Here is a 142,905-nt window from a genome sequence, read left to right on the forward strand (position 1 = left end):
TTGTTGTTTTCAGGGATTTTATTATGAATCATTTAATAATGGTTATGATGATGTATGTAAAATAAAGTTGAAATGAATATTCAAAGTAAACAAAACCTGGAATTCATTGCGTTTTTAAAGGCGTGTGTGAGAGTGCTCATCATGGGGGAATGGCACATTGAATGGGGGAATATGCCCACCATGAGCCCAAACTGCTGACAACATACACCTGAGTATAGTAACTCTATTGAGACTTTGTCACATACTACACTCACTTCCTTCAAGTAATACAGGCCAGAACCTCAACAAAATACAAGCGTAATAGCCTGTCCTTAATGATGTCCACCATGCCTTTCTCCATGTTGGGGTCTTCACCAGAGGCATATATCCAATTAGCGATAAGTAACCCTCCCATCAGTTCAAGGATTTACCCTCATGCAACAAAACTTTCCCCCCTTTCTTAACCCTAAATCTGTTCTGGGGTTTTACCTCTCCAGAGAAGATTTGGGGGAGGGTGTCAGGCACACGTGGAGAGGGAGAAGGGGGGAATTCCTGTTGCACAAGTGTAAATCCCTGCACTGGTGAGACCGGTACTTGGTGCTACATTGGCCAGAAGCCTTACAATTCAGTCTGATCCCAGTGTGCTGGGCTGGTTGATAACAGGGTCTCCCCAGCTTCTATGGCAACCCAGTAACCCCTTTCTCAAGGCTATGGGACTAGGAAAGTAACATGTACGGTGGTTCTGCTACTTCTTCCTACTTAGGACACTCTAGGGTCATAACCAGTGGGCCAATCCCTTGAATGTTGAGGTGGTAAGAGAAGCCTCAGGGGCCCCTCTACCTTCCAGCTGGCAGGGAAAGAAGTAACAGTCATAAGTTGGCAGTCCCTCAGTTTCCCCACAGAGTCTCAGGAGACATCTCAATAAACATTCTTTTTAGCTAACTGCAAGTTGAAGCACTTTCCCATGAGTAAAACTAATGCAAGGGAGAGGCATCCCAGTCTGATATTTCTCCCTTGTGTTCTTTTATCCTTTATTATTCTTTACACTCTTTGGTTGGTGGGAATGTTTTAAACATACAGCTACAAACATAAACACCATCGAATCACCATAATTCACACAAGTGGCCTTGTGTGGAAGATTGCATGGGTTCCTAGGGATGGAAATATTGTGAGATGAACTTTAACTGCCAAAGCAACTGTGGTAATCTCTGTGTTTCCTTTTGTAATGGATCCCCAAACATACACACATGAAATCTTTGAATATGCTTCTGCGCCTGCTCTTAGAAACATTTGGAGGCCTATGGAAATCCCAAAGTGTTAATATATTCTGTCAGCTTATGATTGCACTACACTTGACCACTCATTTCTATGCTATAGAGTGTGACTACTATGTTTTCCTTTAAGTATAAATAGACGTAAGCAAGAACCAGGAGGCAATTGCTGCCTACTGTTAGTGTAATCCAGGCATAGGCAAACTTGGCCCTCCAGATGTTTTGGGACTACAATTCCCACCATCCCATCACGGGGTTTTGAACCCGCCGACCTTCTGATCGGCAAGTCCACAGCACCACCCGCGTCCCTCCAGTCATCTGTAGCTAGCTGATAAAAAAAGAGCATGAAATGCCTGCATCAGTATGCTGAACTCAGTTTACTGACCCAGAATTCTAGTCACTAGAGCCAATGTAGTATGATACATTAGACTTCAACCAGATTCAGAGCTTTGCTCAAACACAAACTTCTCTTGGGTCCCCCACCATCTCTCTGCCAAATCTACCTCACAGGGGGGTTGCAAGGATAATGGAGGTGCCGAGGGATAAATGGACACCACCACAAGCTTCTTGGAAGGAAGTTGGTATACCAATGTAATTATAGTAATTAAGCAGTGATGATGGTTCTGCTCATAAGAGCTGATACCCCTGCTGTTGTCCTAAACACAAAACCATGTTTTCACACGCCAGTTGTGTGAGACATAGCCTGCTCTGGCTAGTCTTGAGAAAACCTCCCTTCTCTTTGTTTCTGATATTAAGAACTGTTTATGTGAACTTGTAGCAGCTATGAGAAAAAGGGCAGTCTCTGTTTTCACTAAGGTGAGACAACAGAGCAAGATAATAAAAGATTCCACTTGTTAACCCTTGCTTGTATCTGTGGCTAGCGACTGATCTGGGTTGCTTAACAATATATGCAAGGACACAAGCCACCATTTTGGAAGTGCTTGTGCCCATGGCTACAGGCAATGGCCAGGTATGCTGTTTTTTTATTGAGAAAAGTGAGCTGGATTTGATGACTAGATGTGTGTTCTTGTGGTGAATGTTCTCTGCTGTTATTTAACTGGCCTTTCCAGACTTTTTTTTTGGAAAAAACCCCCTGCTTTTATTATTTTAATTAGTCCAATTATTGCATTGATGGCAATCTGGTGTCAGTCATGTGATGTCCTGCCACACATAAAAGAAGAGGATAGATGTACCTATGAAAAATATTTTTTAAAAAAGAACATCAGGAGATAATGAGCTCTTTACATCCTGAAATAGGAAATGCATAGTGTCCAATGAAATTGAAGAAAGGTCGGTTTAGGAGACAAGGCTGGGGAGGAGGAAGTAAATGGTGCTGATGTTGGCCACTTTTTTAAACACCACTCTAAAGAAGTAAAGTTATAAATTAAAACACAACTTTAGGACGTACTCCCAGGAAAGTGTGGTGAGGATTGCAGCCTTTCTTCTGAGTCAACATACTCAGACTTGTCTGGTAAGACAGGCAGGCTTACAGTTAGCCACTTACAGAAAACAAAATCAATGGCAATTCCTTCTGGACAAGAGGCTTGCCATAATCCACAGCTCAGGCTCCCAAATGATACGGGGACTGGGTTTGTGTGACAGGCTTATAATATTTTTTGGGTAGACCAATCCTTCCTTCTTTTAAGCATCAAGGAAATTAGGCAATGGAGGATTGAGATTCCGAGAGGCTTAGGCTGCAATTCTAAATACCCTTGCTACAAAGGGATTTACGTGAAGACAGTGGGGCTTACTTCCAAGTAAATAGGCACAGTTTAATGGCATTGGAAAGGCAAGACTGGCTAAATGGGATGAATGAGACACTGAGCAAGCTTCTAAGGATATTTCCTGATGGGTGTTCATTGTGGGATAATTATTTTTTGCTAAATCCACATGATGTCATAGATCAGATAAATCAGCAAGCGGTTTGATCAAACTGCTTGTTGATTTATCTGATCTATGACTGTCAGTATTTTGCAGGAAAGATTCAAGCATATACCAGTGGATGGAAGTGCTCTATGGCAGTTTTTAAAAAGAAATTAACTTCTTGTTGTTAGGAAAGTTACAAGGAAGTGCTCTGAAAAAAGTGTGGCATATCAGGAGGAATGTTCATTGTTGTATTACCTCTCTGCAAACACATTAAAATGAATGGTCAAATAAAGATCAGAAATAATATAACCTCTGGGTCAGCTTTGTGTAAGCAGATCAGGAGGAATGCTCAATGAGGAGGCTGTCTGGAGGAGGCCAGATATACAAACACACATATGGGAAAGTTGAAGTCAAAGAGCATTAATAGCAGCTAAACCGTGAGAATTGCGGTAGCCCAGTTTCTACAGAATACCAGTTACATGGTGCTCACAGAGGACGCACGTTTAGCAAGAGTGGTGCTCGCACATTACATTCAACAAATGCACAGTCTGTGTACTTGTGCACACAATAGTTCAGCTGCACACTCATACAGTTATTCGTGCTCGACGTTCAACAAGTGCACAATCAGTATATACAATAGCTGAGCTGCGCAAATCAACAAGTGCTCATTCCTTCACCCAAATGCTTGTACATGGCGCAGAAACAGCTTGTCTCTGTGTTCAGTGTAATGTGAAAAACAAGCCTGAGGAACTGGAAGCATCCGGAGGTGACCAAAAAGAGAGCTGTACGGTGCATGGAACACAAAGAGGAGCCACACTACATAAAAATCTGGTCGGGTTATGGTGCGTGGCTAATGGTGGAACTCCTGAGATCATAGACATGGCTGGCACAGTCAAAGGTATTCAGGGTGAAGTAGCACTCACAGTTCCCAAACTGTCACTGCTGCCGGCATTTAAAAAGCAACTGCAAGCTTTAATTACCTCCGTTTGCCCCAGCATGTGACTCGCTTCCAGACAACGGTGCACTTTGTTTAAGCAGTTTTCATTTTCATCTGAGGGGCTGAGCTGGCCTCTAATCTTCCGGTGAGGAAAGCTGCTCTCTTCCACCAACACCACCCACAGCATTTCCACCCCTCCAAGCCAATAGCAGGGTAATAATTTACTTCCCGGCATAAGCCACTCCTCGAAAATATACTTGCGACCTTCATGCTAATTCATAAAAACGAAAACAACAGTCAGAGCCGGGGAGAGGGAGTCTTGCAAACAGGACTACTGTAGTTACAGGTTGGCATTCTTCAGCTTCCTGAGAGGCCTTGAGACCCCTGCCTTCTCGAATTCCATCCCTGAATGAGCAAACTTTGGATCTGCACACTTACTCAGGTATTTCTGAAGACTCACCAAGGAAGTGCTTTCGGGAATAAACTGATCCTAAAATCATGCAGAATATAGCTGGCAGTAGGCAGTGGGACAGTTAGGTAATTTTAAACTCCAGCTGTCATGGTCTTCTGGGGCGCTTGTCTTTAGATGCCTACCTGTATATGATTTCATTTGCAATGGTAAGACAGCTCTGCTGTGTTTAGGGCTCTGCTGCTCATTCTGTTGAGCTGAAGCCCTGAACTTCTGCCCCAAAGACCTGGGCTTGTATCCAACATAGTGTTAAGTAACAGTCCCATCAGTGCAAGGATTTGTAATTCTGGAACAGGCCTTTCCCCCCATCTCCCTGCTTGTACGTGTCCTGTGTCCTCCCCAGATCTGCTCAGGGGGATTGGGGGGGGGGAGGTGACCCATAAGAGATTTAAGAGGAATGAGGGGAGGAGAGGGGAGACAGGTTCCATCGTGCAAGCATAAATCCTGGCTCAAAAAGAGTGCTATGCCTTAATAGGCAGTTGAAGTAGGACAACTGTATCCTTCCACACTGGGTTTGAGGTTTTGTGGGCTTCTCCATTCTATGCTCCTGAAAGCTCTTGCTTGGGTATTACAGATGAAGGCTGCAACTTTTCTCTGTGTGTGTTTGTGGTTGTGTGAAGGAGGAGTTGCAGGATCATTAGGAAGAACAGACCCCATGGTTTCAGGTAGGCAGTGATATAGGCAGACCATGCAATAGCAAAGCAGGGCTTCCAGATCATACTGTAATTCAATGATCGCTGTGCTGACTGGGGCTGATGTAGTCCAGAACACCTGAACATCACTAGGTGGGCAAAGGCTTCCTTAGTAGCATGTTTGAGAACATCTGGGGCATGAGAACTGAGGAAATCTCTCTTCACTTATTGTTATTTCTCTGGGAACTAGACTGTGGAAAGGAAGAGATTGCTTCTCTGGAGTGGGCCACTTAGTAAAACTATCAATAAGAAAAAGGAGGAAACTGTTCATTTCATAATAATTTTTAAAATTACTCAGAAAATGAAAATGAAAAATGTTTAACCTCTGCAGAGTCTCCTTCAGTTATTCTTCCATGAATTTGAGGTACATTCTGTTGCCCAAACATTAGGTTAGATTGTCAGCTGTTCAATGAGCATTCATTCTGATTTGTTTGTGGGAAGTTTTGATGATGTTGGGTCAAGCAAATGCTATCCCACACATTTCAGTGCATTTCCCCACCCCTTTTCCTATTGCATAAGTCCAGTTTTGGGCAGGAAGCAGGTTTGTTGCACAAGAGCTCCAATTCAGCTTTAACTGCACAAACTTGAATTTTCTGCTTTGCAACTGAATGCTACCTGAAATTAGTGACAGTCTGGAAGCAACACCTGATAACAAAGTAAGCTGATGATGGAGAACTGCATGGTGTTCTGTACATCCTTCCCTGATGCTGACCCCTATTGCTCATTGCATGTTCAAAAAAAGCAAACATGAGGGCAATAGATAATCATGACGACTGCAAGGGAGATCATTGCATTGAGGTTAGGGATGAAGGTGAAATTCAATTTAGTTTGCATTTAAAGGGGAACCTACCAATCCATACTTTCTGAAACAATACACCAACTTAAACACAGCTGTCCATTGAAATTCTCTGAATTTTGCAATGCAGTTCTCCAGCCAAGTCATTTGTATGAAAATGCATATATTAGTGGAAATAGCATGCAGAAATCCATTATATAAGGGGAAATTGCGTTGCAAAAATGCATATACCAGGCAAAATTTCTTTCAGATATTTTTTTTTAAAGAAACGCACTCCAAAATGCTGCTGAATTTTCACAATGACTTGTTTTGTTTTTAACTTGCAAACTGAGGATGAAATGAGGAGAATGGAACTTTAAGAGCAGACAAATAAGAAACTTGAGAGAAAGTGACATTGACACATCTACCCACCCTTAACAGAGGCGGGCACAGGAGGCAGCATCCAGTATCTCCAAACTGCAAGGAACCCAAATATATTAATCCATGCATGGCAATTCATTTTTACTCCTCACAGCTTGTGCATTTCTATTCAGGGGCACATGAGAGTCCATGTGTTACCCTTTGTGTAGAAGTATGAACCAGAGGCCTATGTGCATGGTTTAAGCTGTGGGCCTTGTTTGGATGTGGCTGATTTGGACCTCCAGGCTAAGCATCTGACCCTGATTACAAAGTAAGTTGATGGTGCAGATGATGCATGAGGTTCCCCTACCCTGCTGCTGACCTGTGTTGCTTATTGCATGCCACCATTTGATCTCCCCGCCTTTCATGTACAAAAAGAGAGCGTAAACATGATGACAGTAGATAACAGTGCTGGCAGCAGCCAAGGGCACTGAAAGGAGGCATTCTCCAAACCACTGGACCCAGTCCAAATTTATTCATCCATTCTCAGCAACACACATCTAGGGGTGTTGTCCAGTCAAAATATATTCAATGCTGGTAAGTGATACATAGATAGAGCATGGCGCCCACAGGATTCTCACCCCTAATGCTAAAGTGGTACAATGGCTAGAGCATTGGTCTAGGGCCTGGGAGACCAGGGTTCAAATCCTTACTTAGACATGAAGCTCTCTGGGTGACCTTGAGCCAGTCACTGCCTCTCAATCTAGCCTACCTCACAGGGTTGTTGTGGGAATGAAATGAGGAACCTTGAGCTCCTCGAAGGAAAAGGTGGGATCTAAAAACGATAAAATAAAAATGTGCGAGCAGGCCTTAGATCAGTTCTGAGGGTGGGCCAAATTATATTAGGCATACAAAGCTGTAATTTTGGCCTTTTGTCTCTGGAGTTCCGTCAGCATTGAAACGATCTTGGCTGCTTAATATTTAATTTCTGCGTTTAATTATTAAGCAGCCTAGTTCTTCTTTTGACTTGAAGTTGGTCTCAAGAGGGAAGAAGGCATGGCAAGTGGGGACTCCCACAGTTGCTGCCACGTCTCATGTGCTGTGGTTTATCAGCACAGAGGACAAAATGTGCAGGTAGGATAATTTACAGCTAGCTCCTGTTGATTAAGCATTTTACTACCCTGAGAACTGTCTTGATACCAGAATAACAAATGGGAGCTGTCTGGGCAGAGAGCGTGCCAAACCTAGTCTCTGTCTTCATTGACTGCCCTGACTCCATCCTTGTAATTATTTCAGAAATATAATGTAGTGTGTGTGCTCTACTTATGGCTCTTTATCTCTGAACTGAACTGGGAACAGATGGCACTTCAAATAGATGACTGTCCTTGGTAAAGCAGGGCTTAATAGGCTTGTTCACAAGTTCCACTGAATGCAGGTACAAGCTGTCTCTGCACGTGTCCAAGTGTTTATGAAATAATGTGCATTTGCTGATTTGCACAGCTCAGCTATTGTGTATGTGGGTTGTACACTTGTTGAGTACCTCAATAGCCACGCTGGATCCCTATGCCTGTAGCATAAAATCATAGGATTGTAGAGTTGTAAAGTACCCTAAGGGTCATCTAGTCCAACCCCCAGCAATGCAGGAACCATAGCTAAAGAATCCCTGGCATATGGCCACCCAACCTCTGTTTGAAAATCTCCAGTGAAAGAGAGTCCACCACCTTCTAAGGCAGTCCATTCCACTGCCAAACAGCATGCTAAATAAACAAAAACTGACCCAAATCACCTTTCAGATTCATGGCTGAGTTAGGATTTGAACACAGCTCTTTCTCCCACCACCACTGCCTTAAGCCTGTTGTTACTCACCATTCATAAACTTTTATTGCGCTAACAAGAGCCATGGAATTGGTGTCCTCTGCCAAAGGAAGGAAAAGAAAGAAAGAAAGAAAAATCACCGCGCTACACCATACCGGCTCTCTTTGGTTGACACATGTTTGTCCTGTTCCCTCCTGCCCCTCTTTCCTCCTCCATTCTGCCATTTCTGGGGGGGGGGGGGCAAAAGTTAGGCTGGTGAAACAGTGACCCATTTCTGTTGGGCTTCCTACAGCCTCCTAGTTGCTAGGATTCCTGGAAACAATGTTGGACTAGAAGGACCAACCATAGTCTAATTCAGCAAGACACATCTTGTGTTCTTACACAAGAGTGAATGCTCAAGGTCACTTAACACATTTAGTTACGCCTCAGCTGCTAAGGGATCCTGAAGGCGCACCCTTACTTTGCACATTTAAGACATATCAGTGGACCACAGGGATTCTTAGTAAAAGGAGAAGAGAAAAACAGTGCATACAAGGCTGACATTTGTCCAAGCATAAGACAGCAATTAGCTGAAGATTTCTGATGCTTCGGTTCCCACAGCAGCAGCTCTTAGCTATGAATTGCTCACAGTACTGTAGACTCGGACAAAACGAGACCACAACAAGATTTCAAGGTTGAACATCCAAGGCGTGCATAAATACTGCTCTTGCTACGCTTGTCAACCATTCCTTTTAAAGCAGGAATAGGGAACAGATGTTGCTGAACCACAACTACCATCAACTACCATTGGTCCTGCTGGCTGAGGCTGATGGGAATTGGAGTCCAGGCAGACCTAGAGGGCCACAGGTTTCCCATTCTCTGTTAATCAATTCATTCATTGTTTCAAGGCCAAATGCTATGGGTGGCAAAGAATAGCAGCACCAGTTCTGTTTATACTTAGCCGCTTGTATGTATCCTTCTGGAATAAATCCAGGGAATGGTGACTTCATGTGACGCACAACAGCAACCACATGTGATAAGCAGAAGCTCTGCTACTGGATATGCTCCTTTGCTTAGTCAGAGTTAATAACACAGTGCGATAATACAGTAACACTTTACTTGAGTACAGGACTTTGCTCCTGACATGCGAGCACCTCCAAGCGTGGAAAACTTTCCACAGTGCACCATATGGCTGCAGTTCTTAAACTATTGCAAAAAAAATAAAAATGGTTTTGGTATATAATATCATAGCCTCTTGAGACCTATGTTGGCAGAAGATGGGGCAGATTCCATGTAATGTTTTGGTTAAGTTTGTATCTTTTAAAAGCTTCCTTTTTGGACTATATACACTCAGGGTTCAGGACCCTTCACAAAACTTAAGTTCAAGCATTGGTGGTTGGTGGGGGGTGGATTATTGGGTTGGGTCTAATGCTGTGCAAGCAAAGTCCCCCAATCTTCTGGAACAGATTTTGAGGGTGCACATAGAGGTTGCAGGGGAGAAGAGAGCAAGCAAACATCCACAGCACAAGAAGAACAGTAGTGTTGGCCACAACCGAGTATCACTATGCACCTCTCTAGGACTTTGGCTTATCTGAAATACATTTGTCTCTCACATCTCTCTTTGGATTCACCATCCCAGGCAGGACTAGCAGAGAGGCATTGTGGGTCAAGAGAAATTCTGAATAGCTCATGCTCCAATTGGGTTGCATTTCCTGTGTATTATATTGAACTGTACCATTCTTCTGTTTTTATATAAAAAAAATTAGTTGTCTCAAAGGATGCTTTATAGATTCCCCAATGAGCTGTCAAAGTCATTTTCAGCAGTCTTCTTGGAACAGCTGTTCCCGAAAGCTTGAGAGACCAACAGGAAACTAGCCTAAGGGTCAACAGCATCTTGGGAATTATTCCAAGCCATGGTGCATCCAGACCAGCACTCTTGTCACATTTCATTTGATTTCATTTTACTTTGTGTTCCTTGCTGCCCTGGTTCTGATCTTTCAGCATTTAAAATACTGCTGAATTTGTATGGTAGTGCCTATACACACTCCAGGAAGTTAGATGGGTGGAGTGCCAAAAAGTTTGGGTCCATCACCACTGCTGCCCTGCCAAAGGGGGATAGGCACCTGTTGAGGTCATAATGGTGCTGTTTTCTGAGACTTTGATATCTCTTCCAGGAAAAAAATTAAGAGAAGAACTGAGCAGTCCAACCTCTTCCCCTTCTTCTTGGCTGGGGAGGGGTTGGATTTGGTGGTGTCCCTGTGCCACAGGGGCAGTGAATCCTGTTCTGCTGCCGAAGGTGAAAGGGGAATAATCACGAATGCCTAGAGTTCCCTGTGAAGAGGAATGGATTCTTAAGTGACTCTGGAAACTGTAGCTATGCAAGGGGAATAGGAGTTTCCTAACAACTCTTAGCACCCTTAACCAACTACAGCACCCATAATTCTTTGTGGGAAAGCTATGACTATTTAAAATGGTATCATACCTCTTTAAATATATGGTGTGAATGTGGCCTTAGCATGATAATGAGTTTCCACCTGTGTTCAGGCTCAATTGCTGGCATCCAGCCAATGCATAATCACGTCTTGCTTTTTACTTCCTACCTGTAGGAGAGCTGACCTTAACATTTGCAGGAGAAGGACATAAGATCAGAGACCTTCAAATTACCTCTCTGTATTCCTTGCTGCCTAGACTGCTTGGATAAGGTCAATTGGACAAGAAAGCTGACCCAGAATTTCTCAAAAACAAACAAACCAGCATATACATTTCCAGGCTGACTTGATGCACCCACCTGGGATAGAGACCGTCTTTGAAACACTGGGAAAGGCAAAAGGTAAAGTCCAGCTTATTCCACACCTGTCAAAAAAGACGACGGAGCTGATCTCTAATGTCAGGTAAACTCTTGGACTCTATGACTTACAGCATGTACTCTTAATAGAACTAACATGGATTGCTTGCCTTTTAACATCCTTTAAATAATATTGCACTGGCCAGTACGGTTTCAAAGTGGTAAAAAAATATATAGATTTCTTCCCACCAATTCCAGCTCATTTTTATGGGTGAATTGGAGCAGCAATAAACATTTAGGGGTTCGAGTGGTAATTATCATTGAATGCAAATCGTGTTGTCTGTGTGTGGCATCTGCAAGGTTGCCAACTGACTAAAAGAAATCCAGTCTGGCCAGCTCTTTTGCCTTTAACAGCATTAAAGAAATCAGTAGGAGAAGGTTTTTATGCCATGGAGGTGGGCATTATCACCTGCTGATGTTTTCAGATCGTGCTGCTGTTAAAAATGTTTGCAGCCCTAAACCAGCCTCTCTGCCACACCCCTTTTCATTTGAAAAATATCTGTCTACTCTGTGCGTTTTTAGAGCTTGATTGGGTTTTTTGCAGTCTATTTTAATACCCTCATTGCACCTGTTATGTTTTTATCTCAGCTTAATTTTATTTTTATTGCTGGATTCTCTTGAAGATTTTTTTTAATTGCTTGGGTAACTATCTGGAACTCTCTAGTGAATGCTGTCATCATAGTAGTGTTAGTTGTTCTGGTATAATAGTTGGGAACTGAGTATTGTATTCATCTGTGGTTGTTGGCTTTGATGATTCATGTAACAAATTTAATTGTCTTATTGTGTCTGATGCAAGGCCACTTTGAGTGCAGTAATTTCAGATAACAGGTTAATAATAATAATAATAATAATAATAATAATAATAATAATTTATTTGTACCCTGCCCATCTGGCTGGGTTTCCCCAACCACTCTGAGTGGCTCCCAACAGATTAAGAACAGAATAAAACATCAGACATTAAAAACTTCCCTAAACAGGGCTGCCTTCAGGTGTCTTCTAAAAGTCAGCTAGTTGTTTATTTCCTTGACATCTGATGAGAGGGCGTTCCACAGGGCGGGTGCCACTACCAAAAAGGCCCTCTGCCTGGTTCCCTAACCTCACATCTCGCAGGGAGGGAACCGCCAGAAGGCCCTTGTGGCTGGACCTCAGTGTCCACTCTTGACTTGAGTGGGAGGGGGTGACTGGTGCTAGAATGTGCAATACCTCTTTAAGTAGCAAGCAGCTCTTAAAATATATGAAAGGAGGCACATAAGGTTGGTCCAGACAAGCAATTTTCCTCATATTCATGCAAAGAGAAGGAGCAATTTGCACAGCGTCCCTCACTCTGTAACTTTCTCAGTTTGTTAGACAAAAATATTGTATAATTGACCTAGTTTGAGGGGTCCCATCTTCCTGCTACTTAGTGGTGGAGCCTTGTCCCCCCCCCCCATGAATTTCTTGCATTGTATAGGAGTGCCCATTTCCCCAAACACCTTACTAATTTTGTCTATTATCAGAAGAAGCCACAAATCAGTTCCTACTCTACCACTTCTGACAAGCTCAGCTTTGTTATTATTGTAATGTGTGTGGGTTCATAGGTAGCCTTTCAGATATTTGGGACCTAAGTTGTTTAGGGCTTCAACTCCTAATGTGAGTACCTTGAATTGGGACCAGAAGCAAGCTGGCAACCAGCGCAGTTGCTTTTTAACTGGTTTTATGTACCACTCACACATGGAGGGAGCCAATGATTTCACAATGGTGGGAATACTTATTTTTTATTATTAATTTTTTTATTAAATTTGTATACACCCTTCATCTGAAGATCACAGGGTGGTTCATAACATGAAAATACAAAATGAGAAGGCAAAATACGTAATAAAAACAAGAACAGAAACAAATTTTAAAAACCCATCCCTTCCTCTAGCATACCACACCCATCAACTGCCCCAGAAAAATTGGGACATCCCATTTTTCCCATAACAGCACAGTGACCATTTTGGAAAAGCACTTTTTCCAGGTCCACAATCTCATGCAGGTCACATGACTTGTGCAGGATTTCAAGATGGTGTCCTGGATTTGGGCATCGTCATGTGTAGTTTGGCCTACACCTCTGCCTCAACACAGCGGCATCACAACAGCATCACCTCCCTCCTCTCTCAATTACCTATTTGCATACAAATCCCCTTTAAAAGAAAAGACACTGGGATTTATTTATTTTACATTGCATATATTAAAATTTTAATGTGCAACCGTGCATTAGCAGTTACACATACCCAATTTAGTGCTTACTAAATGGAAGGGGAAATGCAACAAGCACTGTGTGTATTTTGCACATAACAGAAAACACTTTCTTTTGTGGAAATCTTGAAATTTAGCCGCCTTCCATTATTATTTAGAGGCCCTTCATAATCCGAATAAGCCGTAGCTTACTTAGTTTGTGTGCAAATCTGGCAATGAGAAAATCCCTTTCTGCCCTCTCCCAGTAGTTTCAAGGAGCATGTATTGGATTTATATCCCATGCTGTGCAGAACATGGACACAACTGTGCTGAACAGTGTGGTGGGACTAGAGAGGATGTGAGTGCCGAGTTCTACACCTGGGGCTACAGGAAGCAGTTGTTAATCAGGTTCTGCCACTCACCCCACCCCAGGCCATGACCTTGAGCTGTGCAGAACAACACAGGCTGCAAGTTTCTCTGAGCATGCTGAGGCCCAGGCAGAATTCCAGTGAGGCAAAATGGAAATTAATATTTGCATTGATTTTACTTCATCAAAGCGAATATTCAACATATCTCACACCCTTGTGGCTAAGGAGAAAAGCTTGAAAGAAAAACTTCCAGAGGATAAAACACATCAAAGTGAAGTGAAATAATCCCCTTGTTTATTATTTCATAGAACTGTAGTGTTGGGAAAGCACCTGAGGGTCATCAAGTCCAGTCCCTTGCAATGCAGGAATCTCAACTGGTGGCTTTAGAAAAGCCGCTTTGGGTAGCATGACAGAGAATGGCTTGTAGGTTACTTGAAAGCAGCTAGCAACTTGCTTGTTTTCTTTACTCAACCAGGATGTTCACTCACCTGACAGAAGCTGTGACAGGTTGACAGGTGTGTGCTTATTTCTCTGTTCCTTACTCTTACATTTAATTTACAATTTGGCAATGTTGCCATCTGCACAGATTTAATTCCATTTATTTCCATAATTCAGACAGGAGGGTCCACAGGACTGTGATGTAGGAAAGCATTGAGATGTGGGAGATATTACATGCAAGATTTACACGCAAGTTTAATTCTGTGGTGAGGATAAGTAGTGCTTCTGAACTACTTCAAGTGGCAAAGGAACCTCGACAAGTGGAAGAAGGCATGGCACTGAAATTGTGATAGGAAATATGTCACTGCTGGATTTCTAACTGTATCCCAGTTTGCTCAAGATAAGGCGAATAGTGAGTCAAATGTTGGAGTGTAGATACAGACAGTTCATGATTTTCTGCAGGGGTGTAGAACTGTCTTTAGCCCCACTTTGTGCATTTGCCGCTGTGGTTTAAATTTGAACCATATCTGCAAAGGGACAACTTCAAAGGTGCTCACTGTCAGCTCTGTCAGAAAACCCTGCTCCTCAAAAACCAATCTAGGGCATACGTTAAGCTTCCAATTGTTTCTTTACAGCTGACTGTACCTGCCCCAGATCTCATATTCTATATGTCATCAGGTGTTGAGCAGTGAAATATACTCAGAGTTGCAAAGTGATTTCATGCTCTTTATTCAGCTCATAGTGGTGAGGAGGAATGAATGAAAGTCCCCTCAAAGTATCTGCTTTATATACATTATTTACACAATGGGCTGCACATGATTGGCTAATTCCGGAATTCTACTGTAAGCCAATCAGGTTGTGGATTCACTTCTATCTAGAGCATGATTGGGTGGTTCCTGCCAACCAATCATACTGCTGCATTGTTCTAGGACCAATCAGACTGCTGCATTCTGAATCCTATTGTTCTAGGACCAATCAGACTGCTGCCTTTTGGATCCTATTGTTCTAGGACCAATCAGACTGCTGCAGTTTGGATCCTATTCAACTCAGTACATAGCAAGCAGGTTGGTGTGGTTGCAGAGTTAAGAGTTGGCCGTGATGTGGTCTAGAGGCGGAAGAGGTTGCAGGCTGGTAACAATAGCAAGCTGCAGAGAGGGTCAAAGCACAATGGTTAACTTCTGTTGAATCTAGGGCTGTGGCTATAGGAGAAACGAGACCCTGGGGTTTCAGGCGCTTACCAGTGTGGTGTAGTGATTAAGAGCGGTGGACTCGTAATCTGGTGAACCGGGTTCGCGTCTCCGCTCCTCCACATGCAGCTGCTGGGTGACCTTGGGCTAGTCACACTTCTCTGAAGTCTCTCAGCCCCACTCACCTCACAGAGTGTTTGTTGTGGGGGAGGAAGGCAAAGGAGAATGTTAGCCGCTTTGAAACTCCTTAGGGTAGTGATAAAGCGGGATATCAAATCCAAACTCTTCTTCTTACCTAGGGTCTGTGTTTCCTTTTGGAAATGAGGCACAGAGATATATGATATATAGTTTATTTACACTTATATACAACCTGAGCCTACGATGGAGGTGTTCACAGCAACAACAATCCAAGAAGGTCTTTCTTTTCCCATAGCTGCAGCCATGGATTCAAAACATCAGCCATTGTGCTCTGACCCTTTTTTCAGCTTGCTGCCTTTACCAGAGTGTAACCTTTTCCCTCCAGGTCATATCACAGCGAACTCTAAAACTCTCTTTCCAACTCTGCTTTGTCTTCAACACTACATCTGAGCCAAGGTCTCACCTGCTTGCCATCTGGCTCTCCTAACGGCTCATTACCTTTGTCTTCCTAATGTCCCATCACCAACTGTCTTGGCTTCTATTTTAAATTTTGACTTGATTAAATTCTAACCCCTACTGGACCCAGGAATTTAGGGTGTCTGGCACCCACAAAAACATTACATTGTGTTGCAGTAGATTTTAACTATTAAGTGCTTTGGGAGCCCATGGCTAGGAAAAAAGTGTGATAATTCTAGTACTGGCTTGCCTTGGTCTGCTTGTCTTCTCGTTTTGTATTTTTCTGTTGTGAACCACTCATCTTTGGATGAAGGGTGATATACAAATTTAATAATAATTCCTTCCAATACCTGCTGCTTCCTCCTCCTCCTGACTAATGCAAAGGTACCGTATTTTTTGCTCTATAAGACTCACCTTTTCCCTCCTAAAAAGTAAGGGGAAATGTGTGTGCGTCTTATGGAGCGAATGCAGCCTGCGCAGCTATCCCAGAAGCCAGAACAGCAAGAGGGATTGCTGCTTTCACTGCGCAGTGATCCCTCTTGCTGTTCTGGCTTCTGAGATTTAGAATATTTTTTTTCTTGTTTTCATCCTCCAAAAACTAGGTGCGTCTTGTGGTCTGGTGCGTCTTATAGAGCGAAAAATACGGTAAGTAGTAAGGAAGCAGGCAGAAGGCATTCTCAGTAGTGGCGCCCACCCTGTGGAACGCCCTCCCATCAGATGTCAAGGAAATAAACAACTATCTGACTTTTAGAAGACATCTGAAGGCATCGCTGTTTAGGGAAGTTTTTAATGTTTAATGTTTTATCATGTTTTTATTATTCTGTTGGGAGCCGCCCATAGTGGCTGCGGAAACCCACCCAGATGGGTAGGGTATGTATGTATGTATGTATGTATAAATAAATAAATAAATAAAATTAGGGACCAGGCAGTTCTGACTCACTTAAGCTGCAGGCCTGTGTAGTATTAGTTTATGTGAAGACAAAGTCCAGGGTGAAATTGGGCTACATATGTGCATAGAAGTTATGAAGGTGACCTTGGTGTAAAAAAAAGAAAATAAAATCTGCTGTGAATCCTCTTACTGAAAACTGGGCAACAGCACTAGCAAGATCATTGGTCGTGTGCGTCTAGGTGCCAGTGGGCAACCCCTTAATATTTAAAAATGCCTTTCCAAGAACATGAGCTTTGGACATAATATTTAACTCTGACTTTTAAATATATTAATGCTCGCACTTGCAAGACCCTTTTGCATGTGCTGTAACAGACTAGGCACGGCTCTCCCTCTGGAGTAGCAGTAGAAAATAGCTCAGTGCTTGTCATCTTGAAGTGAAAGTTAGTGCTTCTTGGGTAAGCTGCAGATGAGATCTGTGTTTGAAGTTTACAATCTAGGTTAGATGATGCAGTAAGGCGGATGATAATCGGGCAAGAGAGGGGTGGGTGTTCGGGGAAGCTTGCAGAATGAGACTTTGAGGCTGCCTTTTTCTTGTAAGGTAGGAATTGTATTGCAAACCGATTCTTTTTTCAATTGATTTATTATAAGCTTGGAATCAATGGGCTGCTTTTAAGTGTGGTTTGAGAAAACACTGGCTGTTAAAATGGGATCTGTGTATGTTGATATACAAAAATTAAGCTGTATCTTGATCCTTGGAGGGATTTCTTCCCCTTTTTTCAGTCAATGAAAAGGGCAGCACAATGGCATGGTCGTTTCAACAGCAAAGTGATGCTTACTGGGACCAATGTTTCCAACTTTAGGTATACACTGATAGGATCTGAACTGTAACTGCTTGGGAAATTGCTGTTGGGGTCATCATGTTGGTTAGTAAGGAAATGTCAAGAAGGTGTTTGGCAGCAAAGGAAAGATGCATTCCATGCTAGGGATGAGTAAGGAGGGGAATGAAAATTAAACAGCCAGTATTGTAATGTCTGCAGAAAAATATCTGGTGTGGCTGCATTTGGCTGTAGAATTGAAAAAGACAAACAACATCAAGAGGTGGGAGCACTTTCCATATGATGAAAAGCTAAAATGTTGGGGCACTTTAGCTGACTTACAGGGAGGCTCAGGGATTTGGGGGTAGAAAATTTTCCGCAGACATTCTCCCCAAATGGAATCTACCCCCCCCCCCCGTGTTTATTTTTTCTGCCAATATGATTCTATGAAGTTTGTGTTTCATAATTTTATTAACAATTTTATATTTGTGGGGAGGAAGGGAAAGGAGAATGTTAGCTGCTTTGAGACTCCTTCGGATAGTTATAAAGCGGGATATCAAATCCAAACTCTTCTTCTCTTCTTAGGAACAATGAGCAGATGCCATTTGCAAATGCAATACAGTGGTACCTTGGGTTAAGAACTTAATTCGTTCTGGAGGTCCATTCTTAACCTGAAACTGTTCTTAACCTGAAGCACCACTTTAGCTAATTGGGCCTCCTGCTGCTGCCGGAGCACGATTTCTGTTCTCACCCTGAAGCAAAGTTCTTAACCTGAGGTACTATTTCTGGGTTACCAGAGTCTGTAACCTGAAGCGTCTGTAACCTGAAGCGTCTGTAACCCAAGGTACCACTGTATTAGGCAAGCTTGGCAATTTCAAAGTTGTCAGCTTGGTTTACTGAATGCACGTGAAACGAACCTGCAACATTAGACCACTCAGTAAATTTTCCGGTGGAGATTACTGTAATTTGCATAGGAAGATTTTCAAATTGAAAATGTTTGGGGTACCCCACGTTATCACTAAGGCGGGGCTCTGTGGTTTAGGGTAGAGCACATGTGTTGCTTGCAAATGATCCCAGGTTCCCAGAATCTCCAGGTAGGAGTCTCAAACCATGGTGAGCTTCTACCAGTCAGTGGGGAACAGGGGTGGGGAGATTTGAGCCCAGGGGCTAAATACATCCCTCTAGTGCTCTCTAGCCCTGGAGACTCACCCTTAGCTACTCTTCTTTCTCACTCCTCACTCACTCCCACTCTCCCCAAATCACAGCTCTCACACAGGCCCTGAGCTGCACTCTCCTTGAGTGGTTTTTTCCCTAACTGGAATGTATCCTTGAACTCTGATAATGCCTCCAGCTTGCCTGGATAGAGGATACAGCAAGGTGGTGCACATCTTACAAAATTGCAATAAGCGCAATAAAAACATCAGTAAATATTGGTTGGTGAAAAGAAATTCTCTTTGCAGAGTCCTGTCTGAATGACAGTATTTTTTTGGAGATGTCTAAAACAATGAAAGAATGATTCCTGCCAATCGCTTACTCCCCTGAGGTTCTTTCCGCCAATATTAAGAGTGGGGAACTGCAAGTAGTGCCCCATCAGAGGATCTCAGTGATCAAGATGGAAAAGTATGCATTAATATTAGGGAAAATGTGCTTATTAGGGGAGATTCACAGTAAAAAAAAAAGTTGGCATTCTTGTGATTTTCTTTTAACCGTGGCAAATTTCTGTGGAAATGTACATAACTCAGTTTAAGATTAGAGAAATGAGATGTTGAGAGAAACTGAAATTGACTAATTTGCCTGTCCCTAGGCTGGATCACAGCTACATTGTAGGAGGACAGTTGGTGATGAACGTGAAGTTTATCCAAGTCAGGATGGAATCCTAATAAAGATGGATGTGGACCAGAGCAGTCTGGGAAAGTGAGGATTTAGTGGACTCCATGTGAAATTTTTCACCATAAAGTTGCAGCTGGAGTGAAACTTCAGAGACTGATGCAGCTTTGGGTCAAGCTGTCCTCTTCACCTCCAAAACATCTCATCCTGATTCTCTAAACAATCTCTCTGCACTTGACCCAGCACTTCCTTGCAGAGGAGGAGGCTCATTATTTACAGCACGTACTCAGTGGTAGAGTTAGCCTGGCCTTGAATAAACGAAGATGGATCAGCTGCTTTCTTATGTATGAGCTGTGCTTAAGATTTAGATAGAACTTCAGTTTTGCTGGTAGAAATTCTAGAGTAGATCTGTTGTGGTTGAGGCAATCCCAGGCTCCATGCCCAAAACATGAACTTTTAAGCTGAAAGTGAAAAGCTAAAGTTACGAAAGTAACCGGTCTGATTATGTTCTGTTCCTACTGAAATACTTTCTTGCAAATAACTAGGGATGTATGGATATGTCAGTTTTTCTTTCTCTCAGCTTCTCATTTCCAATCTTAAATTCAGATTTTCACATTTCCATGTCAGTCTGCTTTAAAAAGAAGGGGGAAGGGCTTTTTTGTAAGGAATTTGATAGTGTTGGCAGTTCCCCTAAAAATCTAATGAGGAACTATGCATTTAGGACCTTTTTTGGAGTTAAGTTATATCTTCACCCATAGGAGCCAACTCCTAGGGGCCGAAGTCCCTTTGAGGCCCCCAATAAAATATTTGAGGGGGCCACCACCCCCAAGTTGATGGACATTGCCATTCAAATGGTGTGTTTGCACCACATCTTGTGATTGATTATGCATGGCAGGACTTACCTGCGCCCCTCCCAATATTTAATTCAAGTTGGCATCCCTGTCTTCACTTATGCTCAACCTGTATATATGAATAGAGAACATGAAAACGTTGTGTGCCATTTAAGTTTTCATTGATCAGAGAATTGATGCACACACAATACTAGGTTTTTAAAGGTGTCATATCTCCCTATCTCCATTTGTTGGGAGACATATCTTCAAGTTCTCGCACTTCAAGTTCAAGCTAGTTCTGTCACTGAATATGGTCAATGACAAATGGGACCTCCATGGTTAGCTGCAGTGTACTGATGCTGGGAGCAAATAGAGTGTGATACTATATCATGCCTTGCCTGAGGTTCCAGGGCATGTTACTGGTTATTGCTACAAGCAGAATGCTGGAGTAGAAGAACCCTTTTTTTAATTCTTCAAGCTCATGAGTCAAAGTGCAATGGGTTTCTTTGTGTTTTTCCCATAGCAAAACTGTCTTCTGAATAAGTTTGTTTTCATGCTCCTTTCTCTGGGCATCAGGCCAGCAGTCTTATTTTATTGCTGTCTTTATTATGACAAAATGTGGGCAAAACAAATTCCACAGTAGGTTTCACTAGTTAAATATTCTGATGTGCTGTTTCTCCTTTTATTGGGAGAGACAAAATAGAAGACCAGGCAAATATCACATGGGAGGACTTTATAAAATAAAGAAGGGCAGTAGCGCTCATTCACTCATTTTTCTCAGCAGCTGGAATCCAGAGGCATGCTCCTTTGATCCAGGAAGAAATGACTAGTGGCCAGTAATAGTAGCTTTATTCTCCACGAATTTGTCTAATTCACTTTTAAAGTCATCCAGTTTGGTGACCATTCAGGTTCTTCATTGTCCATTGCATATTTGCACATAGGAGGGGAGGGATTTTTAAAAGCCTGCTTTTATGTTTTTCTCTCTCTCTTCCTCCTTCTGTGACATTGGCCTTGATCCAGCATTGTCAATATAACTGCAGCTATCATGGCAGGGCGGGACGAACTGTGATTGTAGAAGAAAAGGCGAGTTTTCTTAACTAGATGGCTTCCTTTAGGTTATCATGGTGAAGCTTCTTGATTGGACTGGAAGAAACTTCTGGTCCAGTCAATTTCACTCTTAAGGTAAATTTAACTTGCATAGGAATTTTCCTTGCTTCTGTGAATAGGTTGTGTTAATGCACTAAAACGAAACAAGCCAGCCCAGTTCTGTTCATCACTCTTTAATAGACAACCACAACAATTGCAGCAAAATCTATACAAGTCTACTGAATGTCTCACTGACCTGGGCAAATCATTTCAGCATTCTCCTTTGAGAAAGGAGGATAGTGCTTGTGCTGTGATGCGCAATGCATGTTCGTAAAATGCTTGGAAAGCTTTGAATGAGAGGGACTGAGCTTGTGCCAAGTATGATGTATCAAAGGGGCAGCTCCTCTGCCTTGTGATCTGTGTCTCACAGAAAGGCAGGACAATCCCGGGTAGTATCCTTGGAAAGGGAGGCTGTCGTTTACAGGACATCACTCGCTGGTTTCCGAATTTTGCTTCTGCACTCCTGTCCGAATAAGGTTAGAAGCTTCCTTTTGCAGCAACCGAGTCTCTTCCCTAGCTCCAATAAAGTTTGCTTATTTTGTTTTGTGGGTGGATGCATGAGAAGGGCAAGGTCACTTCAGAACAAATGTATCTCTGTGTGTATTTCTTGCGATTGCTGCCAGTGGAACAGTTTGCTAACTTTTTCCTCCTCCCTTTCCTGTAGATCTCATAAAGCACGGGCGAGAGAGGTTAGAACAGACCATCAAGACCTCCAGTTCCAGACTGTGTTCCTAGTGAGTATAAGGCTCTTTCTATTAGGGGGTCACTGTCACTTTAAAGCTGAGCCTGATCATAATCTCCCACAAGCAATAAGCAGTGAATTGAGCTGGCTGGCACGGGGTGTGTTGCAGAGGGAAGCATCTCTTGCACAAACTGGGACTTGTTGCTCAGTATGGCTTTGTTGCTCAACTCTGCTTCGGATGAAGGCTTTTACTCATGCAGATGTAAGTAACGCTGCTAAATGAGATGTTTCAAAATGAGATCCTTTTGAGCAGTGATGTCTATTCACAGCATGCTTTGAAATAAGGGGCTTCTGTGGAACTGTAGGACTTACAAAATAAGGGAAGGGGTTTGGGCTGCCTCGCAATCTCTTGTGGAGAGGGGTGGAGAGTATTAAATGTCAAAAGGTTTTGTCTTGTAACTTTCCTGCTAGGTAGAAGGGGAAGCTTGATGGTCAGGATTTAAGAGCAAGAGTGTTCTTCCTATCAGCATATCAGTAAGGGGGATGAATATTCACGTTGTTTATATTCATGTGCTACAGTTTGTGTCACCTGGTTTTGTTGGCTGATATTCCTTATTTGGGGGCAGGGGGAAGGAATGTACAATATGAATGTCTGTCTCCCACCCACTAATAAGGGGGTCTAATTGCCACTTGGAGGTTGCCTTTGATCAGCAAAATGCTACAGATGGAGAAAGGTTGGACCTTTCCCTTGATTCAATTTTGCCAGCTCCCAGGGGCTGCTTTTAAACTTTGAAAATGACACTGGCATTGTGTGGACTTTGGCCCCTAATTAAGGCACCTAGAATAGGGATATGGCATCAGAAATAGCGCAGCATGCATAAACATTGCATCTACAGTACCAGCCACTGTGTGCTAAAAGCAGGAAAGAGGACATATAACTATTTTGCTGCTGAGGGTTTAGTTTCTTACTGTCTTGCATGGAGACAGGAGAGGGGTTAATTCTGTGTCCATCTGGTATGCGGCTGAGACCCTGCCTGCCTGCGCACTGTCTTGCCAGTCAGATGGGCCGGCTACATCATCTGTATTCAGTAATAATAAAATCTCAGTTATGGGCTTGATAGAATACACACTTAATAAACAGCTCTCTCAGGTGTTATTTTTCCACCTATGGCTGACAACTTATCCCTCTAAGTTAGAATAACATCTGCGACTTGAGGGCTCTCCGTGTCGAGGCAGAGGTTAGAGTTGCCCTGCTCTCCACATCTCCGAAACTGACTGTTGTCTTGTTTTTCACAGTGCTGAAAGGGTTGCCACCTTAATGGACCGTTCCAAAAGCCAAGATGACAGCCAGGTAAGGTCCTGGTACCTTCTTTCTTAAATGTATTTAGATGGGTTCAAATATGAAGGTGGAGAATTTTAAGAAGCTCAGTTCCTTACCCGTCCAAGGGTGTCTGTGGGGAGGGGGACTGGAAAGCCTCATCCATTGCAGTAGGTTTTGCTGGTATGCATTTACTGTACCAGAAAGCTCCACCTTCACTCACACTGTTGCTCAACCCTGGCGGTCTTAGCTAATGTCAGCTCTGTACTTCTGTCATTTTTCAGCCTTCATCACCAACGGACAACATCAACCTTGGACCTTCTGCTAACCCCAAGTGAGTGCGTGCAAAAGTCAACACATTTTGCAAGGTTAAGAAATGCAATGAAACTCTACTTCACTTTCCTTAATTTGCTCTTCTGAGATGTCTGGAGCTCCTGAATACATCTTCTGTTTGCAAAAGCAAAGTGTTGCATTGTAGGCAAGACAGGGTAGTGGTGGGAGTTTTATTGTACCTTGTTGGTGACGTCACAGACACTAGCCAGTATATGGTCAAAATACATGCAACCCCACTCCTACCAGCACTCCAGGTAGCTGTGCCACTGTTAGCTGGGGGGGGGGGCGGATCATGTATTTCCAGCAATGACATATTGCGGTTTGAGAGCTGGGGAAATGCAATGTCACTAAAACAAAAGTGCTTCCTCAAATTAAGACATTTGTATTGTGTGCAACAAATCAATATTGTTCATAAAGGTTGCATAACAGCATCGAATGGGGTATGTTGCTTGTTCTCACTATTCTTGTCACAACCCTTATCTCAGTAGGTGCTTGGGACATACTATATTGCAGTCACACAACAGCAATGGATGTACTAACTGTGAAGGAAAAAAATCTGTGTTTCTGTGAAGAAAATCGAACGCAATTGGTTATTGCAACGACATTCCTGCAACAAAAGCACAGCCTCAAGGGAAACATCCCCACTTATCCCAACAATTGTGTGACCTATTTATCCTCCTAAAAATGCATTTGTCCTCCTGTTGCCCACCCCCACAAGCTGTGTAACCCCAGCACATACATCTCTCAAACAATGAAATATAAAGCCTTAGCATCAAGACAAGCCAATCTTCTTTTACTGGGGAGAGACGAAGAGCTCTAACTACACTCTTGATCAGAGATTGTGGGTCAGCTTTAATACTTTGGGAAACCTGGGTTTGTGAGATCCCCAGTCACTCCTTCATTCTCTGGCTGCGAGTTGTCTCCTACAAAGGTGGGTGGGCATCAAGCTTGAGAACATCTGCTTTGCTTTTCCCCTAGAACCCCAAGATCCACTAGCTGGACCGAAATACAAAACAGTGGCTGAGAGACAAGGAACAGAGATGCATATAGAATTGAGGAAGAGGGCACATCTGGGTGCACTTTAGGCTAGACATTTGTTTGCAGTGCTGAGCTGATGGGCCTTTCACACACATTCTGGGTATCCCCTCCAGCCTCAGATTTCTTTGTTATAGTGGACTAATTTAGGGGAAAGCTCCTATTGTTAAAAGAATTGGGAATCCAAAATCTTTGGTGATCTACTATGGATCACCCAGAGATCTATATTCTGCCCATCCCTGGTGTTGTTTTGGATTTGTTTGGAAGGAAGAGCCAGATAGAAATGTTGTTGTTGATACAGTGCTAGGAGCTCTGAAACAGATTTGTGTGGAGGAGGACAGCTTTGGAATCCATGCTACGATCCCTCATGCTCATCTACTCCTAATAATTAGCATTTCCAACAGGGGTGGGCTAGCTGCAGCCCTTCAGCTGTTGTTTAGCTCCCAGCTCCCACCAGCTGCCAGCCAGCCTGACAAATTTTCAGGGATGATGGGAGTTGGAGCCCATCCACATCTGGAGGGTCACAGATTCCTCAGCCCTGGTACTCAAGTTTGGAAGCAAAGAGGGCTTTTACAGATAATCCCTGATACAATAACCATTAACCCAAATGTCCTTTCTATCACTTCCTTGTGAGAGATTATTTTACTGTGTTTGTATCTGAACCTTTTGCTCCTATTTTCTGCTTGGTTTTCCAAAATATGTACCTTAAGCTACAACAACGCACTAGTTGAATGCTTAGCCAAGCAATCACCCAAGAGAACAGCAGGTTATCTGGTTATGAAGAGTTGAATGTCTGTAAGAATGGTAGTGGTAGTCAGCTGATGTTTACTCAGAATAGACCTATTTAAATTAATGAACATGACTAAATTGGGTCCATTAATCTCCACTTTGAATAAACCTTAGCTGACTACCATCCCGTGTCTTTATCTGCCAGGACAGAATGATGGAATTGAGGAAAGAATAAAATACAGCAGTGTGTCCTTCCGATGTTCTTCATTGGTTGTGGTGCGGAGAATCTAGCTGACTGAAGAAAAGAGCTTTGTGTGTTTTACTCTGTTTCCTTTTTCTAACAGTGCCAAGCCAACAGATTTTGACTTCCTAAAGATAATTGGCAAAGGTAGCTTTGGAAAAGTAAGTGGCCTAGTTTGGAAGAATTTTATTTATTTACTTTTATTACTGTGTCAATGACACTTGGCAACCACCATCCCATTTCTTTTCCCACTTTGCTTTCATACGCATGGCTTCTGGTCCTTTTGAAATGGTGCCCTAAATTTTAGCATTTGTACCAACAATGTGATTTTTCCCCTCCCCATGTGTTATGGCTGTTCCTGCTCTTTAGTCTGCTGCTCCCTTTTGCCATCTTAAAGTAAGGAGCTAGAATGCAATCTGGAGAACGGATCCTTCAAGGGACTCAGGGTGCCGAACCTAGTCCCCGCCTTTATCTTCTCAACCATCCTGTTAAGTGACCATCATGGCTTAGCAGGCATATGAACTGGAACTCCCTAATTCTTAGCCTGACATGCTCACTCACGGCATCTCAGTGATACCTTTAAAGGGTCCATTTTAATAATGAAAGTCGTATTAAGAAGTTTCAATGCCATTCTCTTTTCAATTTTACTTTTGTGCCTAAGGTAGGGAGCAGTTACTGTGTGCAATGGATTAATTAGTGATAAGCTGCTGCTGCTCTTGATTATTGGGAATCCAAAATATGTTCAGTTATGCATCGATTCACCCCAACACCAACATCAAATTGTTCCTAGGAATGGGGTCTGCTGATTGGCACAATGGAGGAAGCAAATTCTCCCTGCCCTGTACATTGTGCAGCTGCCAACTTGGCATGCCACTGTAATGTGAACATAAAACACTGACCAATTAGTTAAGGACATGAAAGCTGGACACTTCTTTTACCCCCTCGGTTTTTCAATCCCGCTTCAGGTCCTTTTGGCGAAACGCAAATCTGACGGGAGGTTCTATGCTGTGAAAGTTCTGCAGAAGAAATCTATTCTCAAGAAAAAAGAGGTATCATTTCAAAGGAATCTACTTGCACTTTCAACAAATGAGTTTTATTACTCTCTCCCCAGGCTCTGTATAACGTGCCCCTCTCTCTCTGTGTGCGTGAAAGATTCTATCTGTGTCTATATCTGCAGGAGCACAACTCTTAATAGCTCTTCAGGTGAATAATTTCTGGGCTTCGAAAGCTATTTTATACTTGCCATCTCCCTGGAGTCAGCTACATTAGTAAAAAAAAAAGTGTTTAAAATGCATTATAACGCTGTGACACTAGATGGCGCTGTGGAGTTCTGTCTTTCAGCAACGTTATTTCCCATTATGAGGTTTACAACGCGTTTTCCTGAAACTTTTTTTGCTTGTGTCTAGATCCAGCCTCTGTCCTAACCAAAAAACATGGTCTGCCATTGGTGAACTGCATCACATTGGTCTGAGGGCCAAACTGCACACAACGCTAAATGTGTCCCTTGTAGATGAATGAATTGTTCTTCTTTCTTTCTTTTAATCTATAAATTGCACTTGTGAGGGTCTCAGGGATGGAAAAAGAATCCATTTCAAATGGGTTTGTACACATAATTTGGCAGTCACAACCTGACTGTGCTTCATTGAGCTTCTGCTTATGTCTGAGCACCCATGCATTTATTTTTCTTTTTAAAGCCTGACTAATTATATGCAAAATTATACATACATTATGCTTGTAATATGCATGAGAGTCAGCCCTTGTAGAATAATAAGCATTTTCATACAGTTGTATGCATTGTTGTATGTATGTATTATAATGCAAATAATATACGAGAATATTTTGCATTTTTGTTGGAGCTAGCAAAACAACCCCCTCTCTTCTTGTTGAGATCAAAGAGTAAGGTAGGAATTAGAAAAATAAAATCGGTGTATAGAAGCTGAACATCAAGGTTTTCAGAAAATCCCATCCATGGCTCCAATTAGGACCCCAGCTCTCGCTCGAGGGGAGGGAGAGGGTGTAACCATTTTGTCCCATGCCAGAGATCCATTTAAAATTCCTCCTTCCCTTGAAGTTGCTGTAGCCTTTGCTAAAGACATTTATGTATATGTGTGTGACTGTAGTGAATTTAATTTTCAAACGAAACAAAACTTGATCTGTGAACTTAGCCCGCCCTCTCTCTCTCTCTCTCTCTCTCTCTCTCTCTCGGTTCTTCATAGCAAAATCACATAATGGCAGAACGCAATGTGCTCCTGAAGAATGTGAAACATCCTTTCCTTGTGGGGCTCCACTATTCCTTCCAGACCAAAGAGAAACTATACTTTGTACTGGACTATGTAAATGGAGGAGAGGTGAGTGAGTGTCAGTTTTTTGCATCACACAGAGCATTGGGTTCTGTCAGTGCTATCATTCTGGGCTTTACCTTCAACGTGAATAGGTGCAATATTAAAAGTCTTCCATATGATTCAGCATATGTTCAGTTCTAGTTATCATATTTAATACACCCCTGTGGTCTTCAACTTTTTCAAACTTAGGACTAATTATTTATTCATTCATTTAGACCATTTGTACACCACTCCTCAGCAAAAAAAAAAAAATCTTCCAAAGCATCTTACAAACAATTAAAACAAGGCAGTCCCTGCCGGCAGGCTTACAATCTTAACAAAACATGACAGACAAGGGAAAAGGGACAGTGAGGGATGTTAGAGAATTCCAACGAAAATGGAAACAGGTGAAGAAATTGCTTGTGGTCACTTATTCATCCCGTATCAGGAATGGAAATTGGTCTACTGAATGTGATCGATATTTATTGTTGTTCTTGCAAATGATACATCACTGATTGCATTCTCTCTCCCCCCCCCCATTTGCACTGAAATGAATGGTGTAGAACAACATAATGACAACATAATGTATGTAATTAATTACATAATTTATATAAGCTACGTAATTTCCCCAGCCCAGTCCATCCAGATGTCTTGTACCGCATCTCTGATGGGAAGAGTTGTGGTTCAAAACATCTGGAGGGCACCAGGTTGCTGTGTTCCTGAAATAGCCAAGGAGTGTGGAATAATGAAGCTGTTTTCTGAGAAAAGTGTGTCAAATCCAGATGACCCTGTTATAAGCAACCTGTTCAGTCTCTTGACTCAGGCATAGAAGTACTTACGGAATAAGTTTTCCCCGGCCTCAAATTCTCCCATCTTGGTTCATAGCTCTTCTTCCATTTGCAAAGAGAACGTTGCTTCTGTGAACCTCGAGCCCGATTCTATGCAGCTGAAATGGCCAGTGCGGTGGGCTACCTCCATTCACTGAACATCATCTACCGGTACAGTTTTTTTGCAATAACAGCAGGTAGCTTTAGTAAGATATATTAAGATGTTTCATAGGAAGCAATTTCAATAATGATGCTGCTGCTGCTGTGATACATTAAGGTTGGAGTGTTTTTTTTCCAGAATAGTGTTGCCTTTAAAGAAGATAAATTTTTAACTCTTCTTTTTTTTAAAAAAGAATAGTTTGGAATGTCAACCTCCCCACCCCCCCACCTCGGCCACTAAAGAGTTGATGAACTAGATTAGTAGCGGTCAAGAGGCAATCCTCCATATCACTAACCATTCCCTGTTTGTCCTAGTGTGTTTCTTTCCCACCCCAGAGCCACTTAACAGGGGGGTGGGAAACCTATACCCCTCCTGTTGTTGGACTACAGCTCCCATTATTCCTGGCCACTGGCCATGTTGGCATGGGCTGATGGGAGCTGGAGTCTTACACAGCAGTGCAATATTCCATCACTTTTTTTATCGGCCCCTTCAAGGTTAGAAGAGTAGCAGGATGTCTGCACTAAAAAGTGTGGCATAATGACCAAACATTGTGCCAATGAACAGATGATCTAGAAACGCTAGAAAATAAAGCAAGTGTATAAGAGAACCGATTTCATTGGGTTGTGAAAGGTAGCTCTGGAGACTTTTTGGAATTTGCAAGGTGTAATTCTTTTAACAGATACATCTAAGCACTTGAAGCTGGTTAGGAGGATTCCCTGAAATCCCACCAGATTTTAATCACCATATTCCCACCTCCCTTATTCTCTTTCCTCCTTTCTTTAGGGACTTGAAACCTGAAAATATTCTCTTGGATTGTCAGGTATGTATTTACGGATCCTTGCAAATCACTGTGTGATCTACTTCAGTTGTTATTTGTTGATAGGAAAAGTTTTGTAATTAAACTGGGACAACCAAGTCAAATAGGAACGCAAAAGTAGCAAAAGATGGAATACAACTTCCTAAGGAGCTCAATATTTCTCCTTTTTCTTTTAGGGCCATGTTGTACTGACTGATTTTGGACTTTGCAAAGAAGGAATGGAGCCAGAGGAAACAACATCTACTTTCTGCGGCACCCCAGAGGTATCATTATGAAAATAAGTCTATGTGTTTCAATAGGTGATTTTGTATCTGCTTTGACTTTTCCAAGGAACTGAGCACCGCCACTGAAAATGGACTGTGCCAGCTGGGTAGGCTTTTTAGTCCTGTAGGCTTACGTGGAGTAGTCCCTACTGATGTTGTTGTACCATGGCACACATTGCCATTCTCTATATCTGGGATCGTGAAACTAGCGGTCATGGGCATTGTGGTACTATCAGACACCCCTTGGTGCCTGCCAAAGCCCTCTGCCCCTCTCAAGTTGTGATTTATTTATTTTTAATTCAGGTTAGGTGTTCGTTCTTTTTTTCTTTTTTTAGAATAAGTGACAGTAGGATTGATGGAAAATGAAATGCAAGTAACAGCCAGATACCCATGCTCTTATGGGACCCACATGGAGATGCATTGCCTGTTTTCTGCTTGCCCATTTGTTTTGCCTGATTTTTTTGTGGGGGGTGTTGCAGGATGTTTTGACTGCTTTGGTTTTTTGGGGGTTGGCTATTTGTTGGAAGGTGCTTTTTGTTTTGTTGCTGCCTGGTTGTTTTTTTTAAATCTGTGTTTGTTTTGGAGTGTGGGTGGATGTTTTGCTTATTGTTTGCCCTTTTTCCATATGTGAAATGGGTATTCTGTGGTGCCCATGACACTTACTTACATTTCTGAATGTGCTACCTGGCCCCCAAAAGTTGGGAACATCTGCTCTAAATCTAAAACAAACAACAGTCAAAATACTGAATCTGAAGCTGCAAATTGATCCCCTTCTCTTCTCTGCCAGTTGTGTGAACTCTGTAGGGACAGTGGACCTCATGAGCTGAAGTAACTTATAATTCTTTTAGGAGGAGCTGAAAATGTCAAAACTATGAATTTAGGCCTGAATTGGAGGTGTGAGGCTATGCTCCTATTCAAAACATGCTGAGTAATCTGGTAACAAGCCACGGTAAAAACAAAAAACGGTTGTTAAACTTAACTTGAAACTGGATGGGTTGAATTTCTCCTATCCTTTTTCCTCCCCACCCCGTACTCCAGTGAGAATTTAGAAGCATTATACTTTATGACAGGAGTACGGAACTTGTGGCCCTACAAATGTTGTTGGACTCCCATCAACCCCAGCCAGCATGGCCAATGGACAGGGATGGTGGGAGTCGTATGTTTTCATACGACAACACAGGGCAACAGTCTGTCACATAAATAAGCTTGAATCCTCCAGATGTTGCTGGACTACCAATCAAGGATACCTATGTGATGCTGTGGTCTAAAGCACTGAGCCTCTTGGGCTTGCTGATCGGAAGGTCGGCGGTTCAAATCCCTGTGATGGGGTGAGCTCCCGTTGCTCTGTCCCAGCTCCTGCCAACCTAGCAGTTTGAAAGCACATCAGTGCAAGTTGATAAATAGGTACCGCTGTGGCGGGAAGGTAAATGGCATTTCTGTGTGCTCTGGCTTCTGTCACGGTGTTCCATTGCTCCAGAAGCAGTTTAGTCCTACTGGCCACATGACCCGGAAAGCTGTCTGTGGATAAACACCGGCTCCCTTGGCCTGAAAGCGAGATGAGCGCCGCAACCCCATAGTCACCTTTGACTCAGCTTAACCATCCAGGGGTCCTCTACCTTTTTCACCTTACCTATGTGGCTTCTGGAAAGTTACAGGGACACTTTGTGGTGGTGTGCTCTGTTTTTAAATATTCTTGTCCTTTCACAGTATTTGGCTCCAGAAGTGCTGAAGAAACAGCCCTATGACAGAACTGTAGACTGGTGGTGCCTTGGAGCTGTTCTCTACGAAATGTTGTTTGGTTTGGTGAGCTTTCAAAAACTGACGTTGCTTTTGCAGGCAACAGTTCAAGTGCTGAAAGTGGTTTGAAAGAGAATCCTAAGCTGTGGGCAAGCTGATTTAGACCACAGGCAACAGTGGGACAAACGGTTTTTACAGGTGTTTGGAGTAATAGAAAAAGCTGCCATCCTGTTTAACCAGATGCAAAAAGCAGAGGCATTTATACCCATTTACAATGATCCCTCATTCAAGCCACTTTCAGCTCTCTGGAAAGAAGTCCCACCCCACCCCAGCCTCTTTAATAATGCTATAATCCAGAAGCATTCAATGAAGCTGAATGTTGGGGAGACACAGGAAGCACAGAAACAACAAAGTTTGAAAATGGAATTTGCTACCACAAGGTGTGGCGATGGTCACCAACTTGGACAGCTTGAAAAGGGACTTAGACAAATTCACAGGCGATAAGGCTTCTGATGGCTACTGGTTATGGTGGCTACATTGCCTCCAGTATCAGATGCAATATGTTGTTTTTTGGTCATGTCCGACTCTTCATGACCCCATAGGTGCAATATGCCTGCCTCTAAATACTATTTGCTGTGAATCACACGTGAGAGAGGGCTATTGCAATCATGTCATCCTTGCAAGCTTCCCTTAGGCACTTGTGGGAACAGAACACTGGACTTTGATCCAGCAGAAGTTTGCCATATGCTAACTCACACTAGTCTTACACTATTGACATGAGCCTGGCTCCTCCTTACTCCTCTGTGCCAGTGGAATTAGCTTAGTACAAGCATAGCCCAGGCATAGCTGTGTTCTGGATACAAAAGTTGACCGTTCAGCAGCTGCTGACACTGCCCTGTATCTGACTGTTGATTTGTGTTTGTAGCAATCTGTTGCAAACAGTGTCACAAATTGGTGCACCATATATGAACCGTAAGTATCTGATTCCCAGCTGTGTTGGCTACCTTTTGCTTGAGTGTAGGTTAGACTGAGGTTGCGTTAATAAAACAGGGCAAGCTGTGGACTGCATGCTTAGTCATTGCTAAGCAACTGATGATTTATCTGAAACATTCCACAGTAGTATATGAAACAAAAATTTAAGAAGCACTATCCCCTCCGTTTCTTAGCTCTCCTGTTGAACTGTAGAAAAAAACAACTAGCATGAATTTGATGTCTCTGCAATATTGCAATGCATGCTTATGCAACTTGACTTTTCTCCTTCTCCTTCTCCCCTCCCACTTCTCTCCTATCAGCCTCCGTTTTACAGCCGGGATGTGTCTCAGATGTATGATAATATTCTGCACAAGCCACTTCAGATTCAAGGAACCAAGACCATAGCAGCTTGTGATATCCTGCAGGGACTTCTCCATAAAGATCAGAAGAAGAGGCTGGGAGCCAAGACAGACTTTGTACGTTTAGAGCGCTAGTCACCATTACTCATTCCTTGCTTTCACTAAGAATTTCATCCTTCCCCGAGAGAGCAATATTTCAACACCTGTTGAAACACCTGCAGCCTCCCATTTTCTGTGTCAGTTATTGGCTGACCTGCGCTGTCCCCTGTCATCTTTGCTGCTCTCTTGTCAGGTTGTCTCCACCTCCTTCACTTTTGTCCTTCTGCCTTGCATTGATTGCAAAACCCCTAAGATGTGACCATGTCATTTCTACATTTTAGGGGACTAGAGACTCTGCTGCTGCTGTGTAATCAATGTTTCATATTAGCAGCTAGCAGTGGGTGAATCTGTCAGTCTTGGTTTCTCTCAGTTTCTCATTTTCCATCATTAAGTTCAGTCTTTCACATCAGTTTACATTTTTAAAAAAAAGCCATCATGAAAATTAATTGGCATTTTAGCATGAATTTCTCCTAACACATTTTTATGGAATTTCTCCTAATATTTTTGCAAACTAAAATGCATTTTGTATCTTGCTTTCCTTAATATAAGCATTTTTATGGACGCTTTGCCCTAGTATATGCATATTTTGCACACATTCTTTGGCTGGAGAACTGCACTGCAAAATTTGTAGAAGTGCGAATTCTTTGGGTGCATTGGAAAGGGTGAATGAAATAGGTTCACCTTTGAATGTAAACTGAAATGAAATTCTTTTCCCATTCCTGTTAGCAGCAGTGATAATAACTCCAAGGGTTCCTCCAGACTGGTATTTTTTAAAAATGTGGATGTATTCTGCAACATGCCATGGGCACAATAACGGTATATTAGTGGTGGATTTATACAGACTCGTTCACATATCATTCTGCTATATTAGTTGATTTGCAGGGTTCCGCCAATGCTACCCTATTATTGCTATCTGGAAGGGCACTATTGTACGTTGGTGCAGCAAAAGTGGGACCAAAAACATGGGGACATTTTATACCACAGCAGGTATTTGAGATATGCACTGATTGAAAATGAAGCAATGAGTGATATTCAACTAAGTTTTACTTACAGCAGACCCACTGAAATGAGTGAACATGGCTAAGTTATGCCCGTTAATTTCAATGGGTCTACTCTGAGTAAAAACTTAGCTGAATACCCCCCAGTATGTACACACCAAAGCTTTTGAAAGCAGGACCACGTATAACTGCCCTGATACCATCATGAGCACAAATCATCATGAATGCACCATAAAAAGGATGTCTGGGGAAACCCAAGGACGAGTAGAAGCAGTATGGGGATAAGATCAGAACAGGCAACACATTCAGTACAGAGGGCTTTACACATTCAGTACAGAGGCTTTCAGTACAGTATTTAATTAGCTGCTAGTGATCGCTTTCATTGCATACTATGATACTTGAAAATATGTCGACATTTTCGTATGCATTTCTTGGCATAGTTGCTTTGCCCACCATGCAGCATGATTTTGTACGTTGGTGCTGCTGCTTTCTCTTAATTAATGTACTGTTTTTGGAAATTATATGCATGCAAATGCATATTGCTGACTGTGTTTACAGAAAGCTGTGTTCACCCGCGCTCTGCAGGAGGGAAGTGCTTAAGAGATCTCAGATGAGCTGAGAGATGGCCATGGTGGTGCTGTTTATTTGAGGTGGGGGGGGGATGCATGGAAATTTAAACGTACAGGTTTTTGTGAGTGAATGTGCCCAACATTTAAGTTCTAAGAATTTATGGCTTACTCTGGAGTGACATCCATTTTCTTCACAGCTTGAGATAAAGAACCATGTGTTCTTCAGTCCAATAAACTGGGACGACTTGTACAGTAAGAGGATCACACCTCCATTTGACCCTAAAGTGGTAAGTGGAAAGTTTTCTATTTCTTAACGATGAATAGAGACTGGGCATTATTTATTTTGAACTGTTTTATCCCGCTTTTCAGGAGAAAATGCTTCTAGAGCAGCTTACAGATAGCAAGGGGTAAGACAGTCCCTGCCATCAAGCCTGCAGTCTAAAAAGACACAAGGGGGAAATGGATGGGGTAGCAAGGTAGCAAGTTCAGGCACTGCTTCTTATTGTAATAACCAGCTGGAATGGAACAATTTGGATAGGATGAGCCAAGAGTTGCTAGTATTTTCAGTGGAGCCAATGGAGAGCCCTTGTAGTCCCATATTCCCCTTTCCTAGAGCCTAATGGAATTCCGCAGCTGGGGAAGGATCCTGATGGAATGTTAAGAAATGCTTAAAGAGATCACCTGCTCCCTCTTCTTTTAGGATTTCTGGGGCAAGATCATACAATCCAAGTCAAGGTAACTTGTGGTCCTTCAGATGTTGCTGGACTCTAAATCCCACCATCTTTGTCCATTGGCCATGCTCATTGGAGCCAGGGGGAGCCGGCATGCAACAACATCTGGAATGCCACAGGTTCCTCATGCCTGATATAACTGGTCAGGGAGCTTCCTGACTTCATAGGACTGTAGAGTTGGAGGGGATTCTGATGGTCATCTAGTACAACCACTTGTGATTCAGGAATCAGAGCTAAGCTTGCAATATGCTGGCCAAGTCCAAGCATCATAGCCATGTGTTGGTCATTGGGGTTGCATAATATCATTTGCCTCTCAACCAGGGTTGGAAATGGTATCCAGTTCTGGTTTAGAAGAGCCATAGTTTGCTCAGGCTTGACATAACATTACATAACAATTGCCCTCGTGTCCTGTCTGTGGGCTTTCAGCAGGTATCTGGTTGGCCAAAGTGGAAAATACAATGCTGGACTTGACAGGCCTTTGGTCTGATCCAGCAGGGATCTTCCTATGTTACCATCTCCTCTGTCATTGGTAATAATAAAAACAGTATTAGTATTGCTGTCATAAGCTGAGGCTTGCAGAATAGAGAAAAAATAACTTGCTGTTCCTTTTCAAGGCTGGTCCTGCTGATCTACGGCATTTTGACCCAGAATTTACTCAGGAAGCAGTCTCCAGCTCCATCATCCGTACCCCCGACTTTGCTACCAGTAGTTGCAGTGCAACAGATGCTTTTTTGGGATTTTCTTATGCACCAAATGATGAAGACTAAAGCAACCTATGTCAACAAGGCTTGAGAAACCCAGTTTTTGCTCTCCATTTAAACAGAGAGGAAGCCACTACCCTCTGACTAATCTTCTAACTGGAACAGAACCAAGCTTTCCTTCCATGACATATAAGACCTCATAATGTGAATGCTCCTCTAAAGGAGGAAATGTTGATTATTCTAGCTAGAATTGTTTTATTTGTACAAACTTGAACACATTTAATGATACAATCTCGTGCCAAAATTGATGTCCTCTACGAGAATGCAGGCTAACCTCTGTTTGAATTGCCACCCAAGGTATTCTGGATAACCAGCTGTTCTGGGCTCAGTGGGTTTATAGTAGGTACACTACCTGTTCAGATATTTTGTCACCTTAGTTTGTGGTTCACCTCGATTGGGTCCATGTTCTGGCTACATACTCTTAGGGAGTAGCCAATGTAGTTCATATGTTGTTGGACTACAGTTCCCATTAACTCCAAGCTGTGGACATGCGAGCAGGGGATGATGGGAGTTGTAGTCCAACAACATTGGCTGCTACAGGGGATTCTTAGAAAAGACCTTTGGAACTATCCAGAGAATCCAGGAATCCCCTCCCCAATTCCTTGTAGCTGGTCCTTTTACAGCTTTTGCACAGAACTGTGTATTTCCAAATTGATTGCCTCTGGGGCTTTCTTTCTTTCTTTTTTCCTTTCAGTATTATGAACCACAGGTGATGCCACCTACAATTTGCATGCATGTTTCTTTTCACAGCTGAAAGCATTGCTCTCCAGCTAAATGGCACTGATGGGAGCAACTCTATCGCACCACACCTGTGCTAGATATAGTGATTTGTGATTTTAACTTGGAAATGTTGATAGCACACTGCTTACATTTTTAGTAATTGTATTTATTTCCCCCTATTTTATCTGGAAGGTGTGTAGTGATAAGCATCTGGTCATAACTACCTCTTTACTGCATAGATAGAGAACAGCCAATGGATTTTCTTTTTACAAAGATAAAGTAAGGAAAAATATAGGTCTGTTTTTCTTAAAAGACCTGCCTATTAAGAACTCCTGAGCAGAGATTAATTGTACCAATGTGTGATCTTTTATTTACAAAACTGAGAGCTGGTGCAACTATAGCTGCCACAGGGAGTAGTGTCATGACCCCCAGTTTATACAAAATTGTTACCTGTCCCAGGATGTTTCTATGGAAACCTTTAATCATTGATGTCTTAGTCAAAATCATTTAGAATTATATATTCTTGTTATGCTGGTAAGGGATCTTCCTACAAAACATGGATATAAAGGTATTGGATTAAGTAACAAAGCAGGCTGATTCTGGAAATAAATTTCCCCTGCTACCAGCTAAAGGTAAAACACATCCACCCTGATGAATTATGAAGGTGGGATGTGTTGAGGTGACTAGAATGGGCTGCCAGTATACATATAAGCACAAGTGTGAATGTCATTGCCAACCTGAAATAATGCAGAATGATAATTTTTATTTTGCTATTTAAAACAGCACAAGGATCAAGGTGCAAACTTGGGGTGTGGAGGATTCAACTGTGATAATATATACTACAGAAATAACTGCCAGTTTTGGTGCCTTTGTACCTCTTAAACATCTGCCTTTAAAAACAAAACACTATGTCCATGTTTAGCTTGAAAAGCATCCACCATCTCTGTGCATTTTAATTTTTAGACACTATGGATGTTTAGATATGTGTTAAGAAATGTGTCTAGTGTCCAAGCTTGCTGTGGAATTTTCTTTTTGCTTGCTTGCTTGCGTTTGTTGTCAAGGCTATGGTGGGGGGAAATATAATAGTGCTTGCATGACTGCTCCTCTTTGAGTGTTGTGGATATGCTGATATAACTCCATAATCATGTTGAAAGATCTCTTCCTAACCCCAGTTTTTATTTTGTTGCGTATTTAAGAGTTTAATAAATAAAATAATATATTTTAAAGCAAACTGTTGCATGACTGATAAAAAACACAGTGGGGTTTTTTATGGTAATGTTTAGGTGGCTGTGTAAAAAGTAACCATATTTTTCTGTCCTTTTTAACATCTGTCCAAGATCTTAAGTACTAAATGCAAACCAGACAGTAAAGGGAACAACAAGGTTCCTTAATACTCACCATTTAACTGTGTACACATCAGCCTAGCTAAGTTACCTTTCCCTACACTGGAATTTCAACCCCCGCTCACAGACTTAATGAATATTTCTGGGAGTCTCAGCAAAGCACTTAATAAACTTTTTTGGTATTCTACAAACTGAAGCACATTGCTTGTTTTTAGTAAGCATAGTCTTGCCTTACTAATGTGACGTATCTGCTTTTTCTTTAACAGCTGCAAAATAATATTTGCCTCATTGTACGGAAGCAAACATCGCTTCCCTTTCACTCTTAATGCTACCTGATGAAACCCTTAGGAGCACACATCTGATAAACTGACCAATAAATAAATAAATATACAAGCAGGGAAGCAGATACTAGTGATAATTGTTATGTACTGAAGTTCTCACCCTGGGCCAGCAGGGGGATACTGTAGATAGTTTTCACTCAGGTCCACGTCAGTTATTTTAGGCGGGAAACCCTGGGTTGTTGTTGCTACAATGTTGACAGCTGGCTGCCTATAAAAGCAGGCCGGCTGAGCTGTTTGGTGTGCAGTTTCTGTTCCAGCTTACAAAATAAAGAGCTGCTTTGGAGAAATCGCTGTGTTGTCTGCCATGTCTACCCACTATTTAACACTAATCATTTTCACAGGTTAGTTGACCAGCGAAATGCAACTAAAGGTATCCTCATAAAGGATATTCTGGAGTTCAAAAAGTTTCAAAAAAGGGCAACCAAAATTATCAAGGGGGTGGAAGAACTCCCCCATAAGGAAAGTTTGCAGACTTTTTAGTTTAGAGAAAAAATGAAGAGGTGACATGATAGAAATTTATGCATGGCATGGAGAATGTGGATACAGAAAGGTTTTTCTTCCTCTTTCATAATATTGTGTATTGAATTTGAAATGTATATTGTGTATTGAAATTGAATGTCGGGAGATTCAGGATAGCTGAAAGAAAATACTCAATGTAGTGCATAGTTAAACTATGGAGCTATGATGGCTTTCATATACAATTAGACCGCCATGAATCTGTCTAGCAATGCCTACTAGCGGTGGCGGAGGCAGTATGCTTCTGAACACCATTTAATGGAAATCACAGCTTTCCCACAAGCACCTGGATATTGGGCTACATGGGCCACAGGCCTGACCCAATACTAGGCTCTTCTTATTTTCTTATCCTCACCTGAAGACACACAAGGTAGTCTTGACACATGGGTTGGGATTCAGTTCCCTAGCCTGCATGCTTTGCAATACAGTGGTACTTCGGGTTACAGACGCTTCAGGTTACAGACTCCGCTAACCCAGATATAGTACCTCGGGTTAAGAACTTTGCTTCAGGATGAGAACAGAAATCGAGGGAGACTCCTTTTTATTTATTTGTGGCTTATGTATTTATTGCTTGCCTGTAAACATTAAACATAAACGGGTACAAGTTGCCAAGAGAGCTTACGCGACCGCACAAGGAACAGTGACAAAATGACCAACAGAATAATACAGTACATGTGAGGAACGCGCTGCTACTCAGCACGAAAGTGGGGAGGGGGGAGAATGAGATTGCTGGGATTTAGGTCTAACCCTTCAAGTCACACTACACCACATCCAGTGCCCTCTGCTGTTTCCATAACTCTTCCAAAGCAAACAACAACAACAACACACGTTGCCAAGAGAGATTTCCCCTGCTCCTGCCGCTGCCTACGTTGGCAGACTCCCCTCCACTATTGAGAATGGAAGATTCCAGCGCTGAATGAGCCTTTCCCTGTAGCTCAAGGAGACTCTAGGCGGGCCTGTGTCGTCATCACGACGGACGCAACGAGGCTTTCCCTTCCTCTCCCCCGCCTCCTGCTTTTGCCAGCGAAGCCGCTTTGGGCGCCTGCGCAGACGGAAAGGGCTCGCGTTGCTAAGGAGGAAGAAGGCCCTTAGTTACCGCGCGTTGCTGCTGCTCCGCGGTTGGAGGGGACGGGGAAAGGATGGTGGCGACCCCGCAGGTAAGTCAACTTTTGTGGTGGCGTTGGAGAGGTGTTTCCCCCTCCCTCGGGACCATTTATGGAGGCGGAGGGTTACTTTGTAGGCTCGACCCTGGCTCCCCTCACCTTGGGACCTTGTAGAAGCCCGAGCTGGTAAATTTTAGTTGCCTCCCGCCTTTCCGTAGCCAGAAAAACCATGCTGAAAGGCGGCTTACAAACGGGGGACGGGGCGGGAATTGCATAATTACAAACATAGCAAAAGCAGGCAGCAGCAATAAATAAAACACATCCAAAAGCATGCAACCATATTGGAAAACTCCCACATAAATCATAATAAGACCCAAAACAAATGTACAAAAAAAATTCAATAGCAGCAACAAAAGCCCCCTCAAACAAACATTACTCCAGTCCAAGAGTCCTATGGAATTTGATTTTTTTAAAAATAGGATACATGGAAACCACTATCAAATCACAGATCATATCTGCGCCTAACAGACTGAATCATACAGAATCAGAGAATTGTAGAGTTGGAAGCAACCCTGAGGATCATCTAGTCCAATCTCCTGCAGTGCAGGAATAGATCCCACACTTTGTGGTGCAGCAAACTTGCAATATTTTTATACTGATTCCCCCCCCCCCCGCCAAAAAAAACCCTACTATTAAAAACATGACATCTGTAACATGTCAGCCAACACCAGAAACATTGTGGCACGGTCTGAGGATACAGATGTAATGTGATTTGATGGTGGTTTGAGGGAGAGGCTCCTGTTCAAGAATCTGTAAGGATCTGTGCCCCCTAGGCCTAGGTCCAATGGTTAATGCTGTTAATGTGAGTTTTGAGGTGCTGGTTACGCTGAGTTTTGAGGTGCCTGTGACAACAGACGTCATAGTGGTTTTGGTGGCATTCTGTATAAAACCTATGTGAAAAATCTGCCCAATGCCTCAGATCCATGTTTTCGTGCCATGGCTGTGTCAGAAAACACCAGCTACATCATGATTCTTCATGCTTCAGCCTCTGGAGAGGGAGATTCTATAATGGGATTAAGATAAACTTTTGTAAAAATGCAATTTCAGGCAGATTGTTTTTTTAATTACTAGATGCAACTCCTACTTGCTTCCAAATCTACTTACTGTATTTCTGTTCCTCAGTGCCAAATCATAGACTTACTGATAGAATTACCCTCATTTTTCGAACTACAAATGCTTAGGAAATCTCAGCACTGCAAGCTTGTAATGATTTTATGCCAGCTTATTCACTGCTATAGCTCTCCCAAAAGAGTCCTGGGAACTAGCCCTTGGAGAGAGTGTGTAGTAATATAGCTCAAGAACAAGAGATTCTGGCCTACTATTTAATTGTCCCAATTGCTGGAACAGGGTGGCTTTGCTTTCTCTTAGATCCACCAGCTGTAGCCTGATACAAAAGTCATAGCTAAGAACCAAACAAAGCTGACATATCACTCCAAAATACCCTTGTCGCCCCAAGCTTTCTTCATTTTCACTAGCATTCTTTTTGGCAGGTTCGGGCATTTGGAAAGTTGGAAGTCAAAAATCCTTGCAGAGAACCCAGATTTTCTTTCTTTCCACCGTGCTAGATCAATCAATAAAACATAATGTTATTTGGTTAATTGTGGGTATTCATTAATTCTACATTAATCTGGGAAGGGTTCTTAGAATTTCTGAATAATGATAGCACTTTTTCATTTTGCTTTGTTTTTTTGTTTATTTGCCTGTGCTCTTTCATTTTTGAGGTAACTATGGAAGGAGAACTTCGTAATATAATCGTCTTCAATGCTTCTAAAAAGGAAATTTTTACTATGAACAATGGTTATAGGATTCTACAAAAAAAGCTTCGAAGCAACTGGAAGATACAGAGGTGAGTGGAGTATGTATTGTTTTCTTTTTTCTGATCTGTGTTAGCTTCCTGCTTTTTACTACTGCTGTTCTGAGAGGAGAAGGCGAGCCATCTTTTGTTTCTAGACCAGCATTGAAGTTTGATGAAGGCATAAAATTGCTTGAAAGTACCCAGGACAATGGCTGCCCCATAACAGTTAAATTTTTGCTCTCCTCGTATCTTGTACAATATCTGTATATCTGATTGCAGATTTTAAACAAGCTTATTTTGTTAGTGTAGGATATTGGCAGAGTGTGGGTTTCATAGTCTTTCATTCAAGCCTTTCCTCAACCACAGCTTTTCAAGATGGGTCTAAGCCCCTGTTCTTTAAAGCATCAGCCCTTCAACCTCATTGTGGGGATAATTGTGCAAGTGAAATGAGGCTTTTAGCTTAATATACCTATATGCATTTGGCATTAGGTCTTCGTGGTTTGTAATATATCTGTTACGAAAAAGGAGCAATGCAGAAGCAAGCACCAGGTGGCTGGAATGGTAAACAGGATGTGGGTGTTATTGGATTGTCCCGTGGGAAACTGGGACTGTCTGTAAAGTGCTCTGAGAGCCGGATGTTACCTCAGAGCAGCACATGACCCTGTACTGGAAGTACATGGGTGGAGTTTATTCTCTCTCTGCGTTGGAAAGCAGAGTGTGCAGACATGTTTTCTCTGTACTGCTGAAAGACAGAAATAAAGACATGTAGATTTATTTCTGTCTGTCTCAATCCCCCTCCCTGGGGGAGGAGTGGTGTGTTCTTTTCACGTTTGAAAAGGATCGCCGAAGAGACCTCCTTTGATCTTGCCGGCAGACGCTGGCAGGGGAGGTCACAAGGATTCAAGCCGGGCACCTGGAGGGTGGCCAAATTCCTATGAGCTGGAGGCTCTGCTCGCTTGAATCCCGACAACTGGTAGCAGACCGATGGTTATCTGATCTATGAGAATCTGCATGAGAGGTGAGAGGTCGATGAATCGTTGCCATCCTCTGCACCTAAGGAGATAAAGAAAAGCGTCTGCCTGCAGCCAGAAGCTGAAACAGACAGCTGGACACCGAGAGGAGTGTGTTTCAAGGCAACGGAGCCCCAAAAAAGGTATGCTGCATTTTGGGGGAGAGAGAATGAACGCAGAAAGGTTGATTTCTGGTTCACAAGAGCTGTGTTTGAAAAACAAGCTCTGAAAGAGCAAGCTTGCATACCAGGAATTCCTGTGGTGAGATAAGGAGTTCCGTCCTGAGCAGGTTGCTAGGCAACGTCTGCCAGTTACTGAGTGGCCTAAAAAGAGCCTGGGAAATCGAAAGTGTATCTGCGCAGCTGTGCAAGGGTTTTGAAAACAGCCCAGAGGTTTGCCTGCCAGTGAAGCAGTAAACAAGCCGAGAGACTTTTGGAGTTTACTGGCTTGAAAAGTGAAAGCTGGCTTGAGATTGAGTGTAAAGCTGACCCTTGGATTCAGCATGGATGCCAAGAAGGGGGGAGTGCCCCTGAGTGCCGTGGTTCTAGATGAACACAGCCGGCATGCTGCACTGGAAGAAAAGGACAGGGGGAGGGAGGAACGGAGTTCTAATCCCCCCACCGATGAAGCTACTGGAGAGGATGCTGTAGCTTTGAACGCTGTCCAGTGTTACACTTGTGGACAGGCTGGGTATCTTCAGCGGAGCTGTAAGAAGCCACGTCAGCCAAAAGGAGCGAAGGGCCGCTCAGCAAAGCCTGAGGCGTCAGGCAAAGGTCGTACCAAGCCTATGGTGGAACCTGCAAAGGCTTTGATGGCGAAAGGAACCACGCCAGATGTTGGGAACGCGTTTATTATCGACACTGCAGCGACGGTTCATATGTCCCCACACAGAGGACTCTTTTCAACGTTTAAGAAGCAAAGCTTCACTGTGACACAGGCCAATGGTCAGGAGCTGGAAGCGGCCGGCGTGGGGACTGTCTATCTTAAGAGTCTGGACTTGACAATAAACAATGTTTACTTGGTTCCTGAATTGAAGATCAATCTGCTGAGTGTTTCGCAGATTGCAAAGAAAGGACTGAAACTGTCCTACGATGCTGAGAGCTGCAAGATCTACAAAGATGGAGAGTTATTTCTTTCTGCCAAACAGAAGGATGGACTTTATTTGTTGACTTTTGCACAAAGTGATTACATGGAATGTAATTCATCTGTGTCTAACCTAGTTTCTCTTGCAGGTGTGAGCAAGAAGAAGACCGGAGTCAACAGAGCATTTCAGCGGGTGTATGCTGATGTGATTGGTCCTCTAGAACCATCTAGAGGCAATGCAAGATTTTATCTTGTGTGTGTGGATCATTTCTCTAACTATGTCTGGGTTTATGTGTTGAGAAAGCCACAGGAAGCCTTGGAGAGGTTTCAGGAGTTTTGTGACAAAGTTAAGAGTATGCATGATGCTAACATTGATTGTCTATTCACAGATGAGAAGCAGATTTTTCTTTTACAGGATTTCCAGAGGTTCCTGCAGAAGAAGGGAATAAGACACAAGGTTTCTGTTTCAGCGGAAGCGTGGAACAGGGGTATCTGTGTACGGGTGAACAGAGAATTGCAAAAGGGAATGGAAGCGCAATTGCTAAGTTCACATCTGCCACATGAGTACTGGGCCGAGTCTCTGATGTCGTACTGTTATACGAAAGTGAGAAAGGTTTCAAAAGAGTTGGGAAGTTCTCCTTTTGAGAAACTGTTCCACAGAAAACCTTCTGTTGCCCATTTCAAGGTTTTTGGGTCTCATGTGAGAACAGAAGCTCCAGGTGGAGTAAAGAATGCCAGAGGCATTTTTGTGGGGTATGAAAAGGGTCTCTACAGAGTAATTTTGTCTGTATCTGGTCAGGTGATTCTCACAAAATTTCTAGAGAGTGCTCCTGAACAGGAGAGAGTGATAGTACACACATTTCCCACTGAGGACGATTCAGATGATGATGATTTCACTGATTTCAGCTGTACAGAAAGTGATGACACTGATAGCTCGGAGAGCTCAGTTGTCACAGTCATTGAGAGGAAGTCTCACACAATAGATAGGCCTTCACAACTGAAGGATAAACCACTGTTTACCATTGGAACTAGTTCTCCAAGGAGTCCTGAGACTGGACCAGTGAGCAGAGAGGATCAGCACCTCATACGTAGGTCTGAGAGAGTTACAGAGGGTCAACCACCCAAGAGGTACTCAAAAGAGTTTGCTAACTTAGCTGTTGCATGTGTTGCTGTTGTAAACAACCGAGGACAGGTTGGAGCTGTGTCTAAGTCAGAGACAAAGACACAACAGAGAGTTGCTAGCCAAGGTAATGCAGATGCACTCATTCCTTGGAAACCAGACAACCAGAGAGGTACACTGGGGAAACCAGTGGCGGGGAGTTCCAAGGGTGGAACTGAAACAACAGGGGAGTGTTATGTGTATAACAACTGTTTGTTTTCTTCTCTGGATCATGCCTTGCTTGCTGCAACACGCATTGATTCTTTTGGGGGAGGATGTTACGAAAAAGGAGCAATGCAGAAGCAAGCACCAGGTGGCTGGAATGGTAAACAGGATGTGGGTGTTATTGGATTGTCCCGTGGGAAACTGGGACTGTCTGTAAAGTGCTCTGAGAGCCGGATGTTACCTCAGAGCAGCACATGACCCTGTACTGGAAGTACATGGGTGGAGTTTATTCTCTCTCTGCGTTGGAAAGCAGAGTGTGCAGACATGTTTTCTCTGTACTGCTGAAAGACAGAAATAAAGACATGTAGATTTATTTCTGTCTGTCTCAATCCCCCTCCCTGGGGGAGGAGTGGTGTGTTCTTTTCACGTTTGAAAAGGATCGCCGAAGAGACCTCCTTTGATCTTGCCGGCAGACGCTGGCAGGGGAGGTCACAAGGATTCAAGCCGGGCACCTGGAGGGTGGCCAAATTCCTATGAGCTGGAGGCTCTGCTCGCTTGAATCCCGACAATATCTCCCTTGAACATTTTGATAATAGAATGAGATTTGGTAATCTTGTTCAGGAACATCAGTCTTTATTTCAGGGTTGAATACCTTCTTATTTTTGTAGTCATTTTCAAAGTAGAGAAGAAAACTAAAAATACATTATAATGCAACATCTGCCTAGACAATTGAGGTATTGACCGAGCATGCATGTCATAGTAAGCCATAGTTCACCCTGAACACCGCTAAAATGGCTCTTTTCCTTCTCCCTGCTGAGAAAAAACAAAACACGATCACTGTCTTTGTGTTATGTCCAATCCTGGAATTGTGGTTTGCCAGTGATATGCGTTATTGGGTAACATGTCTTCTATTAATTTGTCCATAGTTTAAAAGATGAAATAACTTCAGAGAAGCTGACCGGAGTAAAACTCTGGATTACATCAGGACCTAGGGAAAAGTTCACAGCTGCTGAAGTATGTAATTGTCTTAAATACCTCAATAACTGTTTAAAGATCTATTTACCTTGCTGATCTTGTCTAGTATTTTGATCCTGTGAACTTCTTCAGGATTCAGTGGTTCTCTTGCATCATATCTTATAGGCTTTTTGGATTCATAGAAGCAGAGCAGGATGATGCACACTCTGGCCGTCCTGTTTTGTATGATCTGGGGCAGGATTAGTGCCTTGCAAATGTGTCTGAGCCACAGTGCTGTACCCTGTATGTATGTTAGGTGGGCTGTTCACTGTTTACTAATGGATTACCTAATGCCTTCTTGTTGGGATTTTTGCAAAGAGTGGTAGACATAGGGCAGAATTCAGTGCAGCGTTAAGGTTCACGTTCTGTCAGTGCAAGGATTTTTCCTTATGCAGTGGAACATTCTCCCCCTCTCCTCCCCTGTGCACCCCATAAATCTGTTCTACGCATTCCCCCAGTCCTCTGCAGCAAATCTGGAGACAGCGTGAAGAGGGACAATCACTAAATTATTTAGCTGAACACCGCCCTAACTGTACAATTCTAACCATGTCTACTCAGAAGTCTGTCCTGTTGGATTCAATGGGGCTTACTTTCAGAATTGCTTAGAGCAGATTAATTATGCCATAACTTGTAAAGAGACCTTGAGTATGCACTTATACTTGATAAATTTAAAACACATTGGTGGACTCACAGATGAAAAACAGAAAAGAAAAGAAAGTGGACTATGAAAGACTAAAGTTAGCCCTGTTCTGCCGTATCCCAAACAGCAGGTAGTTTGTTAGCTTAAATGCCTATTTGCACTGCTTAAACTTTAACCATCTTTAGGGTTAATTTCCCCTTTGTCTTGTAAGAATAATAAGATGGGGTTTCTTTATCAAAGGGGACTTAGTATTTGTAAGGATGTGCAAGCTGTGTTGTGTTGCTATTCTAATTTTCAAGGGTTAAATTCTGTAAAAGCAGGAAAACCTTTCATCCTGGCACTTAAGACTTTGTTGCTTTTTTCCTTTACAGTTTGAGGTTTTGAAGAAGTATCTAGAAAGTGGTGGGGATATCCTGGTGATGCTGGGAGAAGGTGGTGAATCTCGATATGACACCAACATCAACTTTTTATTGGAAGAATATGGGATCATGGTCAATAATGGTAATAACTGACCTGAGGACAAGCTTTCTTCTTTGGTCAGTCTTGAGAATGTTTGCATATCATATAGTCAGAAACCACAAACAAGTGACCCAACTTAGAGCAATTTGAGTGTGCTTTATTAATTTGATATTGCTAGGTCCCAAAAGAGCTAGCGACAGAGTATGATTGTAGCTTTGCCATCTTCCCTTTTCCATGTTTGCTGATTTTGAAAATACTAAGCAAGTGAACAGTACTACGATAAATTACATCCAAGTCTGAGGGATATTTGGTATGGCGGCAGGCCTGAACTCTGTGTGAGCAGAGAGCAAGGTCCACAGAGTTTCTCTCTGTTAGGCTCTAAGTGAACATCTCTTGCTGCGCACTGCTGCGCTGTAATTTTCATTTTTCTTTAGACCATTGTGTGCACTGCACATTCGAATATTCAGCAGCCCCTCCTCTCTGTGGCCTCAGTGCATGGACTGCATTCAGTGGATGCAAGAGCAGAGCAGTGCAAGGGCTTGGGGAAGGTGGATTCATGTGCGATGTAGAACTGCCTTGGCCTAAAGTGAATAGCTTGATGAATTGCTTCTGATACAGCAAAAGAGCCACTGCACCTCTTATCTTTCTTTGTGACTGTTCCATTTGTACTTTTGCTATGATTGTACATCTGCATCTTCTTATGGGCTGCCACAAGGAAAATATGAGAGATTTGCCAGCTTTTTAAGGACCTTGGGCACATTTGCAAACAGAAACTGTTGTGGGCATCACATGCACACCTCAGCCAGGCACACACTGCAGCCAATCAATTGGCTACTATTCTTCTTTCAAGCCAAATTTTAGTAGGGTGGGTGGGTGGGGGGGTCATATGAAGTCAGAAGGTGCTTTGTTGGCAACATCAGCCTTCATACAATTAGAGAGAACCAGGATCTAGAATCCATAGCCCATACTTTGCAGCGCTGCATCTTACTGGAAAAAATATTATTTTTCATTTCTCTTAAGACTCTGTGGTGAGAAATGTGTATTATAAATACTTCCATCCTAAAGAAGCTTTGGTCTCCAATGGAGTTTTAAATCGGTAAGTATTTGATAGTGGATGGTGTGTGGGTGCATTCACATTTTATCTTGCGTAACTTAGCTATATTTTGCAACTACAAATCAGTTATTTTTGGGTTTCCATCTATAAGGGAAATCAGTAGAGCTGCTGGAAAAACAGTGTCTGGGATAATAGATGAAGACAACAGTGGAAATGATTCACAGTAAGTACCTTCTTTCCAAACATGTTACATATGCCATCAATGTTCATTCCAAAAAGTTATAATAAAGCATTGTGTGGGAAGTGCTCTTGAAATATGTAGAATATTCTAATTAATGCCTAAGATTTTGTATTTTGCCTCTTGAAATGCTGCTTAAGGGGAGTTATGCTACAAAATCCAAGGAAGGGAACAGTTTTGCGCAATGTTCTGGGTTTTTGTTTTTGTTTTACTGTTTATGGACATTTTTTATACATGCTTTAAACATGTCACCACAGAAAGCAAGAAAAACAGGATTTTAATACATCGTAAAGTATAGTCCTTTTAATTACTGATTTGGATCCACTATTGGAAGGCCTCTTCCACTCACAATGCAATGGAAGAGCACAGTTTTTAAAAAGAGACACCCAAATCCCAAGAAGTTATTGCATTGTCACAAGCTCTTTTTGAAGCACAGGTTCCTTCTCAAGACTTTCTTGTGGCCTGGAGTCTATAAACTTGAGCCTTTTTCCTTCCTTGTTCAGTCTGTTGCCTATACAGTATTGTAACCTCTGCTAAATTGTGGTACTGCCCTGGGAGAAGTAGAAGACTTCTGTGAATGCTTGCTGAGCAGTGCAAATGCACCTTTCGTCCACTTTTGGTTCTTTGGATCTAAGCCATCACAATTAATTCTAGAGTGTTACAAAGACAAGGTATCTTTTTTCTTTTTTAAAGAAAAAAACCTTCCTACCAGCAGAAGAACATGAAGGGGTGTGGACAGAGAGAATGGTTAATTGTGTTTGACAGCATTGCAATTCTGTGAAATATAGAAAATGCTTATGACAGTCTTTGTACTATTTTGTAGGGCTCTCACTTTTGTGTATCCATTTGGTGCTACACTTAATGTGATGAAACCAGCAGTGGCTGTTCTGTCCACGGGATCTGTCTGCTTTCCTCTTAATAGACCCATCTTGGCTTTTTATCACTTTAAGGTACATAACTGCATGAGCCATCAAATACTTGTAAAACATGATATTTTGTAACTTCGTTCATAATTTCTGTTACTTACACATCTTGTGCAACTTTAGCAGGAAAGCATTCAGATAAAAGCTCCTTTATGTAGGAACCTTTGAAAAGAGTTGACCTATAACGGGTAGGGAAGCACATTGAACTGTTATTGCAGTTCCTCCCCAGTTTTATCAATCATTAGTAATAATAATTATTATACCATTTCTAAAACACTTCTAAGACAAAATGCTGAAAAGTGAATAAAACTAAAGATAGGCCCTCTTCTAAATTTACATTATCATACTTTTACTTCATTTTTAGTGTAGTTTACTAACTTTAAATAATGTATGGTAAATATGTTCATTTGAATTTACTTACTTATTTTCTTAGCTTATCCCAAAATATTTGGAAAAGGGAACAGCATGTTAAGCATCCATACAAATTCAACTGAGATGGATAAAAACAAGATAACTTGACATTTGTACACATAGTTTATCCCAGTTATTAAAGCCATTCCAAACAAGTATGCCTTGTAATCTTTTCTTTATTCTGCCCCCAATAGTGTCATAATCTGTATGAGCTTTTAATGCTTTCATAGAAACATGTAATATGAGTATATGGTGTCCTCAAAACTGAGACAAATTAATTTTTGGTGTCCCAGCCAATTCTAGGCTGCATCAACAGAAGTATATAGTCTAGATACAGGGAAGTAATAGTTTGCTCTGTTCTGCCTTGGTCAGACCCGATCAGGAGTACTGTGTCCAGGTCTGGGCACCATGGTATAATAAGGATGTTGGCAGCTTGGAACGTGTGCAAGAGGATTCTGAAGAAAATGGTAGCATGTCTGTTAGGGCAGAGAAAATGATCAGAAGGAAAATCTAGATTCTGTTCAAGACAGATGAGGTGGAATTCAAAGAGCTACTGTAGTACCCTGCCTCCAATACCTATCCCACACAGCCAATCTATGAAAAAACCATGGTCACCTGTCACATCTGGCTTGTGAGGTGTAGTGGACAGAGGGATCTGGACTGTTGGTCAGACCAGATTCCCCAATCCTTCAATGTAATGCAGAATGTTAACGAGTGTAATATAAAAAGTACACCTGGTAAGACAAAGCATTGATGTACAGTATAAGCTATTAAATGTGTTCTACTGATTTCTTCTTTGATAGAATCAAGGTGGCAAGTTAGCTGTATTAGGATCTTGTCATATGTTCAGTGACCAATATTTGGAAAAAGAGGAAAACAGCAAGATTATGGTGAGCCTCTATTGTCAACTTCACTGCTAATACTTTAATAATGTATGCCCTCTAACGATCAGTTGACCAGGTTTATTTGAAGCTTAGGAGTTATTCAGCAGAGTGAGCTGTCTTTTCAACCATATCAAGTTGAAGTTTTTGCTACTTAATTCTTTTGGACGCTATGGTGTGTAGTCTTTTTGGCAATACAGTCGTACCTTGGTTTTCAAACAGCCTAGTTCTCAAATGTTTTGGCTCCTGAATGCCGCAACCCCAGAAGTGACTGTTCTGGTTTGCGAACTATTTTTGGAAGCCAAACATCCGATGGAGTTTCCGCAGCTTCCGATTGGCTGCAGGAGCTGGTCAAGCTAGAGAAATGGAACAGAGCACTCTGCTTCATCAGCCAGATGAGATTCCATACTGGCCATGAAGGAGGTGACAAACCTCTGCAGCCAGTAGTGAAGATGATTGGGCTGGCAAAACAGAGCACTCTCTTGCTTTCACTCGCCTGGAAGCAGTTCCACTTTAGAATTCCTGGTTGCCAGTGGTGGCTAGGAAAGGGATGCAAGACAGGACTGGTTTAGTGTGACATCAGAATGCAGCCACCACCTCTCTTGTAATCATTTACTCTAAATAATGTTTTCTGCTTCCAGCCAATTTACCTATATGTGTCGTGTCCTAAGTGTGATTGTTTGAATATGCCAAGGAACTTCTGTTGTTGTTGTTGTTGTTTTGCACTGTTAATCTTGATAATTCAAAGAATTCCACAATTATAACTGGGCTCTTTGGTTTCTTAGGATGTACTGTTCCAGTGGCTTACAACAAGCGACATCCATTTAAACCAGATTGATGCAGAAGATCCCGAGGTAAGGGGAACTAATTCAACATTATTTAGTAACATTAGCTTTGTATATCATAAAGTATAGCTGCCAACTTTGCTGAATTTCTATTTTTGCATCTTTTACTTTTGTCCCTGCCAAGAAGAAAGCCTTGATAAGCTGAAAGCAGGGGTAGCTGGTGCTGTGCCCTTTAGATGCAGGCTCCAACTCCCATTATCCTTGACCATTGGCCATGGGAACCGGGACTGATGTGGGTTGGGAGTTCGATAACATCTAGAGTGGACCTCATTGACTACTCTTAACTTAAAGACAAAAAGTTGAGTTGTTAATTTTTACACTTGCTCTGTAAAGTTTATTCGGTTCTATCACTGTTTCAACTTTCCAATTATCCGAAACTTTAAAATTACTTAGCAGTTTGTAGTAATGTCATGTTGTGAAGAATACACTGAGATGAAAAATTAAGGTTAATTTTCTTTCCTATGATGTCTGCCATCAACAAATAGGTTTTATCATGAAAAATAAAGAGGTATCATAATATATGTGAATTTAGAAGTACGTACAGAAGATAAATTTATTTCGACCAAACTTATTTAACTGTTGAAGAAGCTTTTGAAATCCGTTTCCTATATCAAGAGATGTATATAAGTGCTCATAACTATGACGGTTAGAAAATTGGCCAAACTAAATTAAAATCCGCACTCTTAAGTGTATTGTTTCTTGGATATATGTTTCAAGATGCAATTCTTTTATCATGTAGTTGTTTAGCTCACTGGAAAGGTTCCATTTTTAGTGTGAGCTGTCTCTTTGTTCACAGCAATTTCCGTGTGCTTTTCCTCCAGATATCTGATTATACGATGCTTCCAGATATAGCAACCCTGTCAGAGCGACTGCGAGTTTGCCTGCAGGAGGGAGATGAAAATCCACGAGACTTCACAACACTTTTTGACATGTCTATTTACCAGCTGGATACCACTGCACTTCCGAAAATCATCAAGTTGGTGACCTCATTTATGTTTCCCAAAACAATGGGTTGAATCCAGATTTTGTTGCCAGCAGCAGGAGTGAGGAGGCAACTTTTACCAGTTTTCCCCATCACTTTGCACCCTGTGAAACTCTGCTCCAGAGGATAGGGGGCTGGGAGAATCAGCAGAAGTCACATTATACACACACACACACACCTGATCAAAAGTTTCCTGTGTACAAAAGGAGATCTTCCATTTGCAGACAGCAAAGTCTGGATCCAACTTGGTGTCTTTTTCTTCTTCATTTTAGTTTAATAGATTTTAGGGCCTATTTACTGCATTATTTTCGTTGTTTATAGGCTCTTTGAGGACAGAGTCCTCTCAAGCTGGAGAACAAGGTGGAGAACAATAACACAAACATTAAATTACAATAAAAATACATTTTGTTAAATACTTTTTAAAAATTTAAAATATACAACAGTAGGCAGCAATATAAAATAAGCAATAGAATCATCAGCAAAGTGCACCAGGTAAAAGCCACTTGAATCATGTAGGGTTTTTATAGTCTTTTTGAATGCCAAGACTGAAAAGGCCACTGTGTATCCTTTGGGAGTTACAAAGAACAGGGGCCACTACTGCAAAGACCCTATCCTTGGTGTCCGCCAATCTTAACAATCTTAAAGGTGGCACAGAAGCAGAGCTTCTGATGCTGTTGTCTTCAAGATTCATATGGGCAGATGCAGTCCTTCATATAACGTGGCCTCGAGCTGTTCAGCATTTTTAATGTTCAGTATCAGCACTTTGACTTGAATTTCAATATGTTATGCACGATCAGCAGAAAGGTGGTTAAATTTGGGGTTTTGCCCATGTACACTTCTAATCCTAGTTAAAATTTTGGCATAGTTAAATTAATATCTATCCTGGACTCGTGGTGATAGTAAAAGTTGTTAACGTATGCCAAAACTCCAAAGCAAAAAACCTTTAGCCAATGCTGCAAACTTTACACATTGTTATACGTTGCAGGTCTTATGAGCAGCTGAATGTGAAATACGAACCGCTCCAACTAATTCAGCCTCAGTTTGAAACTCCGTTGCCTGCACTTCAGCCAGCTGTAAGTAACTGTCTTGGGAGAGGAAGGAAATAAGGTGACAAGCATTTATGAGTAGGTTGAACAGATGGGTCTTGGGTGATTTCAGAAACAGAAGAGGCAACACAATATATAGTGCAGGGAGAGTTCAAGGCTTACGGGGTAGGAAGAGAGGATCAGGCAGGTCATCTTGGCAGAATGACTGAAAGTTACAATGTGTGTTGAAGCAGGTCTGTGAATTGTAGGTCAGTGTTTCTCAACCTTTTTCCAACCGTGGCCTCCTTCAGACCTTGTTTCCTTCCTGTGGCCCCCCCTGTCCTACTGGCAGAAAGGGTAGCTATTCAGATGTTTTGTTTGTAAATAGAACATGTTATATATATATATTTATAATTTCTACAAAATACAAAAAATTATACTTTAAGTATTTCTCGATCAATGTGACCCTTGTGCTTGGTGACCAGAAACAAGCTTTTTTTATATCTGGTTCTTTTGCTGCGAGGGATAACTGAAGATCACCTCTGTCCATTACGTTGAGCCGATTCTGCGTGAGGCTGAGTAACAATTGCATGCAGCAACATGCCTCCTTTCGCAGTAATACTTGCACGAAGAAACAGCACCCCACACACTAACACTGCTGCAGCCACGCATCTTGCCCGTGACAAACGACATGTGGACAGCTTGGTGCATGCAGTAGTGGAGTGCGGAAGTGGGAGGGAGAAGGAACTGGAAGTGACTTCGCTGCAAAGTGTGTGTGGCACTCCATCCATTGGGAATCACGGTCACTTCTCTGCTCCCTCTACTTCTCTGTTTTCTCTTTTCTTCACTTCTTTGTTTTCTGTTTTCTTTTCTTGGTCACTTTTCTATTTTCTTCACTTTTCACTTCCCCTCTGTTGCTCCCTAGTCTCATGCCATGGTGTCCCATTTATGCGTTTTTCACCTGTGGACCCCTTGGAATATCCTGGGGTGTCAGAGACCAGACTGAGGATTACAGCTCTGATGAGGAATGGTGGGAACCTCTCCCTCTTCCTGCTCCTGACCAGGATCCTGAAGCTGCCCAGGAACAGTAGAGCCGTATAGAGAATTGGTTTGCAGAGGGACATAGTTCGGAAGACAAAAGCTGGGCAGAGCTGAGTGGGGAACGGAGAAACAGAACAGGAAGAGAGAGAGAGATAACTGACTCCCCTTCGCTGGAAATTGTCCAGCCTCTCTCTCCAAGGGCAAAGAGAGCTGATAAGGTTACTTCGCAGAAGGCTCAGTGGTTGCAAGATCAGGTTGCCAGAAGGGGAAGTGACGAGGATGGCTCGGGGGGGGGGGAGTAGGAGGAAAACCTAATTGGCAGCACCTTAACTTTGAGAATGGCTGTTTTGTTCTTTGTCTGTGATCATTAAACACTCTTAAACTTGCAAGGGACTTTAACTGCTTTGTTCTTCTGATGCACAGCCAAAGGGGGGGGGGAGGAAGCCATTTCCCCGACGCCTGAATTGGAAGGGCCCAGGGGGCATATGGGCCCCGGTTGGGAAACACTGTTGTAGCTGACCAAAAGTTTGTTTTTCAAAGGAAGGCAGTAAAAATGAGGAAAAGTTTAACCCAGACATTATGTTCTGCCCATCATTCCTCAAAGTTAGAAATTCCCTACATGGACAGCCTAACTTATTTTATGTGTCCAGTCCTTGCAGCTAATCACATTTCTCTCAATTCAGGCTATGCCCTGAACACACTTTTCCAAGACCTGACATCCTGTGGTTAGGAAACAACAAGTAATCTGGTGCTTGCTTTCCTCTCACCAAAATGCTTAAACTGAATGTCACTGATTTTCCCGAAGTAGAAATTGGAAATGTCAAACCTGTATATGTTTTTGAAGGGGCTATAAACAGAATAGTTTACTTTCTGAGGCTTACATAGTATAAACAAGATTACAGCATGCGAGTAGTTTAATTAGAGCCTGCACCAATGCTGTTTTTCTCTGAACAAGTATGGGCAGACTCAGCATGTTAAGTTTTGCCTAATCTTTACTAGGTTTTTCCACCGGCCTTCAGAGAGCTGCCTCCTCCCAGCCTGGACCTGTTTGATTTGGATGAAACTTTCTCTTCTGAGAAAGCTCGCCTTGCTCAAATAACAAACAAATGTAAGTAGTGCAAACATTTGAACTTGGGATTGCTAAACTATTTGTGGGATGGGCAGGGGAACTTTCTAGATGAAGAGCTTCTCAAACTTTTATCTCCAGGGCACACTTTAGAAAGCTGAAAATTACTGAAGTCCTCCATATTATGCATACCTTAAAATTTTTCCAAAATACTTTGCATTTTGTTAAGAAAACCAGATCTTTTAAATCTGTTTCCTCATGCTAATGGAGGTACTCTAGATCAGGATCGATAATATGTGGCCCTCTGGATGTTATTGGACACCATTTACCTCCAGCCCAGCCCAGTGGTCAGGGATGAAGGATCCTGTGGTCTAGTAATGTGTGGCTGCATATAGGCTCTGCATCCCTTCTCTGCTTGTGGAAACCCATATAATATCTTTAAATGGTTTGGCAAATTTTGTTTGTATTATGCTACTTTTATGTCCTTATTAGGCACTGAAGATGATCTGGAATTCTATGTCAGAAAATGTGGGGACATCCTAGGGGTAACTAACAAACTACCAAAGGAGCAGCAAGATGCCAAACATATCCTGGAGCACATTTTCTTCCAAGTGGTGGAGTTCAAGAAGTTAAATCAGGTAAACTAATGGACATTTTTCTTGAAGCCCTGTCCAGTGATCACTGGGAAGATATGAAAGCCAGGTTTCTGGGAAAGCAGACTCCTTCCTGATCTCAGTGATCTATAGAGGAGGCGCCACATTAAAATTAATAATAAAACAGGACTTGAGCTTTATCTAATTTGCTTTTCAAGTTAATTGAGTATTCTGTTCCAACACCTCTTTCAGAAGAAAAAAAAAGATGGGTGGAGAGAATGCTTTCTAGCTTTTTTGTGATTCTGTGTGCTCCTTCTAGAAAGCAATATTAAATACCTAGTTGATAGTTGAGCATATTAGACTTTATGCTTCCTCCTTCCTTGACTGCCAGATTCCCTCCTTCATTTTAGCGGCAACCCTCGAGCAGTGTTATATGTGCACCAATGTTAATGCTAACCAGGGCTGTCTAAACCCAGAGTTTTCAGTCCCATTTCTAGCTGTGACTACAAACTGGTTAGTGGTAACATTTTTACGGACATTGATAGTCAGCTATGCAAATAGGAAGAGGAATTTACATGAGAAGAGTGGGGAAGAAGAGTGTGTGAGCCTTCAGGGTGCTCCTAATCTGTTAAACATGGGCAAGAGTTTGGGAACATTGTATCGGCCCTGAGCCATAAAGTCCAGGAGCTGAAAACCTTCAAGACCATTTAAATTTTATTTTGGACCCTGAAAATGCAAAGGAGCCTAGAGTCATTTGTATGTATTGATAAATATCCTTTTTCTTTTCTTTAAAGGAGCACGATATTGATACAAGTGAAGCTGGATTCCAGGGTGGCTTTTGAATATTTGAAAGGAAATTTGATGGCACAGGGAAGGATAATAGAACAGCTTCTCTTATTTTGTTTTGGTTTTTTTTGTTCAATAAACTGGCTTGCTTTGCTTCTTCCTGCCGTTTTCTCTACCCTATGTTACCTTACAAATATGTAGATAGTCTAAAACGCCGAAGCCAAATGAGGGATTGCCTTATAGGCAGCAATAATTTTGATAATTTCTTATGTATGAAGCATTCCATATTTAATATTTCTATTTATAAACAAATAAATATCACATTTTGTACAACCTAAAATTCTTGTTTCTAGCTGTCACCCTTCAATGCGTCTCTGTGTGTGGATTAATACAGTATGCATATACAGTGGGGAAGAAGCAGATAATCTTCTAGAAGGTAAAAGCATAGCTATACAACAAACAGCATATACCTATAAGTAGGGTGGGTGTTGTCACAAGCTTGCTTGCTCCTTTTTACTCAAGATTTTGTACATTCTGACTAATGGCCTTGTTTGGTCTTTGCTGTAGCTCCGCTGCTGCAACCATGTCCTGTAAAGCCTCTTGCAAGTTAGGGATTGCCTTGGAGTGGATGTTTAGGAGAGTATATTCCAGGCATCCCCAACCTGCGGCCTTCAAGATGTTTTGGCCTACAACTCCCATGATCCCTAGCTAACAGGACCAGTGGTCAGGGATGATGGGAATTGTAGTCCAAAACAGCTGAAGGTTGGGGATGCCTGGTATATTCTAAAGGCAAGTGTATGTCTCCCACCCACTGTGTGTGGTTTTTCCAACCTCATCTAAGCAATTGCTCCTTTTCAGATAATTAGTGTCACTTATCTGCCTTGACAGATGCATGTATTACTGAGCTGGCAAAACTTAGAGTTTAGAATACTTAAAAGTAACAGTCAAAAGCCATGAGAAATGCATACAATTTTAAGAAATCAAAAGATGCTCATTCCAGCTGCTGCATTTTAGCAACATAATGATATAAGTTTGCAAGGCCAATACTAAGACTTGGAAAGTTAGAAAGTTGTAAATTACATCTATAAACTCTCACTTTTAGATATGAATCTTACATGGCATCTCACCAGTATGGGTGATTTCTGATCCTCTTAAAAAAAAAAAAAAAGAAGGCTCTTTCAAAAGGATGCTTTGAATGTGGAATTTTGCTTTGGCAATTTTGGTCAGTCAGGCCTCAGTCCCTCCTCACTTGGAGGGATAATTGAAAATATAAGGGTAGTGAATCCTAAAACATAAAAGATGAAAAGAATTGTGTTCTGTTACTAAGGCTATGATCTTGAGAGTATGGCCAATTTGAAGAACACTTCACAGACTCATTCTAGAGGTTATGATCTTCTTGCCATTACAATCCCCTGAGAATTAGTAAATAGATGTGAAGGGTGAACTGAGACTAAAGTAGGCTGGGGGAGCAAGTATGTTGCAACCCACATTTTAGATGAGCACAATTTCTTGACATCACACTCCAAGATAGGCAATTGGAACAATGGGCTTTAGAATAACAGCTGCAATATGTTTCTTAACTTCTCTTTCTAGTGGGAACAGGCCTCTGTTTACAGAGTAACCACTGCAGCATGTGTAAACTTAACTTTGTATTTAAGATGGCAGTCACCCCAAAGTAGAACTGCAAAAGTGTAAAATCATTTTACCCTGTACTAAGGTGATTATTGTATGGGGAAGCCATGACAAATGAACTATGTGAATAAGTGCTCACTGGAAAAAAGATAAGCTTTCAATCATGCAGGTATCACTACACATGATCATAAACCATGTGGCACTGTACCAACTAGACCAGAGTAGACTAGACATGATCAATGACGTTCTATTTACAGTAGACGGTATGATTGTTGTCCAGAGAAATGGCACTGCCTGTTTACATAAAATACCTAATCTTGCAACAAGCTGAACAGCATACGCAAGTCTCGCTTCCAAGTCATTAGCAGAGCAACAACCATTTACCACCAGCTGGAGGGGGGAGCGGCGGTTGCCTCTTGGCTGTTGGGGCTTGTAAAACATCCCCCTAAAGCTTGTTCAGCTCTGAAGTATGGCTGTTCAGCTACCAGTTAGGGTTGACCACACAGGCCTCTGAGTTACCTTCAGCAAGAAAAGGACAGAGTTGCCCAGGTGCTTCCTTATTGGATGGTTTCATGCCTTTGTCCACGTAGCACAAGTGCCTTATGTGACCAGTTCTTTATTTGCATTTATGCTTCACTTGTTAGCTGGAAAGAGAGAATGCAAGAAACATAGCAAGACGGCTGGATGGTGCAAACCACCTGGAGCTTTTGCCCAACCAGTGAAACATTAGATCAAAGTGCAGGAGTCTAGTGTCTTGTAATAGTAACAGACACAGCACTACCACCACCCAGAGGCATGGCAAGGTTTGACATCTCCAGAGATGGTGTATCAAGCTTCACAGAGCCCAGGGACCCAAATTCTTCTAAGCTTGCTTCTGGAGAAAGTACATTGCCCAGAGTGGCTTGTATTCCAGAGATCTCCAATATTGGTGGTGGCGGTGGCGGCTTCTTGAAGACTGCAACATCATTTATTTCAGAGCTCTTCGACATATTCTCAGTTGTCGGTTTAGAGGGATTATCTTCCCTGCATGGAGTAGAAGATTTGGTATTGTGGAACACACCCTCTGTGTAATTGGTTTTGCTGTCATTTGCAGAGCTTGAGCTTGACAAGTCAAAGGCACATGCCTGGATGGGAGTCTTGCAGAAAGATGCAAGAACATCCGATGAGGCCTGCAGGTTCTCCTTTGTGCTGCTGATGGAGGAGTCTGTTGCCTTTAGAGCCAGAGAGCTTCCCTTTGTCACATTCTGCATCTTGCTTGCACTGTCACATGCATCAGGCTGGGGGATGCTGCTCATTTCTAGGAAACAGCTGCTACCCGGAGAGATGCTGTAACCAGAAGCACCAATCAGAAATCCATTTTCGAATATGTCTTTCAGTGACAGAGAACTAGAACAGTTTTGAGAAGACATTTTTTGGTTCCCAAGGAAAAGAGGTCAGTCTTCAGAATCCTAGGGGCACCTGGAGATGGAATTCGAAGGAGTTTTGTTTATTCAGTTACCCATCACCCCAAGTTACAAACTAGATTTAGACACTTGCTTTTTCTCCACTAATGCCAGATAATTTTATTTCATCATGCAGCGTGATCCAAAGCTTATTTATTCAGAATATGCTTTGTGCATGTATAGGATTACAGTGGTACCTTGGGTTACATACGCTTCAGGTTACATACGCTTCAGGTTACAGACTCCGCTAACCCAGAAATAGTGCTTCAGGTTAAGAACTTTGCTTCAGGTTGAGAACAGAAATCGTGCTCCAGCGGCGCGGCCGCATCGGGAGGCCCCATTAGCTAAAGTGGTGCTTCAGGTTAAGAACAGTTTCAGGTTAAGTACAGACCTCCGGAATGAATTAAGTACTTAACCTGAGGTACCACTGTATAGCGAAGGTATTATGTATCTAGCACTTAAAAGTCGAAGAGGGCAGGTTTTTTGCGATCAAGAGCTTCCAGTCTAAAATTTAACACTAGGGAACAATGTGCATTCACTAAAATGGACTTAGGTCAGGGGTGTCAACTTAAATAAAATATTGGGGTGGGGAGGCAGGTAAGCCGTGCCCCATATAATCACATGACACGGCACACACACACCATTTGAATGGCACTGCCCATCAACTTGGGGGTGCAGCCCCCTCAAATATTTTATTGTGGGGGTGAAGGGATCTCGGCCCCTAGGAGCTGGCTCCTGTGACTTAGGTTTAAATTAATCAAGTTTGCTCCAATACTTGTCTGAAACAATGTTGGGCAGCCATTTTTGTAGGCGTCAGAGCTGTTCCAACCTTGCAGGTATGGCCCAAAACATTTTCGCAATGGGGAGTCAGAGCTCAGAAGTGGAGCAAACGGAAGATTCCTAATTCAACCCCCTGCTGCCTGCACCAGGAGTGCCCACTTCGCCCCACGACCATGGGTGCCAGGGGCATGTATGCTCCTTGGCATCAAAATTTGTGGGTGCCCGGACCCTTCATGGAGAATTTTGTGGGTGCTTGGGCACCCAGGGTCCCAGGGAGTTGGCACCTATGGCCTCCATGTAAGGCTGAAAAAAGTCTATTGTCTGAAACCCTGGAGAGCCGCTGTCAACTAATGTAGAAAATATTATACTAAACTAGTTTAACAGAAGCATGACAAGCTGTGTGTCGCCCACAGAGCCCTAGCCTTATGACACCTTGCCACTGCCACTGCCTATCCACGGTTGTCTCACTCCATTGAATGCTAGGGGGTTGGCCCTGCAACACAGCAAAGCCAAAAGCCAAGTCTTCACACTGCCCCCCACTAGCTTGAAATCTGCATACTCCTCTACGAAGGCAAGTTTCTCTGCAAAGCCTAGAGTAGAGGAAGCTGACAAGGGGACAAAGACATTTTTTTAAAAAAAGAAGTCAAGAACTTAACAGGGTATATTTCAATCTCCCCAGAATAAGAAAAGCAGTTATTTCTTCTGCCCAAGATCATAACCCAAAATAGACACAGTTCAGAAAGAGCTAATATAGTTTCACATGAGTCAAAGGAAGAAATCTGGCTAATAACTAGAAAACTGAAGTTCTTCTGGCTTAGGTCTGAAGTGATAGCTTCCTAATTTAGTATCAATACTTTACTGCTAAGCTATACTTATTCCACACACCCCCATAAAAAACCTTTAAACAGAAACCAATAAAGGCAATTACTTATTTTTAACACTGTAGGTTTCTTTACTTATCAAAACCCACTTCTAAGAGTTTTACTTACTTTCCCCCCTCATAAACAGCAATCTTCTTAAGTAGCACCACTGCAGCTGATTCTTATAAATCCTCATGACAGATTGTGGCACACTTCCTTGATTTTCTAATTAAGCTAGTTTGCAAGGGTGTTTGGAAGACACCACCTGAAACTGTTTTAGCCATCAACCCTGCAACAATTTTGTTCGCCTTAAGTATACAACCTGGATCTTTGAACCAGCAGAGCTTAAAAGTATTAATTGCAACTATTTCCTGAGGACGGAAGCAACTGAATTGCAATTGATCAAGAAGTTCAGCTCTATTCATTTGGGTCTGAATAGAAGCCATAATTCTTTTCCCCACTATAGATGTTAATTAATTTGGCCATTACTAAGTTGATTGTTTTATCACCTCTCACCTCTGCTGTCAAGAGTGACTGTGCATGCATTTTAGCCGTAACTGAACTGTCATTATATTATTACAGTACTTACATTTTATTCCCTCTGGCCTCACTGCTTACAACTGCTCAACCTTTATCACCATGTGCAATCTAGTCCACAAATGCTTATGCCGTAATAATATTGATGAGTGATTAAGGTGCCATTGTATGAATTGGCGACCACTGGGCAATACTTTTATTAGGACAAACTGAAATGTCATAAAATAGTGCAGCCCAAAACAGTGTTAAGCTGGATGTTGTAGACTGGAAAAGCCTCCTTTAGATGCTACAGACATCAGATTACATACCAAAGATTTTGGGATAAAGAAACCATGGTGGCTCCCTATTTTAAATCACCATAAAGCCTGTCTGTTACCCAGATCTAGGTTTCTGGTTAAGCAGAAGTAGAGAGAAACATGTTTGCCTTTATATTAGCATAGCTGGAGTTCAATCTGGGTGAAAAGAGACAACTGAAGACAAATTCTGTAGGTTTAAGGGGATGTAATCCTCAAAACGTGGCAGAAAAGAAATTAAAACTTCCTCTGTATGTAGATCCCTCCGGGAACGGCTAGGTTTGTTAAATTCTCCAGGGCACAAAAATCAAAGGGAAATGAGTTGGTCCATAAGCAAAAAAACCTGGATTTTAATCTATTTTAAAAGCAATACTTTTATTAGAACCAAGCAAGATGTCACAAAACGGTGACAAGCTTTCAGCTATCATTTTCTCCAGTATTATTCATTTTGCAGCTAGTGAAGGCACAATTGAACCCCTTGGTCAAATTAGCACTGTTACTCCTGCTTCTTTACCAGCTGCATAGCAGGTGGTAATACAGTGGGTGCAGTTCCTCTTGGCATGGAGATGTATTGATGAGATGACTGCTACACCTGTTGTATGCTATGAAGCTGTTAAACAGCCTAGGTGAGCCCTCCTCAACCTGACACCCTCTGTGCTGGCTGGGGCTTGATGGGAGTTCCAGTCCAAAAGATATGGCGGGCAGCTGGCTGGTGAAAGATGGCCTTGAAACTCAGGCTGGGGCGAAATAAGTGTTTCTATCCAAAATTTGCAAAACAGAGGTCCTACTTTGAGTAGAAATGTTTCTGTGACTTTATAGAACCGCGTTCTGTTTTCTCTAGACAATTCCTTGCTGTATTGCTGGTTGAGGGGGGAGTGAGTGTTAAAAGAATACTTGCCAGAAGGCACATGTGAAAGCTAGCACCTTTCTTTATCTGGTTGCCTAGGCAACGGGGGAGGTGGTGGCTCTCTCCATCTTCTGAGCTATTTTTCATTTCAGTATGAGAGGAATGCAGTGCAGAGAAACATAATGGGCTTCAGTGATACAGAACAATCATGTTTGCTTGCGAGTAAGACCCATTGGACTCAATGGGATTTACATCTGAGTAAACAGCAGTCATGGTGCATACCCTGGCCATTAGAACAATGTGCATTTTTAAAAAATAAGTGAATGTGAAATGTGTATTCAAAGTGTTTGCTGATCCAACACACAGAGATAGGCACTTTCTCACACTCTGAAGCAAAGGGACAGATTAATAAATTAATAAATCCTGCATTCCAGGGGGTTGGACTATATAACCCTCGGGGTGCCTTCCAACTCCATGATTCCGAGATTCCATGTCCAACAGCTTGACCTCACCCCCAAAGGCACACTCCTCCATTGTCTCCTGAGAAAGACGGGTGCCATAAACAACATGATTCTATATAAATTCTATATAAATGCTCAAAAGGAAAAAATGCCTTCCAGTAGCACCTTAGAGACCAACTAAGTTTGTTATTGGTATGAACTTTCGTGTGTGGAAGGATTTTTTTTTATTTTGTTTCAACTACGGCAGACCAACACGTGTGCTCCAACCTGTGCTCCTACCTGTGCTCCAAAGGAGTGAGATACTGACAAGTCTCTCCAGTGTCTGCTTATGATGTTTCTGGCTGCTGAGAGTAGGTGGGTTACGAGGTCTTTGTGGTGCAAGTGGGCATTGTTGTCTTGGAAGATGTTTGTTGTTGTTGTTGTTGTTTAGTCGTTTAGTCGTGTCCGACTCTTCATGACCCCATGGACCAGAGCACGCCAGGCACCTCTGTCCTCCACTACCTCCCGCAGTTTGGTCAGACTCATGCTGGTAACCTCGAAAACACTATCCAACCATCTCGTCCTCTATTGCCCCCTTCTCCTTGTGCCCTCCATCTTTCCCAGCATCAGTGTCTTCTCCAGGGAGTCTTCTCTTCTCATGAGGTGGCCAAAGTATTGGAGCCTCAGCTTCACGATCTGTCCTTCCAGTGAGCACTCAGGGCTGATTTCCTTAAGAATGGATGCGTTTGATCTTCTTGCAGTCCATGGGACTCTCAAGAGTCTCCTCCAGCACCAAAATTCAAAAGCATCAATTCTTCGGCGATCAGCCTTCTTTATGGTCCAGCTTGGAAGATGGTGACAGCAGCCACGAAATTAAAAGACGCCTGCTTCTTGGGAGAAGGGCAATGACAGGCCTAGACAGCATCTTGAGAAGTAGAGACGTCACCTTGCCAATAAAGGTCCGTATAGTTAAAGCCATGGTTTTCCCAGTAGTGATGTATGGAAGATGTTTAGTAGGGCCAATTCTGGGGTGATTTCTAATACTTGCTTGGTTATTGTACATATTTCTCGTATGCCTGTTGTCCAGACTAGTTGGATATTGGGACACTCCCACCACATGTGGAGGTATGTGCCTGTGGAGGTGCCCCCTCTCCAGCATTTTGGTGAGGTTCCTGGGCGTATTAGCGCTAGTTTTCTTGGTGTTAGGTACCACCTGTAGGTGATTTTTCAGAGTGAGTTCTTTTCTTTCTGTTGATATGGATTTAAAGGGGGGTTTAGACCACATTCTGGTCCATTGAGTGGGGTTAATCGCATAGCCGATGTCATCCTCCCATTGTTTTTTGATTGTGCCCAACCTCTCTCACCACCAAAGGAACACAAGTGAACAGCAGAGAACCTGCACAAGCAACGCTTACACAAACCCCCACATATATTAAGTAAAATAGAAACATGGTCACCCGACCCCACCCCCCTCATCTTTCCCCCCCTCCACCTCTTTCCCCCTTTTCTTCCTAATGTCTCAACAAATGAAACTGTTTTGTAAAAAAAGTTACATGTAAAAAACACACGAGACATTGCACATACCTTTGTAAATCAAGAAATTTTAAAATAAAAATACATTAAAAAAATAAAGCTACCTTTTTTTTAAAAAAAGGAGCTACATAATCATGGAACCTGTCTGTCACCTTGTTGTAGGTGGATCATTCTGGTTCATGTGTTGAAAAACAGTGCTACAAAGCCCTAGCTGATACATTTTTAGTCAAAAGTAAGTCCCACAAAAGTTCAGTGCCTTAGGCTGCTGTTCCATGCACTTTGAGATGCAGTACACTCCAACACGTTTGTTAAGGCCTGCTGAATTCACAGGGCTTACTCCCTAGGAAGGACTGCAGCCTAAATTCCCATTAAACTCAAAGGGATTTACTTTCAACTTATACATGCTTTCTTACACCGACTCCTAAGAAGGCACAAACCACACAGACTGCCTATCCTGCAGTTGCATTTGTGGTGGCACCTAGAATGCATATGATGGCTGAGTGTTGCCTTTCAAATCACCAGAGCCGCATTAAAATAAACCAGGGTGCTTAAAGATTTTCTTGATTTACAAAGGTATATGCAATGTCTCTCTCGTATTTTTTTTTTAATGTAACATTTTTTTACAAATCAGTTTCATTTGTTGAGTTTATAAGTAACATCAGCGCCATCTACCGGCAGTGACAACAAATGTCTAATCTTGACAAAATGGTTAACAGTGCAAAGTCCATTGAGGTCAATGGGACTTATTTCCAGATATAAGACTTCTGGAAATCCCTTACTTTGCTGATTAGCACCTGCCTTCATTTTGCAGGTACGGAATCTTTCAATTGGGGCACCTTAGTTGCTGAAATACATCAGACCTATACCCAAATATAATTTATATCCTTAGGAAGAACTTCAGTGGCAATGAAGACTAACAGACGTATTGTGATAGAAGCTTTCATGGGCTAGAGTCCACCTTATCAGATGCATAAAGTGGTCTCCCCAACATTAGAGTATTTTTTTAAACAACAACAACAAAGGGATTAAAGGACCAATAGTCTCCACTGGGTGTGTCACATTATCATGCATGGCGCAAATGAGTCCAAGATTAAGTGGGAGTGGGTGTAACCAACACCAGGCTGGTGGCTGGTTGTAAATCAGATAAAAGCTATTCTTCCTGTTATGACCATGGTACATGCTGTTCCAGTAACATCTGTTAGGATGAGAGGAATTCTCTGCCTCAGGCAACCACCATGGCTCCTTTCCATGTCAAGGGCGCCCTCCTAGGCTGGGTGACTTTGGCATGACAAGAAGGAGTCATCTCAGCAAAAGGACCCACAAGATTCCACCTATCGGACATCACCACAAATATGTGGGATGCAGCAGGGAGATTAGCCTATTTTTATTTTCATAACAGTCCTTGGGGGAAAAAATGACTTGTTCAAGGCTAAGCAGGTACAAGCTCAGCACAGCACATCATGTCTGAGTTTTGCTTCCTTTTGAGAAACCACCTGATGTGAATGAAAGCTTTGCTATTGTTTTTAACAACTGCAGGAGCAAGTAACTGACCTGTACATTTAGTACAGTGAAGAAGTCGTGCTTTGAGAAAAAAAATGACTTGATTTTTTATTAAATAATTATTCTTTATTATTACTTGTTTTTTATTAAATTTCTACACTGCCCTTCACCCAAGGATCACAAGGCAGCTTGCAATATAAAAACATAAAAATGCAGAACTTAGTAACAATCAAAACAAAATAAGAAAATTCCTTCCAGTTGCACTTTAGAGACCAGCTAAGTTTGTTACTGATATCTGAAGAAGTGTGCATGCACACGAAAGCTCATACCAATAACAAACTTATTTGGTCTCTAAGGTGCTACTGGAAGGATATTTTTTATTTTGTTTCGACTACGGCAGACCAACACGGCTACCTACCTGTAATTAGTAACAATCAATTACACACACACACACACTTTTAAAAGGTCATAGGTTGTTTAATTAGCCAAAGGCCCGGGAGTAGAGGAATGTATTTTGCCTGGTGCCTAAAGATATGCAACTTAGCCACCAGGCAAACCTCCTTGGGGAGAGCATTTCACAAATGGGGAGCCACTGCAGAAAAGGCCCCTTCTTGTGTTGCCACCCTCTGGAACTCTCGCAGAAGAGGCACATGAAGAAGGGCCTCAGATTATGACTGCTGGGTTCAGGTCAGTTCATATGGGGAGAGGTAGTTCTTGATGCCTCCCAAGCTGCTTATCTTCCTACCACCTACTGGAAGCTGGGGGGAGAAAAAGCGATACATATCTACATTTAATGGAGCAACTGTGTCATGTGATAATGAAACAAAGGGAAACCTGATATTGTAATACAATCAGCATTCATTCTTTGCAAAGAAATAACAGGAACAGGCAACTAAGCTGCCCTGAAGACGGGGGCGGATTTAGGTTTGATGAGCCCTAGGATACTGAAGGTAATGCGGCCCTTGATATGTCCAGGTGTCCTTCATCAACAACAAATTGTTGCTGTTTTTGTGTTGAATATATGCTATATGGTAATTTAGAGACCTAATAGGTATCTAAAGACATTTGCACATGCAGAATGTAGGCACCCTATATATAGAAATGAGCAAACCAGTGATATTTTAGGGAGCAGGCTAGCAGGCGGGGCCCATGATTTACATCATAGGAGCCTACACAACACAAAACACTGTTGCTGTATGTAGGTTTTATTTCATTTGTTTTTTATCTTATATTTTGGAAATGTACATACATTTTTTCTCTTTAAATTTTTTTTGGGCCCCCAAAAGAGTGGGGCCTTAAGCTATAGCTATATGTAAATCTGGCATTGCCTGCAGATGTTGTTGGACTGGACTACAACTCCACTGGCTATAGCGGCTGCACTTGATAGGAGTTCAACATCTGGAGGACCATAGGTTCTCTTTCCCTATACCACCTCTTGATCTCATTGGTAGCTTGCTACCCCCTTACTGACTTTGTGTTCGTCTGCCTGTTAAGGCACAATAGTCCTTCAGGCACTTTTTCTCTCTTGCAGGGGCTTTCTCAGCTTTTAACATTTCAATGGCAGGCAGAAATCCAGTGAGTGAAGCTTTCCCAGCACTGAATTAGTGGAGGATGGAAAAGGCACCGCCTCTTGAATTTCTGCCTGTTGCGCAGCAATAATGAAAAACGCAGATGCTCTGCTAGAAACAAGGATTGCAATCCTAGGGTCGCAATGATATGGGGTGCACAGAGGGAAGCTGTGTAGGGTTAATTGTTGGACCTAAGAGTCTCCTCGGTCAACCATGAAGCTCGCTTCGGGTTTGCTGGGACCCGTCACTTTCTCTCAGCCCCTTGCCTACCTCAAAGGGTTGTTAGGAGGACAAAATGGCCCGGAGTTTGTGCGCAGCATCGACACTCTGAACTCCTCCACTCTAACCTCTTGGAGGAAGGGCAGGATAAAAGTACTAAACCGGAAAGCGGGAAGCGCCGTCCACTAACCCTAAGAAACCACCCCCGTGTCGGAATTTATTAATGGGAAAAGTTACATTTTAGCAGTGCTAATAAGCGAACTCTAAAAGTGAAAGGAAAAAGGGACGCTGCTCATTCAATCTCAGCACATATTCTCCTTTATAGGAGAAAAAAAACCCAAAATAAAGAGGCGGGTTATATAAATACCTGCAATCCACAAATACAGTCTGTTTAAGAAATGTAGCACTAATAATAATAATAATAATAATGATAATGATTTCGCCTATTGAAATAATGAGAAACCGACTGCACCCATCTTATTTCCCACGTAAGCATTTTGGCTTTTGTTTCTTCATTGCTTGCTGCAGTGTCGCAACACCATTTTTCACTTTCTTAGATTTGGAGCGGCTTTCTCCTTTAAAAAAGAAAATAAAAACTTTATGTGGGTGCTACTAGAGAGATAATACAGTATACAAAGCTGCATCTTGCCCGCGCGCGCCACTTTTTTTTTTGCCCTCTTCTTCCTCCGCCTCCTCTTTTTCCCTCCCAAGAATATCCTGTGTGTCGTCAGCCTCGCGCGCGCAGCGTCACTCCGCCGGAAAAGGTGGCTGGCTGGGGCGGAGTTGGCGCGAGATAGGAAAGTGCTTTTCGGAGTCCCGGGCGGGCGCGAGCCGTGGAGCTGCAGCAGTAGCAGCAGCCTGGCTTGCGCGCGCTATTCAGAGGGGGTCCTTTAGCGGCATCCGTCCCCCCACCCTCCCCTCCAAGTTCTGGTAGCCTTTTCTGTTCTTTTGAAAGTTTCATTTTATTATTATTTTTGGCCATCGCATGATTTGAACGCAGAAGAAAAAAAGGCAGAATGTCTCGCAGGGCTCGCTGGTGAGTTGCATTTGAGGCGGGGGGCGGGAAAAGAGAATATTGCAGCTGTTTTTGGAGGCATTATTTAGGATGGGTTGGAAAGGTGGTGGGAAATCCGTTCCCCGCCTGTTTTCTTTTCCTTTCTCTCCTCTCCCCCCCCCGCCCTTTCCCCCCCAACTGATTGACCCACCGTCCACGGTAGTGGAGCATACACAGGGATAGATCTGTAAAATTATATCGCGGATGATTTATTTGGCGCGATCTGAAAGGGAGAAAGCTGCTTAAAGCTGCTTTAAAGATGCTTAAAATGGCCCGCGTGAATTTGCAAGGGCGGGGAGAGGAACTTAGCTCTTTTTTGCGCCAAGCGGTGCGGGAGGGAGAAAGGAAGAGCGTCACTCTGCTTTCCCTAGTGATCTATTTTCTCCTTTTTTCATCATCATTATTAGTATTAAGCTAATCCTTCTGCAAGGAAGAGCAGTTCAGTTATGAAAGGGATCGTGGGCCACAGTCTGGAGCGGGACCCCCCCCCCGATCTTGTTTAGAGGCCTTCTGGTGCTAAAGCAAGGAGAGGAACTGATAACGAGCTGGCAAAGACTTGAATTGGGATTGCCTGGATGGTGGACCTAATGGTTGTTATATGAGGACTGCCAGGTCCAGCTACCAGGTGGGGTAGTTGGGAAAGCTGTGAAAAATCATGGCTTATGGCTGCATCCTAAACTCACTTTACTGGGCGGTAGGCCCCACTGAATTCAATAGTGCTTACTTCTGAGTAGACACACTATCTGCGAGGAGACTGTTGGGAATGTTCTGGCCATTTAGGTTGCTGTGAGTTTGACCAAGCTGCAGGAGGCAGTGGAAGACAGGAGTGCCTGGCGTGCTCTGGTCCATGGAGTCACAAAGAGTCGGACACTACTAAACAACAACAACAACAACAACAATAATGTGTGAAAGACAGCATGGCATTACTTATATTATTTGGTGTTGTGTTAATAGCTCACATTTTTTTCCAAGGTGTTTAAAATGGTGTGCATGGATCTCCCCTTTCCCTGTTGAGCCGCACAGCAAGTTACCTGTGAGGTGCATTAGGCTGGGAGACCAACCATCATGGTTGAGGGGGAATTTGGACCCTGGTCTAGTCTAACATTCTAAATAAGCACTGCACGTGTAAGTGGCCTAGATGCCTGGATGTGGAAGGACGTGGATGGTGCTGTGGGTTAAACCACAGAGCCTAGGACTTGCCGATCAGAAGGTCGGCGGTTCGAATCCCAGTGACGGGGTGAGCTCCCGTTGTTCGGTCCCTGCTCCTGCCAGCCTAGCAGTTCAAAAGCACGTCAAAGTGCAAGTAGATAAATAGGTACCGCTCCAGCAGGAAGGTAAATGGCGTTTCCGTGCGCTGCTCTAGTTCACCAGAAGCGGCTTAGTCATGCTGGCCACATGACCCAGAAGCTGTATGCCGGCTCCCTCTGCCAATAAAGCGAGATGAGATTCTGCTGGTAGCAAATTCTATAGGGCAGGGCCTGCCACACTAAAGCCTCAGCCCCAGTGAAGTTCAGCTGAACCTCATGGGTGCAGAAGATCTTGGAGATCGAGGTAGAGCATAAGGAGTCCAGTCCTTCAACTACTTTGTCCCCAAGTTGTTTAGGACTTTGTGAATTACCACAAGTGCCTTGAACCTGTCCCAGTAGCAAACCAGCAGATGCAGTGTTCACATTGAAGGAAGTTTAAGTATTTGTTTTTATCTACCTACCTATCTTTCTCCTTTGTATTGTTTCAATGGGTTCTGAGGTATGGGCTGGAGATTCTAGTCGGTGGTAGAATATTGGGGGGGGGGATTAAAAATCTGTAAAGCAAGATACTTACATGCTGTCTTTTCCCATTTGCTTTTAAATTTTGTTTGCAATAGTGAAGAGCAAGATCAACTGCATTACCAAGATTCAGATGCATCTGAACGGCGGGATAACAGATGCAAAGTCAAGTGGTCACGTGAAGAGGTATGTCACGTGTTGAGGAAAGTAGGGGGTGTGGCCTTGGGGAGCTTAGCTGAATGGAAAACGCTTTGCTGACGTGAGATATGTGCTACTTTGAAAATCCTTACAGAAGTCTTTGTATACGCATCCAATAAAGAAATAAAATGGGAATGGAATGCATAATTTGCCTATTCCAGCCATGTTCCCCTCTTCTCTCCTGCTGCTTTCCCTACTTTCATGAGGACTAGAAACGAGCCCAGGCATTCTCCGGAGGCCAAAGTTCTGTGCTTAACGTATTGCATGTCAAATTGTTGGAATACATATAGCATTACGTTTCCCAAATTGGCCAAACGGAGTGGAAAAAAATATGAACCAATGGACTTGTGTGTGTGTGTCTTGTTAAAGACCGGGCCTTTATCACCATCTTAGCTATTGTGCCATGAGGAGAGGTTCCTGGAGCAACTGCGAAATAGGCATTCTGTCCCTGACAAATAAGATGGAGCTACCCAGTTCATCCTGCTTTCCGCTATAGCACCCTGCTGCTTTAGAGTGCAACACAAGACCTAGTTTCTAGCTAGCAGCTCTGTTTTCTGGATGGCACATAGAAGTAGCTGGAATGCTGTGTTGAAGGTCAAACCTCTGTTCCTTTCCTTGCCATGCTGTATCTCATGATGTCATGGTGTCACAAACTTCTGTTTTGGTAAATTCCATTCTTTTGTTCCTGAAATACATAATTTAGGTAATGAAACAACATACCGTATATGTTACTTGTGTGCCAAAGCTGATGGCTTTGCTTTTTTGCAGGATGAGCTTTTGAATTCACTGGTGACACAGTTTGGACATGACTGGAAGTTCCTAGCAAGTCAGTTTCCTGTAAGTGGAGTTTTTCAACAGAGTGGAAGGTTTTGCTGGTGGGGTGTTTTGGAGCAGAGAGGGGTATGACAGAGATGCAAAAGATCAAGCTGCTAGTTTAAAAAAAAATCTCTCTGCCTGATACTTTTGGTTTCTCTTTATGCCTGCCTTATCAATCTTCACTTAAGCATGTACTTATTTACGTTTGCTCATAGAACCGCACTGAGCAGCAGTGTCAATATCGCTGGCTTCGGGTGCTAAACCCTGTCCTGGTTAAAGGCCCTTGGACTAAACAAGAAGATCAGAAGGTAACTATTTCTCAACATGTGTCTCTTATAGTTGAAGAAATTAGAATTCCATCTTGCAGGTAGAATCTCTCTAGAATCCCAGTATTTGAAAGATCCTGCAGTATTGACTGCCACTCTTCATCTATCAAATACAGGGTCTATTTTGACCGTGGTACAGATTCCTAACCCTAGCAGTTTTTTGGTAAGACTCTGATTTAATTCTTAAATATCACCCTTAAAAACACACAGAGCACCATGCTGTCTTAACTCTCCACCATCAGCTGCTATCCTAAGGTTGCATTCCTGTGTGCTTTTACGAGGGAGTAAGTTCCAGCGAAATAGGCTTGCACTTTTAGTAACTTGGTAACGTTTGTTTGTACACTCTATGCAGTCATGGCACTGTCCTTAGGGTAAAGTAACTTAGGTTGCTCGGTAGAAATCGAACATGAGTTATCTAACGCTAATGGCTGTTAAGTTGGGCAATTGTGAAACAGCAATGTATTAATAAGGTAGCAAGCACAGAAGCTCATATTATTGTTTCAATGCAATTCTGTTGAGCGGTGCTGCGGTGTGGGATAGTGAGATCTACACCCCCCCACACACACAATTCAGTAGCTGCATGGAGCCTACACACACACAACTACACAAATTGGATATTCTCAAGCCAGTTGGGAGCTCTGCTTTTGCAAGCTACCCAGGTTTATTGAGAGAGCCCTTTGCGTGTAATTGTACATGCACAGGCTCCCTGCAGCTATTCAGTTGAATCCAACACTCTTGCACTGAACTCAGAAGAATTTTTCTTCTGGGTAGAATCATAGAATGATAGAGTTGAACATATGCACAGTGAAGAGGGATGCAGGTGGTGCTGTGTTCTTAACCACTGAGCCTCTTGGGCTTGCTGATCAGAAGGTTGGCGGTTCGAATCCCCACGATGGGGTGAGCTCCTGTTGCTCTGTCCCAGCTCCTGCCAACCTAGCAGTTCAAAAGCATGCCAGTGCAAGTAGATAAATAGGTACCGCTGCGGCGGGAAGGTAAATGGAGTTTCCGTGTGCACTGGCTTCCGTCACAGTGTTTCGTTGTGCCAGAAGTGGTTTAGTCATGCTGGCCACATGACCTGGAAAACTGTCTTATGGACAAACGCTGGCTCCCTCGGCCTGAAAGTGAGATGAGCGCCGCAACCCCATAGTCACCTTTGACTGGACTTAACCGTCCAGGGGTCCTTTCCCTTTTCCCTTTAATGCACAGTGAGGATGGAGTCTGCCACCGTGATCACACAGTGAATAACAATTTGTCCTTTCCCCCCTTATGAGGTCACTGAATTAGTGAAGAAGTATGGCACAAAGCAATGGACGCTCATAGCCAAGCACTTGAAAGGCCGGCTGGGCAAGCAGTGTAGAGAACGCTGGCACAACCACCTGAACCCGGAGGTGAAAAAGTCATCGTGGACAGAGGAAGAAGACCGTATCATTTGTGAGGCTCACAAGGTTCTGGGGAACCGCTGGGCCGAAATTGCGAAGTTGCTGCCTGGGAGGTAGGTTCCTTATGGACCTTTGCATTCTTCTGTCCCATACTGGGATGGATCTATCAAACAAGAAAATGGAGGAGGTCGTTGGGTGGCCATCTTCTTTGCATGCAGAAGATCCCAGGTTCAACCCCTGGTGCTGGGAGAAAGCCCTGTCTAGCACTCTGGAGAGTCACTGCCAATCAGTGTAGACATTATTACGCTAGATGGACCAATCAATGGCCTGACTTGGCCCAAGGAGCTTCGTCTGTTCCTAGGATGCTTCTCCTCTTGTGATTCACTTTTCAGTGATGTGTGTGCACTTTCTGCTTTACAGGACAGACAATGCTGTGAAAAACCACTGGAATTCCACAATCAAAAGGAAGGTGGAGACAGGAGGCTTTCTTAGCGAAGCAAAAGACTCTAAGCCCCTCTATCTCCTGGTGGAGGTGGAAGGAAAGGAAAGCCAAACTGCACAAGAAGTCGAAAGCCAGGTATTACAAAGCTTTTTTATATCTCTGAAAACTTCATTATTTATATTTAGGCAAACTTCCAGGTGATACTGTCACAATATTCTATACGGCCTTAAATTAATCTGCCTTTTTTTGGTACGTTGGAATAAGGTTGCAAACTTCAGTTTTACATTTGTAAAAAGCATCTTGCAAAATCCACTCATTTTTTATTCAGGGATCCAAACGGCAGATGAAAGCAGGAGTTTTCTTTGTAGCCAAGATGCTGGTTTTGGAATCAATGAAGGCAGAACTGTTTGCATCATAACCGCTCAACTTTTTCTCATTTGCATTTTGTAATCCAACAGGAGTTGGCACCGAAGCTTCAAAATAAATCTTTAACAACATAATCCTCATATATCAAGAAGTGGTCCGTGGGGTTAGGACTGCAGCCTCATTTGGATGCTTCGGAAATGTTTCATGACTTTGTGCTTTTACTGTGAAGGGTCTGATTTAGCACTGCCGAATACTGTTTTGGACATTGGCTCATGATTTTAGTACCTGATTTTGCAGCCTTGATGCTCTTTGAGTGCAGCCGTGTACTTGATTTGCTTTTATTGTTGTTGTGTAGTAGTCACACAAATCCTCATTTGCTTTCCACAGCAAACCTTGTTGACAGACTGGCCTGTTCAGCCCTTGGAAATAAAGCAGGAGGTAGCCATGGATGAAGAATCTGTTGGCCTGCCAAAGCTGCCTCCTGAGCAACTCCCAGAAAGCCTGGCGGACGACAGTATCGCGGGAGCATCAGAAAACACAGCGCCTGACAGTGACCTGAAGGAAGGCTCATCTCAGTACACATGGGTGGTCGAAGCAGGCAGTTATTTGTGCACCTCTACAGCCCCAGCTATTACAGAAGCCCTGGACATGATTGAATCTGTAAGAAGTGGATTGATGTTTATTTCCGTAGTACATTCAGGGATGAGGAGTTTGCATGTAGGCTTTGCTCATCATAGGCTCTTTTTTGCTATGATCATAATCACCATCAAGTTTATTTGTACAGTGGTACCTCAGGTTAAGTACTTAATTCGTTCTGGAGGTCCATACTTAACCTGAAACTGTTCTTAACCTGAAGCACCACTAGCTAATGGGGCCTCCTGCCACCACCGCGCTGCTGGAGCACGATTTCTGTTCTCATCCTGAAGCAAAGTTCTTAACCTGAAGCACTATTTCTGGGTTAGCGGAGTCTGTAACCTGAAGCGTATGTAACCTGAAGTGTATGTAACCTGAGGTACCACTGTACACTGGTACCTCTGGTTACGAACTTAATTCATTCCGGAGGTCCGTTCTTAACATGAAACTGTTCTTAACCTGAGGTACCACTGCAGCTAATGGGGCCTCCTGCTGCTGCCGCCACGCGATTTCTGTTCTCATCCCGAGGTAAAGTTCTTAACCCAAGGTACTACTTCCAGGTTAGCGGAGTCTGTAACCCGGGGTGTTTGTAACCTGAGGTACCACTGTATGCCGCTTCTTCTTGGTAAAGCCATGCTCAAAGCAGCTCACAGCAACATGCAGAATAAAATATAACGTTTCAAGATAATGCTCTAACAGTGGTTCCCTATTATCGAAGTGCTGTTTTTTTTGCAAAAGCCAAGCCTTGGACGCCCTACTTTTGAAAATTTTGATATCTCTATGGTAGTTTTTGTTACGTGAATGGTGCCGTGAACCTCCTGGATGGGTTATGCAGATCCCCAATTGGGAACCACTGCGCTAACAGCTAAAACAATTAAAACACCAATATCAATAGGGCCAACAAACATCTCAAGTTGATCATCACTGCAACAGTGACTAACAATAAAATTCAAAGCATTCAAATACCAGCACAAACAATCCCCTCCCCACCTTATCGGCAGGGAATTGGCACAGTAAGGGCGGTCGTAGTTGAGGTGTGAAAAAACTATGCTTGGTGCAGCAGAAGAGAATTTTCTTCCCTTTTCATGAATGTGGAGCCATCCATTGATGCTGAATGGGGTGGCAGGTTCAGGGCAGACAAAAGTGAGGACTTCTTCACACAGCACATAGTTAAACTATGGAGTTTTTCTTCCATGGCATGGGGCAATAGCCACTATGGAGACAGGTTAGGCAAATTCATGGCGGATAAAGGCTATCAATGTCTACTAGTCATGGTGGCTGGATGCTGCTTCCAATCTCAGAAGCTGCTGGGGGACACAAGCAGGAGGTTGGTGTTGCATTCATGTCCTGCGTGCAGGCCTTCCTTAAGCCTTCCATTGGCCACTGTGGGGAACAGAATGGTTATTAGATATCCGTTTGGTCTGATCCAGCAGGGATCCTTTAATGTTCTTGGAAGCACTTTCCCTCCCTCCAGTTTACTACTGGTTTTTAGTATTTGTGGCTGAGACAATTTAAAACTGGCCTGCCATTATATGTAAAATGAAACCCAGCTATGCTGCATTTTTGTCCAGTGTTGGGTATTGATTTTTCAAGCAAAGTTTGTAGAGGATTGTGGCACAGGTTTATTGCACTTAGTTCCCATTCAAATCAAGAGGACTTGCCGTATTTTTCGCTCTATAGGGCGCACTTTCCCCCCTCCAAATATGAAGGGGAAATGTGTGTGCGTCCTATGGAGCGAATGCAGGCTTTCGCTGAAGCCTGGAGAGCGAGAGGGGTCGGTGTGCAGTGCGTCCCGGGCTTCGGGCAGGGATCTGCAAGCCTTGGGATCTGCAAGCAGTGCTCCCCCCCCCCCAGCCTCAAACAGTGGGAATTCCCACTGGGCTCCGGAGGCTTCGGGTGAATGCACCTTGAACGCACAGAACACACCTTGTTTTAGAGGGGGAGAACAAGAAAAAAAATTTTTTTCCCCTGTTCTCCCCCTCCTATGGTCCGGTGCGTCCAATAGAGCAAAAATACGGTAAGTTAGATGTTAAGTTAGCTTTTCTACATGGATTTGAATGGGGTCTCTGTGAAAATAACTTGCTCCATATCCAAGGCCTAAGGTTCCAGTACATAGCTCGTGCACTTGGTTTGCATTGAAATTGCTCAAATCTACTTGTGCCAAGTTATTCTGCCACCCATTCTGCCCTGCCACATTCTTGTCTGCAGTTTTATCCTCCCAAACGTTCTGAACTTTCCTATTCTGGCAGGACCCAGATGGTTGGTGTGATCTGTTTCAATTTGACCTCCCTGACTACCTGTCTACAAGTAACAGCAGCAGCCCAGATAGGCAAACATCCCTCAAGCCCTCCTCCACCTCGCAGAACGTGACAGAGTACCGTTTGGATGGCCACACCATTTCAGACCTGAGCAAAGGCAGCAAGGGCGAGCTCATCCCCATCTCCCCTTGCACGGACATGAGCTTCGGTACACCGCCTTCTGTGCTTAAGCGGCAGAAGAAGAGGAAAGTCACACTCTCGCCTGTTCCAGAAGGGTGGACCAGTGGCAACCTCTCTTTCCAGGACTCCTGCAACAGCATGACGCCTAAGAGCACCCCTGTCAAGACACTGCCATTCTCCCCCTCCCAGGTATGGAGCTGCAAAGAGTGGGCAGCAAGAGTGAGTCAGTGGTCGCCTTCATGCATGACATTTTATCTTCTGCAAATCACCCTTTTATTCTTGAGTGATGTCCTCCCATTTATTAATGGTTCACTGGAGCTCACATGGCTTTTATATGGAGATTGCTCACTTGAGTTGGTAAAATCAATGGGAACCAGACAGAAACACAAAATTTGCTTTAGAGCCTGCTTTCTTATAGTATTTTTTTAAAAGTCATGTTAGATACTCTTCTTACACTTCCATATTTAAGTATACAGCTTGGAAGACCTTTATCCAAGAAAGATCAGGGTGTCCTGGTCGCATGACTTGTCAGAGACAACACAGACTGCTTTAGACCCTCACTCTCCAGACATATTTTACAGGTCTTGGACCCACTTGACCACAGATTCAGCCACTTGTGGTGGAGGAAGGCACAGCCTCCCATGCTTCCTTATGGCCAGGTGTTTACAACATGGAAAACTGTCCTTGGTCATATTATACTGAAAATGTAAAATCCAGGGTTCAGGAATCGCTACGCAAAGCTGAAATAGAGTTGAAAACCAATCCGTTAATTAATCCAATTCAGCTGATGTGTGTCGACTCTTCTAATTTCCTTTCTTTGGCAGTTCCTGAATTTTTGGACCAAGCAAGACACTCTTGACCTTGAGAACCCATCTTTAACTTCCACTCCTGTGTGCAGCCAGAAAGTGATAGTGACTACCCCGCTACACAGAGACAAGACACCGTTGCTTCAGAAAAACTCAGTGTAAGTATTTTCTTCCCCTCACTCTCACTCCATCATGTATCCTGTTGGCTTCACGGATATGTCTGGGCCTAGTGTTCAGTGCTGGGAGCACCTAATCCTATAGTGACACCAGTGAAGCTACAGTGGTGTGGTCTTGCGCAAGGGACACTGTGCAACGCGTTCCATGCAAATCCCACTGACCTTCCTTCAAGGAAGAGCATGTGAGCCGGTATTTTTTAATTGTTTGGATATCTGTTTGTATTCCTTGTATGCTTCCCAGTAACAGTGTTGTCTGGGTAGCTTACAATCAAGCAGCAATTAAAATGCAACAGTTAATCGACAAGTCACAAAATCTGTAAGACCTAAAAATTCCCGCAGCAAACCTCTTTCCTCTCCTCTTTGGTGCTTTCAGATTTGTGACACCTGATCAGAAGTACATCACGGACAATACGCCTCATACACCCACACCTTTCAAGAATGCTCTGGAGAAGTATGGACCAATTAGGCCTTTGGTACGTGTATCTCTCTCTCTCTCTCTCTCTCTCTCTCTCTCTCTCTCTCTCTCTCTCTCTCTGTGTGTGTGTGTGTGTGTGTGTGTGTACACTGTATAGCTGTTTCGTGGGTCCTACCTGTATTGCATTCCATTGTGCTTCTGCTGCTGGGACCGCAGTGCTAGAATTCTGGACCAAGTCCCCCATCTTAAGCAAAAACATGAAGCCAGTATTCAGCAGAAATATCCTTACATTAGTATAGAATGAAATGATGCTTCACATGAAAATTAAAAGATTAGCAGATTTTGAGACTGTCAGCTAGATTCAACCTGTCAGGTTTTTTGGCCTGTGAGATGGTGTTCTGCTTGTCTGAACAATGTTGATTTTTTTTTTAATAGGTTAACAAAGTAGGTCCAAAACAGCAGCTTTCAGTTTCATTACAGCTCTCAGCAAGCCCAAGCACTTTAAGGCTGGCATTTTATTGTATTTTTCTCTATGAAGGAATCATGCAGTTTCCTTATTTTTAGATATGTTTTTTCCCTAAAAGGCTATGGATGCCATATCAGTCAAGCTATGTAATAAGGTTATGGGGACTTGATCTTGCCACCTTTTTTAGGTTCTTCGTAAGGAGGATAAATATCCGGAGGCTATTGTGCTCCAATAGTTCTAAGGCTCTTGCAGTTTTTCAGACGCACAGCTCTTCCCTCAAAGCTGCATAGAATCATAGAATCATAGAGTTGGAAGAGACCACAAGGGCCATCGAGTCCAACCCCCTGCCAAGCAGGAAACACCATCAGAGCACTCCTGACATATAGTTGTCAAGCCTCTGCTTAAAGACCTCCAAAGAAGGAGACTCCACCACACTCCTTGGCAGCAAATTCCACTGTCGAACAGCTCTTACTGTCAGGAAGTTCTTCCTAATGTTTAGGTGGAATCTTCTTTCTTGTAGTTTGGATCCATTGCTCCGTGTCCGCTTCTCTGGAGCAGCAGAAAACAGCCTTTCTCCCTCCTCTATGTGACATCCTTTTATATATTTGAACATGGCTATCATATCACCCCTTAGCCTCCTCTTCTCCAGGCTAAACATGCCCAGCTCCCTTAGCCGTTCCTCATAAGGCATCGTTTCCAGGCCTTTGACCATTTTGGTTGCCCTCCTCTGGACATGTTCCAGTTTGTCAGTGTCCTTCTTGAACTGTGGTGCCCAGAACTGGACACAGTACTCCAGGTGAGGTCTGCATGCTGGGCTTTGCCGCTGTCTTTGAGCATGTAGGTGTTCTTGGGGAAACATTAGTCCTAAGAGAAGTGTGCCATGTGAGTCCTTCCAGGTCAGGTTAGCTAAGAGCCAGTTTAGAGACAGACTTTTGTGCGCTACCAGAAAGAGCCTTTATCTATGATGGAGATCTGCACAGTGGCAACGAAACAATTTTATGTTCTTGGCCTGTGCTACATGTACTGGTCACATATATTGTTCATGATGGAAAGTCTGGAAGTGCAAATTTTTCTCTTCCTCCTGCATCCCTAACCCCAGCCTCAAACGCCTAACCTGGAAGAGGATTTGAAAGAAGTACTACGGAGCGAGGCTGGTATTGAGCTGATCATAGAAGATGATGTGAAGCCAGAGAGACAGAAGAGGAAACAGGGTGTAAGTATATTGTACAAGTATGATCTGCAGGAAAACGGTGCAGTGTGGAGTGGTTCTCTTTAGGGTTTCATCCCCTGCTCATCAAACCTTCAGTCGGCATTCAGTGCCCATTGAGCAGGCTAACTCCTCATTGAGGTGCTTTTACCGGGAGTAGGTGGGTTCTTCTCAAGGGCTATATAGTTTCTAAATACTTTTGGTACTTCTGCAAACTGCAGAGTTGCTCCAAGCCTTCTGAGAGCTCACTCTTGCGTGTGCCTAGAGCTATTCTGACTACATGAGGACCAGTACTGGATAAGTGAGATACATGCTCAAGTATGTAAGAGCAGGCTGGGTCATTGGGACCATTAGGGTTCTGCAGGAATTTGATGCATCCAGAATGCTGAGCATTTGCTAACAGTGTTGGCTGCACCTCCCTCCCCCCCCCAAAATAAAGTGTGCTGCAGCATCTTTAAAAACTGGTAATAAGACATTCATTGTGGACCACAGCAGATTCTCTTTCCCAGGCATGATATTTTGTCCATAGGCATTGCAGCTAGCAAATTCAGCTTTGCACCGGTGGTATTGCACTGGCGGTTTGAAGCCAGCTCTGTACTTCCCCGGTGCTGCAGTCATGACAGCCAATGGATGTATGTGGTCTGCCAGTTTGTACATCGTTATGGTGAAAGGCTGTAGCTCAGTGGTAGAGCGCCCTTATTTTCACGCAGAAGGGCCCACGTTGAATCACTCACATATCTACATAAGGCATGAAGAGACTCCTGTCTGAAACTCTGGAGAGCCACAGCCACTCAGTCTGGGCTGGGGAACCTGTGGCCCTCCAGATGTTGCCAGATTACAACTCCCATCATTCTCAATGAGCGTGGTCAACAGTCAGGGATGATGGGAGTTGTAGTCCAGCAGCATCTGGAGGGCGGAAGGTTCCTCACCTCTGGTGTAGATAGTCGTACATTACATGAACCAGTTGTCTGACTTTATAGAAGGCAGATTCCTTTGTTCCTATGTAACTGCAGAGATAGTAGTATGGAGTCTTCCTGACAGCTGTCAAGTGTGCTCAAATGAATTCATTCTCCATAACTTACTGGTGCCCCATGAAGCTTTCCCTTTGTTCTAAAATTAGTATACAATGCTACTTCATCCCCAAATTGTTGCCTTCTGTTTTTTGTTGGGTCTTAAATATTCTTCTCTTGTCTTTCCAGATGCACAGGAGTCCCATTAAGAAGGTCAGGAAATCTCTAGCCCTTGACATTGTGGATGAAGACTTGAAGCTGACAGTTTCCACCACGGCCAAACCTGTTTGCTTCAAAAGATCTCAGGTGAGTCGTAATCAGATGGGTGGTGATGATAGTGGGGAGTAGTCTTAGTAACTAGAAACTCTTTAAGATCATTTTTAAAAACCACAAGTATCTGGTCCTCGTGGTTCTGAATTAAAAAGCTTGGAACAGGCCAAACTACATGAGACTTGGGACAAATATCTGACAGGGGTTTGTGTTACCTTTGCCAGAATGTAACCATAGTGGACAGCAGATTTCATTAGAGAAGTGGGTGCATCCTTCCCACAAAATACGAGATTGCCATTTTGATTGGAAAGAGGGTTAAGTCCCCCATTCTGCACCAGCGCTACCTGAATCAATTCTGCTCCCCACCCTTGGGTGTATTCCAGTGAGGAACAAATGAGACAAGGCACTTTTGTTGCGTCTCGTCTAGTTTGGCTTTTGGATGCCTCCATATTTTTTTGTGGCAATGGATATGCACTGAGGCAGGCCATAGCTCAGTGGTAGTGCATTTGAATACAAAATGTCTTAAGTTGAATTCCTTGCAGTCGGTCAGAGAAAAAACATCTGTTGGAGATTTTCAAGAGCTGCTTCAAGTCAAAGTAGGCTGTACTGGGCTTTGATTGCCCAGATGTGTGGACCAGTGGGCACAGTTTGAATTTCGAGACAGTAGTGAGGGTGCCAACGAAAAAATGGCTGCCTTGGGGACATGACATAACACAGAATTAAGAGAGTACAGTGGTACCTCAGGTTAAGTACTTAATTCGTTCTGGAAGTCCGTTCTTAACCTGAAGCACCACTTTAGCTAATGGGGCCTCCTGCTGCTGCGCCGCCAGAGCACGATTTCTGTTCTCATCCTGAAGCAAAGTTCTTAACCCGAGGTACTATTTCTGGGTTAGTGGAGTCTGTAACCTGAAGTGTATGTAACCTGAAGCGTATGTAACCCGAGGTACCACTGTACAGTCATTATTGCTCCTCCTTTTCTGGATTGTGGAAAGTACAACTGAATGAATGAATGAACTTTATTACGGTCACAGACCAGCATAAGGAGTACAATTCTGAAAGGCACAAGAACCCTGTTTTCTCCAATGCCAATCCTAAACCAAAGTGAATTCTTAAAGAGTGCCTGGTCTTTAGCTTCTGCACAGTCTATTGCAGAGTTTTCACAACATAGATTTGCCCTTTAAGGAGGGGATTCTTGAACACTCACCACACTTATTCACAGAAAACAAGTTCTAGGGAGTACCTGATCTCAGATGACCCTACCACAGGAACACTGCATTCTGGTTGCTAGGGGTAAAGAAAGGGCAAACACTGGAGATTTCAAGGATTACTAAAAAAAATCAGCCAGAAGCAAAGAAAGTGCAGTAAAGGGAGGTGGAAACAGCAGCTCATTAGGACCCCAGGGATTTCTACTGCCAAACAACTTGCTTATCAATCGCAGCTTTGACTTCGCTGACAGGTGGGAGCAGCCAGGCTGACTCATTTCAGAGACATTTGCTTAGTGCATTGCAAGTGCCTTCAGTACTAGAATCTGGGAATTTAAATGAACGGTTTCCTTGTGAGGCAACCCTTGATGGCACTCATTTCTGCAAGTGGCATGTTAGTGACTTGCCTGTCCACGCTAATGAATTACCTTGGAACTCTAGGTTTGTTTTTAATCGAGACAAATCCCATTTGGCTTTTAAAAACAATTGCTGAATGTTTGACCCTCATTAATTCTGATACAATAATCAATGTTTTGCTTGCTAACGGGGTGCACTTGTGCAGCAGTACAAACCGGCAGGCTACGGCTTTTCTCATGCATGCTGTAAAATGGTTAACCTCTGTAGAGTTGCAGCAAGGCTGCATTTGGCCCATGCTTTTAGCAACCATGCCGTGGCAGTCTGCCGATGAGAGGCTCAGGTTGTTGCAGGTAAAAAGGGTGGTAAAAATCTGCTGGGCGATTGGCTCATAAGAAATGGGGGGAAATGCAAGAGAGAGAGAGAGAAAATAAGATGAAGCAAATCTAGGAATGGTGCTGAAAAAAAGGACACATTGGAAGTTGGTAAAGCCAACCCGTTTCCTTGTGACATGTTTACAGTGGAACCTTGGTTCTTGAACTTAATCCATTCCGAGTGTCCGTTTGACTCCTGAAACTGTTCAAAAACCAAGGTGCGGCTTCTGATTGGCTGCAGGAGCTTCCTGCACTCAAGCAGAAGCAGTGTCAGATGTTCGGCTTCCGAAAAACGTTCACAAACTGGGATACACACTTCTGGGTTTGCAGCATCCAGGAGCCGATTTGTTCCACAACTAAGCAGTTCGGGAACCAAGGTATCACGGTATTATGTTAACATCTATAGTAAGGGGCAGCTAATATGATGCCGCCAAAGAATTGATGCTTTTGAATTATGGTGCTGGAGGAGACTCTTGAGAGTCCCATGGACTGCAAGAAGATCATACCTATCCATTCTGAAGGAAATAAGCCCTGAGTGCTCACTGGAAGGACAGATCCTGAAGCTGAGGCTCCAATACTTTGGCCACCTCATGAGAAGAGAAGACTCCCTGGAAAAGACCCTGATGTTGGGAAAGGTTGAGGGCACAAGAAGAAGAGGATGACAGAGGACGAGATGGTTGGACAGTGTTCTCGAAGCTACCAGCATGAGTTTGACCAAACTGCGGTAGGCAGTGGAAGACAGGAGTGCCTGGCGTGCTCTGGTCCATGGGGTCACAAAGGGTCGGACACGACTAAACAACAACAACAAATATGATGCCTTCCAGGTCTTTTGAACTATAATTCACATGATTCCTGATCATTGGCCATTTTGGCTGGGGCTGATAGGAGTCTGGAGTCCAGCAACATCTGCAGGGTGTTGTGTTGGCTACCTCTGATGAATCCATATGCATTGTTGCCCAACTGTGCCCTTAGGTGGAACTTGTTTTGTGTGCTTCTGATTTGTGTATATATGCGTGTTTCCTCATAAATACATATCCCATTGAGTTCAGTTATATTTAATCCTGGTTGTGTGCTTAAGTATTATAGTTTAAACATCTTCAGAAGCATACTGTACATTTCATAGAAGCAGGGATTGGAATTTTGGATTTGTACCACTTAAGACCAAGTAGGCCATTTTATATTGAATGCTCCCTTGTCATTGAAAACACTTGCATATAATTTCTAGGTTGGTGAGTCAGAATTTTTTTTAAAATATTGCTCTCCCCAGCCCCAAATAAGATGAACTCTGAAGTGTTACAGTGCAATACACCCTCTCATTTGTGTAACATTTACACAAATGTTGACTTTCACATTTATGATTCTTGGAGGATGGGAGACCTGGCTGCTCCAGCTTGTTGATGAGTTCACTGGGTAGACTTGGGCAGCAGGCCTGTTAACAGAATCCTGAGATACTTAAAAAAAAAACCCCAGCTTATTAGGGTGAGCTATCAGTCATAGGATAGTGAGCTGGCAAAGGCAGGTGTAGTGGTTAGCATGTTGGAGTTGCATGACTTTAGCCCTGTGCAGAATTACCTGGGAATATGCTCCATCGAATGCAGTACTCCTGATTGTACAGGCTAAACTTCTTAAAACACTGAGATTTAACAAAAGCACTTTAGCCTGCTGAATTGCAACCTTTAGCTTTTAATTAAAATGGAAGCAACCTTGCAAATAAGTGTTGGCATTTAAATTGCAAGCACGTTTCCAGGAACCCCGTCCAAGGACAGTATTCTGCTCAATTATTTTCCTCCCGATTTCCACTGTAAAACTTGAGAACCTTGTTTTTCGCCTTGTTCGCTTGCTGGAGCAAGAAAGGTCTGTCCGTTATTCTGGTGCTTCGGCAGATGATGTTGCTCCTGCTCTGAAAACATCCTGGAGCTGCAGTTTCCTGTGGCCACCTTTCCTCTTCTACCCACACCACTGTTCACACGACATGCTACATGGTGTGGGAGGAGTTTGTGAGCGTTCACACTGGCTCTCCTGGGCCTACCAAGGGGCTGTATAAGAGCCTGGCTCAAGTCCAATCAACACAGACAGCACAATTTGCTAAGATACCCAGCTTCTAACCTGCCAAAAATGTTCAAGTATTTCTCCACACGCATTGTGACAAGAAAGTTGAAACCATTGGGAGTCTGTAGAAGCTACTGTTTTCTGTGACCAGCCGGCAACCCTATCTCTTACCTTTCCATCATGATGTAAATGGTTGTGGGGGTTTTTGGGGGGAAACTGCCCTTGTTCTATGACTCATTTGTGCAGCAATTGGAACAATACAGAATGGAATGATACTGTTATCTATCAGCTGTGTTGCCTAACCTCCTTGCCGGCAGGTGTCCATGACAACTAACTATGGACTAACGCCAAAGGTTGAGTTTTCCCATTATTCCACAGTAATAGTTACGGAGTTTCTTAGTCACGGAGAGCCACTGCCGAATATGATGCTAGACTGCATTGCATTAGGCTACCAGGCTTATTGTTCTGATCGCTGCCCCAGCGATCTTTCTCTCTAGGAAACTTGCACTGTGACAGAAAGATAAGAGAAACTTGATTACATTAAATATTTGCTTCTTTGCCTGCCGCCGCCTCCTTTTTCTAAAAAGAGGATTTGGGAGGGAAATGAAGCAGGTTAATCTCAGCAATGCCATTGGTTGTAACTTTCGTTTTCCCCTTTGGTTGATTGCAGTCTGTGAACTTCCTTCCGCAGTCCCTAAATCTCTCTTTGTCAAGCAGCAGGAATGACAGCAGCTTGCTCAACAGGGGGTTTGTGCATGTGAAGGCAGAAAAGGCCCCGTCTTCCAAGAGAATCCAAAGCAAATTCAGACCACCTCCTCTGGTAAGCACAGTCCGTTAGGGAAACTTTGCAGGTGCCACAGTTATGGGGATTTGAGAGACTTGCAGTACCAGAACCTGCCATCTCCATGAGCTTTGTGAATGTCGTGCCTTGCTCAAGTGCCAGGCAACATGGTTGTACACCTGTTAATGATTTTGCATTTCTTAAATTAATTAAGGTCCATTTTGGAGTTTATGAAGAATTGTGATGGTTAATTTTTCCATCATTTGACTAGAGTCTGCTTAGTCACTATTTCCCATATTGTTGCATACAAGCTTAAAACAAAATCACCTATGGAGGGTGGTGTTCAACGGACCTTTACTCAGAGTAGACTCACTGAAATTTGAGCCCAGAATCTAGGTTGTAAATAAGTGGGCCGAGTTTTTAAAACAAATTTCTGTTGATAAAGAATCAAGTGGGGTTGGGGAGAGAGAGAGATTATCCTCCAGTCCCAGGTTCCATCAATATTATTTACCATGGTATTTTGTGTGAGCCTTCTTCTAACCTTGCTGAAAAGTTGTTTTCTTGAATTGATGGGCATAGAAGCTGCTTAAAAGTTTGTGGTGAGGCACCTGAAATTTCACAGCAAATCGATAACTTGTAGCCCCAATTGTGACACTGACTCCAGCGGTATGAGTCTTTGGGTTCCCTGCTTTTTGGAATGGTGCCACTGGGGTTAACCACAGATGACCACCACCAGATGCAATTGTGGTTGTCATTCTGCGAATGTGGTTTTGCCCAGTCACCTGACTGACTTATTTTTAATGGTCTTGAGATTTTCAGTCATTAATCTTTCCTGGCATTGCTACAGCAGTTAATGCATAATATTCAGGGAATGGGTCTTAGGAATGTAGGAAGTTGCCTTATACTTGGTCAATCCATTTATTCCTTTTATCTGAGGGTTCTTTTTAGCTGGAGATGTTTGGGGCTGAATTTGGGACCTCAGCCTGTTGAGAGTATGCACTTGAACACTGCTTGCCCCCTCCTGCTTCCCTATCCCAACTGTCACCCTGTGCAACACTTGAGTAAGCTGTACAACTCCTTGCCTGGCAGGCTGTGCCTCTGAAAATATGATCCAAAATGAGTGAACTTCCTTCTTTGAAGAAATCGTGCAGTTTGTTCGGAATTCAGGATTGCTTTTCAGAATTCAGATTGTGTGTGTGCGTAAAGTATGCAGCCTTATAACAACAAAGAGCCTGCTTTGGAGACAGTGAAGGAAGAGATACAGCACTGGTGTCTAAAATCATGCCTTTGGTGGGGTGGGGATGGGGTGGGCAAGTGAATGTGGCTATTGGAACTTGGGCTCCCAAGAAACACATAATTAGGGCTATCAATACAGGGCAACATATCCAACAAAGCAGTTCCATTAATGTAAGAATTTCAGTTTGCACAGCAGAACTTATACATCCCTAGTGCCCTACCCTGTCTGTTCTGCAAGGTTGCTGGAACTCCCAGAACAGTTAAAACTATGGAATTGCTTCCCACTGGAGGCAGTGATACCCATGGAATTGTATGGCTTTACAAGAGGATTAGAGAAATCCACAGAGGTCAAGTCTATTGATGGCTATGTTCGGCCTCCGCTGCCAGAGGCACTATGCCTCTGAATACCAGCTGCTGCGAATTACAGGTGGGCAGAATGTCCTTGCTCACAGGCTTCCCACAGGCATCTGGTTGGCCACTGTGGGAACAGGATGCTGGACTAGATGGGCCACTGGCCTGATCCAGCAGGCTCTTATGTTCTTAAAGGATTTAGGGGGCATTCGGGGAGAGGAGATGGAGGGGAAGCTCCATTGTGCAGTGAAAAGCCCTTGCAGCGTTTCCCAAAGTTGGGCCTCTAGCTGTTTTTGGACTACAGTTCCTATCATCCCTGACCACTGGTCCTGCTAGTTAGGAATGATAGGAGCAACAGCTGGAGACCCAGCTATGGGAAACCCTGCTCTAACAAAACTGGATACAGCCCTGGGACAGTATACATTACATGGCTTAAACCCACTGAAGCCTTTCAAGTAAATCCACCCCCACCCCCCAAAATTACTAGTCCTCTATGCATTTAAGTTGTTTGTAGCACATCAATGGTCAGTGAGAAGTTCGGGGACTCATTCTCAACTTTTTACAAAAGCTTCCCTATGGGCTCACCTGAACCAATTCTGACTCCTGAGTGAGGCTAATTTACAAAATTGCATCAAGAAGCTTTCCCCAAAAGTGTGCTTACTCTCTCTTCTTTTCTCTTCCTTAGATGTCCAGTGCTTGGAAAACAGTGGCTTGTGGTGGTTCTAAAGACCAGCTGATCATGCAAGACAAAGCTCGCCAGGTCTTGGGCGTGTTGAAACAGAACCACACATCACGGACATTAATCTTATCTTGAAGAACTCTTGTAAACTCTTGTAGCCATGGGTGGAGGGAGGGAGAGGAAGAGAACCGAACCTGGAATGGCATTCTCATACCAGCTCCTTCTTTGTGACTCCTGAGCTTTACCATAGATGTCCTTGTTTTGATTTATTGCTCTAAATTCTGGGTTCCAAGCATGATATAGAAAACAATGTTCAGAAAAGATTTTTTTTTTTTAATTTTTGGCAACAGCCCTGCATTAATTAAGCTGAGGCATTGTCACTTCCCTTGAGAAACCTTCTCTACCTCCCTTTTCATTTTGATAAAAAAGAATCAGTTGGCTTGCAAAGAGGGACATAAGAGAAGTGAATCAATTCATGGGGAAGAGAAAGCCCTGGACTTCTGGATTTGGTTTTGCCTTCTTTGAGATTCTTCAAGTGTAATTATGCTTAAAGTCCCTGCCCGTTCCACCTGGCTCTTTTGGAACTTTTGTCTGATGGTAACGGGCAAAGGGATTGAGATGGAAGGAAGAAGAACTGCTAGCAGTTGGAAATGTCTGCAATATGCTCTTCAGATTGGACAAACTCTGTGAACTGGGATGTGGTCTGTTGCACTATGTAAAGGTAGGCATCAAAACATCTCCAGAGTATTGCAGTCTTAAGAATATCAAAATCGTTGCCTCCAAAGAGGTACACCATTGCCTCTTACCCTGATCTGCTATTGCTTGCATATGGTGTTGTGGTTTGCTTCTGAGTATTTTATATTTCCAAGTCCACCAGATGGTGCTGATGCCAATCTTTTGACACCAGCTCTGATATAAGGAAAGGTGCAGGCTGCTTGAAGCGAGCTGGTCTGCTCAGTGCTGGGAGAGTTAATCGGCTTTATCGCTTCACAACTGCTATGGTAAAAGGAGCTTTTGCAGAGATCTGTGTAAATCACATGTGAGTGAAAGTCTGGCCCATACCCCTTGAAAGAAAGCGTGTCCTAGATAAGATACGTCTCTGTCTTGCAGTACTTGTCTTCAGTCATGTTATAGATAGGTTCTTCAAAGCACTCTTACACTTTGCTTCAGATTAGTTTGATGTAATCCCTGGGAAAGCAATTCAAACACATCTTCCCCAGTGTATCAACCTTTTCCTTTTAATGGCCTCCACTAACCAGGCCTGAGCTGAAACAAGAGAGGCCAGAGAGTAATGTGGTTCTGTGTTGTATACTCCACAGCACTTCATTGTCTGGGGCTTTGTATTCTTCCTGGGTATATCATGAGTTGTGTTGTCAGATGAATCTTGCAGAAGGAGACAATGTGAAAACTGCATTGTTAACTGAATCATTTCTAGATGCCTAAAATGAATTGCAAATTGGTGCCCGATACCACAGATTTCCATGCTTCCCAACCATCCGATGTATGCTAACAGCCACTTCACACAGTTTTGTTTTTACAGCTATATAGATGAATGACAAATAAGTTAGCAAATGCCTGCATCAAACAGGTACACTAGGCAGGAAGTGGCGATTGGCTGTGGTCCCCATTGACTAACCAATGCTTGCCTTTGCATAATATGTGAAATTATCCTTGCAACCAGTGTAGTGCATTGATTTAGAGGACAATCTGGATGTAGGAAGTCTAGTTGTATAAGAAGAGCTCTGCTGGACCAATCCAAAGGCCAGTCTGGTCCAATATCCTGTATCCCATAATGGCCAATCAGATGCCTCTGGGGAGTCCATGATTAAGATAGTTGTTTCTGAGCAACTGGGACAAAGGCATGGTTTCTCTGATCTTGTAGGTACCATAGCCATCATGATAAGTAGCCATCGATACCTCCCATGAATTGATCTAAAACCCCTTTAAAGTTGTCTAAATTGGTGGCCATCTTCACATCTTGTGGAGGTGAACCCCATAGTTTAGCTATGGGATTTGTAGCTCAGTCAGAAGTGCTTGGAGATTTTAAGTGTGCATCTACATCCTGCACCTTATGGTGGGTGCTTTAATGCACATGTTTGGACAAAGAAAATGGATTTGACCAATGCCTCTGCAACATGTGCTTATGGAGGGTGGCATGCTTCTCTTATCTCTCCATCGTTCAGTCTTTGAAATAGCACTTTAAGTCAACCTGTGCTGAAGAGCTTATTGGATCGCTCTGGGCAAGCAAGACCCCATTTCTCAGCCTAACCTGCCTCATAGGATGGATGGAAGACAAACAGCGTGGCTCTGAATTTTTTTGTGGAAGGAACTGTTATGAAAGTAGGACTATTTTGTGGGAAGATGTCACAGTTCGTTCCGATGTAAATGCCTGTTTGGAAAAAACAGGTGAGGTTTTCTTGGTGAATAATTAGTATTATTTTTGCTTTAAGAATTTATCTTTCTTAGAACCACTGTCATGGCTAAACCCCTAAATAAATTATCATTCATTGTAGAAAGTGAGGCCGATTTGATTTGGAGTCTGCTCTAAATTAAAAGATTATGATGAAGGTATTAAAAGCCATTTCTAATCCCATAAATCTGATTCTACCAGCGTGCCCTGCTATGTGTTTATTGCTTATTAAGGAAGATCTAGTGCTGAGCAAATTTCAGGGGAAATGAACAGAGGGAGCCTGTTAATGACAAAGACAATTAACTTTTAATTGGAAAGCTCAGACATTTCCTGTCTGAAACACATGCCTGGCCATGTTATCCCCGAGTCCTAACACCTGTAGAATAGGTTATATCATTGTGAGCCTAGGCTCTTAGCTTGTTGCCCAGGAATAGTTGAGAGAAGGCGGCTGGTATATACCTTGTGGTATTCTGGGCGTGAGTTAAAATAAAAAATGGTGTGGATGAATTATTCCTGTTCTGTAAGGTGTCAAAGATCACAGGCTTACCAAGTGTGTTCAGGCTAATGAAACTGAACACTAAATAGCATCCTGGAATCTGCCCGAGTGACCTGTAAATGTGGCTCATAGTGCAAGGGGAACAGTGTGCCTATGAAAAGAGAAATCTGATAGGCAGCACAGCCTGCTGAGGAGGAAGATGGCCTGAAAGGAATCTATTCTTAGCAATGCAGATTGTCTGTCTTGGAAGAATAAGAAGCTCCTTCATCCGCATACATTCGTTGTGAAGATTCCTGCATGTATCTAAAGTGGGGTCAGCAAACCTTTTCAGCAGGGGGTCGGTCCACTGTCCCTCAGACCTTGGGGGCAGGGCTATAGTTGTTTTTTTTTTTGGGGGGGGGAATGAACGAATTCCTATGCCCCACAAATAACCCAGAGATGCATTTTAAATAAAAGCACACATTCTACTCATGTAAAAACACACAGATTCCCGGACCGTCTGTGGGCCAGATTTAGAAGGTGACTGGGCCGGATCCAGCCCATGGGCCTTGAGTTTGCCTATCCATTATCTAGGCTCATTCAGCTGCTACATTTGGCTTGCAAAAAAAAAAGGGGGGGGATAGACGTCTTCCTCAATCCTCTCTCCCGATAAACACATATTTCTTTCTCAAAGTCCCACTTTCTAAGCTTGCGCATTATGCTAACGTTGCAGCGATGTTTCCCCAGCATCGTTTGTGTGCTGTATCTTGTTCCTGGGGGAAGATAATGCCCCCCACCTGGCACAGTTATTATTTGTTAAAATGCTTGCTTTGTATAAAGTGGTGAGGGGTGTGGCACTTGCGCCTTTCAGCATCACAGGCAAAATATCCCAGGTGGTCATTGACATAATCCCTTCTGCCTGCTGGAGCCATTTTGTGATCTTTAAAAGTAGCCGCTCCATCAATGTTGCCTGTGTCTTCCCTGTGATTATCCTGCCTCAGATTCTTATCCAGTCCCCATTAAGAAAAGAAAAAGCAACGAGAAGACACTGCACTACTTACATTTTTAAAGGATTGTCACTGGCTGGCTGCGTGCTCCCTCCTCTGAGCTTAGTACAAGCATGTGTGTTTGTCTCTCGTATTTTCTTTTAGGTGCAAGATACAATTCTTCCTAGCCAGAAACCAGTAGAGAGATGATGCTTGAAAATAGGTATCTGGGCTACTATTCTAGACTGCAGAACACAGGATCATAGAAAATTCCCAAGGCACATGATTGGTTTATCCAGTGGTGTAGCGTGGGTTGTCAGCACCCGGGGCAAGGCAAGTAATTTGCGCCCCCTAACCCGTGGATTTGCGCCCCCTAACCCCCAGATGGTGCGACCGGCCCCCCCTGCACCCCCCACGCTACGCCACTGGGTTTATCTAGCTCTGACTCCCCAGGATTTTTCAGACAGTCCTACCAGGAGATGGAAACTGGGACCTTCTGCATGCAAACCAAATGCTCTAATATGGAGTTACAGAACATCCTGATGAATGCAGATCACCTTTCCTTTCTGTTTTGGAAAGAGTTGAGCAGCAGTAATGCTGCGCTTGGGAGTAGGGATAATTGAGGAATTCAATCTTTGTGAATTCTTATACGAACTCACCTTATCTGGGCCTCCACTACTGATGTGCAGATTCGCCATGACTCATACCCACCCTTGCATTTCCTGAATGTTCAGATGCTGCCTTTGGCTTGAAAAACATACCAAAATTTATGTTGTGAGAGAATGCATTTAGCAATACATATTGAAACACAAGGTTGTATTCAAGATAGTAATAAGTAAGTAGTTCCTTCAGCTTGCAATGGAACTTCCTCTCCTTGCATGTTCTCTAAATCTGTTTTAGGGAGCACATTTGGGGGTGGGGTGCTTTTGCACTAGTGGTAATCCTTGTGCTGATCAGACAGGATACAATAATAACTGCCCGCAAATGCAAATTTTCATGCATAATTTTTAAACATCCCAAATGAATGCTGAACTGAACTGAACACATGCAAAAGTGACAAGGACTGGAAGTAGACTCATCTCCCATCCTTTTTGGGGAGAAGAATGTGCTCCTTTTCATCCATATTCTTGTACATAGGAGAGGAAGATTGATACAGTGTCATGGATTGGAAGTAATGCTAAATCCATAACTTAGTGTGATCAAGTAGGCATATTTGATTTCATAGCAAAAATTGTGGCACTTCATTCCTTTCCCCAATCCTCCAGCTACCCAGAGCTAAGCCATGACTTAGTATTGTGTGTCAACCTGAACTTTTGGGTTGTCTTGCTTCAGACAAACCATGGTCTGTAGCCAAGATCTGTTCCTGGATTACTGCTTGTACTTTGGGCGGGGGGGGGGGGCAACCCATAAGCCAGAGTTCTGATTTCACACTAAGCTAAACCATGGCTTACCTTCAGGTAGTGGAGGAGGAGTAAAGCAGCCAAGAGTTTTGCTCCAAGGACCCACATGCATATTCTTTCAAACTATACCAGGGATGGGGAACAGCCAGATCCTGAGCTCCCCTACCCTTGACAGGCCACTTTGACAAGTGGTTGCGGCTGCTCACCTGCCAATCGCATGGCATCACAATGACCAGGTGGCACATTTTTCTTCTGCATAGTGGCTTGAGTTCAAATTGCTGCAAAGGGAAGAGTCCAGCTGATCATAGTGGGACTTGATGTCACCACTGACAAGTGCTATTGATCGGTGCTATCGGATGTGATTGATGCTGCTTTAAGCAGGGATTGACTCTACTACACCATGCTAGTGGGGCTTGTGAAAGTTGCCACATACAGATTTGTCAAGAACAACCAGGAGCTTCCGATTGTTCCTTTGTAGCCGTGACTTTACCTGTCCTGTATCTGACATTATATATGACATCAGTTGTAGGACAGGTGGATAAGGCTTGGGGAACACAACCCTAATTTGACCCATGGACTGTAGGTTCTCCACTAAGAAAAGGTTGACTGTACCCATGATAAAACTCCCTTGGGTAGTAGCATTGGTGCAAAGCTCACCAGCATCTCTGCTGAAGGCAGATAATATAATAAGTGCTACATACAGAATTATAACCTAGTAATAGCTTGTAAACATGTGTGGCAGGGGGTGGAGGGTGAGAGCTTTGCTCATAGTAGATTCAGTTCAATGAACTGAAAAAGGAAGAATTCTTTTGCCAAAGCCAAAAGCTGGCACTCCAATGCTGGCACACTTATGCCTGTTTCAGTTCATTTCCCCTCTTCCACCCACCTCGGATGCATGATGAACATCTTGTTATACATTTAAAATGCCTTTGATACCAAAAATATCAGAGAACGGCTCTCAAGTATTACAAAGCCTTTTTCTTTAGCTAAATTGTGAAGTGATTCTTGAATGTTATTAATGAGTTATTTCTGGTAGGAGTGGCTCTGAAAGGCCACAGTGACCTCAGCTTCCAGCTTGCATCCCTTCCATTTTATTTAGTCTGGGGCTTAAAATAATTCACATTGGCAGAATTAAAGCTGGTCTCTTGGAGTTGGCTGCTCTGTGGGTAGAGTCAGAACAACATGATGGATTCATAGGAGCATTTGAGGTGTGTGTGTGATAGATGTAGGAGTGGATGGGTAAATGCTATGCATGTCTATAACCCCCCAGAGGCTTCTTAAAGTAAAAATACAGGGCAGTATCCAATGAACATCCCAGCAGCAGAAGGATTTACACTTCCACAATGGAACTTTACCATCTCTCTTCAGCCCTTCCTCCAACCTCTCCAAATCAGTGGGAACACTTAGAAGAGATTTAATTTTTTTTTTAATAATATTTTTATTAAGCAATTTTTATATTCATACATACAAAGCATACATAAACAAACAATAGACAAAAAACAAAACAAAAAACACGTACCATTTCATGTCCTAATTTCTTAAACCTTTCTTCTTTGACTTCCTCATGCCTCCCGTTTCTGTATTCCAAATTCTAATCAATTGTTCAGCAAATCTTCCCTTATTTTACTGTAAATTTAAGCTAATCATCTTTGTTCTCCTTGTCTTAACCATTACTGATAGTAACCATTTACTTTAGTCCAACATCATTCTAACTGTCATTGATTTTGTAATATTTTTTTAAATAGTCCTTAAACTTTTTCCATTCTTCTTCCGCCGCTTCTCTTCCCTGGTTTCGGATTCTGCTCGTCATTTCTGCCAAGCCCATGTAGTCTATCACCTTCATCTGCCATTCTTCCAGTGTGGGTAAATCTTGCGTCTTCCAGTACTTCGCAATGAGTATTCTAGCTGCTGTTGTGGCGTACATAAAGAAAGTTATGTCTGTCTTTGACACCCCCTGGCCGACAATACCCAAGAGAAAGGCCTCTGGTTTCTTGGGGAAAGTATATTTAAATACCTTTTTCAGTTCATTATAGATCATTTCCCAGAATGCCTTAATCTTCGGGCACGTCCACCAGAGGTGAAAGAATGTACCTTCCTTTTCCTTACATTTCCAACATTTATTGTCGGGCAAATGGTAAATCTTTGCAAGCTTGACTGGGGTTATGTACCACCTATAGATCATTTTCATAATATTCTCTCTTAGGGCATTACATGCCGTAAATTTCATCCCGGTGGTCCACAACTTTTCCCAATCAGCAAACAAAATATTATGACCAATGTCCTGAGCCCATTTAATCATAGCTGATTTAACCGTTTCATCTTGTGTATTCCATTTCAGCAGAAGATTATACATTTTTGACAAATTCTTAGTACTGGATTCTAACAATTCAGTCTCCAATTTTGATTTTTCCACCTGGAAGCCAATTTTACTGTCCAATTTAAATACTTCATTTATTTGGTGATAATGCAACCAATCTCTCACCTTCCCTTTTAGTTTCTCAAAACTCTGCAATCTCAGTTTGTCCCCTTCCCTTTCCAGAATTTCCCAATATCTTGGCCATTTCGACTCCATATTTAACTTTTTAACTGCCTTAGCTTCCATTGGCGACAACCACCTAGGAGTTTTATTTTCCAGCAAATCTTTATATCTGACCCAGACATTTAGTAGTGCTTTTCTGACAATATGGTTTTTAAAACTTTTGTGCGCTTTAACCTTGTCATACCACAGATATGCATGCCACCCAAAAATATTGTCAAAACCTTCCAAATCCAAAATGTCTGTGTTTTCAAGAAGCAGCCAATCTTTTAGCCAGCAGAAAGCTGCCGCTTCATAGTACAATTTAAAGTCTGGCAGGGCAAACCCCCCTCTTTCCTTTGAATCCGTTAATATCTTAAATTTTATTCTGGGCTTCTTGCCCTGCCAGACAAATTTAGATATATCTTTCTGCCACTTCTTGAAACAGTCCATTTTATCCATTATTTGTAATGCTTGAAACAAAAACAACGTTCTTGGCAATACATTCATTTTTATAACTGCAATTCGGCCTAACAAGGAAAGCTTCAAGTTTGACCAAATCTCCAGATCTTTTTTCACTTCTGTCCAAGTTTTTTCATAATTGTCTTTAAATAAATTCACATTCTTAGCTGTCATGTTCACACCCAGGTATTTCACTTTTTTGACCACAGTCAACCCCCACTTAGAAGAGATTTAAGAGGCATGTGGGGAGGAGGAGAGGGGAGACACTATGCTGCCTAAGTGTAAAACTTTGCACTGACAGGGTCCATTAGTTGGATACTGCCCACAAGGTTGACTGGCTGTGTGGAGTGGACTTCTGTGTATGTAACAGGGCTTCAACATCCTCCTTTTGCCTGCCACTCTCCACCCAGTGGATTGAGAGACACCCTTGAGCAAATTTTGGGAGAAGAGAGCGCTGAGGTTTGCTTGTGCAACGTGGTGAGGCAGAATTCAATTCCATGGCATCTCCCGGTATGGCTGCCCTTTATCACATACACAGCCCAACAAGGCAATGACTAAAATCCACCAACAACATACAAATCAATATGGCTAACCTGATCCAAAACACCCACCCACCCCACTCACACATGAAAACAAAGATCACCACAGCCAATCACAAACAAACAACCACACCCTAGGCCAACCCCAACCTCTCTCACCACCAAAGAAACACAAGTGAATAGCAGAGAACCTGCACAAGCGACGCTGACATAAAAGACCACATATATTAAGTAAAATAGAAACATTTTCTTCTTAATGTCTTAACAAATGAAACTGATCTGTAAAAAAATGTTACTTAAAAAAAGAGAGAGACATTGCACATACTTTTGTAAACCAAGAAAATCTTTAATAAAAAAAGGAAGAAAAAAATATTCCATGGCATCTAAGTGCCAGTATGTGGCCCTTCTTTTATTTATTTAGAACTGAAGAACTGTAGAGCTGCAAGGTACCATGAGGGTCTTCTAGTCCAAACCCCTGCAATGCAGGAAACTTGACCAATGTGAGGCTTCAACCCATGACCTTGAGATTAAGAGTTTCATGCTCTTATCAACTGAGTTATCCTCTAATAATAAGCAGAAGACGCATTCAGAGTAGACAAATATGAGTTACATGGTACCTGCTTGACAGCTTACAGTTTGGCACTTGTACTATGCAAGGCTAGTGGTTCTCCATAATCTCGATCTAACCACACCTTTAGGCCTGGCATTGCTCCCTCTGTGATAAATCCAAGGACAGGAAGGGTGGGTGAGGGTGGGCTGAGCTTAATGCACATGCTTTGAGGATACCGGTGACTGTTCTCCTGTGTGCCACAGTAATTTCCTAATTTCCCCTTTCAAAATTATTTAAATAAAGCCATGCCAACCCTTGGTATTTCGAAGCAGCAGGGCTATCTGCTGTCACTACCCGGTATCCCACAAGCACCCTCTGAGGTTGCACTGCTCAACTTTTTGTTGCATGTTTCCCCTTCAGTATTATCCTCTCAGCAACCCATGTGAAATAAGATTAGACTAAGAAACTGGCTTGCACAAGCCCGCCTCCCAGTGGGCTTCCTAACTGTGGTGGAACTGTTGAGCCTCATCTGCAACCTCTCAGACTTGATACTCCAGCCCAAGGGCGCAAAGCCTGTGGCCTTCCAGATGCTGTTACTCATTATAAACTGAATTCATACCCTGCCCTTCCTCTGCAAGGAGCGCAGGGCAGCAAACAGATACACAATTTATAAAGGAAATATATTCTGAACACAATTACAATTCAAAACCTCTAAAAGCAGTTTTAGTTAGAAGCAATTACAGTCAAAAACATTCTTCCATCCAATGATCGTGAGATTGCCACAAATGCTGTTCATTAGCCACCAAATGCCCGCGTAAGCAGGAATATTTTTAGATTCCTCCTGAAAGTTAAGAATGATGGAGACATTTAGGAGGGCATTCCACAACTGGGGAACCACAGGGTCATGGCCAACTGGGACTCCAGCTCCAGCTCCGATCAGCACCAGCCTGGCATGGCCAGTGGTCAGGGATGATGGGAGCTGTAGTCCAACAACATTTGGAGCACTGCGCTAGTATCACCTTGGTTTGCTTAGATTTCTGAGTGTCCCTTTGTAGCACACTACTATGGTATAGACCCAGTTATTTGATTTGCTAGCTCTGTAGGAGCATGCTCTAGTGGTGGCTATCAGTCCCAGTGCTTTTTTTCTAAAAAAAATAATGTTTAGGGGTACTCTCATTTTGACTCAAGAAAATCACCATTTTATAGTTCAAATTGGGAAAAATAAATACAGTGGTACCTCGGGTTAAGAACTTAATTTGTTCTGGAGGTCCGTTCTTAACCTGAAACTGTTCTTAACCTAAAGTACCACTTTAGCTAATGGGGCCTCCCGCTGCCACCGCGCCACCGCACCACCGCCACGTACCGTATTTTTCGCTCTATAAGACTCACCAGACCATAAGACGCACCTAGTTTTTGGAGGAGGAAAACAAGAAAAAAAATATTCTGAATCTCAGAAGCTAGAACAACAAGAGGGATCGCTGCACAGCGAAAGCAGCGATCCCTATTGCTGTTCTGGCTTCTGGGATAGCTGCGCAGCCTGCATTCGCTCCATAAGACGCACACACATTTCCCCTTACTTTTTAGGAGGGAAAAAGTGAGTCTTATAGAGCAAAAAATACAGTAATTTCTGTTCTCATCCTGGGGCAAAGTTCTTAACCTGAGGTACTATTTCTGGGGTAGCGGAGTCTGTAACCTAAAGCGTCTACAAACTGAAGCGTCTGTAACCCGAGGTACCACTGTACAGTAAATGTACAAAAGTACAAAGATTTACAAAATGTTTAGGGGTATGTGTACCCCTGTGCACCCCCAGAAAAAAGCACTGATTAGTCCTAAGAATGCTTTCCTACCAGTTCCCACCAATACTTTCTCAGAACCGGTAAAAAAGTCTGAGCTGAACTTTGGCGACAGTGGAGCTAGCAGACCAAAAGATGAATCCTCTGTCCCCTGCAGCCACATAGCTCATCTCTTCCTCCCTCACCTCGACATAGGTGTGGAGAGTCAGAGGTTAATGGACTTCACTGTGCTCCTTTACTGGCTAAGCCCTTTCTGCTCCCACTCCTTTAATGTTCTGTATGTTCCAAAGTCAGGACCATCTTTTTTATTCTTGCAGGATGTAATACTGTCCTTGAGCAGTATAAATAACATTAGCATGCTGGTCTTGTTGCTTGTGTTTGGGATGTTGTTCAAGCAGAGCTGCCATTGTAGTCCTCTGAAAAGGCACACTCGAGTTGTTTGCTTGTTTGGCTTTTTGCTTTGTTGGTTCCAGGGCTTCTCGCTACTCTTGTTCAGAAAACTGGTACCATTTGCTAATTTCCATTTCCCCATGCAGGACAGCTGCTCAGGTAAGCCTGATGTAAAAGCCATAAATCTCTCCCGCTGCACTGTCTGTCCCTTCTGTGGAACCAGCGGGGCAGAATTGTCTGCTTGCATGCACCAATTAGGAATCTGTTTTGCGTAACCTCATTGTTCTTCCTGTCTTTCCCTGTCAGATGCAGATGCTAGTTCCTTGCGTGTATGAACACTGTATTTCCCTGTCTGGGTGAAAATAAACAAAACTGCAGCAAGATGTCTGGCAGCAGCTTGAACACAGAAGTAGCGAACCTCAGGCCTGGAGGATGACAGAAGCCCTCTCTGTCTGGTCCTGAAGACCCTCCTAAAGTCACACCCTTCAGTGTCCCCGCTTCACACCTTTGAGTGTTTTTGCCTGCCTTGAATGTGTCCTTCAGCTCTGATAATGATACCACTTCCTGCCCTGGATAGAGAACACAGAGAGGTTTATGTAAAATACACATTCATTTTTCTGTTCACTTTTGCCTCTGGCCCCATCTGCTCTTGCCATGTGGCTCCCTAGAAGGAAATGTAGCCTGGAAAAAAGTTCCACAAGTTATATACGTCATGCAAAGATCATGGCCCCGCTGAAATTAGTATGGAACCATATTTTTAGGTACTGTGATGTTGGGAGCTTACAAAGGGCAATGGGTTTTGCAAAGGGTGACCCCACTGTGACAGAGCAGAAACGGCATGGGTTCCACACTGCTTCTGCCAGTGTGGTGTAGTGGTTAAAAGTGCTGGCCCAGGCCTGGGAGACCAGAGTTCAAATCCCCACTCTGCCATGAAACGCACTGGGTGACCTTGGGCCACTCATTTCCTCTCAGCCTCCCCAACCTCAGAGTTGCTATGGGGATTAAAGGAGGAGAGGGAGAATCATACACACCAGTTTGAGCTCTTTGGAGGAAAGGTAAAAGGTAAAGGGTAAAGGGACCCATGACCAATAGGTCCAGTCGTGACCGACTCTGGGGTTGCGGCACTCATCTTGCTTTATTGGCCGAGGGAGCCGGCGTTTATCCGCAGACAGCTTCCGGGTCATGTGGCCAGCATGACTAAGCCGCTTCTGGCGAACCAGAGCAGCGCATGGAAACGCCGTTTACCTTCCCGCCGGAGCGCTACCTATTTATCTACTTGCACTTTGACGTGCTTTCGAACTGCTAGGTTGGCAGGAGCAGGGACCGAGCAACGGGAGCTCACTCCATCACGGGGATTCAAACTGCCGACCTTCTGATCGGCAAGTCCTAGGTGTTGGCTGTTTGCAGTTTAGTAGCGCAGAGAGCTTGCTGGGGAGACCATGCATTAAAAAAAATAAAGGACTCAAAAATAACTTAAACTAGGTTTTAATAAGAAAAACAAAAACTCCTTTTACACTAAACACATTAACAACCAAACCAGACCCAACCACCAACCCATCCCCCAGGGTAATGGGAGAGCTAGGTGCTGCTCCTTATATACTACACCCAAATGCTGACACACCTTAATCAAATACAACTCAGCAGCACCTGCTACGTTTCACAGCTGTAAAGCTGGGTCTCGTTATCTTACTCTGGCCCTTGCTCTGGCCCCTTAAAGACATACACATCGGGTGCAACAATGATGAACCTTTACATTTAAATAAACCATTCAACACTAGGCTCTGTGGTTTAACCCACAGCGCCACCCGTGTCCCACTTGGAGGAAAGGTAGGGTATGAATAAACAAGAGTTGGTTCAGCCTGTTATATTGGATACTGGACTGGGTTCAACCATAACAATGGAGAGGGACTGTATATCAGTGGGAAAGCACATTCTTTTCATGAAGAAGTTTCCAGGTTCAGTCCTTGGTATTGGCAGGATCAAGCAGTGATATTCTCTCCAGACCAGGGAGATGTTGTGGGAAAGACTCCAGCCTGAGAACCACTAAAAGAGTAGACAATTCTGAGTAAGATGTACAAATTGCACTGGGTTAAAGCTGACTGAAAGTCCAGAGGTAGCATTATCAATTTATGATGCGGTGGAAGGTTCACAGGCTATGGACTTGCTCACAAATTTATTGACAGCTGCACGAATTATTATAGCTAGGAAGTGGAAGGAGCAAGCAGAATATAAAACAGAAGAATGACATACAGAGGTGTGGGACATAGCTATTAATGATAAATTAACATGTGCCATTAAGGTAACAAAGGGAATATGCAGGAGAAATGATTTTGAGGAGATATGGAGGGTGTTTGTAGAATTTGTACTGTTAAAATGGAAAGGGGTCAAACCATCGCAAGAGGTGTTGAAATATTGGGAGGTTGGATAGTTACAATGGAATGGTCTCAGTGGTGGGGTGGCGTGCACATTTTTATTCTTATTCATTTATATTACTTTGTCAAAATAAAATTTAAAATAAGATGGGACAATTTGCAGTACCCAACTTGGACATTGTGGGTATTATAAGCCCTTCTCAGTACACAGGGCATGTCTTTTGGCATATATTTCCTCCATAATTTGCAATCAACACTTGACGTTAAATTGGCAGGTACCATTAAGCGGAAATTAACTGACAGCTGGCACTGGGAGATTTTAAGTAAAGATTAATGCAACTGAATTAATGGGATAACTTTGCATTTTATTTTTCTGAAGCAGTGAATCTAGACATGTTGGTATTCTAAACTCAGTTCTTTTAACTGTATCAATTTCTTAGTCATACCTGGGGAATTTTTTTAATAATGATAATCAAAACAGTTTTAAATATAATTTGCATAAGGCTTTCTGAAACAAGGTTCGTTCAAAACTTTTACTCAAATGCTGAAATTCCATCAAATGAACTTACATGTAAGGGAAGCCTCTACGTGTTTACTTAAGTTAGACCAAATGAATTTAACAGAATTTACTCTTTGATTCAACGTGCACAGGATTGCAAGCATCCTAGGCTTAAGCATCCTAGTAATTGCAATGGGATTTACAAGGTGTACATTCTGTCGGAATTACTCCCCAGCAAGTGTAAAATACGGCTGCAGTTTTATTTTTCATGGATACGATGATTTGATCAATGCACAGGATGAGGTGAAAGCCTCAAATCTGAAGTAAATTGACCGTGCTAAGGACTGGGATATTCATTTCAACCAGTGCTTAATATCCTATTGATTCAAGGTCGGTTTTTCCTACAAATATTTCTCTTTATGTTGGAATCAGCAGTTAAGAAAGAGAAACCTTTCTGTTGCCATACCATCACAATATGTAGGGTTTCATCTGTCTGCACAATGGGACTTTCTCTTATTCCTGTGAACACCATCCTCATCTGCTCTGGTGAGTTCGGAAGAAGCCCCAGAACAGATTTTTTTGGGGGGCGGGGGGAGGGAGCAACATAAAAAGAGGACAAATGCCCTGAATAAGCTCCTACCAATTGCACCAACCTGTGTCTACGGTGCTGCAGCAACAGCTTGTGCATTTCTGATGAGCACAGAAACATGGGTACCCTGTACCCATGATGCACATAGCGGTTTTGACCATCAAGGGTGTGTTGGGAGAGATGGGAGGTGAGTTAGCATGTGTTATGATGCCTGTGGCTTGAGAGATGAACGAAGAATGTTGGCTCTTCCCATCACGCAGCAGTTCAGTGACAGAAGTTAGGACACCCTGCCATCCAAACATCCAACCCTGGAAAGACCTGCATGTTCTGAGGGAAGGCAGAAGTGGAGAAGCCCAGACCAGGCAGCATGTTTCATTGGCTCCTGAAGAGGCTTTCAACCCAAGAGCTCTTGCTCCATTTCTGTCTCCCTTCAGCCCTTTCTGACTCAGAATTCTCCCCAGATCACACAACCCTTGAATTTCTTCCAAGGCTCCACCCTCACTGGCCTTTCTTCACATTCTCCTTGAGAGTATTACCCGGCTAGAATATATCCTTGACCTCTGATAATGTCTCGTTTGTCTGGATGGAGAGAGCGGTGTGTGCGAATGTGTTCAGAAGCTACCCTACTGCAGAAGTGCTAAATTTCTGGTTCATTGTTCGGGCCACTTTCATCTCTGGCCCCAGCCACCCCTGGCATATGGCCCTCATAAGGTTTCCTCATAATGGAATGTGGTGCTAGGGTGAAAAAGGTTCCCACTCTTTGTTTCGTACCATTTAATTTGTTTTAGTGTTTTAATATTATAAACCACCATGGGTGTGCCTTGCAGCACGGTGATTTACAAACAGAATAGGTAAATAACACTGGAACCTGGCATAAGGTTAGACCACTTGGGGAGGGGAAAAAGGCAAAACAAGCAACTGACTACAAAGCGAAATTGGGCCTGTGTGTGGGGATGAACATTTCCTCTGTTGAATTATGTTTAAAGGCTGCATTACTATGAGCATAGATTAGATGCTTAGGCATTCAACCCGTTGCATCCTCATTATACCCCTGCTTAATGGGAAATTAAATTGATTCAGTTTCCCAATGAACAGTTATGAAACGGCATTTAAACTCTTATTAAGAATGTGTCAATGTGTGTCCCCTTAATGTAGATTATTATATGCAAGTAATTGTACTGCAGTCACTGGAATCATAGGTATCTAAAATCACCTCTGTGCTCCAAGCACAAACTGGCTCAAATACCGTTACTACATTTGAGGAACTGTAGTTTTGTGAGGCTTAATCCCTAGACTATTTTCAGTTTCTTCTGTAGGCAAAATGCAAAAAAGATAGCTACACTGACTAAGATGGAATTGTTTTAAGGTGATTATTTTTTTTATTTCCTGCATTAAAATGCCTGAGTGACTCATTTCACAGAATGAACCTAAGCTTATTTATTAAAATGTAATAATAGTTGAGTTTAAAAGAACTTCAAATGATATTAAGTCTCCCCCCCACCTGAACTGCTGAACATACATACCAAATGTTAATAAATGGTCACCACTTTTAAGTTTTTAGTATCCAACTTTATTGGTAGGGTAGCCATGTAAAAAATGTCGAGAGCTTTTTTTAAAAAAACAAACAAACAAAATTAGTATTACTTAGGTGAAGCATAACCCTGATCTTCTACAGTAGAGATCCCAGTTACAACTAGGCATTTGAGAAACAAGAGCACACTGCACTTTTCAGTTAAAAGTGACAGTGCCTCTTCAATAGCATATGCGCTTAGAATGTATTGGCAATACTCTCTTACACACCTTTTACTCGCAACTTCCGTGAGCCCCACACTACAGGATATGTGGCATTTTGATGCTGTCTGCTTTGTTCCTTCCTTCATGGCCTTCCTGAAAATGTAGCAGGCTGGCACAATCTGCTTCATAGAAGGCATTCTTCCCTCTCTCTCAGCATGCCAAGAGGAGGTAGGGCTCCTCTGTAGCCGTCGTGGAAACAGAAGCTGCTGGCCCCTTAACAGGCTAGTAATAATCAGGGCCTTAGTTGCAAGGCTGAAATAACCAGCCAAATCTTTGGATGCAGGCCTCTAGTTCCCTAATACACATTTTTTAAAAAATGGGTTGCTTGTCTGAAATGACCACATACTTTGTTTAGGAATCAATGTGCTCTTCACCTGGGGTGGTGGTGCACAGCGCTTTCAAATACAGTGGTACCTCAGGTTAAGTACTTAATTCGTTCCGGAGGACCATACTTAACCTGAAACTGTTCTTAACCTGTAGCACCACTTTAGCTAATGGGGCCTCCTGCTGCCGCCACGCCGCCGGAGCACGATTTCTGTTCTCATCCTGAAGCAAAGTTCTTAACCTGAAGCACTATTTCTGGGTTAGCGGAGTCTGTAACCTGAAGCGTATGTAACCTGAGGTACCACTGTATAGGAATGAGGACACTCAGCCTCACCTAGGTCAGTTGGAACTGTTTGCCATTATGGGGATTGGGACTCTTGTCAATCCCTTTCCCCACTCACGTCCACACAGTGACTGCAGGCAGGTATTTGTAGTCGCAGCTGAGCACTAATACAATTTACATTCCCCATAAAGGAAATTGTAATGGGAGAAATTCCAGCCTGCACAGTGCGCCTCTGTCAGGCCAACTGCATTGGTTTGTGAGGCTAATAATCTTTTTTCTGTGCAGTCTTAGCTGCCCACCTGAAGAATGAGAGAGGAAGGGGCAACTAGGAAGGGAGATGAGAGCATTTCACTCTTCCAATATCTAGACATTGGCATCATAATCGAAGTTGATTGTCGGTACACCTCGGGGCTTATGAGCAGAAGTACTTTTCACTCTGCACAACATTAACTTATGGAACTCACTATCACAAGAAATAGTACTGGCCCCCAGCTTGAAGGCTTTGAAGACAAATTCATGGAGTCTGATTTCTCCAGAAGCAATGGTCAGGGACAACATAAGCTTTGAAGAGGAGGAGGAGGAGTTTGGATTTGATATCCCGCTTTATCAGTACCCTAAGGAGTCTCAAAGCGGCTAACATTATCCTTCCTCCCCCACAACAAACACTCTGTGAGGTGAGTGAGGCTGAGAGACTTCAGAGAAGTGTGACTAGCCCAAGGTCACCCAGCAGCTGCATGTGGAAGAGCGGGGAAGCGAACCCAGTTCCCCAGATTACAAGACTACTGCTCTTAACCACTACACCACACTGGTTGAGTGCCAGATGCTGGGGTTAAGCAAGATTTGGCTGTCACACCTTGTGTGCTGCCCAGAAACCATAGGCAGGCTAACGTTAAATAAACAAATCCTGAGTTCAGGGGTGAGGAACCTTTTTGACTCCATGATTGTCCTCAAGGGCCAATTTTGACAGGGAGTAGGCTGTGTGCCACCACTGCAGGATTAACTCTGGAGGTTCTCCACCCCTGACTTAGCCACAGAATCATAGAGTTGGAAGGGATCCGCCAAAGGCCATCTAGTACAACCCTCTGGAATGCAGGAATCTCAAGCATCCATGACAGAAGGGCCATCCAACCTCTGCTCAAAAACCTCCACAATGTCCTGAGGGAGACTGTTCCAATGTCAAACAACTCTTACTGTCATAAAAGTTCTTCCTGATGTTTAGTCCTTGATCTCTTCTACAAGGTTAGTGGTTGGGAGGAGATGAGTTTCATAGAACTCTCACGTGCAAGGAGTTCTTTAAAAGCCAAAAGTTTGCTTTGCTTCTCTTACTAACCCATTTTGTCCTCCATGAGCTACAAAATGGAGACCATTGCTCTGCGCACTCAGGCCTATCCCTCCTCCAGCTATAGCCCAGCTGTGGGGAGCTTTGGCCCTCCAGATGTTGTTCAACTCCCATCATCCCTAGCCATTGGTCATACTTGCTGGGCTGAAGGGAGTTGTAGTTCAACATCATCTGGAGGGCCAGAGGTTCCCCATTCTTATAACCTGAGAAGGAAAGAACCACCAAGCTTGGGCTTTGATCTTGCAAGAGCAGCTGCCGCAACCACATTAAAAATGTTCTATTTTAGTATTTGAAGACTATTTCTGTTTGCCAATAAAGACGTGGTTTCATTGAGATAAGGGAGGAAAAGAGCCCATCGCTCACCGTGCGTTTCACTGATTTTTAACAACAACATGTTATATATCAACAAAGAATGTTCTCTACTCATTTATATCAGTTTCACTGTGCACAATGATTCACAGTCTTTAAATTGCTCATCTTCAAAACCACCAAGCAGTGCAGATTATTTGTATTGCCCATTTAGAGAGAGGAAAAACAGCAGCTGACAAAGGCCACCAACCAACTTCAGGGCTGAGCAGAGATTTTGAACCAACCTTCTCTGTGGCCTAAGCCTAGATCTGAACCACACTTACACAGTTCAGTGGGGCTTTACTCCCTAGCAACTGTGCACGGGACTGCAGTCCGAATTGCATAACGAAGCAGCAGAATATGGAGCAAGGGACAGAACAGTGGAATGCCAGTGAACTCTACAGTTTTGTCATCCTAGGCAAAACTCATCCTTCCCTTTTCTACACAAACATACCTTCAAACTGAAATTCTGGCTACATTTAAAAAAAGAGATTTGTTACAGCTTCCACCATCCTGACTTTCCCCCTCAAAGGAGTTTTTTTTTTTTTAAGGATGAGTGTCTACCCAATGAGAGCAAAGAAGCATGTTTGAGGGATTGTCAAATGATGAGATTCCACTAGTTGCCTTCTGTTTTTATTTTCTTTTTCTCTGGCTGGCATTCCTCAGCCTCGCTGGGAGCTGGTGATTCTGGAGCTTTGGGAGCACTGGCGTGGTGGGCCCCCAAAGCGTTTGGAGCATTGTGCAGCGCCAGCGGTGGCGGCGATGATGATGATGATGGGAGCAGTACAGAGGTGCTTGGGGAGGAATGCGGAGGCTGCCCTTGGGATGTGGAGGGCACTGGAGGAGGTGGCGCCCTGGTGGCAAACAACCGTGCCAGGTTCTCCAAGGCAGCTGTTTGCCTGTCCATGGCATCTGCGATCCGCCTGGTCGACGTCTCCATAAGAGTGATGAGTTTGTCCATGTTTTTGGTGGCCTGGCCCACGTGGCTTGCGAGGATGGTCAACTCCTCCTTGCGGGCATTGCTCTCCCTGGCCTGTGTAAGCTCAGACGTCTCCCTGTGCCTCGAGTGCAAATCGGACAGGGTGCACACTAGCCTGTCGCCCACTTGCGATATGGCGTCCACGAGGTCCGAGGCAGCGTCGGGTTGCCTCCTCTGTTTCCTGCTCCAGTGGTTGCTCGCTCTGTCAGTGTCGGCCAGGGGCCCCCTGGGGAAGGAGCTGGATGGGCCTGCAATGGAAGACAGCAGGAGTTAACAAAACGGTGGCGATCTGCAGGGGGCCAGCAGCATACCAGATGCCAAAAGAAGTTAAAACAGCAGCAGCAGCCTGCACTTAAAAGCAGAGGGGAACCTGTGGCCTTGCAGCTGCTGTTGGGCCTACAAAACCCATCATCACTGACCATGCTGGCTGTGGCTGATGGGAGCTATAGTCCCAGGAACATCTGGATGGCTCTAGGTTCTCCACGCCTAACTGAAAGCTTAATTTCAGCCAGTGTTCACTAGGGCTTAGCTCTGGAGCATGCTCAACAATGCTAAGGAGACAACCTCTGACATTTGTGTGGACCAACCCCCCTCACTAAGTAGCTATAGCCAAACCTCATACATTTGGGATTACAGCAGGGATGGGGAAGCTGTTGGACTACAACTCCCATTATCCATGACTATTGGGCTATGGTGGCTGGGACTTATTGGCTTTGTAGAATCTGCCATTTGGAGGACCACAGGTTCCCAATCCCTAGATTAAAGGGAGAGGCTTCTAGTATATAAGTGGAGTCCTCCCAGCACATCTCAGAGTTTGTTTTTTTTAAAAAAAGAAATCAAGCTCAGCCCAAACCACCATCTTAACTTGACCCACCGAGGTGACATTGCTCAAAAGCAATGATCTTTGAAACAGGAGTTGAATTCTCAAAATTCACCTGAATTGACAGCCGAATGGCTCTCTCCTCTAGCACTGGGGAAATGGGGCAAAGCCTCATCACCTGCCAGGATGTCGTCTTCTCCGTGCTGCTCCCATTCATCATCTGGAGATTGGGCATTCACGGGGTCGGAATCCATCCGCGGGTCTTGAAAATAGCCATTTGAGTCATCTGCAGGCTCTGGGATGGAGGCTTCGTCGTCGTCGGAAACGAGGACGACGCTTAGTTTTTCGTTTTTCTCCTGCTCCAGACCCAGCTTTTGTGCCTCTCGATTCCTCCGATCTATGGAGAGGGAGACTTTGGATACCACCAGGCCTTTGTGCATGCACAGGAAACTATTCAAGGAATCATAGAATGGCAGGGCACGTTGGCCACTCACAGAGGAGTTGTTTCCACAAACAATGGCCTTGTATCCTCGCCGAAGCTCTTTGGCACGCAAACGGCACTGCTTCATATCCCTGTCATAGCCGTATTCCCGCATCCGATCAGAGATCCACTCATACTGAGCCTCGTTGCGAAAATTGGTGGCCAGCGAGGCTTGGACTTGGTCGTCGCCCCAGATCTCAATGAAGGTCCGGATTTCTTCATCAGGCCAGTAGGGGTTACGGTGGCGGATGCTCTTTCTAGGAGCAAACGGCTGGATGTTCATATTCTCCCTTGGCAGTTGTTGCTGGTCACGAAGCAGTGACTTGGCCCCTGCAGACAAGGTACGTTTTGCTGATATGTAATACCTAGAGCGGAGATTGTTCAGCTCTTGCAAGTTGTTCTGTAGATTCTTTAAGAGGTCGTCATTACCAGCCATTATTTTCTTTCTGCCTCTGCTGCCAAAAGAGAACCCACACCAGTTAAAACCTCACAGGCACAGCAGAGGTTATTCTTTTCCCTTTAATTGGTTTTCTGACCTTCAGAGAGTTATTTGGCAAGTGCTCCCGATCATGTAAACTATCAATTTAGCTTAGGAACACAAATGTGCCGTTCTCCCAGTTACAACAGGCCCCTTTTAGAAGGATGTACATACCTCTATTGCTGAACTGTTTGTTTATATGTATTGTTGTTTGTATGTTCTCCTCCCTAAGGAGAAATACAGGTGTTTTGGGAAATGATTGTAGGCTACAGTACTATACCCACTTACTTGGAAACATCATTTATGTATGTGAGGCTTGTTTCCAAACAAACACGTAGAGAGGATTGCAAACATTTATGGAGAAGGCCATCAATAGCTACTAGCCTCGTTGGCGATGCTCTACTTCCAGAGATGGGTGCAGTATGCTTCTGAATTGCTAGGACTCAGAAGTGCAGGGAGTGCTTGTAAATTTCCCATAGACATTTGGTCAGCCACTGTGAAAATAGGATGCAAGACTTGATCTAGCAGGGATTTTCTCATGTTCTAATTTGTCTCACATGGACAGACACCTCCAGCAGGTCCCTGGGTTTTTGAACTGACATGGGGTCAGTGGAACAGCCACACAAATTTAGATCCTGGACTTATCTGGGAGACAGGGCTATTTAGAGAAGCATGGGGTTTATGAATAACGCAATTAATGTTTTTTCTTCTGCACACCTGACGTGTTTGGGTTTTGCTCTACCAAAAAAGTCTGCCTGCAGGTCCAGCTCCAGCTGCACCACTGCATGGAGTTAGCTTGTATTTTAGCAACTTGTGTGGCAGCCACAGGTGACCAGGAATTCCATGCAGGCAAACAAGGGGGCTGGTGGAAGAGGAAAGGATTTATTCACAGTCTACTTCCTTTCTGTGCAAGTCACAAAGAGAGGGATGCCCTTTTCTCTACAACTATCACAGAAATACAGACAGCTGCCAAAGGAGGGGTGGATTGCTCCATCACTCCCCTGCCAGTCTATTTGGTAGATCTTTTTTTTTACTAGCCAGCCAAAAAGCCACAAGCCTGCATTTCCATGCAGGTGATGGAAGATAGGGCTTCCTCTCTTGACAGGTCAGCACGGAGACTCATAGCAGGCTAGTATAATTTTTTGCAGCCTAGATTAATTTTATGGACTTTGAAGTCTAAAGCCACATTCTGTGTTGCTTTACTCAGAAGTAAATCTCAGCAGGTCCAATGGTACTTACTTGAATCAAGCCTGCATGTGATGCAGGCCTTGTTGAAACACCACCATCTCACTTTATTTGGGAGTAAACATTTGCATCACACAAAAGACTTTCTGAGCTTTAGGTTGTGATTTTAAAGACAAATTTGGAAAGCAAGTGCCATTCAGGCAATTGAGATGTACTTCCAAGTAAGCAATTCAGCACAAAACAAAAGCATGCAAATGTTTCATTTCCCGGTCAGGGCTCACTCAGCCATGTCAGCAGAACATAAAAGCAAGACATTAGCTAATGTAGACACTTAAGAAGATGACAAATAAGCCTCACTATTAGCCAAAAGTCTCTGCAGGGATAACAGAGTAAGGCACATCTAGTGGTCTGTTCTTATAGGGGTGGGCAAACTGGATCTAGGATGTACAGACAACAGGAGGGAAAATCACATGGTGGAATGCTCCTTCCTTCAAAAACCTTCCATGCCTATAGAAAACTAGTTGCAAGAAGGCTTAGCTAGACTTCGCTTTTATGGATGGGCATTCAATTATGCCAGCCTCCATCTGCATCTTGAGGTGGTACAGCCCAGACACAGGTTTACCTGCATCTGAGCCGTACCACTTGAAGCCACAGGGGGTGGCTTGCATAATTGAATGATTGTCTATATTAGTAAGATAATAGTAACAGAGAATTAGGCCTATATAGCTAGAAGGACCCAGGAATGAACAGGTCTCCAGTACAGACAGCTGATATATGACAGGTTGGGCATGCAAAAATTACTGGAAAGCTCCCTTCTTGAACTCACACCTTGAGGGTGAATCTACAGCTTTCGGGAAACACTTCTGCAAAATAAAAACCCCACCAGGCTTAGCTAGCTGTCTAGCCAGCAAAGATGCTACCTATACTTGCTCCAGCTTCCCACATTAAGTTCAGCCTGCAGTTACTTCCACCTGCAGTACTCCTAAGGTACCCCTGCAGCACAGCTCCGGAAATTCCAACACAACAGAGCGAAACAGAGTCTTTGGGTTTGCAGATCAGTACCACCAGACTCCAAGAAGCTGGAATAAATCCAAGGGGCTTTCTCCAAAAACCCATTTATAAGAAACCTCCCTCCAAAAACCAAAATCCCTTTTTAGCCGAGAAGCAGATGCAAAAGATGGCAGATTCTCCAGCAAACTGAACACCAGACTTTTCACAGGGTATGTGAAGACGAGGATCATTTTGCATCTCATGGGGAACTTTAAATCTGGAGTTGTGTTTTTTTTTTTAAGTACTGGAAAACAACAACTCTGGGGTGCAACATTTAACTCTTCCTGGTGTCTGATACTGCCCCTCCTCCAAGCGGCAGACCTCCCCTCCCTCACCCACTTCCAGGGACACCCAGGGGTGCTCTCCAGCGTTTCGGTGCCGGCCAGGGGTTTCCCAAAACATCCCGACCCTCCCAGCCGCCTTCCCCAAAAGCTCTGCCGCTCCCCTAACCCACAGTCGCACACTTACTTGCAAGTTCCCGGCTCGCTCGTGGGCATGCAGGCCGGCTGCGATTGGCTCCCCCGCGTGACGGGCGCGGCGCCCGCCCAACCAGACGCAGCCTTGGAGAGGCAGGACGAAGCAGAGGAAGAAGGCGGGGAGCCAGCGCTCAATCGGGGAGGCGGGGAGGGGCAAGAGTCAAGCCCGTGACTGACGTGCGGAGCCTCGAATCAGAGGGCGGACAATGGGGAAAGGGAACTAAGGGGGTGTAGGAAAAAATAGAAATAGAAATAAAAAGTAGTTGCAAAAGAAGAGAAGCCGCAAATAGGAGCAAATGCATTTAACGCTGGTTAAGGAGGGGATCTGCGATCACAAATGTTGCAAAAGCAATAAATGGATGAGCATGAACAAAAGCAGAGGTTGAAATGGATATAAAACAATATTATTATTTTTTTTTTTAAATCACCTTGCAAACTGTGTGAAGCATTTGGAGCCGGGCTGGCGGGGCGGAGGGCGCAGCAAACTTCAAGGAGGAGCAGCAGCAGAGCTGGCCGGGAAGCGGAGCAGCACAAGTTTGATGGTCCCCAGGCAGGCGGGCAGCGCTTGCAATTCAAATAAACTTTCCCTTCCCACCATGCTGAGAGAGGCCCATGTGACCATCAGCAGCCAGACCTCCGGCCGTCCGAGGGGTGGGGCTCCGGCGGCGCTTTCGGCCGCGCGGCGAGGGTCATTTGGAAGTTAATCCCCTTGTCGTGGCTTTGTTCGGCGGAGCTCGATCTGCTGGCGAAAGGCGGCTCCGGGTTGCCAGGGCGGGGAGGGCGCTCAGCTCCCCCCCCCAAGTATTTTGCAAACAGCCTTTGCCAAAAAAAAAAGCAAAAACCAAATGCATATTCTCATCCACAAACATTTCCCCCGGGAAGGGAGCGTCAGGTTCCCCAGAGCAGTCATAGAATATGCCCTACTCTTAATAAAACACCTTGTTGAATTCGGAGGCGATTTACTCTCGGGATTGCAGCCTTGTCTGCTCAGACGGACGCCCTATTGAATTCAATGGAGCTTCCTCCCAGGGTAGTATGGTGCTGTGCGTTTTGAAGCAAGTCTTCAAAAGCTCTCCAGAAATTTAGGGCGCCCCATGCACCCCACCAAGGAAGTGGCTTGCTCAAACTACATTCTGTTAGATGCCACCAGTGGCGTAGCGTGGGGGGTGCAGGGGGGGCTGGCCGCACCGGGTGCAACATCGGGGGGGGGGCGCACTCACACTCGCAGCTCTCTGCCCCTACCTGGCTCCATGGGTTAGGGGGCACAAATTACTTGCCTTGCCCCGGGTGCTGACAACCCACGCTACGCCACTGGATGTCACCCCAGTCTAGGAGCAGTAAGAGACTCCAGCGGGGCACGCACACAACCGGATTCTGTTTGCTTGGAATGGAGGTCAGCTGAGACGCTGATGTCCTTGGAATAATATGGATAACCAAAGGATGTTGGTTGTTGACCCACTTCTCCTTTACATCCATTGTTTATCAGCCAAAGCTGACATGGAACATTTTTGGGTCACATGCCACTACTGAGAATTCTAGAAGGAAAGCTGGGCCTCTTCTGAGTGATGAGGAACCTGTGGCCTTTTAGGTGTTGTTGGACTCCAGTCAGGATGGTCAGCGTTCAGGCATTATGGGAGTTGCAATCGAGCAATATCCAGAAGGCTACAGGCTCCCCATCTGTGGTCCAGAAGTTTCACCAAAGTTATCGACCTGATACTTCACAGAAGGGGAACCTATGGCTCTCCAGATGTTGCTGCTGTATAGCTGCCATTATACCTGGCCATTAGCCATGCTGTCTGGGAGTTGCAGTTCAGCAGCATTTGGAGGGCTACAGGTTCGCTATCCCTTTTTTAGAAAGACTGACCACCCAGGACAGGCATTTTCACAGCCATCTGTTCTATTGAGCCCCAGGTAACATCAGTTCTGGTTTTTTGCACTGAATTGTTTCTCCCCCACTTTAATGTAGTATTTCACTGATTGCAGACAAGCATTTAGGGATGCCACCCAGATCTGATGGAACAGAAAGACATTCCATTATTTCCCCATCACCTTGCATGCTGCCTGTACTTGTGTGTGCCGAAACACCTAGAGAAATACGTACCTGTAGGTGCAATTATGTACCTGTAGGCGCAATTATGTATCTGTGTGCACAATGACTTTGTTGCAGCAAGGCTTTTACTATGATCCCCTAAATGGTGGTGTTCTTCACTGGAAAGGTTGGCCAATCAACATACCTGCTACAAGGGGCCCATGCTCTGTTGATTCTTCATCCCGAAAGGAGTATCTGTAATCCTCAGGCCTTGCGAATTGAAGCAACCTTTGCAATCTAGTATCGTCTTACTCATTTCCCACTTCTAAGTATGCTGGAAATTCAGAAAGGTTCATTGTCAAGCTTTCTAATGGGCAAATTTCAAGGCGGTGGATAACTACTCCAGTTTTATAATCAAGATGCCATATTCCTTAAAAGTAGCTCTTCAAATGTCATCTGGAAGAGCCCTGACCAAATGTTGTTGTTGTTGTTTAGTTGTTTAGTCGTGGCCACTCTTTGTGACCCCATGGACCAGAGCACGCAAGGCACTCCTGTCTTCCACTGCCTCCCGCAGTTTGGTCAAACTCATGCTGGTAGCTTCGAGAACACTGTCCAACCATCTCGTCCTCTGTCGTCCCCTTCTCCTTGTGCCCTCCATCTTTCCCAACACGAGGGTCTTTTCGAGGGAGTCTTCTCATGAGGTGGCCAAATGCCATATTCCTTAAATGTAGCTCTTCAAATGTCATCTGGAAGAGCCCTGACCAATAGTCAGATTTTTTTGCTCACTCACTCATCTCAGTGGAAAGTTAGCACTCTGAAGTCCTGGCTATGCCCTCAAGGATAGTATTTAACTAGTGGTTGCTTTCATCACTGTCATGTTAACAATCTCCCCCACTGAAGTTTAAGCATTTTAACCTCATTGGGGGAAAACACCAAAAGTACTAAACCATATACAGTGCTGTTTTTCTAGAAGAGGAGGTGCCAAAAGTCACCACAGAGGCCTCCCTTGTTCCCCTATAATGGCAATGTCTCCCACCTGAGAGGTGCTGGAACTGAGTTCCAGCTGTAAAAAAAAAAGAAAAAAGCTCTGACTGCATACATGTTAAACAGCAATGGCAAGCTAGTAATCTCATGAATTCCGAATTATTCCCCACAACTTTCACAACATGTCCTTAAATGTCTAATTCTTGAAGATGCATGACGTCAACAAGCCTAGAGTGCAATTCTACACATGCCCGCTTAGAAGATCTATTAAGTTCAATGAAATTTACTCCCAAGTAAGTGTTTATAAGATTGCAACCCTGGAGTTTTACGTTAATCCTATGATCAACAAAGAATTCAAACCAGAGAGTGTTGTGTTAAGTAGTTTTGATCTGTTTGCTTTCGAAATGACAGATCTGCAGAAATGATATCCTGCAGATGAATACGAATGAAAGCTTTTCAGACATAACTGTGATGTGGCTTCTGTTTTTTATTCTGACTGCATTCAGTGACGGTGCCCTTAGAAGCCAGAAGCCAAATACAAAGTATTCTCACTGTTACGATAACTTTTAAAATACTATTGATTTTTTTTCAATCCAGTCTTAGGATTACTTGAGGGCGTGATTTATGATCTTTTGAAATTTGCAATTTGCAGTGTTGCTAATGGCCTCATTCATCTCTCTGTTCTATTCTCACACCCCACCCACATTTCACTTCAAATCGGGACCTCTTCATTCTCACAAATAACAAATCAGGGCTCTCATAGTTTTGCTGTTACAGTCGTACCTTGGAAGTCCGTTCCGGAAGTCCATTCAATTTCCAAAACATTTGAAAACCAAAGCATGGCTTCTGCAGCCAATTGGAAGCCGTGGAAGCCCTGTCAGACTTTGGCTTCCAAAAATAGTTTGCAATCTGGAACAGTCACTTCTGGGTTTGCAATGTTCAGGAGCCAAAATGTTCCGGAATTGAGCTGTTTGACTTCCAGGGTATGACTTTATTTATAAACCAAGGAAGGCAATATGGCGCTTTCCAAATGCTGCTGGACTCCCAACTCTTATCAGGCTCAGCCTATGTGGTTAATCATCAAGAATGATGGGAAATGTAGCAGCAACATCTGGAGATGGTTACTCCTGACTGACACTGAAAGAACAACAGCCGGTTTTGAGCAAAACTAAATATTATCACAGGAGAGAAGATGGTTTACCATTTTTGAACATAAGAACATCAGGAGAGTCTGCTGGATCAGGCCAATGGGACATTAAGTCCAGCATCCTCTTCCTACAGTGGCCAAACAGATGCCTATGGGAAATCTGCAAGCAACAGTACTTTCCTTTTCTGCACTTTCCAGCAGAATCATTGCTGCCTTCATTTTTGGAGGCAGAGCACATAGCCATCACACATAGTAGCCATCAATAGCTTTATCTTCAGACCTAAATGTTTTGTTTAGTTATAAATTCTTCCCCCCAGTTTCACAAATAACTCAGCTATACAGCTGCAAATAAAACATTTTAAGTGTGTTTTAGGTGCAATATACAATGTGACACTAGGTGGTGATGGTGAGCCTTATGGAAAATGCAACATATTTTTAAAAACGCCTTTTTTTAAAAAAGCATTTTCAGAACGGTTTTTATATGCGTGTAGATTCCACCCAACTCAGTTTAAGACAATTTAGTCCATATGAATTACTAATTAGCTACAACTCATACGCCACCAATGTCAAATAACATATCAAATGCTTGGAAGAGGCTTTAAGTATATGTAGCTGGCACAGTTTGTTTCATTTGTGTGGAAGCATGAAACAGCGTTTACATAGTGATTAAAAAATGGAGTAATATCCACTCCGAGTTGAAGCTTAACAGAGCAGCTGTGCTGGGCTCTTGGTGATGCTGCTTCACATCCCCAGTGTGCAAAGGAAGCCCAGGTTCTCTACTTGCATGTGATTGAGCCAGGGGAAAGCAATACATTAAAGTACATTGGATCCATACACCTCACACAAAGACACAGGAGAAGCACTGGCTAGTGATGCTTTTGTGGACTGTTCTTCCTCCTGTTACATCACATGATGGTTTCCTTTTGTGCTCCCCAACTTATTTAAATTCATGGGGTGGGGGTGGTTCCTGCACCATTCTTCAGAGCAGAGGGTGTCCCAGGGGAGCTGGTCTACCCTTAGACAAGCGAGTCTCTGTCAGCAGTTTGTGCATCACTTACTTTTCCCAAGTTCTGCCAGGAGCAGGCTCCTTCCTTCCTTGGGCTCCTAGGTCTGTTTCCCAGCAGCCCACATGACTGCTCTGCCCACCCTCAGCTGAGGGGTTGCCAGGGACACCCCACTTTCCCCTTGGCTCCAGCTGGTTTCATCAGTAAGAGCTGAAGGGTAAGACACAGACTGCCCTTTAAAAGATCTGTCCTTTTCTCTTCTTGTCCTCTCACACACCTGTTTCTCCCTCTCTTCAGAGCATTCCAGCAGTTCTTGTGATAGGGTAGCCTTGCCCCCACCCATCTCCCCCCAGAGATCTGGGGAGAGACAAGGTTTGTACTCTCTGGGTCCCACACAGTTGGCTAACATCTCCTGTCCCCTTCAGGTATTTCTCCCCCATCCCTGACCTGACCCCCTCTTTGTAATCCCGGCCTGGTGGGACTTCTCTCTGTGCTCTTCCCAGGGGCTCCCAGTCAGTCACTTTGGTGTTTGCCTCTTCCTCAGAAGCCCTCAACTGACTGAAGGGTTGCTGCAAAGGTGCTCACTGAGGTGAAGCCATCGGCAAAAGCCTTGGCCAAGGCAGAAAGGTGGGCTGCTGCCTGTCCTCTCAATCTCCTGGAAGGCCCCCTATCAGTGTGGCACAAGCCTGCCACTTTTGCGGATCCTAGCAAAGAGCAGTTCAGCAAGATCACCTGTGCAGAAGCATTTAGTTGCTATTGGATCAGGCAAGGGTGCGGGATCCACATGCACTCACTCCAGTAACTGACAGGACAAAATTACACAATTACGATAAAAATGTCCGGTATTGAAAATCCAGGGATTGTAAATCTAAGCCTTTTAATCTGTGATTTGATCATGTATCAGGTACTGGATACTAAAATTCCACATCAGGGCTCTTTTAAAGGACTAGATAAATTCAGTTCCTCTAAAGCATTTTGTCTGTTTCCCAGACTCTATCAATTTGGTTTTTGAATTAAGCCCAAACAGCAGCAGATAAGTTCTAAGCCTGCCATCTCTCTGTCCTCACAGCCCAAAATGAATGGTTCTATTGTTTTCCCTCTGGCATATAAATTCTTTCTAATAAAGCCACAGGAAAATTGGAAGCTGCCTTACAACAAGTCCGGCCATTGGTTTATCCAGCTCAGTATTGTTGCCAACCCTTTTGGGACAGTGACCACATGTGGAATTTGGGGAAAGTATTGTGGGAGCCAGCACAAAATGGCTGCCGTTGGGTGTGTGACATAACACAAAATGGCTGTCATATCTAAAAGAGGACCACAAAATGGAGCAGGCATGTCCCTGCATTGACCACCCCATTATTTGGGAGGAAAAGGCCTACATCAGACACTGTTGCTCACAAAGATAAGTTATTTTTAAAAACCTTTCCTCTGTTCAGAATAGGAGGATATGCATCCAGTTGTGGTGTCCAATGAAATGTGGCCATGTTTAATGTAGGTGCAAACAGGAATTCTGTAGAAATATCAAACAGTCTCTCATGCATTGAGAATCTTTACTGGTTCTCTTTTTGGTTTCCAGAGGCACTATGCTGGCAAACCCACTGACTCACAGTGGCTACCCAGGATTTCAAACAGGGGACATTCCAGCCTTACTTGGAACTGCCAAGAATTGAACTTTGAAGCGCCCCACTCACCTCACAGAGTGTTTGTTGTGGGGGAGGAAGGGAAAGGAGAATGTTAGCCGCTTTGAGACTCCTTTGGATAGTGATAAAGCGGGATATCAAATCTAAACTCCTCCTCCTCTTCTTCTACATGCAAAGCAGATAGATGCTCTGCCAATTACCTACAGCCCTTCCCTCCTAGCTATGGTCCCACAATAAGAAGACTTCTGGCTGCTGGGCAATAAGTCCCCACAGTTCAAGACCTAAGCAACTCAGACCCAGTTCAAACAACATGGGATTACCTAGAGATGTTTTGAATGAAATGCTGTTGCTCTACCAGAGTCATTGTGGTGTGTGTGTGTGTGACAACATGGTGTGTTTTTCAAATCCCTGAAGAGGGTCTTGTTTGGTCTTGCACTGCTATGAGAGGAGACCACTTCCTCTAGCAAATGATACCATCTCATTTGTGCACAGTTTCCAATCTTACCACTGAGTGGGAGTATTGTCGCAAGGAAGAGGACAGAACAGACTGCTCAAGAAATCTCATTCTTTAGAGGCATTAAAATGAGACAAGGGATATTGCATTAGTGCCCTCCCCATTCTTCTCCTTTATCTCACAGGAGAAAGAGAAGATGACTTTTTTGTGACGAATAATAGTTTTGTGATTGATCAAACTCCAGCTTAAAGTAGATTCTGGTCAGCAATATGTGCAACTGTGAAACTAACTCCACAATCCCAAAGGGCCTTTAGGCTTTCGCAAATGGTAGGCGTCCATGCTGCATGGCAAATCGCTTTTGAGACTAAAGGGAGTTTTAAAAGCATACCGTACGGTGATGTGTTTTGAGAGCCTGATGTACTAAAAATAAGAGCCGATTCCAGCATATTGCTTTAGAACTGGTGTAATGTATAGCAGAGGTGGTTTGAGGGTAGCACGACTGGTGAGGTCGCACTGGGAGTCGGTCTGGAAGGGACACCAAAACAGAGGGGGGCACTGAATTTAAACGTTGCACAGGGTGCCACAGAAATGTGAGAGCCCGAACTCCACCACTTCAAGAGGCAAACTATGACTGGGAAGTCCTGGCTCGCATCTCACCTCAGGCATGAACTGACAACGTGGACCTACCCAAGCCACTAGTTTTTCCATCTTCCATCTGTTTTGCCATTGGACATATATGAAATTATGATACATATCTACTATACCGAGTTGTTGTGAAGACAACTTTTTTGAAGTGCTCTGGAAACTCTAATTAGCACTGTATAAATACAAATAATCATTGCTTGCAGTGAATTAAAATGGAAGTATTTCCTCAACATTAGTTTTAGATAATGGGCAATGTAAAACTTGCATGGTTCACCTGTAGCTTAAGAAATTTGAGAGATACGAACTCTGGAGATATGAAATCTGAAGAAATGAAAACTCAGCCCAAGAGCTTCAGCCCTAATTACAACACATCCTCCCACCAGCAGATAAATCTGTTCTAATTTGGTCATTCTGCACAACTGATATCCAGCTGTACTCTCTTCCAACCCCACCCACCTTGATCGATTAATTTCAAAAATTGATTTCAACATTCTGAGCCCTTCCCTGTGCCTTGGAGTTTTAAACCACACAGATGCCATCTTCTGTGACAATGGTAGGAAATCTGAAACACCATTTTTCTTTTCCATGGAGTGTTGAGGTTGCAATAGCCCCCAAGGCAAGCCCTCTTTATTAGCACTTAATGGAATAGCGCGTGGGTGGTAATTCACCCCAATAACTCCATCACACTAATTTCCACCAGTTGAAGAAAAAGAAAAAATTAACACTGATTGTGTTTACATAACCTTTGAGGGGTAGGGAATACCATGCCAGTGACCTTCCCCCTCTTATTACTGGTGGTAAATGGTCTTCCTTGCGAGGCCTCAGTTGCACATTGTCATTACATATAGAACAGGGTAGTCTCTCTGTGACAGGACAATTAAAATGTAAGCATTGTGCATTTAGGAGATGTGCAAGCAATCGACCTTGAAAAGCTTTGTTTATATAGCTTACGGGACACAGTTACAGCTGTGTGAATACTTTATGCAATCACTCCAGTGTTTTAAGCCTTTTAAAATTGCCTTTCTATAATTCAGGATCTGAAGAATTAGGTATCTTGATAACTATGTCTGGGAGGTCAGAGAGACTGTTGTTATAGGGATTTTCACACTTTCCAATTTGTGTTATGGATGTACAAACTGTGCTAGTGTGGTGACCTTTATTCACACTGCTTTAATATTTCATTTCTAGAATAGTTGATGGCTAAGGTGCCCTTTGGTTTTTAAAGCCCATGAGGGTGTGTGTGTTTTTTTAAAAAATTAAAATGCAGATTTTTCATTAATGGGGCTCAGTTTGGGGTAATATAAAAATAGAGAGGTTCAGCTCTAGAAACTATTCATATGAATAGTTACGTTACCTTGGGGCAAAGCGACTTTTGTTTGAGCTACAGAATGCAGGGGTGAATGTGTAATATGGAGCTTGCTGACTTTCAGAAAGCCAAAATGGAGGGGCTCAATTCTCTATTTTAATTGGGGTGGGGAAAAGAATGGAAGAGAACCAGTGGGTTGTAGCAGCTAATGAAGAGGTGAGGAACCTGTAGTCCTCCAAATATTGTTGGGTTCCAATTCCCAATGATGGGAGTTGTAGTTCAACAATATCTAGAGGCCACAGGTTTCACATCCCTTGGGGAAGAGGTGGGCCAAATTGTTATCAATCCATGGAATCTTGGACCAGTCATCGCATCTCGACTTAACCTAGAACACAGGGTTGGGAAGAAAATGGGGTTGGGAAAACGAGGGAGGTAAAGCTCTACTTACCACATTGAGTTCCTTGGAAGAAGGGTGAATTTAAAATGTAATTTCGAAAATATCATTGTGAGATTCACAGCAGGTTCAAGTGCAAAAAGGTGTATTTTAAGAGCATTTGTTGTGGTTGCATTATAGTGAAGTTATTCTAACAGGGACTTCTCCTACCCACCCACACCCCTTTTAAAAGTACAGAGGTTTGTGCTTTTAATAATGGCCAATGCACAGAAACAGCGATATGGTCACAGATATACTTATTCCTGAAAATAATTGCATGTCATTTGAAACAAAGCTTGGGGCAATTGCCCTCCACATCCTGCTGTAATAGTACATCTGACAAAATGTCAGCTTTGGAACCATGTTTCAATTATCTTTTGGGATGAAGTTTCAATTATTTTTTGGGATGAAGAAACAACTGGATTTCACGTTCATATGAACCCTCTAACAATTCTTCTGGGATATCTTAAAGAACAGGTGAGACCAGAACACTGAAACTGCCCATTTTGGACCCACATTTCCTGCCTGTGTTTCATGAACTGCTGCAAAGATATTGATATCAGATAAAAGGAATTCTCTGATAGTTCTGATAGAACAATAATGGACTAGTAACATTTAGTATCTTGCCACAATAACAAAATTGATGAAAATTCTTCTTGACGAAGAAAACGAAAATTTGAGAATTTATTACATGAAACAAGAACATCCATTAGATCTATTTAAAGATTTTTCACCTCTGTCATAATTAATGAATTATTTCAATGAATTATTTATAACATTTGAATAATATGTAGTATATTTTTAAAGAAAATATTGCATTTATTCTACATTACATCAAACCTGTGGTTATTTAGAAGCAAACCCTAAAATTAGTGAATATTAGAACATACAGTATGATATATTGTTTGTAGAATATTTGTTGTCTTGTAATGTAAAAACATCAGTATTATAGCTTTGGTGCTAGACTCAGAAACCTCTGCTTGGGAAAGGGCCTCCTGAGAGCCCCAGTCTGGCGGAGACCCTGAACCATCTCACGAAGCAGCCACAGGTGACCCTCTCCTTCAGGGATCTCTACAGATATTGAGGGAAAGAAACACCCAACAACCATGTCCTCCATCAGTGTTTCCCTGTTGATATCACTGGTTGCCAACAACTGGCAACCCACCTGTCATACTGGTTTAAGGTCCAGAAGCAACTATCAGGATGGGTATCAACACTTCAGAATGAAAATGTCAACAATTGATTTCTGGTGAGGGGTGGCCAAGACAGCATCTGTCCCTGCAACAATATTTTAAGCTATCATCAGTAACAATAACAATAACAATAATTTTATTATTTATACCCCGCCCATCTGGCTGGGTTTCCCCAGTCACTCTGGGCGGCTCCCAACAGAACACTGAAAACAGAATAAAACTTCAAACATCAAAAACTTCCCTAAACAGGACTGCCTTCAGATGTCTTATAAAAGTCAGATAGTTGTTTATTTCCTTGACATCTGATGGGAGGGCGTTCCACAGTAGGGTTCTGATCAGTGCTTGAGCTATATTACTTGCCAGATGCAGGTCTTCAGCATTGTTAATCTTCAGCGTTGCTGTGCTCTGTCCAGGGTCCTGATGTCTTACTGCAATACATGTTCACCATTGCTGCCTGCTGATCTATGAACTCACCTTCGCGAAGCAACTCCTCCATGGCCCTCGGTCCTGGAAAACCCAGGGATCAAGGAAGAGGCGGAGTATGAATCTGTATCATCCCATGTATGGTATGAAACACCCCAGGTATGGTGGGAGAGGCGTGCAGTTTGAAAGTATGAACCTTTTACTGTGCTTAACCCCAACATCACATTGGTCCATAATGCTGCATCTCTAACATTTTATAAGAAGTGTCTTGCTGGATCTAGTCCAGCATCCTTTTTCTTTAAATAGTTGCACACCATATGCCTATGGGAAACCTGCAATAAGGGCCTGAGTGCAACAACACTCTCTCCAATCGTGATTCCCAACCATTGGTATGCATTCTGCCTCTGGCAGTGGAGATAAAACATAGGCATTATGGGTGATACAATAGCCTTATCTATCATGAATTTGACTACAGTAGTTACCTTTTAATGACATCCAAGTTGGTGGTCACATCTTGTGGGAACAAATTCCATTGTTTAACTGTGTGTTGCTGTCCCTGAATCTTCCGCCTTTCGTCTTCATTGGCCCTGAGTTCTAGTATTATAAGAAAGTGAGAAAAAACATTCTTGCTATCTGCTTTTTCCACACCATGCCTGTTTAGAGCTGATTCAACATTTGCTCAGGTGGCAAATCCAAAGAATGGTCAATGCACTTTGTTAAGTAGACTTGTGCAACAAATTAAGTCTGACTCGCTCAAGATAATTTGTGGGCTTAATGAGAGGGGAAAATTAAATAATGTGGAAATGAATTAGGTGACTACCCTCCACCCCCCACCCCAAGGGTGTATTGCTAAGGAAGTTTCCTTTTTTCTCTCAACAGAAAAAGAGATAGGCGTTTTTGATTTTGGCGATCCACTGAATGCAACAGCACAGGAAAGCAGTAAGTTGAGGACCATGTTGTGTATCCTTGAATGAGTAGCATTGAATATGATGGCCACTTCCACCTACAGTAACTTTACTTTGGTTATTTTGACTTAACAGGGACATCATATTGTATATAATAACAATGTTTTTTCACTGGCTGCAAGCAAAATGGTTAGGAAAAACACAGAAAGCAAGGTGGAATGCCCCAGAGTCCCTTTATACCACACACCCCTATTTTTGATCATTCTGTACAGCATGGGTGGTGAATCTTTTTCAGCCTGAGGGCTGCATTCCTGCATGGACAACTTTCCGGTGATTGACAGGGCCAGAGGCAAAGTGTGGGTAGAACAAGGGATATGAGCACTACCTTTGTACAGTAGGCTACACTCCCACCATGCAAAAGGCAGAAGTGTTTCTTCTTCCACATCTTTTCATTCATCATCCATGCAAAAAGAGGCATGCTCACGGCACAAGGACACATTCTAGCCAGGCAAAAGCACTCAAGGCTGGTGCAGAGAGAGGCATGGTCTGGGGATGGCATGTGTAGCCTAAGGGTGTCCCGAGAGCTGAATAGAGAGGCCTGGAGTGCTGTATTCAGCCCCCAAGCCTGAGGTTCCCCACCCCTGCTGTATGGCTTCACTTATCACCCCATCTCAATTATATTGTACCACAGGAAGAGCAGCAAAACAGTCAAGCAAATGGAATATATTTCAAAGGAGAGAGCGAGAGAGAAAGAAAGAGAGAGAGAGAGAGAGAGAGAGAGAGAGAGAGAGAGAGAGAGTCACATTGCACTTCCTGCAGCAGTTGTATTAGCAACAGCAATGCTGGTGTTTCACTGGGGCTCCCTGCAGTAAACACTGGAAATGTTAACAGATTTGGGTCCCTAATCATGCAGGAGCATGCACCAGGGAATTTGGAATCACAGCAACTGCATGTTGAAGGGCATGCACCTGTCCATCACACTTTAGGTGATTACTGTGGGAACAATGATAATTGCTGCATAAAGCATGGGATAGAAGAATTGTGCAGTTGCATGATTCTGCCATCCTGATGTTCATTCATATAGATGTTCATTCATATAGATCTATATATATATATAGATGAGCCAGTGTGGTGTAGTGGTTAAGAGCGATAGACTCGTAATCTGGGGAACCGGGTTCGCTTCCCCGCTCCTCCACATGCAGCTGCTGGGTGACCTAGGGCTAGTCACAGTTCTCTAAAGTCTCTCAGCCCCACTCACCTCACAGAGTGTTTGTTGTGGAGGAGGAAGGGAAAGGAGAATGTTAGCTGCTCTGAGACTCCTTCGGGTAGTGATAAAGCAGGATATCAGATCCAAACTACTCCTCCTCCTCCTCCTCCTCCTCCTCCTCCTCCTCTTCTTCTTCTTCTTCTTCTTCTTCTTCTTCTTCTTCTTCTTCTTCTTCCTTCATGATGAATAAATATATGTAAAGAAAAACCACAAAGCTACCCTTGAGAGTGGTGGTTGATGGGGAGAATGTGTGTCAATGACATCATGAGCGATAGTAAATAGGGGACCTTTGCAGCTGGCTAAACTACCCTGGAAATCTACCAGGCTAGTCTTCCTAAAATTCAAACCAGCAGATAAAAAATATGCACATTTCCCCCCCCCCCAAAGTGTGAGAGTGGGCTCTATCAAACAGCCTCATCCTTCTTAACACGCTGCATTGGACATCTCACATAATGCAGGTAGAAGAGTTGTGATGACACCACACATCAAAAGCACATTACTTCCCCCCAAAAATCCTGGGAACCATAATTTGTCAAGGGTGCTGGTGAGGGGTAAACTATAGTTCCCAGGATCCCTTGGGGGAAGCCACATGCTTTAAATATATGATGTATACAAAGCTCCCCTGCTGCCACTGATCTGCTGTGGGTGCCTTTGAGGAAAATGGTTTTCATAATCCATGACATATCCTCACTGATTTATTCTGAATCCTCCTAAATATTACTGAAAAACCAGATCTGGGCAAGACTGTTGCTTTTGGGACTTTTCCTAATTAAACTTGAATAGCTCTGCCATATTAACAAAACCCCACGCTTCCCATCTCCCTCGAGCGCCGCATGTGCGAAAGGCCTGGGCTGCAATTGCTAGCCAGATAGCAGTAAGCAAGGATGCTTGACTGCTCAGGAGTGGCTAAATTATGTTGGACTGCAGCAATGCAATTTCATCTTTGCTTCAGAGTCTCAGCTCCTCTAGCCTCGCTGCAGGGAATAAAAGTCAGCTTGCTATGACAGAAGACTGTGTTTTGCGGGCTAGGCCGTTGCTGGCATGTTAAGGGGAAAGAGTTCAGCTTTTGTGTTTATTTGCTGAAGCACTAAGCTACCAGTCAGTGCATATTTGATGGTTTCCTGGAGCTATTCATTACTCAGACAAGTTGGTTAGCAAGCCCAAGGGTAGCATGTATTCTTTGGCTGCTCGTAGGCAGTGGGATGATTTTGTCTCAATAAACTTTTCTATTCTTCAAAGCTCAGCTGACAAATTTGCCCTTAAGCTCAACGAAGGGTATATCCAAGATGGCCAGCTCCCGTCCAAGGATTTGTGAGCAGCTGGCCAATCAATTTTTGCCACAGAGGGAGCTGTGGAAGAGCATTGGGCCTGAAAATACTACCTTATCGATTAAACATTTGTGGTCTATAAAATACAGTAACAGCGCGAGGCTGGCTGGGGAGTGAAGCCTGCCAGTGAATTTCCTGTGTCTCTCCTCGCACCCCACCTTCTTTCAGCCTCCAAGGACAAGAGAAAAATAAGTTAAGATGCTGAGTTGGAATTCATTTGTATCATAATGGTTTTTGATGACTAGCAAAGGTTACTTTATGATTATCCACCTAATTATAAAACGGTCGGCAAGTATCATCTTATCTGAATCAGCATCGGCTAAATTATAAAATGCCCTTGTTTTATGCAAATCTGAGTCATACTGCGGCTTCACCCTTCTAACCTGTCTGTCTGTCAATAAGGCATGTGTGGGACATAAATCTTAAGGCTGCACCAGAGTTTGATTCTGCTGCAAATAAAAAGGGAGTAGAAGGTGAATTAATTCAGTAGCATACCTTGACTGATGGGGAACACTAAAGAGGCGGTTGGGTGTAAGGTTGCTTTCATGCCTCCAGCAAAACTTTACTACAGATGAAGAGCTGCGGCATCTCTTAGACAGACACCTAGAATTTTGAGAGTTTGATTCTCATTTCTTCTTTTTCCAGTTGGCAGACTTTTGTGTTCAGATTTACTGCTTATCTTACCTAAGACAGCCTTCTTCAGCTTTGGGTCCCCAGATGCTGTTTGACTACAATTCCCATCATCCCCAGCCAGCAAGAACAATGGTCAGGGATGATGGCTGTTGTAGTAGAACATCTGTGGAGCTGCAGGTTCCTTCCCTTGGTGGCTGTGATGGAGAAACTTCAGTCTGAACTGGGATGTGCATGGTCCCCACCCCTGCGGTAAAAATATAACTATGACAAATTAAATAACTTAAGAATTTGCTGCCCTTTCATGATCCACCAAATCAGCTGACTGAGGTGGCTGCCTCACTTTGTCCAATAATAGGGTTGGCCCTGCTTTGCAAAGAACATGTTCTGTGAGTCTGTGTCTATCTAGCTATATTAATGCTCTCCCCTTTGCAATGGAGTATGTGCTAGGCTTCTGCATGTTATCATAACAGTGTTACAAATTTGTATGTTATAGCCATACAGTGGTACCTCGGGTTACAGATGCCTCAGGTTACAGACTCTGCTAACCCAGAAATAGTACCTTGGGTTAAGAACTTTGCTTCAGGATGAGAACAGAAATCGCATGGCGGTGGTGTCGCGGCAGCGGGAGGCCCCATTAGCTAAAGTGGTACCTCAGGTTAAGAACAGTTTCAGGTTAAGCACGGACCTCCAGAACGAATTAAGTTCTTAACCTGAGGTACCACTGTATTTGAGGGTGGAGCAGGGCAAAGCAGAGGGGCCCAATATATTTTGCTGCCAGAGGCAGAGCGGCGCCAAGCAACCTTGTTTGCTCCCCAAATCAAAGTGCATAATACCCAAGTCCAGCCAAGTTATTTCGGCACCTGAGGCAGACAGTCCAACAAGCACCTGTCTCCCTTGGCAGTAAAAACAGTCTCATAACAAATTAAATAGCTAACAATTTGCTGCCATTCCAGGATGCCCCAAATCTGCTGCCTCAGGTGGCTGCCCCACACTACTTAATGATAGGGTTGGTCCTGCTTCTCAGCTGTCAGTCAGCTGGCACCAGGATGACCTCAGGTGACCTGTTGACATCAGACTGTGTTGGCAGAGACAGTAAGCATTGCAGGTGCTGGTGATGATCAGCTGGTTGTCACAGCTTGCAAAGCTCTCTGCCTTTGCAAGTGCCAGTGATCATGGTCATGCTTGCAAAGGCCAAAGCCCACAACTGTCATATAGGTTTACCTGCCCCACATCTGACATCATGTCATGTGTAGGACAAGTGGGTGTGGCTTGGCTGAATGGCCTTGTGGGTCAAATGAAGAGGCCAGGTGGGCCTAGTAAGTAGACCCAAAGGTGTAGCTTCTCCATGCTTCTTCTAAAGCCTACAAGCAGCCTTTGTATGGGGGAATAGAAGATTGGAGTCCAACTTCCAGGACTTCAAAAAACTGCATGGGCTTGCAAACACTGTGCAGATGAAGATGAAGGTTTGTCCAGGTGTTGCTGTTTTTTGTACAGCAAAGGCATGGTTGTTGTTTTGCAGAATTCAGATTCTTAATAATAATAATAATAATAATAATAATAATAATAATAATAATGCAATAAGCATTTCCTCAGCACTCAAACAACTATATTTTGCGGCTTCCCAACTAGCATGTCTACAGCTGCTCTGAATGCTCTGTGGAATTTTATTTATTTAGAAATGTATATCCCACATTTCAGTTATGGGAGCCCCCGAGATAATGGAAAGAGGAAAATGGAAAATGAAATCCTATGAAGAAGTGAAAGAGTATGTATATGATTGGCTGCATTATTATCAGGTTAACGAAATGTTTAAAAAGGACTTAAAAGAAAGAGGTTATGAGGAAAAAGAATCGAAATTTCAAATAGAAATAATAAACAATGAAAATAAAATTTTGTCCAAGATGTATAAAATCTTGCTAGAATGGTATACAAAAGATGAGGAAGTTAAATCGGTTATGATGCACTGGGCCAGAGATTTGGGTTATAATATACAGTTTAATGATTGGATAAAACTGTGGAATGAAAGTATAAAATTTACGGCATGTACTGCATTAAAGGAAAATGTTATGAAAATGATTTATAGATGGTACATCACACCTGTGAAACTGGCAAAAATGTAAAAAACATGTAATAAGTGTTGGAAATGTAAAGAAAAAGAAGGAACATTTTATCATATTTGGTGGGATTGTAAGAAGGTGAAGGGCTTCTGGGAAATGATATATAATGAGATGAAAAAGATGTTGAAATATACGTTTGTTAAGAAACCAGAGGCTTTTCTTTTAGGAATAGTAGGAAATGAAATAAATAGAATGGACTGTAAACTTTTCCAATATGCAGTAACAGCAGTGAGAATATTATTGGCCCAAAGATGGAAACAGGAACAACTGCCGACGCTCGAAGAATGGAGAATGAAACTGATGGAGTATGCTGAACTGGACAAACTAACAGGAAAGATCAGATATATACGAGATCAAAAGTTCATTGAAGACTGGGGAAAATTTTCAGACTATCTGAAATGTGTATGTGATGAGCAAATAACGCTAGTGGGATTTCAAGAAGTTCTGTAAATGATAGAGGACTATTGTATTGATGAAAACTAAGTGTGTGAAGGTTTATAAAATGCAATATAAAATTAGGAAATGCGTATTTAAAAATTTGAATAATGGATGATTGTCAGAGAGGTTGAAGGAAGTCTAAAAGAGAAAATATGTGATAAATTTAGATTGGATACTATAAATGTATGTTGGAAAATTTAATAAAAAATAATAAAAAAAGAAATAGAAAGCTAAAAAAGCAGAATAATGCTAAATTCATCCCAAAGCAGCAAGGGGAACATTCACACAACCAGAATCCCTGGTCAAATAAAAAAATGTATTAACTACATGCCTAAAGCAGGACTGGGAAACTTGTGGCCCTGCTGGGTGGGCTTTTCTTTTTTCTTTTACTACTTCTGTGGGTCCCCTGATGTATAGCCATTATGCCAAAAAGTTTTGGTGCTTCCTCAGCTACCCCAAGGTTGTCTTTAAAAAGAGAGAACTATTTAAGTTTTTCCACTGCTTTCAGAATTCATATCAATGATCTTAATTAATCATTTATATTATAGAGCTTTAAACAATACCTCATATAAATATTTTAAATATATATTTATATTTGTGCTACATTACATTAAAGCTGCAATTTTAATAGATCATGATTTAGAAGTAAGCTTTAGTGACCACTAGAATACAATGCAGTGGTACCTCAGGTTAAGTACTTAATTCGTTCTGGAGGTCTGTTCTTAACCTGAAGCTGTTCTTAACCTAAAGCACCACTTTAGCTAATGGGGCCTTCTGCTGCCGCTGCGCCGCCAGAGCACGATTTCTGTTCTCATCCTGAAACAAAGTTCTTAACCTGAAGCACTATTTCTGGGTTAGTGGAGTCTGTAACCTGAAGCGTATGTAACCTGAAGCGTATGTAACCTGAGGTACCACTGTACATACATTTGTATGTGGAAAATACAATTTTGAAAATTACTGACTACTCCCACTATGGTACTTTGAAGGCTAAAGAGCTTTTTGTGGTCCCCCAAGCCGCACTCTCAATTTTCCCCTTAAAAAACCTTAGAATTAAATATTTTATTTTTTAATTTCTGCTCCCACGAGTACCCCACTGTGATGTCAAAAGTACTCTTATGGCCTCTAAGGGCCACTCCAAATATGTATATTCAATTTTAAAAAAAATCAATTTATTATTTAACTGGCAGCTCTTCTTTTGGAAGACAACATTGAGAAATCCTGTTCTTGCCATACTTTGCCCACACCCAGTTTGCACTCCCATTCCTGGAGGGTTGGCCATGATGGTCCTTGGTCTGAAAAAGGTTGGTCCTCCTTTAGGATCCAGTGTATATGCTGTGTGTGATCTTAAACCACATGCAACACCTGCAAACATGTGCAAGGAAATGACCCTACAAAGCTGATTAACTGAGCACTGTTAAATTCCTCCCAATCTACCTGCAACCCGGTGGCCAAGTGGCCAAGCTTGTGCACCTTTGATAGGTGTTTAGAAGACAAAATTACAGCTTGTCATGAAAACTACACCGGCTGATAATCCCTGCAGTTGAAGGTGCATGAGCCTGGTCCCTTCCCCTCTGTCTTTTTGTGCATCTGTCCATCTCCTTTGCAGCACCAGCTGTTACCGTATTTTTCGCTCCATAGGGCGTACCGGACCATAGGGCACACCTAGTTTTTAGGGGGGGGAAATAGAGATTTTTTTTTATCCCCCCCCAGCCCCAAAGAGCAAAGAAGCCAAGACAGCGAGCAGGATCCATCCCGCTGGCTGTCTTGGCTTCCTCATTAGCCACACACAACCTCTCCAGTCGGGAACTCCCGCTGTGCTCAGAAGGCTTGCGGATAGCTGCCTGAAGCCTGGGGAGCGCAGTGGGAGTTGGAGCTGCGCTCCCCGGGCTTCAGGCTTCAGGCTGCTATCCGCAAGCCCTCGGAGCGCTCCGAAGGCTTGCAGATAGCTGCCTGAAGCCTGAAGCCTGGAGAGGGGTTGATGCGCACTGACCCCTCTCGCTCTCCAGGCTTCAGCGAAATCCTGCATTCGCTCCATAGGATGCACACACATTTCCCCTTCATTTTTGGAGGGGAAAAAGTGCATCCTATAGAGCGAAAAATACGGTAAGTGTGAATTCAGTGGAACCAAAAAGGCACAGCCCTAATTTCAGTAAGAACAGGACCAGCTCATCATGGGCAGCTGGGAGAGAAAGGTGCTGAGAAATGCCAATCATGTGTGATAGTGAAAGGAAATGAAGAGGAGATGGGAGGTGAGAGAGTGTATATAGATTAGGTCCTATTAGCCACCCACCCTTTAAACATCAAATCCTACAAAACACTCTAAAACCCGGCCCTATGATTATACAGTAGCACTACTCTGCAAGCAAACCCTAGTAAGAAGGAGCTCCTTTGAAATTCAGAGCCTCAGACACATTCATTATGAAGATCAGGCCTTATTAAATATATTCAGTTTGAAGATTAGGCCCTATTAAACACGAGGCAGTTCAAAGTTGAAGTCCAATTAAGCACAGGCTGTTGGAAAATTGGAGCTCATGGGGAAAGAAGGGGAGGGGGAACCTTTGCATATCCCTGGCTCTTTGCTGATTGAAATAAATTAAATAACTTTCCTTCATCAGGCCATTCACCTAATGCTTACTTGCACTCCTTGGTGATGGAATTGAATTAGCCGGGCCAAACTTTATCAGTTTGCCGGATTAATTTCTTTTGCAAACTGGGCTTCCAAAGGAGTGAGGGGGGGTGGGCAAGGAGAAAATAGGAAGCAGCCTTATACCAAGGGAGGCCTGTGGTTCATCAAAACCAGCATTGTTGACAATGGAGAGAAGAAATCTGCCTGGGTTTCAGGCAGGGGCCTTTCCTAGTCCTGCAAGTAGATGCCAGAGATTGGATGCAATGCATGTGCTGTACTGTCTGAGTTACTGCCCTTACCCAAAGAGGAGACCAGGCAGCAGAGTACAAAAGGAAAAAAGGATGGGGAGGGAGAAGGGGAAAACTTTGGCAACAGTTAAAAAGAACAAGCTTTTAACAGGTATTTTACTGATGTTGCTGGATTACTGTGGTACAGGAGAGCCTCATTTAAAACCACACTTGCTAGGGTGTGTGGACCACACTTGACGTTTGCCTGGCCATGGTTAATGAAAAAGGATCTACTCAGCATTCAGATTGTCCCAGGTTCTCAATCCCCAGAAACTTCAAGTAAGGCTGGGAATGTTCCCTGTCTGAAAATCCGAGAAAGCTTCTGCTAGTCCGTGTAGACAATACTAAGCTAGATGGACCAATGGCCGGGCTCTGTATAAATGTAGTTTTGAATTGTGTGCTACAGTGAATACTGCATTTAGCCCCTTTCTGTACAATCGCGGACTCTGTATAAGGCAGCTTCCTATGTTCCTGTTCCGCAGTTTGGGATTTTTGTTTTTTTACATCTGTGTGGACTGAGCCACCAGAGGGCACCACAACACACCCTTACAAACAAAGCAAACATGCGGTCCATTGTGATGCATTTAGTTTGATGTAAACAAGGCCCTTCATAAATGCATCCTTTCAACAACGACAAAAGGCACACAATTTCCTATTCCTTTAATCTTTTAAAATAGGGTTGTTTCTTTTTTTTTTAAAAAAAGGATCAGATGAAAAGGCCCACACTATATCAAGCTGCTCTCATTGCTTACTTTGAAGAAAACATTGGTGAAATTATTTAGAAAGGCACATACGCACACAAAAAAAGCACTCGAGCTGGTTTAGCGTGTCAGAAATCCGCTCAGCAATCTGATTAAGACATAGGCATTTTCACACCATTGACTGAAACTGAGTCATGACAGAAAGCTTTCACTAAGCATCAGTGAATCAGCATCCCATAAAGACAGCCAAGAAATGCTTCCAGAAATACTGTTCAAAACAAAGATATAGCTGAAGGATCTGGCACTGAAAGTCCTGCTAAGCCTGGTATTTTTTTTTTCATCTCCTAGGGACCGCCCCCTCCCCCCAAGTCCTTTTTACTTTGATTGCGCTCATTATGGTATTGACGCAGTTATATGCAATCCCTCTTTCAGTACTGTTTGTGCCTACAAAAGTTTCATGGATGACATACTGCTTTGCTTCCAATCAGAGAAGGTCCTGTAACTTCCTGCTGAAATCATGTACATTTTTATACCACAAATGTTCGGGTTTATTTTTTTGTCCCACTTTTGTTGTGCTATAGTGCAAGAGTGTCCCTCCATACAGCAAGAATACAGGAACGCTGGGGAAGAACAGAAGAACAGCTAATAAAGCAGAATGATGTCTGGACAGTGAAGTATAAATCTACTCCTAATGCGCTATTATCACATCAGTGACATATTGCAGAATATAGACACCCATAACAAAAATCAAAACAGCAACACCCTGGTCTGGAAAGGCCCTGAGTAGTTTTAAGCTCAGTGGCAACCAATGGATCATCTTAATGTTGCATTTATTTTAAATGTGTTAACACATGGCATAAGGAATGGTCAGAAGTGTGAGATCATGAGGAAGGTAAAGAGGAGAGTTTTTCATCTATTGCACCTCAAGGTAACACTGAAGAATTTCACTCACTTGAACTGGGGATGGCCAGGTTAATTTGGGTTTACCTCACTTGGGATTAGGTTCTGCTGCTCCATGCATGTCTTTTATTGGGATAATGGCATGTCCAGTTGATGCAATGACTCAAACTCGCTTAAGTGACTTCAGGTCAATCAACGGTATGCTTCCCGAGTTCCTGCATTGGCACTGTAGTGTACTGTGAGAACGGGGTAAAAACCCCAAGAGAAAGCAGGTACCTTCCCCCCTGGAACAGACTCATGCTTACAGTTGAAAAGTAGCCATTTAGGTTGCTCAGCACTTGGCAATTACTGTCGTCTGTGTGCCACAGTGAAAAATCAGCACAGATGAATTCGTGTGGACTAAAGCACTCTCTACACGGTGGAGGATTGAAGGATCTGAAATGGCATGTCCAATCCTCTAAATTACAGCTGGTTTCCCTCCTTGCACCAGACATCTCGTGTCTGTTCTTGCTTATTCTTCAGTCTATCACAACTGAAGTTTGAGGGTAGGCAAGTGTTTAGTCTGCCACTTTTTATAAAGGACTGGAAATTCTCTTTCTCCATGTTCAGACACTCAAGTGTGGCCTGGATCTTGATTTATTGCTGGGATAGGGAACCTAATGTCAGCGGCCAAATGCGCCCTCTTCCAGGCCTCTCTAATCTGGCTCCTGGACCTCTCTCCAAGCCACACACTCTCCACAGCCACATACTCTTTCCTGAGGCACAGCCTAGCTTCATTATCCTCCTTGAGCATTTCTGCCTGTCTGAAATGTGTTCTTATACTCTTGGTTGCCTAGTTTGGAAGATAGAAAGGGATGTGTGTGTAGAAACTAGCTTACCTTATGAAGGTAACATTTATATTCATTGCTATGCCCATTTTTGCCTCTGGCCTTGTCTGAGGTTCCTAGAAGGTTGCCCAGACTGGAATGTAGCCTTCTGGCTGGAAAAGGTCCCCACTTCCTTGGTTTATCATATGCATTCAATGGTCTGGTTTTTGTTCTTCCTGACAAGAAAAGCACTCTAGGCTATGCCTTTGTATTACAAATATGTGACACCACGAACAAAAGAAAACAAGCTGGACACCATGAACTCATCTGCTAATCAGTGTCTTTTGAATGCCTCTACCCTTTTGACTTCTTTTACTTTTCAATGTAAAATTCAGCTGCTTGTGTTACATCATGGGATGAGCTCCTAGAGTAATTTGGATAAGTTAGCAGCCAGTTATATATGGAGAGCAGTCTTTTCTCTGATGCAAGGAACTTACAAAGCTTGGTAAACTGTTTTTTTTAAGAGTACGAGTTGGGAAGTCCCTCAACCTGCAGACCATTTTAACAGGGGGTTGGGGCCTTCCACCTGTCAGTTATCTGATATCACCATGACATCAGATGACCCAGCTTCAAAAGAAAGAACTGGAAGTGCACTCTAAATGTACTCCAGATGCTTTCCCTTTCTTCCTTTGAAGGTGTGGCTTCAAACTCCACCTGCAAAAGACAATTTTCTCAGTCCGCAGAGGAAAAACCCTGCCCGAAGTAGGGCTTGCAGTTAGGGTTGAATTTGAATTCAGTGCCAGCTGCAAGTCCTACTTTCTTCCAAAGGTCAGCTGCGCTTGAGATCTTCCAACTGGGAACTACTAAGTGCAGCCGATCCCAATGGGATTCCAGCTTAAAAGGATATAAGAAGTTTACAGCTTACAGTAACCCAAGAATTATGTGTTATGAAAAAGGTGATTAAATCTCACACACCAGGCTTAGAACTCACTTCATTAGAGTCCAGGATGCTCTGTCCAGTCCTATGCATAGCAGAAAATTCAGATGCCTCAATGCATCATGGGCTTTCTCTAATATTTCTTTAAGGCGTCAGTTACTGGCCACTGCTGGAGGCAGGAAGGCAGAATTCATGAGTTAAGATATGACCCACTGTGATGAACCCTTTTGCTTGCATAAAAGCTTGTATGTTCTAGGAACATACCTTGCTTTTGAAATCTTTCTTTGAGCATAAGGATGTCTCTTTTTCTATTGCAAAGCACCATATGTATGAATTTAATCAAATAGATCAAGGCGGTAAACAGAAGACAGGGAGAATTTTAAAGTCTCCTGCTGTGACACTGCGTAAATACGTGGTGACTTATTCTCCCTCTTCAACATATCTTTACCCTATAAGTACAATGGCAATAAACGGAAATGTTGCGTTCCATTGCAGGGCTGATGGGTTTTTATCACTGCTGCAAACTCCCTGAGCTGTTGAAGCAAAAACATATCATGGGAGGCAGAAGGATGTCATTACGGTCAGAACACCACTTTGCAGCTGCTGGAAATAGGCAAACTGTGGCCTATATTTCACCTCTTTTGAAAAGAGAGGGATATAAAATTTGAAGTGATAGTGCGGATTTTACTTTTATGAGAGGAAAGGGAGTGTGTGCCTTTTATGTGCAAAACACACGGGGGAGCATAGCTGTAGCGAACACAAAAGTTTAATCTGAATTTGAAAAAGCAGGGAAGGGGTTTGCAGCTTGAGGGTCAGCCGATCTTCAAGGTAGTAGTTCTCAACCTTTTCAGAACCAGAACCCAGTTTTAACCCTCAACTGCAGCATGGGGCCCACTTCTCATTTCCCATGTGCCTGTGTTCCCCCCCTTCTCCCTTCAGTGTGATAATATGCAACAGAAGCAGGGCCCCTGTACTTTGCTAGGCTCTCTTCAGATTTGCTTGCACAAAGCTTACAAGGAGGCCACACTATGTCTGGTCTTCATTAAGTGTTCTGATTTGTTTGTGTGGAAGTTATACAACAACGAATGTTTATCAAGATACACTTCCGACATCTTCCCAGGAATCATTCACCCATCCCACACTTTTCAGTGCATTTGCTAATCACTTGCCTGATCAGAAAGAGACTGGGGGTTCTTTAATTTAAAAAGTGGATCTGTGACATAGAGCACTTCAACTCACTGTAACTGTGTGAACCCAAAGCACTTGAACCCCTTCAACAAAATGCTGATAGTCTGGAGGCAACCCTAGCTGCATAGAAGAGGGCATTTTTGCAGGTACAGGTTGTCAGGGAGGCAATAGACTTTCCAAAATTATCTTCCTTCTCTTGCAGATAAAGAGAAGGAAGATAATTCCATTTGCTATTCACTTTTCTCACTGCCTCTCCCATCCTCTTTAAGAAGAAACTCTGAACATCTGCAAACACTGTGCCATTCATGTGATGTGAACCATCTCAGGGCAAGGCATGACCTACTTGTTGGGTTTGGCCCACCAGATGAACACCAGTGCTCTAAAAGTCAGTAGGATGTGCAGAAAGCAAAATACACTTGATGTGGGCCCACTGGGGGGAGAGCTGAGGATTAGCTTGTGCTGCTTGACAGCAGCTTCAGTACTGAGTTTTAGGGGTTCTTGCACTTCATAGTGACCAGTGGTAGAGAGCAAATGGGGCTGCATTGCTAAGGCAGTGGGGAGCTGTCCATGGTGTGAGCACCGCAGTGGAGCTAATCCTATGCAGGTTTTCCCCACTGCCTTGCCTTTTCCTCTTGGTACTAGCAGTGATGCACAACTTTTGGAAAACAGAAGATCAATGCCGTCCCACCTACACCTGTGGGTCCTCTCCAAGCCTGTGGCTTTAAGATGGGATTCTATAGAAGAAGGAACTGCTGAAATGGATAGATCAATCTCTTTCCCAAATTACTGGCCCCAGCCAAGTCTGTTAAGCATCTCTCTGCATAACAAAAGAGTTGGCCAGGTCCAGGTGTGTTGCCATAGAAATGAATAGCCAGAGATGCTTTCAGAAGAAGGGGACAGGTGTTCTTTCACTCTACTGGCTGGAGTTGATGAATAGTGGGTACAGGAGAACAATAAACCGGAGCCTAGTCCTCTGGCTGGAGCTGAGAAAACACAGAGGCCTGATTTGCTTTCTGTGCTGCATCCAGAGCTGTGGTTTTGTTATTCCTTGCTGCTGGAAACCTAGGACTCAGCTGTACAGCTGCAAATATAACCTTTAAAGTGCATTATACAAATTTGACACTAGATGGCGATGGTGAGCTAATGGCAAATTCAATACGTATTTTAAAACTTTTTTTTTTAAAAAAAGCATTTTTCACAGCATTTTAAAAATATATGTCTAGATTCAGCCCTAGTGGGGGAGTGAGATCTGTTGGGAGTGTTAATGCTGTGAGCCCTTCCATCTTATGCTCAGCCTGTATATATGTGTAAATAAAACCACAGGGAAAGTCTGTAGCTCTGTGTTAAGCATCTGCCTTCCCTGCAGGAGGTCCCAGGCTCACTACCCGGCATCTCCTGGTAGGACTGAAAACATACTTGCTCTGAAACCCTGGGGATCCATTGCAATACAGTGTACTGAGCTAGATGAACTGATGCATCTGATGTACTATAAGGCAACTTCCTGTGTTCTACATATCGTATAGGCATCAACATCACCAGTGACCTTCCTTTCAAGGAAAGCAAACCTGAGGTATGTGCTGGCATCTCATCACTTGGCGATTGGGCTGCATGTCTATATATTAATGACAGACATTCTGTAGAGGCTCTGGGGTCTCCTACTCAGATATTTTCCTTCCTTCTGGAACTCTGCTTCACCCACAAAAAGGAGCATGCCAGAGCCCAATATTTGGAAAATAGGCAATTAAATGAAAATAAAAAGCACAACTGCTGGATCTTATATTTTTGAAATGTCACAGATTTGATCTTTTATATTGCTTAAAAATATATATCTTGGTTTATCATTACCGTTAAAAAGAATCTAGCTTTGTTAGCCTCATTGGATATCTTTGGGATAAATGAATCCATAAATGACACCACATTGGGTTGTCAACATTACTGGTCTATTGATATATTGCTGAGATAGGTTTGCAAACTTGAGGTTTGTTGAATCTACTTTGAGGTTTAGTGGAACCCCAAGACTGACTAGCTACAGTAGGTGCCAATTGATGTAACAGATCAAATGAAAAAGCCTAGAAATGTGTTTCTAGTACTGGAACTGAACTCGGCTCACATCCTTTCACACAAAAGTCTAATCTTGGATAGCTTTCTTCATTTCGGCAGCCTAAAATACGGTAGGTGGGAGGAAAAAAAAGTCATTTTCTTGCTAAATAATTGGGTGTCAGAAATCTTTGCCAGTCTGTGGCAAATGACCAGAGATCTGTCAGTAGATCCCAATCTACCCTCTGTCCACTCCCCGCTGTAAGATAAGGAATTCTGGAACTGGTTATGCACTCTGGAATGGCGCCTTGTATAACTCTCAAATAATCTCAACCCATCAGAGTAGCATTGTTAGCGTCTGCACTGTGTCAAATTGTGTCAGCAGCCCAAGAATCCCTCTCTAGACAGGTATGCTTGTCTCAAGGGGCCTTTATCAGTGAGAATGACAACACAGCTCCAGTCAGACAATGGTTACTTAAAACACTGGGCATAACAAAAATGGGCAAATTGGCAGACAAAATTCTCAGAAGATTAGGAATTACGCCAGTGATTGGCGGAGAAGTAGTCTTCAGTACTTGAACAATGGAAAGCAAAATGCATTTATATAAGACTATATATCTATATCTATATAACTTGGCACCCAAATTGTTTCACAGTTTGGTGCTAGGTGAGAACTTGTTTTTTTGTATATATATATTTTTATTAACTTTTCTGTTTTACAATTTAAAGTACTCATTTTTACATCCTTAAAATATCAATGACTTCTCATCTTCTCTTTCCATGGTTCACTTTACATATCATAAATCCCTGCATATTTTACAGAATCTACCATTCAGTATTCCATTATTACATGCATCATAACTTACTTACACTGTTGATTTTATCTCAGTGCTGCCCGTGTTTTCAGCTGTACACAGTTATTTCCCATATATTCAACAAACCTTTTCCAATATTCTTTAAACGTATTCTGTCAATTTAAGTTGCCACTCTACTTTGGTTGGAACCTCGCTCA

General features: G+C 43.2%; 4 protein-coding genes across 21 annotated transcripts; 3 read left to right on the forward strand and 1 right to left on the reverse strand.

Annotated features, from left to right (window-relative positions):
- Positions 1-4,338: 4,338 nt before the first annotated feature.
- SGK2 (serum/glucocorticoid regulated kinase 2) lies at positions 4,339-38,101 on the forward strand. Of its 11 annotated transcripts, XM_053394010.1 has the most exons (16): positions 7,361-7,483; positions 10,750-10,973; positions 14,028-14,067; positions 21,943-22,012; positions 23,257-23,311; positions 23,563-23,612; positions 25,720-25,777; positions 26,582-26,665; positions 27,833-27,964; positions 28,823-28,935; positions 29,708-29,744; positions 29,918-30,004; positions 31,712-31,807; positions 33,034-33,189; positions 34,936-35,025; positions 36,084-38,101. In XM_053394010.1, exons 5-16 carry the CDS (start codon positions 23,279-23,281, stop codon positions 36,234-36,236), a joined length of 1,089 nt encoding a protein of 362 aa, XP_053249985.1. In that variant the 5' UTR covers positions 7,361-7,483; positions 10,750-10,973; positions 14,028-14,067; positions 21,943-22,012; positions 23,257-23,278; the 3' UTR covers positions 36,237-38,101. The 11 variants fall into 11 exon arrangements, with proteins under 11 accessions (XP_053249978.1, XP_053249980.1, XP_053249985.1 ...); XM_053394003.1 differs by lacking the exons at positions 7,361-7,483; positions 14,028-14,067 and adding an exon at positions 4,339-4,495; XM_053394005.1 differs by lacking the exons at positions 7,361-7,483; positions 14,028-14,067 and adding an exon at positions 4,339-4,495 and having other exon boundaries at positions 10,832-10,973.
- Positions 38,102-40,169: 2,068 nt separating this feature from the next.
- On the forward strand, positions 40,170-57,823 carry IFT52 (intraflagellar transport 52). 2 transcript variants are annotated; one of them, XM_053394014.1, is made up of 14 exons: positions 40,170-40,307; positions 42,035-42,159; positions 46,452-46,539; positions 47,551-47,680; positions 48,659-48,734; positions 48,844-48,915; positions 49,754-49,880; positions 51,068-51,154; positions 51,931-51,999; positions 52,812-52,966; positions 53,958-54,045; positions 56,038-56,146; positions 56,597-56,742; positions 57,492-57,823. In XM_053394014.1, exons 1-14 carry the CDS (start codon positions 40,290-40,292, stop codon positions 57,537-57,539), a joined length of 1,338 nt encoding a protein of 445 aa, XP_053249989.1. In that variant the 5' UTR covers positions 40,170-40,289; the 3' UTR covers positions 57,540-57,823. The 2 variants fall into 2 exon arrangements, with proteins under 2 accessions (XP_053249989.1, XP_053249991.1); XM_053394016.1 differs by lacking the exons at positions 40,170-40,307; positions 42,035-42,159; positions 46,452-46,539; ... (1 more) ...; positions 48,659-48,734; positions 49,754-49,880.
- A 12,083-nt stretch (positions 57,824-69,906) lies between these two features.
- MYBL2 (MYB proto-oncogene like 2) lies at positions 69,907-92,849 on the forward strand. Of its 2 annotated transcripts, none has more exons than XM_053394018.1 (14): positions 69,907-70,170; positions 72,053-72,140; positions 72,921-72,989; positions 73,184-73,276; positions 74,566-74,786; positions 75,094-75,250; positions 75,869-76,141; positions 78,364-78,741; positions 79,377-79,516; positions 79,908-80,007; positions 81,515-81,628; positions 82,822-82,938; positions 87,573-87,701; positions 89,935-92,849. In XM_053394018.1, the coding sequence occupies exons 1-14, from the start codon at positions 70,151-70,153 to the stop codon at positions 90,061-90,063; spliced, it is 2,028 nt and encodes a 675-aa protein (XP_053249993.1). In that variant the 5' UTR covers positions 69,907-70,150; the 3' UTR covers positions 90,064-92,849. The 2 variants fall into 2 exon arrangements, with proteins under 2 accessions (XP_053249993.1, XP_053249992.1); XM_053394017.1 differs by having other exon boundaries at positions 69,908-70,170; positions 87,552-87,701.
- A 16,209-nt stretch (positions 92,850-109,058) lies between these two features.
- On the reverse strand, positions 109,059-115,192 carry LOC128416355 (uncharacterized). 6 transcript variants are annotated; one of them, XM_053394021.1, is made up of 5 exons: positions 114,894-115,189; positions 114,458-114,685; positions 112,043-112,248; positions 110,911-111,731; positions 109,059-110,223 (listed from the first exon to the last, which is right to left on the reverse strand). In XM_053394021.1, exons 4-5 carry the CDS (start codon positions 111,710-111,712, stop codon positions 109,613-109,615), a joined length of 1,413 nt encoding a protein of 470 aa, XP_053249996.1. In that variant the 5' UTR covers positions 111,713-111,731; positions 112,043-112,248; positions 114,458-114,685; positions 114,894-115,189; the 3' UTR covers positions 109,059-109,612. The 6 variants fall into 6 exon arrangements, with proteins under 6 accessions (XP_053249996.1, XP_053249999.1, XP_053249995.1 ...); XM_053394024.1 differs by lacking the exon at positions 112,043-112,248 and having other exon boundaries at positions 110,974-111,731; positions 114,894-115,192; XM_053394020.1 differs by lacking the exon at positions 112,043-112,248 and having other exon boundaries at positions 110,911-111,728.
- Positions 115,193-142,905: the final 27,713 nt, after the last annotated feature.

Source organism: Podarcis raffonei, chromosome 6, assembly GCF_027172205.1.
Source record: "Podarcis raffonei isolate rPodRaf1 chromosome 6, rPodRaf1.pri, whole genome shotgun sequence".
Classification (NCBI taxonomy): Eukaryota; Metazoa; Chordata; class Lepidosauria; order Squamata; family Lacertidae; genus Podarcis; species Podarcis raffonei.

What these genes read in the sequence shown, in the direction of transcription:
- IFT52 (XM_053394014.1), top strand. An exon ending in AGGAAAACAGCAAGATTATG is followed by an intron (nt 51,155 to 51,930) that starts GTGAGCCTCTAT and finishes TTGGTTTCTTAG; the next exon opens with GATGTACTGTTCCAGTGGCT. An exon ending in TGCCTGCACTTCAGCCAGCT is followed by an intron (nt 54,046 to 56,037) that starts GTAAGTAACTGT and finishes AATCTTTACTAG; the next exon opens with GTTTTTCCACCGGCCTTCAG.
- MYBL2 (XM_053394017.1), top strand. Translation starts at nt 70,151, where the DNA reads ATGTCTCGCAGGGCTCGCTG. An exon ending in ATGTCTCGCAGGGCTCGCTG is followed by an intron (nt 70,171 to 72,052) that starts GTGAGTTGCATT and finishes TGTTTGCAATAG; the next exon opens with TGAAGAGCAAGATCAACTGC. An exon ending in AATTCAGACCACCTCCTCTG is followed by an intron (nt 87,702 to 89,934) that starts GTAAGCACAGTC and finishes TCTCTTCCTTAG; the next exon opens with ATGTCCAGTGCTTGGAAAAC.
- SGK2 (XM_053394003.1), top strand. Translation starts at nt 10,922, where the DNA reads ATGCACCCACCTGGGATAGAGACCGTCTTTGAAACACTGGGAAAGGCA. An exon ending in CTTTCTGCGGCACCCCAGAG is followed by an intron (nt 30,005 to 31,711) that starts GTATCATTATGA and finishes GTCCTTTCACAG; the next exon opens with TATTTGGCTCCAGAAGTGCT. An exon ending in TGGGAGCCAAGACAGACTTT is followed by an intron (nt 33,190 to 34,935) that starts GTACGTTTAGAG and finishes TTTTCTTCACAG; the next exon opens with CTTGAGATAAAGAACCATGT.
- LOC128416355 (XM_053394019.1), bottom strand. Translation starts at nt 114,486, where the DNA reads ATGCCCACGAGCGAGCCGGGAACTTGCAA. An exon ending in AGCGAGCCGGGAACTTGCAA is followed by an intron (nt 111,732 to 114,457) that starts GTAAGTGTGCGA and finishes CTCTTTTGGCAG; the next exon opens with CAGAGGCAGAAAGAAAATAA. An exon ending in CCATTCGGCTGTCAATTCAG is followed by an intron (nt 110,224 to 110,910) that starts GTGAATTTTGAG and finishes CTTCCATTGCAG; the next exon opens with GCCCATCCAGCTCCTTCCCC.